The following is a 102,058-nucleotide window of genomic DNA, read 5'->3' as shown; positions in this document are numbered from 1 at the left end:
CCTGACAAGATTTTTTTTCTTCACTGAATATTAGCTGCCACAGAAAAGTTCTCGAAAGCATTATACTTACTATTTTTTCGCGTAACGATTGAAAGTATGGAAAATATGTGTGGAGAATGTGCGAAAATAAACGAAAATTGTCACTCATTAAATGGGACAGGTTTATCTTTATCTCTTAAATATCTAGTGTTAATTATTTGCTTTAATTTTCACTGTTTAACTTAATTGTGTGTAAATGTAGGTAATCCTAACATCAGTGGTGTAGTCGTTGAAAGGTCTGAATCAAATTCTTGTTTGTTCTTTAGCAAAGTATATGCGAAATTTCCCATTAAATTTAAAAATATCTTTCGTTTTATAAACTAGCGGAAGCTTTTTTATAATGAGAAAGAGCATTAAAGACGTCAAGGTTTGTATGTACTGATATTTTTGTTCTGACTTTGACAAATGTCGAAGTTATGATTCATTGCGTTGCATAAGTCACAGACGTAATTGTCACTCGTGCAAATATTAAATTGTAACTTAATGTTATCTTGTTCTGTTAGAAATGATTCGGTACAAGTAGATTCAATGAATTTAAACATTAAAGCACTTTATGACTTGATTGTTTGTACAATCAGTTTATGATTTGTTTAATACGTGCTAATACGAGTATGTTATATGGGACATTTTTAACGACAAAGTTAATGGTGGGTCATTGTTGTATAAGTAGCTCAATTCGTGTCTGATGTTTTCTTTATTGCATTTTAATTGCATTTTTTAATGCTTTTCACATATCTGCATCATTTCGTTTATCTATCTATTCTTGAACGTTGCTAGAGATTCCGAAAGGTCAAAGACGACTTTTGCATGGTCAAGCGTAGATTTTTGATTTTTTTTCAAAGATTTTTAATTTGGAAGATGAATAATACCAGAAACGTGGGCTTGTTTTCTTATTTAGATTTAAAAAAACTATGACTCAATGAGTGAGTCTGCAAACTCGTTTAATGCACGTTGTTTTTTTTTTTTGGACGTAGATACATAAATTTGCATTTTTGCGTAACATCATTACGTTGATTTCTAACTAGCTTTGTTATTTCAAATGTATTCAAATAAAATGAATCCATTACTATACTAAGGACAACGTAACATTTTATCTGCCCCGCCCATTTCATTTTCTTAGTTACCAATCAAATAGGTTGTTAAGACGATCTGATTTACACAGTAAAAATTTCTGACATTCGAATTGTCTTAATGACATTTTATTTTTTAGAACCTAAAACAATAATTGTGGACTTGACAGCAAAATTCTAACCTTAACTTTTTTACGTGGCAAATGTGATGAAAAGTTGTACAGATTGAATCTGGCTTTGATTCTGATTGGTCAAATTTAGTGGGCGGAGCAGATAAAAAGTTATAACGGCAATACTATAGAAATGTTTTTCACAAAAAAATTGTAAACGTTAAAATTTTTTTAAACAAGTACCGTGGGATCATTTAAATTTATAATTAAAGTAGGCTATGACTTTTAAATTAGATTGGCAACACTGTTGACAACTTGATTTGAATTGTCAAAGTGACGCTTCAAAATATGAAACGGCGAGTTAACAAGCCGGGTGTTCCATACAACTGTTAACACGTCGTTTCATATTTTGTATTGAATTTTGAAGCGTCATTTTGACAATTCAAATCAAGATGTCACCAATTTAATTTATAAGTCGTAGCCTACTTTCATTATAAATTTAAATAATTTCACGGTACGTTCGTCTAGACCAAAAGTTATAAAATTGTTGACATAGTTAATATATGAAAAAAAAACAGGCAATCTTGATAAGATAAAAAAGTAAATAACAAAATTTATACGTCGTTTTTACATTTTCAAATAGATTAATCAAAATTAAATAAAAAACCCCATTTATTTGTGGATTTTCAATAAAATGTTATAATTAAATAATTGTTTATTTATATAAGTAGTCATTTTTTTAAAACAATTGTCAATGTCAAAATTCCCTCAAAGACCAAGCTGTCCCCGGCGATGTCAAATTGCAGCGGGGATCGAAGGTTTTAAAATCCCAAGTACCAAACTGCAGCGCGCGGTTAGTTTGGGTCTTAATAACCTAATGTAAACTGCAGCGCTTACAATCTTAATAAGGGTCGGCTTATCATTTAGAAATTTTCAGGTAGCACTGCACTTCTCAGTTCATTACGCAGATGTATCAAAGGTGTACATGTTGCTCTTGAATCGATTCAAATTAAAATTAATCGAAATCAGGATTTTCTTCCGGTGAATGACAAAAGAAAAACATTATAATTTTTTTTTGCCACAAAAATTTGAAATTTTTGTCAACATCGTCACAAATTTACGCGGACAGTATGTTTTCACACTGTACAAAAATTTTTAAACAATTATTTACTGTTCACGGATATAAAAATGTACATTATGTGCGTCCTTCGTCTCGATTTTTCAAACTCTTTCTCGATTCTGTTACTTATAATGCACTTCCTAACCTTATATCCCAATATACTATTAAAATCGTTCTACTGAAAAATGAGGGTTTTTGAGATGTGTCACTTTTTTTGTGCACCAACGATATTTCTGTTTTTCAATTTACGTATAAATAAATATCGGGTGTTCAAATGAAAACATGGGCTGGGGAGGCGTTGGAAACCGTCAATTGTTGTGCTTTTTTAAAGCGTAGATTAATTGGAGCATGTTGACAGCTAACCTAAAATTTAGAGCCAAAAAAGAGTTTCTTTTTTTTCTTTCTTTGCAATGTTTTACATTAAAAATAGAGTAACTTAACGATTCGTATTCTCGAAGCAAATATCTAAGGGCACCCTTTGCTGAAAGCAAACATGTTCAATTATGTCCCGATTAAACATAATCAAATGTAATTCGTGTCAAACGGCGGGAAATTCAAACTTTACACTGTTGTAAACGGTTTAATTTTTCCAACGCCTACTCAGCCCAGGATTTCATTTGAACGCGCGATATAATTTACCTTCCAATGATTTCGAAGAAAATTTTGTTTCCCCTTACTATTCTCTTTTCCGAAAATTGCAGACTTTGCAGATGTTTAATTAGTTACCTCCTTAAAAGTCGGAGGTAAGGGATAGTTATTACATATTGATAATCGTCTACCTGCCCACTCCCTGGGGGGTAAAATGACAAGCGCTGCTATTTACTTATTTGAAAATCAGTACCTGCTTCCCCAAAAGATTAAGACTTGACCGCCGCTGCAATTTGATACTGCCCGCTGTCCCACCCTACAACCTTTCGTTTAGGAACATCTGTATGTATAAAAAAATTTTCAAAAGTCAGGAAAGTTTCAGGTGTACCAAAGCAAATTTTATACCAAAAGAAAAGAAATGAAATAAAGACGATAATGACCCTGAAAAATACAAGTGAACATATTCAGTGGCGCAGGCGCCTCTACATTAAAATGGCTGACATACAAATAACTAGTGGCTCATACCAACATGATAGGTAACACATTAACAATTGTTTTAAAGAAAAAATCCACTATACCTACATGTACGATTTTATATCTCATTTTCTGAACTGAAAAATGAAAAGTAATACATTATTATGGTTCCACAAATAAATTTTCAAATTTTTTGCTCCAATTTTTATTTTTTAAAAAGAATGTAATTATGTTTTGCTACATATTTTAAATGACACTCTACACTTTTAAAAACGGATTGTGAAAAAAGACATTTTTTGTTCGACACTTGTCAAAACGAAACGTCAAGCTAATTTTAAAAGTTTTAAGCGATTTGGAGCCTTTAAGGGGCTCGTCGAATAAAAAAACCTTGTATTCAACTCGTTCGTGTGTAAATTGGGCCTTTTTTTGCACTCGTGGGCCTTTAAAACGCTCGTTTCACTCGCGTTTTAAAATGGCCCACGCGTGCCAAAAAACGCCCAATTTACATACAAACTCGTCAAATAAACTACTATTTTTATCATGCGTGTGGAAAAAAATGATAAATAATAACTTGAATAATTTTATCAATTAGAAAAATCAAGGTGACCTTGTTGGAGCAATGAAAACAAATTAATAAAGTAGGTATTTAAAGCACAAATAGGGCAGAAAAATATTTAATTATGCGATTAACAAAATAATGTAGTGTAGTGCAGAACCTTATCTTCGAAAGGTGGCAAATTATTTTTTTCAATCCAAGCACCCTATGATACCACAATAATTTTGGACCTATTCAAATAAACGCAACATGTTGGTGAATTTCCCGCGATGTCTGAGTATTCTTGTATCACAAACTAGTAAAACTGACAACAATGCACTAGGCATTGACGCTATTCATACCCTCAAACTTAGAAAAACATAACCTAATTCAACAAAGAGCCTTACCTACCAAATCAAATGAAAAGTTTCCATGGCCTCCCATTATGTCAAAACAATGTGAATGCATTTTAGACCTGAATTGTCAAATTCAGATACATAATTTGTTTGTTCATAGAAGTGTTTTACAATATCAACTCAAGAAGTTGATATTGATATTGATATTGATAAATAGATAGATATGGAAAACGAGTGTGTGCTAAATTCTTGCAAAACGACAAACGAAGAGAGTAATTAATCCAGAATCAGATAATTCGACGAAAATTACATAAGGAAGAGATTTTCTTTTGTTTTAAAATGCTGCCAGAAATAGAAAATTAAAATTCCCTTTGGCGTGATTAGTAACTTTATCACTAGTGCCAACCCAACGACACTAGACAGTTCAGGTCTACATTGAACGAGCCTTACTTTTCTATTAAAAATAATCTAACAGTACTATTCCGGACACGAAATCTTGGCCAACATTTTTTAGACATTTTTAAAAAAACGATGTAAAGCAATCATTAGTGTCATTAATAAATGACAATTATTAAAAATCACTTTGAAGTTTTTCTTGTGACATCAAAAAAGCAGGGAAATGGCATTATCGAGTCAAAAGTTGGGTTATATTCAATAAAGGCCAGTTCACACATATTTGTCAGTTAAATGTCAGTTATGGCCAAGATTCCGTGTCCGGAATAATACATAACATTTTAGTTTTACAGTACAAAAATTTCCGATAATATTGCGGAATCTGGAAAAGTGCCCTGAATGCTTGCAGCGTTTCCACGTTGAATGGCAAGGGAAATCCTCTCGAAAAGGAATTTCTTTGATTTTGAATCGCCTGATTCCGCAATAAGTCGGTTTCCGATGACATTAATGAAATCTAACAGTGAAAAATGAAAGGAAAGACTGTCCAGTACAAGAAACTCTCAATATTTTGTAATTGATGTTAGTGTTTCTACTTTCTTAAAGTAGGTCCCTCAGACGTTTACAAAAATGAAAAGTGATGCAATCCATCAAATACTCACTGCGTTACGAATGGAAAATTCAGGATTGAAAAATAGACAAAAATAAAGTAAACAAAACATGAAACCTGTTCATAATACATATTCAAATATTTTTTTTATGTTTTAACATTAGCAAAACAATATTGACATTTAAGATTAGCCCTAAGGAAAAAGCTTTCGAAAAAGGAATGGGGCATTAAAAATTCTTTTGTGAATTTAAAAATAAATAAATACAATACGTCAATGAATTTGAAAAAACCTTGTTACAATAGCATCCAGATAATTTTTTGTAGGTCTTATAATAAATATAAAATTTTATGTATTTTGTATGGGAGCAAATGGATAGTACATTCTTCAATGATGGCTATTATTCAAGAGGATGAAAATTCCAACACGAGCCGTAAGCGAGTGGTGGAATCGTCGGAGTGAATAATAGCCATTGTACGCGAGGTGAAGACTATACTTTCTCTACGACTATACCAAGATTTTTAATATTTGACAATTAAAATTGTGCCTTCTTGAGCGGTTGCTACACCATGCGACTTGTTTACAAACGCATACGATTAATGATCTGCCCGTGATAGAATGAAAATATAAGGGATCTGATTGGCCGACAGTCGTGGATTTCAATATATTCTATCACAGGATGTGGAGTTGATATAATTCTTTCATTGAATAACCAACAATCTTTAATAGTCGTGGAGAAAAATAATTCTTTGCATAATATTCCGAATCTGAAGCAAATTATTGACATTTTCGCTTATTACATGATAACTTAATGGACCAGATGGGTGATATTTCAGACGATTTTGGTATCACTTTAAAAATAAGCGCATAAATATTGACACTGTGGATCCGACTTAAGGCTCCATTCAAAAAGCACATGCGTGCCTTTTCGCAAAGCCTGGTCCAACAGCCGCAGCTTAACACTATAATTAACTCCAAATCCCATTTTACGCACGACCGTCAATCTCTCGTGATGAACTTGCGGAACAACAATCGCTCAGTTAATCTAAAATTTATCCGTCGCTGAATTGCAAGCCGCGGTGGTATCACACCAGCTTGCAGTCCGGTCAAAGGCGCCAGTACGACCGGTCGCGTACCTCACAGACCTCGCCATGTCCCCGCTCCTTCTGCTCTTGGTCGCGCTCCTCGCGGCGGACGCCTTCGCCGACCACCTCAACCTGGTCATCCTGCACAACAACGACATGCACGGCCGCTTCGAGGAGACGTCGAGGAACTCCGGGACGTGCAAGGACAAGACCGGACCCAGACCCGGCAGGGACGGATGCGTCGGCGGCTTCGCACGGACGGCCCACGAGATCCGGAGGTACCGGAAATTGGCGGCCGAGGGGCGAGGACGTCCGGTGCTGTATCTGAATGCGGGTGATACCTACGTGGGTACGTCTTGGTTCGCGGTGCACAAGTGGAGGATCACGGCGGAGTTTCTCAACGCTCTTCGGCCGGACGCCATGGTGAGGGGATTATTTTTAACCAGTTTGATCGGGTCGTGTGTGTGACCAAAATCGATCGGTGGAGGATCTCTTTGATGTTTGGTTTAATAACGAGTCGCTTGCGATGCTTCCCAACAGAGCAGGTTGAGTGCTTAATGAGAAAATAATTACAATCAGGCAACCTTGTCGCTTCAATAATTTTGTACAAATGTCACTGAAATATAAACAAATAAGTGCAACACACCAGAAAATTTATTCCATCAACAACGATGCACAATTTTTTGTACCATTCGAACTTTCTCGTGACTTGATTTTGAAGGCATTATCAAATACTAAGAACTAGACTGGAGTACAATTTCTTAAATGCTTGAAAAAAATTTAAAACTTTACGCTTACACAATTTCACTACTTGCTCATGACTTAGTTCTGCAAATTTCTTAGTGGTTTTTAATAAAGGTTTATTAATTGGGTCAAGATTATAGTTTAACAATTGACCCAAGCCTTCTTTTGATAATTTTTAATTGCGTTTAACATTAATTGATAAAGATTATAAAATCCACTGAATTTGTATTACATCAGAATATTTATCGCCAGTTCTTGTCGAAATATTTTCCGTTAGGAAGATGTACAGTCGCGAGCAATAAATTTTGGTCGTCAAGGTCATTCTTTGACGCAATCGAAAATGCAATGAAAACAGTCGTAAATATTATAACCTATCATCATGTTGTATGACATTAATTGTCATTTTTTTATCTAATTTTTTTGACAGTTTGTTGACATAGGCATGATCAAGCAGGGAAATGTTTTAAATTTGTGACAGTCTAACCAAATTTTGAAATGACATTGACGACCAAAATTTATTGCTCGCGACAGCACTGATTCACAAATTTGATAAAATTGGTTTGTTTTAAATCAAAAATTATGTTTATTGATCAATGATACCCATGAGATCATTTAAATTAATAATTAAAGTAGGCTGTGACTTTTAAATTAGATTGGCAACACTATTGACAATTTAATTTGAAATGTCAAAGGGACGCTTCCAAATTCATACAAAATATGAAACGGCGAGTTGACCCTAAACGTCAACAATGCTGCCAATCTAATTTAAAAGTCGTAGCCTACTTTAATTATAAATTTAAATGATCTCACGGTAAGTACTTTGTATTTTTTTAAATTTCCAAAAAACCTTGTAAATTCAAATGATATATGTTTGCTGCTAAGTAATGCTATTCATTATTCGAGGCCGTCAGTAATGACTGACTATTCTGATAGCGAAATTTGCATTTCGTAAAAAAAGTATTGTATGCCTCGCGTGTAATGCTCTTATTACTCGCTTTGGTTGTTACAGAGCTCAGCTAGTGTCATCATTACACGCTCGTTGAGTAATATACTATTAATATTTGTGTTTCCTTGGTAATTGTAGAATTTTTATCTGTAGATAAAGAAAGAATAATGTCTTTGAAATCTTAAGAAACTTTAAAGATTTCAAAGACATTTTTCTTTCTTTAATCTGACTGGGGTGGGGAAGTGTTTGACGAATTTTGGTTTAACAATTTAGTCCCCTGGACTGTAAAAACAGAAGTTATAATTTGAGAGTAAAATATCTTAAGATTAAGACGTCTTTTGTTCTTCCTCCATTCAACTTTTCTTTCGAAGTCCTTTTACAACCACTATCACTAGATTCATTTTCTCTGAAATCTAATTTATGGATGTGCAATATGGCAGTGAAAGTATTTAATACCTATAATACGCAGTCTTTTATCTACGACTAAAATTATTATTGATAAAGATTTAACATTGTCATAACAGTGGATTATCCTAATTCTAAGTGTAAAGATTAAAGACATGACAAGTTTATCACTTCCTCTAAAAATATATGGATTTCCAGTTACGAATGTCTATTTAATTGTGGATTAATACGATTTATTATTGGAATTATGTTTTTTTTGAACCGTAGATGTGATCTTTTAACACATCATCACCAGTAATAAAAACCAAGTTTAAAACAGATAATTGAATTTTTTATTGTTTATGGCTGTTTCAAGAATCGGAACAGAGCAATACTTTATCGTTGTTTTCCAGAAAATAAAAATACTTTAAATGTAACGTGCCATGTCAGTGTTATTGTTGAAAAATATAAAAAAAATAAATAAAAACAAATATGTATAACGTTAGCTATTTTTTAACAGTTGTGTAAATTTCAAGATAAGAACTATAAAGCAAAGTGCAAAATTGTTGTGTAAGTTTTTAATGTATTTTTCGTAGATAAAAGGCTTAAGATACAAGGGAAAAGTTCCAGTAGGTAGCTACGAACTTACAGTCGCGAGCAATAAATTTTGGTCGCCAAGGTCATTCTTTGACGCAATTGAAAATGCTCCATTGTAAAACAGTCGCAAATATCATAACCTATCATCATGTTGTATGACATTAATTGTCATTTTTTTCTCAATTTTTTGACACTTTGTGGACGTGGGCATAATCAGGCAGGGAAATTTTTTAAATTAGTGACAATCTAACCAAATTTTGAAATGACATTGACGACCAAAATTTATTGCTCGCGACAGTACATGCAACACAGCTACAATTTTGCAATTCAATTAATTTGTCTATTTTGAAATTTAATTTTTTGTTCGACACTGTCAGAATTTGAGAATTTTCTCCTGTGTGAAAGGATTTTGATAAATGTCACCACTTGTCAAAATGAAACGTCAAGCTAATTTTATAGATTTTAAGCGATTTGAAGCCTTTAATGCGCTCGTCGAACAAAAAAACGTTGTATTCAACTCGTTCGTGTGTCAATTGGGCTTTTTTGACACTCGTGGGCCTTTAAAACGCTCGTTTCACTCGCGTTTTAAACTGGCCCACTCGTGCCAAAAAACCACAATTTACACAAGAACTCGTCAAATAAACTACTATTAATTTTAGTCAGTGTCATTACTAAGAAAGATTTAAAATGGTTGTTTCTACGACAAAAAACAAAAACAAGGGAATTCTCTTGTCATTGTGTTTTGAACTTGATACCTTAACGATTATTATTAGTTGTGATTCTTCACTTCTGCTTTTAATTTGAATAAATTAAACAAATGCTTCTTAAACGAGTTATGCTGGTAGATCACGATGATTTATTATGTTTTTAAAATATCGTTGTTTTCAGTATTGAACTATGAATAGTTTGTTGTTATTTCACTTTTGTATTTCGTTGTTAATACCTTGACATTGAACACCTTATAAGTAATTTTATCAGTACTGTTTATCACATAGCTTAAACGTTATTCAGTTGGACTTCCTGATATGCATACGAAGAACGAGACAATTTATATTCTAACTACAACACGACAATATTGCAAGGAATTTTTATATTTTTATTAACAATTCAAAACGAATAGTCGGGATGAGTTGTAATAATTGTAATTACCCAAATATTAGCGCAAAATAATGACTGGCATTGTTAATAATTAAGATTACGTCATGGTTGAAATTGTTCGTAAATTATTGCGTTTAGATAGCATGAAGAGTTTAAAAACGTATTATTTTTTTATGATAATTTGTCACTGTTAATGTGTTGCAACAATGGATTCATAAAGACTATAGTAGTGTGGGAAATAGAATTTCGTTCACTCTCTGACACGGGCAGACAATATTGCAAATTTGAATAGTGTAATAAAAAAAAATAAAACAGAAAAAACGTGTATTATCTGTTTTTAAGAAAAATTTTAAAAAGTGGATAAAATTGGTAAAAATTTATCAAATGTTAAAAATTACGCACGACGGACGAGCTGGATCAGCAACAAATACAAAGAAGCATTGTCCTTACAATAAACATAATCAGCTAAATATTTGCTATGAATAATAAATAACTGCGTATCCTGTAAATCCACTGTTTTAAAATAGCCGCATCATGTCTAACAGTGTAAATTACATCACAAATTCAGATTCTTTTTTGTATTTAACTAAACTAAAATCAGTTATTAAACGACACTTTGTGGTATTACGTATTACGTGACATTTAGATACAGCCCACGAACGAGAAAAGATGGCTCTCTCATAAAATTATTTTTAACATAACATGGGGTCAGGTAAAAACTTGAACAATGGATAAACTCATAAATTGTACAAACAGTTAAAGACTATGGTTGGATTCCACAGTTTACGATGATATTACTACCTGGACCACGATACCTGTACCTGTCTTGGGGTCAGTTGTAAAAAAAAGCGAGGTGTTTGTGAGAAGAAGCGAAATTTTGTGATAGCCATATCGCCCCGATCCTGTCACAAAGTAAACAAGTTTGGTGTCATTGGAAAGGTCTTCGCTCGAAGGTGCTTTCCAGGTCTCCCACATCTTCGTATCGGAAGTTACGGATCATTCTTTTTCCCACAACTTAACCTTAAAATCGGAAATGTCACTTCAAATGTCTAAGAATTGACACTTCCGAATTTAAGGTTAATATGCTATCAAAACAATGTGTACGTCGCGAAAGGCACAGGAACTTGGTTGGAGCAAATTGTATTCAACCTTCTTCATTTCTCTAATTCAATTATTTGGCGTTTAGACTAGAGTTCTTGACGTGATTTGCAAACACTGTCATGCTCCCAGAGTGATCAACACCTGGAGGAGATAATGAGAATAAAGGACCACCATTTATTTAGAATAATTTGAACCAGAAAAGACATTTTTTATTGTCTAAACATTACTCCTCATAGGGAAATATCATCTTCAAAGATTACGAGAAGAAGCAGAACAAGGTCATTTTACAATAACTTGCAAGACGTGACAGTCTTGTATGTAATGTTTTATCGTTCATGTTTGAGCAACAATTTCCATTTTGAGATCAACGATGTAACAATAAGAAAAGGTAAAGAAGCCGCAAGAGAGCTGAATTTAAATAGGTAGTTGCTTGGAAAAATGCCGACACGTTACAAATTATTTTTGAAAACAATTTGTGGTGAATCAGCCAGCGTCGATAATAAAATTATGCAAGATTTGATTAAAAATAGTCCAGACATCGTAAAAAATTACTTATCGTAGGAGATATGGAACTGATATGTAAATGGACTTTTTTAAAGCCTTTGTCTTTAAAGACAGACAAGTGTGGTGACGGTAAAAATAAAAATACGAGTGATAATGAGCTCGGCGGAATTAAGAATGCAACCCACAATACATTTCCAAAGTTAACGTGACTATTTTAAATATCGTATTGTTTAAAAAAGAAATTATGAATCCATGATGGCTTAGCTTCCAATAATTTTGTTACAATTGACATTTACGAAAAGTTAAAATACGACGATTAAAATGTATTCCCAAGGATCAGAAAACAAGCATGATCCTGATAAACATTTTCCCAAAAACTCGTTTTTTCACAATTTCATTTAACCAAGCGAATGACGTTTATGTCAAAATTTACGAAACTGCACAGCTAACTATGTTTTATGTTTTTTAAGTCAAAAAACAAATATCCACGTTACCTTTGGAAATAAATGTATTGTGGGTTGCATTTTCAATTTCGTCTAGCTCATTATCAGTTATCACTCGTGAAATACACTGTAAACATAAAATTGGAATGTCAGTCTGTTATTTCCATATTAAAACACAATTTTCGACCATTTTGATTACTTAGGCGACACACAAGACATTTTAGCATTTATTCACATTTCTGCTTGGTTTTCTGTTGGAATTTACTCTGTTCAATCAAAAATTATGGGATCGATTTTCTTCAAATAAAATAATAATTTTTGATGATATTCTACACTTTGTTTCATTACTATATGACGTGAGGGAGCTGCTCAGTATACCTATGCTGTGTAGTGAGCTCGCTTCGTTTATTTCTGGCTTGTCGATTTAAATCTAAACTGCTCTCGGCGTGTCACCTCATGTCTTACAGTCCTTTCACAATGGCGTTAACGTTACGTCGATGTTAAAACGTTAATGTTAACGTTAGATCTAATTACATGCATTTCAGTACTTTTTATAAATTATTTCCGTTGGCTAATGTTAGAATGTAACGTTAAGAATTCAGAACATTTCTAGAACTAACGTTAACGCTAACAATATCATGCAACATTAATTTTCATCATAACGTCATTGTGAACGGTCCACAATGAAATACATGTAATTTTGAATTTCTAGATCTAACGTTAACATTAACGTTTTAACATCGACGTATCGTTAACGCCATTGTGTATGGGCCTTTACATTTTTTCTAACGTCAGAAGTTAATTTTTAATTTAATTTCTTAATTTGTTAAATTCGATAGTATATTTTTTTCAACGGATTTAAATTTGTATACTGGAGCTACTTATTCTTCTTTCACAACACTTAAGTACATAATTATTAGGACAGAGAATTACATAAAGCTTGTGAAAAAAAATTCAAATAAAAATTCATACTTATTGACTTTATGGCATCTTTTAATATATGGACCCCCTCTCTGTGTATGTTATTTACTTCCTCTGGTTACATAGCAGAATCCTATGCACCCTGTATGTATACAGGGTGTCTCAGCTAAGACTTTCGAGCCAAATATCTCGGTTACTTGCCAACGAATTTTTATGAAATTTAAAATGCAGATATTTTAGACCGTGAAGGTTCAATTAGTAATAATAAACTTACCTCAAGTTAAAAAATGTAATTTTAACACATGTTTCCTTTATCGAAAATTATGCCCGATTATTATTAGATTGTTAAACATTAAAAAATAGAGGTCTACACAAACAATTAAGTAAATCACTTGTCTGATTCAACGAAAAGATTAGTTTTGTCAATTTATTTGAAGACACAGGAAGCGTGAACTAAATTACCTTGCTAAAATATTCCGATCGTGTTTTAGTCCTTTATGGAAGAATTAAAGCATCTAGTATAATAAATTACGTCCAAATGTTGTCTTTAACTTTGTAAGTATTTGTAAGGTTAGCAAGATAAACGTCAAATATGTCACCTGCGTTTCTGCGAAAAGGGATGACCAAAATTCTACAAAATTGCCCGTTTGTTTCATACGTGTCTACGTTTTTGCATTTGCAGCCACGTTTAACACAGTTTTTTGCTTCTTTCTTTCAAACCAGACTTCTTTCAAGGACGAGTTTTTCCCTACAGCATTTTTTATTGACGATCAATTTTTTATGTAAATCTTAATTGATTCAACATTTTAAAAAGGCATGTAAAAATTACGTTTTTAAGACTTGGGTGATTGCATTAATGGGATTTTATTCTTCACCGTCTAAAATATCTGCATTTTAAATTTCACAAAAATCCGCCGGAAAATAACTGAGTTATTAGGCTCGAAAGTCTTAGTTGAGACATCCTGTACATGGACATGCTACCATCCTGTGGTGGGAAATGAGACCTGTTAATTATTTTGACATAATTTCAAGCGAAAATAATTGCAATCTTCCACTTTCTCTTTTCCAGTGTTTGGGCAACCACGAATTCGACTTCGGCGTCTCAGCCTTAGCTCCCTTCGTCGATGCCGCCGAGTTCCCAATCGTCAGCGCCAACTTAAACTTCGACAAAGAACCCAGTCTTAAAAAAGTGAACAAGTCTGTTGTGCTCGAAATAGCCAACAGGAAAATCGGCATCATCGGTCACCTCATTCCTGACACTCAACTAATGTCATCACCGGGCCAGGTCGAATTCCTCGACGTCGTCGACTCCGTCAGACGCGAGTCCGAAGCTCTCGATAGAGCCGGAGTCAAGATAATCATCGTCTTGGGACACTCTGGCTACGATATGGACAAAGAAGTCGCTGCGAAAGTGCCTTTGGTTGATGTTGTCGTGGGCGGTCACACCAACACTTTTCTCTGGAATGGTCCTCAGCCCGACCAGGAGAAACCTCAAGACGTGTATCCCAAAGTGGTGGTGCAACCTAGCGGCAAAAAAGTCCCAGTGGTGCAAGCCTACGCGTACACAAAATACCTGGGGGTTTTGAACGTGTCGTTCAACGAAAACGGCGATTTGGTGGGCTTTGAAGGTCAGCCGGAGTTCCTAGACACTGCCATACCCCAAGACCAAGACATCCTGGAGCTGTTGGAAACATTCCGACCGGAAGTGGAGGAACTAGACAAGAAAGTGGTGGGGAAATCTCGCGTTTTATTGGACGCCACCTCAAACAAATGTCGATCTGTCGAATGCAACCTCGCCAACCTGATCGCCGACTCTTTCGTGTTCTACATGGCAGCACAGTACGCCGGACCCGGCTGGACCGACACCCCAATCGGAATAATCAACGGTGGTAGTGTCAGAACTACCATCGACCCTTCAATCCGAGGTGGCAACGTAACTCGCGGAGAACTGATGGGTACTCTCCCCTTTGAGAACCAAGTGCTCTCCTTGACACTAACAGGCGCCGAGCTCGTCAAGACTTTGGAAATAGGAGCGAGGAGTAACGGCGAGACCTCAAAAGGGGAGTTCTTGCAAGCTTCGGGGCTGCACGTGGAGTACGACATGAGTAAGCCTAGTTATTCGAGGGTCGTGTCAGTGAAGGCCAGGTGTGGACAGTGTGAAGTGCCCATCTACGAACCCGTCCTTCCTGAAAGAACTTACAATATTGTTACTGTGAGTTTCTTGACTGGGGGCGGAGACGGTCACACCATTTTCAGAGATGCTCCCAATAAGAAAGTCCAAGACTTGGGGGACGTTGATACGGTGGTGTGGTACCTCGAGCGTCAGTCGCCGGTTTACCCCGAGGAACAAGGACGCATACAGTTTGTTGAGACCAAGGAGGACAAGTCTGCAGGGGGCAGGAAGTTCCTCAGTCCACTAGCTTTACTGCTAATTGTAGCCAATCATTTAGTATTCAATGTTTTCGGGTTTAGATAGTACATCTTCTAAATATACGTGATTAATATGCAACATTAGCACAGTATAAGTGTAATTATTATCCCTAAAAATAGTTTTGTTGCTAATTTGAACGCGTCCTGTCAGATTCCATAAATGTCATAAACATGTGGTAGGCAACCAACAATACACGAGCGTTTCGTTACATAAATTTGCTAATTTTCAGATTTCAGCACAATTAAAAACACTACTCGCTGAAATGTAAATTAAAAACTCTTCATTTGAAATTTAACGATTTGGGAGTAGTATCGAGTGAGTATTTGGTTCCAAACTGTCTGTGTGTTTGATTTTCGATTTTACTGTTGTTTTTCGCCTTGAGGAAATGATTTTTTCTTCATCTGTTATCTCCATTGTTATCGCCACATTCTAACATATGTTCCGGTAGTGCAATAATGTCCCTTAATGCAGGCCCTATAAGTGTTTTCGGCCGAGGAACTGTTATTAGCACCCAACGCCCGAAAAAAAATATTTTCTATTTATTTAACGGCCTGACCGGCAACTTGAGGGGCTCCTTCGCACCCCGAGGCCAAGCCAAATCCCTCGAGAGAGCGCTTATCTGTTTAATAACAATAACGCTCGAGTCCATGCGGGCCAATTTGTTTTATTTAAACCACTTTAAACCGTCGCCGGGTAAGCCTCCACGTCCGTGACGTTAACGAACTAATAATAAAATGCCAGATGTTCGTATCTCTGGTTCTGTTTCTAGGGTAACGATTTATTCACCACCCCCCTTTTTACGGGGCCTAATCACGTTCATTGAAAAACATGTTGCGACCATATTGCGCCCAAATTTGTGCCGGAGCACTTCATGGGAGCGTGCGGTGAGTGCGGCGTTATCGATTTTGCCAAGTTCGACCGTGATTTAATGGCAGAAGACGCGAAAATGGTGGCGGACGTGACATCCGATAGGAGGACCGCCGCGGAGGTGTTGGCAGACTATTTGCGTCAGAATAAAGGGAAGAAGTTGACCGACGAGGACGTCAAGATGTTGGTGAAAGGCGCCTTCCAGGGGTGCGACTTGGTGTACTCGGAAGCCGAAGGTGCCAGTGGAAGTGGTGAGAATGACAAAATAGACAAGTGAAAAGTTTTGTGATTGACTGAAACAGCGGGAAGTGAAGTGCAAGGTCGGCAATGTCGCTGTTATCGATGGTTTTTTTATCAAGCAATGGCAAGTGCAACGGAAGATGGCGCTAAGCGATTTGAATCGACATTCTAGTCACATTCATGGTGCCATTTTACATCCTACAGACCAGTTTTAGTGTTCATTTTAGTCTTGGTAATGTCCAATTATTATTTGTGCATTTGTGATAAATAAATATGTCTTTTTAGTGTTTTATTGTTTTATTACAAAATATTATGACTAGACAATTTTTTAAAAATTCATGACTAGATTAAGCTAAAATAGTAGGATGTATCTTAATTTACTATTTTACATTTCTATTTGGATGGTAGCCCCGTGATGCTGAGGTGTGAAAATAACGACAATCCAGGACCTACATACTTATGTTGAAAAATACTTAAACTAGATTTAATTGATGTTTCAAGAAAGAAAATTATACTAAATACTGTTAGTAACCTAGTAATAAAAACTAATAAGCATTTAAAAATATTAACGGTTAATACTCCAAGGAATTAAATTATATATTGCGACCCTTACCAGTTACATTGGATGTTGCTGACGCAAATAAGGTGGAAAAAACAGTAGATGTACGTCTAATGGCGTTACAAAACCAGTAAATTTGAACCTAGTTAATTATTTTCAGATAAAAATAAAAGAAATGTCAGCAGCCATTAATGCAGTGGTGCCAAGCTAACAAGATATTTTTAACTCGGAAGTGTATTTACTGTTTCAGAGTTTATCAGACTAGATATTTTTCTCAACTATTCAAAAGTAGTTGAATTTTGTGGAAATATATGCATAGGAATTAAACGGTTTGAATGATTTATATTAAAAAAAAATGTTATCTACCAAAAAAAGTGAGTCAAAACTTTAATATACCTATGGCTTTTAAACGTTTCTGTTTCGATTATTTTGCATAACAATTATATGAATATTGATTGTGGCTTAGTCAAAAAATAATCGCCGTGGACTTTTTTATGGGCCACATTAAAGTAGAGAAAGATATAGGAAGAAAAAAAGACTAGATTATATGTTTCTAACTATCTTCATGTAAGAAGTGTAAAAGATTAATTTTAAATTTACTTTCCAGCACCTAAAGTTGTTTGATTTCTTTTTTTTTGGACTCCCAGTACATCATATACTTACATACTTTTATACATACATAACTTCAAAAAATTCGTAATATGAAATTACTGTCTTGTATATTTCAATTTGCACAAAAATTCGCAAAAAAATCTTGTTTCACGCGATGATTACGTCGATAAAACTGAACCGTAACCTTATTTGCTCATAACACGTCACTTAATATGACGTCATGACGTAACGGTAAAATATGAGTTTTTTAAATAAGTTGTTGTAATTAAATAATATTGCTCCAGTACAAATTAAAAGAGTGAACAAAGATGAAACCCTCATTTTTAATAAAATTTTCACGCAGAGGCAGACACGGAGGAGAATATACACATAACCTTACTTCTTACTTACTCAAGCATACGTCAGAATCACGTCAGAATAGGCGTACTTTTTGAATGTGGCATGTGGCGTTAACGATTAGTAAGATGTTAAGATACAGACAATACTTACGTTTTAAGAAAAGAACAGAATGTAAAAACGACTGTAAAAATGAAAAATAGTTAAACTAGATACAGCCAACAATGCAAAAATACAATCTAATCTAACCGTTTTAAGACTTCGACTTCCACTGTGGTTAAAGTAAATTGTAGAAGAGTTTTTCAAAACACATTTATATTAGAAAAAAACAAACAAAACTCACTCAACCCCAGTAAAAAACGGTGAAATCCCAAGTAATTTATTTTGATGGAAATAACAAACAGTGTAAATCCGCTTTTTAAGCGATTGGCAGCATTGATTGAAATTTAAAATTTCCTGTTGACAATCAAAATATTGTTTAACTCGATTAAATTTGTGACTGTGAGATTGTTTATCGAGGCCCGATTGATTAAAAAATGGCAAATACGTTTTCATTTGACTGGCGGAACAATCAGATTCATGCAGAAATTGAAAATGAGATTGAGTAAGTAAGGTTATGTTCGTGTAAACAATTACTTAATTTTTTTTGTACCAAAGTCAATTATTCCGTGCTGGATTCGTGCTCGTCAGATAAAACAACAGCAAATTTTTATAAACTAGACGAATTTACTAGAACTACACTGCAAGTTAGAGTTTAAAAACAATTTTTGTTAAGTATGTATACTCAATTTCATATAAATGTGCATCTAAGCAAGCCATGAAAATCTGATTTTCTGTTGGTATTAAAGCTAAAGCTGGTGATTTTGACTTTCGAAGTTGCTTGCTCTGCGCGAACTCGATTTGACTAATTTTTCAGTTTTGTTGTCCATTTTAATATTGCTGCTTTCAAAAGCAATGTTACGCCTTTTACTGATTAAATTAAAGTAATTCTTATTTGTTTTTATCTTTGTATTTTTACCAAGTAACGATTTATTGGACATGACCTTCAAAAATGTGACTTTTGTAAAGTAACTAAATTAAAGGTGCTTTTACACATGCACAGCTCACTTGATGAACATTTATATGAAATCAATTATAAGTAATAATTGAAGACTCTATGCATTTTAATCTAGAGCTGGCACCCCCATGAATCATATTTTTATTTTACAAATTTTTAAAGTGTGACCTTGGTACATCGCCTCGGAAATGAGCAATTCATTTCAACCTTTTTTTGCAAATCACTTTTTTCCTCTTTTCCTTTGTCGTGCAAGATTCAGTAGTTAAAAGGGTAGGGTTTACCTGATGAAAATTTCAGGATTCGTGTATATTGGGTTGCATTATTTGAAATGTTTGAAATGAAGTAAACGGCTTTTCAGTTGGCCTACTTTTACCTGAAATGCGTAAGTACCTGCCAAAAGGTGTAGTTAATCAGCAAATCTCATTACTAAGCTTTTAGATATTTTCGTCTTCCAAATAAACGTTCAAATGTGAATTTAGTGGTAAAATCGTACGTAGGTACCTATGTTTATGTATAATAAGATCTGTGACATTTTTGGAAGCACGGTGATGGCACCAAACGCTTTAAAATTCAATTTCCAAGGGCCCCATACTTTTTTTTTTGTTAATTTCGAATTAGGTTTTAGTGTTTCAGCTTCCTGGATAGTCATCAAATTGCAATTTATTTTATTGTTATTTATAACGAAATCGAAAAAAGAAAAGTATGGAGCCCTAGAGGAAAGAGGTATCTTTCAAATAAAAAAAGGACCTTGCCTTCATCTGTTGTGGTTTTAAAGATATGAATGTTCAAAAACCACCGTTTTTCGACCATTTCAAATCAGATAAAATTGGTCGTCCAAAGAAAGATTCTAATAAAATGTAAACTAGTGCATAAAAATTTGTGTGAACTTTCAACGTAGTGATAAAGCATTGAGGGGAGAGTCAATTACAACCTGGATTAATCTGTGAAGGGTGAGTCCTTCAACACCCTCGTGACAACTTTCTAAATTTCGTCGATTTCCTATACAGTAGGTTCCAAGGACTCGTCTTTACAAAAAAGGTAAGTGACAGTTTTTAACTCTATTTAACACTAAAATAATGTATAGGTTGAACCCGCAAACCTAATGCTTTTAATACATACTAGAATCTACCCTACTTAAGTGGTTAGTAAGTTGTAAATTGTTTCAAATGCAAGTGCGGGTCCTGGATTATTATTTTTTGGCCACCCCTTCGTAACACCTAAGTACAATCGAATAAATAAGTCGAAACCTCAATAACTTAGACCTCCTAGCAACTACTCAAAAAGCAGTCTTGGATGTATTGTCAAATAAATTACGTTAATACTGACTAGAAAACACAAAAGCGGACGTACATATGCAGACAGTACCCTGTAGTCGACAACCTCTCCTTTGCCCCCACTAGCTGGGGGGTGAATGTTTGGAAACGCATTCGTCTACTCCCTGTTCTGGAGAAGCTTCTCGGTGAGGCCCTTGACTATGGGATGGTCCGGTGGCAACCCTTGCGATGTCAAAAATCGTACCGCCTCCATCGCACACGCGGCGTATCCCGCAGCCTCCGGGTCGTGGACCTCCTCGCTCCTCTCGAGGTCGGCCTGGAGTTCGCACACCTTCTGCAGGCACAGCTTCAGCATGTCGGTGACGCGGTCGCCGCTCTGAAAAATTCATTTTCGCTTTGCCGTAAATTAGGGCTTTTGGAAGTTTTTCTGCTCGTTACGTAGAGCGTATTGCGCTTCTGTTTTCACTTGTTAACGATATAAAAACTGTTTAGAAGTTTGGTAATTTTGTTGTAATTTATAAATTCCGGGAATTTCGTGTAAGAGAACTTCTTTCGGGAAATTTTAATTAAGTTTTAATTAAAAAAAACTTCGATAAGTGGGCATTAATTACGCTTGCGGGATAACGAATTGCATGTTAACTTCCGGTGTTGAGTGTTATACATGTGGGACCGTGTCATAAATCATCCACTTAGTCGTCTATGAAGATACGCTGGGAATTTATCGTTCCGGATTAATACCGGAAATTGTGTAAGCGGTGGCGTAACGCAAAATAAAACAACGAAGTTGGAAGGCTCTTCTGTTTCTAATTTATTGCCCCGCAAGACATTTCTCTCTGATTTTTGCAATATTAACAAAGATGACATAAACATGAGGATAAAAAGACAGAAAGTAATTAACCAACAAAATTTTATTTTTAAATTAAAATCCATCAAAAGTTATTTAATTAGTTCCATCTCCTCATGTTTTTATCAATTTTCAGTTTAATTTTTTTCATTCGTTTTTTTTTTATCTAAGCATCAAACTAAAATCCCAAAACATTATTTTACTTTTGGGATAACAATGCCCTTATTACATTTTATAAATGTTTGTCTATCTACAGTCGCGGACCGAAAAAAGTAGGACAAGTTTTATTCAGAAATTTAGCCAATATTGAGTCGAGTAAACCAGGCTTACTATAATAAATAAATATTTTAATAGTACCCATAGAAAGAGTAAACAGACTTACATTAGCGAAAAAACATTGTCCTACTTTTTTCTGCCCGCGACTGTATGACTTAATAAATTTAATCAAAGAGAATTGACACTGTGTGACGGAGATTTCTGAGCTGATTGGACTAGTTTGTCGTTTAGCCGTTGGCGCTGCTTGCACTGTCATCGTACGAAATTCTCTACGAAAACGTCAAGTTTTATAATTTGTCCCCTTGACAACAAACAGAACTAAGAAGTTTTTAATTTCGTCGTGGTCGGCTACGGAACAAGATAGTACATACTACCAACTTGACGACATACGTCATTGTCCACATTAATTCGCATTCCGCACACATTTTTCGGCATATTTCCTTTAATGGCGCAGCTGTTTTAGACCGCTTAATGAAGTCAATTAATCAGAAACAATGAGAAAGCGGCACATAAGATAATTATCTCTTAATTGCTCGGAATCATGACATTTTAATGAGACAAAATGATCTTAAGTGGTTTACTCCACAATAACTTGTTCTAGTTCAAACTTTTTTTTAATATTGTTAAGAAGTTGATTGACAACGTCTTAAATTAGTTGTGTCTGGTGTGTAAAGATGTCAGTCCTCGCGAGGCGAATAAACCTGCTCGCTAAACTTTAAAACAGACTTTTGAGATCTGTTACCTTCATGGAAGAAAGACTACCAAGCCAAGGATGAAATTAATAAAAAGCAAATTGAGGTTCAAAGCTCGTGGAGAGACTTTTACAGATTTCAACAGAGATGAGAAATTATTTGAGCATTTTGTAGGAATTTATGAAAGTTGAAAAAAAATTAAACATTTCCGGTATTAACTACTATTCATTTGTTTTTATTGCTCTAATCAGGTTAAGTTGACTTTTATAATCAATTAATTTCCACGTACATCAAACGAGCGTGTTCAGCCAATCAGAGCGCTTGCTTTCATCCAATCAAAAATGTTTATCGTGATAAAAACGTCTGACTACTGCATCATCTGTCAAAAGTGATTAAAATTGCCTGCTATTCCTGTCAGATTCTTTAATTGTTTTTAATAATTGTAGTTTTAATAACTGTAGGTATTATAAATAAATCTTGCCAATAACACGACCTAATTTTCAGTAGTAATGCTAATTTTTATATCTGATAAATTTCCCAATTTTCACTTAAACTTTTTTGCTTTAGACAATTTTACTCGTTGATATTTGGGCATTTTTATTCAAAGGTTAACCCTCGAGCTAAAGCTCTCGGGCCTAACCACAATAAAAATGTCCAAATTCAACAAAAGTTTTCGTGAAATTGAAAAATAAAAAAATTAGGTCTTGTCATTTTACCTTCGATAAAAATGGTCAATTTTTAAAACTTCAAAATCAAATATGTATCTCAAGAACTTTCCTTTGTAGCCTTTTTTTCTACAAGTGTACTAAATGGAAGTCTCTTTCAAAATCGATCATATATAGGGTGTTGTTTAACATTCTGAAGTGGGGGTGGCTGGGGGCGGAATAATAAAGTAACAGCTATAGTAAATTACGCCCCCCTTTCAGTCGAAAATTATTAAAATTTCAAATTTGTAACGTTAAAGACACCAGAAATATACGCATCCGAACTTTAACCGCGAACACTCTGTATATGGAGCAAGAAATTTTTTTAAGAATTAATGCATTTTTTTTTTCTATTAAGGAGACATAACATAACTGTAATTGTTAAGGCAATGCATATTATGACCTGTTACTATGACAACTCATATGAACTCAACGTGAACAGGATATACCTGTTTTCAAATAAATTTTCAATTAGGGTTGGCTGCGATTTTATTATGAAGTTGGCAACATGCAATTTTTAAAGACAGCACAGCACAACAGCAGTGACATTTGACAGCGCAGTACAGTTGCTTATTCCGATCGTGACATAAAAATGTATACAGGAAACGCAAAATTCAAAACAAAATATTTATTCTTAGAGCAAATGTTCAAAATGTTGTCCTTCAGTTTGAGTGGACAAACGAACTCAAATTAATTTGACAACTGTTAGTGCTAAAATGTTTACCAACCATTAATAGACAAAAGATTAAATCACAGCCTACCATAGTTGAGAATTTATTTGAATTTGAAAATAAATAAATGAATAATATGAAAGAATAAATTTATTCAAAGATTTTAATTAATACTCAAGTAAGGTCATTTATTTGAACAACAGTAGATATTCGGCGTTTGCTCCTAAATAATTTGATTATTGAAGCACCCGGTATATTTCGTAAATTATTTTGTGCAACTCTTCGGAATGGTTAAATTCTAATTTGTAACTTTGATGTTGTATCGTTTCTGAAGCGGCAGCACGAGCAACGAAACGAATAAAACAGCAATAACACAAGAAAAATAAGCAGACAGACATACCCGGACATGCCGTATCCTTTTATGGCCACTTTTCGCTTTCCCATCCCTCTTGAGCCTCTTCATGCTTTTCACCACCTCACTCCAGAAATCGAACCGAATTCTCGAAAGATCCAACTTAGAATGTTGTCTGTGTACAGGCGTCTGCAAGGTAAATCCAGCTGTCTTCGGTCAACGCATAAGAAATTCAAACTTCCACTTCTCTCTTCCTCTTCACACACACGTAGCCGACCTATAAGTTTATTTTACTTTACGCACTAAATGTGCGTTTCGCCATGCCACCATTTTCACGAAGCGCTCCCTAATCCACGGGCGGATCGACGTAGAGGCGGCGAGTGCCGCTTTCTTATTTCAAATCAATTCAGCAGCTGCCAACTGACAGATGTACGAAATAAGTGCTTTTATGTGGCGGCTTCACCGAGTGGAGGGCGGCGTAAAACGGGCGCGCGACCAACAGGTGCAAAGGCTGCGGTCCAGCCGACACGGAATTACTTTTGAACATATTTTTTTTCTGTCTGCGTAAGTGGAAAGTGACGTATGCTTCGACCGCCATTTTGCATTATTGGCGATTAAGGGCGCAAGTTTGAATTGTGTTCATTTTCTCTTGCGTTTATTTTAATACTAAATAAAACATGTATTACTGGTCAAATACTTGCATCGGCTTAGTAACAATTAATTGAAAAAAAAAAACGGTAATTGTTCACTTTAACTACTTCTGGAATTTTCTGGCTAGACAGCCTCAGGACGTCCTCCTACATCGTTTCCCATCAGTCAAACCTGTCAAAGCTTGTGCAAATGAAAATTTTCCTTACCCTTTAGTTATACTAAGACTTGGCGTGACCTTGACGCAACCTTGAAACACAACAAGAGAGAAAAAAAGGCATTTGCACAAGGTTTGAATGGTGGGACACGATCTAGGAGGACGCCCTGAGGCTGTCTAGCCAGAAAAAACGCGAAAATTCCAAAAGTAGTTAAAGTGAACAATTACCAACACACCTAATGCTCTTTAAAAATTAAAACAAAAAATCGCATGGAGTCTATGCAGTCTGATTTTGAATGTTGTGAAGATATTTTAACCTGAGATTCGTGTTAAAATACGGCAAAATGACCCAGCTTTCCTCAAGAGAATCAAAGGAATCAGTTTGTTTGGGAACCGCTGAAAAATGCCTCTGTTTTGACGAATTTGCTGAGCAGCGTTTTGAATTCGCAGCCAAACAATAAATTGAGCAACTTCCAGATGATTTGCAAGACGCCGACTACTTGTTCGTGGCTAGTTTTCAATTTCCTGAAGAATTTCTTTTTCTACAACTAAAATGTGATCTTCTCGTTGGCCGCCAAAATTCATTTCGAAACGCCCGAAATCGCGAAGATGTTGCACAACGTTTACAAAGCTTTGTGCATTGGAAAGTATCTTTTGAGGAAACTCTCACAGTAAATTTGCCGTGCTGTTGTTGCTTTTTTTTACCCATTTTTTCATAAAATACAGTGGCTCATAAACTTTTTTCAAAAACTTACGCTATTAAATACCAATAAGTAAATTACATATCTGAAAAACAAACATTTTTATGTGAGGATTTTTTTGTCTTTGAGTTGTTATAATTTTTTTAACTGTTTATGTGGATTTAAATATGTGAAAAAATTAAGACAGACGTAAATTTAAAAAATCTCTGTTGCGTGGTAACATTTACATTTTATAAAATATGATATACACGGGTGTATTTTTAAAATGTGCCGAAATTTTACCTACGAGGTTGTGGGACAACGTAGAAGACTAAAAGCAATTAAAAAAAATTGTACCTCAAAAATTAAATTTCATTTTAATTTTTGTCAGAGAATTTTTTAAATATTTTTTCCGAGTTCTACATGAAGCCAGTAGCTCGTAGTTAAAATATTGCCGTGCATTTCAGGGACATCCTGTATATCATAATAAGACTCTTTATTATCACATGAGTGTGTTTAATAGAACAAGTGTAATATACTATTTTAGCCACTTCACTATAACAAAGTTAAAAGTTACTAGAACAGTTTAATAATACGATTCATTATTAAACTGTTTTCGATGTAATAATGAGCCCATTAGTAACACAAAGTAGACACAATTAGTTTTTTTTTTTAAGTTAGATTGATAGCATTGTGTAACTATCATTATATTATAGACAGATTTTTTTTCTACTGGTTAATAAATAACATACACAGCACGATACACATAAATGTTATTGCTTTAAAATTATTCGAAAACGTAATACCACTTTTATTTCTCACTTTATAACTCGCCATAAATTACGTATTCAGCACTGCGTCTCTGTTTTACCATACATTTTTGTTTGCATAAAAATCGGAGCTCGATTAAAAAATGGGAACATTTTTTAAAACGTGGAAGCGCATTTTACGTAAAACTCCTCTCGTGAAGCAGCTGCTATATGCAGATGGTAAACACAGAGGGAAATCCCTATCGTAGAGAAGGTGGTGCACCCGTGCCAACTGTCTGTCTAGATGGTGGGACTAATTCGAATCCACCCCCGACGACATGTGCAAAGACATCCCTCCATCACCGGGCGAAAATTCACAATTTTTTCCCCCCACTTACCACAGCACGGTCGAATTTTTCGGCACGAGGTGTGCCACTTTAGACGGAACCGGTGCATAACAGATGCAGAATGGCCCTAACGTTTCGACGGCGGTTTTACCTGTCGTTTTGGTCTAGATTCGACGAGCTTGGCGTTTGCCTTATTACAGGCCGAGAGAATATTTACACCGTGATTATGTGATTTGCGTAATAAGCAGTCGTCGGGGATATGGAATTGGGCTGGAATTGGATAAAAGCGATCAGATGTGTTTGTTTGGGTTGAAATTGTAGCTGTTTAATGTCATTACGGTTAATAATGATGGGAAGCCCGCGGCTGCCGGGATTTGCTAATGAATTTTCTGTTTGTAAACAGTTGCGTTTATAGAACACCACGTGGCCAATGTTGTTGGCCTGTCTCGAATCAGGGAAACTTTTATTTTTGTCTATGGCAGTTGAAAATTAGACCACTTTTACTAGCCAACAAGCAGGAAATTTTTTCGAAAAATATTTTCGACTGTTTTGTTTTGATATTGCTTTACAATTTTGTCACAACGAAGCATACACTGCATTCTTTTTTTAATCTCAAATTCTTAACTGAGGGTGGTTCGTGCAGATGTTAAAAACTCCAATAAGTTGACAACGAGTTGACGATTCCTCGATCTCAGATTGTTGAAATCCAAAATTTCATAAGAATCCTTTTGCATGTTGTTCATATTTATGTCTCCAGCACTTCAAGTTGACCATTAGGTACATTCTTCTTCTAAATTGGCAACGAAAACATAGAGTAATCTGTTCTGACTAGCAAAATTATCTTTTTGAGGGGTACAACATAATCAATAAAAGAGAGATAAGGGGCGGATAAGAAAACAAAACATTTGGGAACGTGTGGTGTAGCTTCAATCATACTGCGATAAAGAGAGGTTTTGCCAAAACTTCAACAAATTAGATTGCGTGTGGTATATGTAATTACTTTTTTCTTCGTTTCCGTTTCAAAAATACAGTCGCGGACAAGAAAAAGTAAGACAATGTTTTTTCGCTAATGTACATATTTATTTATTTATTATAGTAACCCCGGTTTACTCAACTCAATTTTGGCTAAATTTCTTAATAAGACTTGTCCTACTTTTTTTTTGTCCGCGACTGTATATTTCTCTCATAAATATTTTGTATTCTTGAGTGAAAATCATTGTTTAAATAAATCTCACGTAAATGTCAAAATTGACAAGTGACAGTTTATTAAGTTACGCCGCACATTTTCTCAAATTTTGTTTTCCACAGCTGCCCCTTATCTCGTTTTTTTTTTTGTTGATAGTATTATAAACAATGTAAATATCGATTTCATTTTTTTAAAAGAAACATTTGCTGATAACATGCGATCTGTTTCTCTTTTCCGTTTCCGGGCAATGACGTCATGGCCATTTTTTTAAAATGGCAACTATCAATTTCTTTGCAGCTTTGGATGGACTATTTAATTCGGATTTGTGTCCATCTACTTTTGGACCTTGGATTGACGGTTTCTGAGATATCGATTCGTAAAAGTGAAAACAGAGTGACAGTGAAATTTCAAGTTTCCATGAAATTTCCCTAAAGCAAATTCTTCTTTTTTCTTCCTTCTCCGTCTGACAACGATCTCTTCACATGTCTATGCTCTCGCATTCTATCAGAATGTCCTGCCACCTTATCCTTTGTGCTTTGATATTATCTGTTTTTTCATCAAAGAACCACGACCTGTTGATTTAGGTTTGTAATAATAAAATTTTACTAAATATAGGGAATTTAATAGTATCTATTGGCTACACCTACCAACACCTGTCATTTTTAATGCAACTCGCATTTAAAATTTGAACGTGTTATTAAAAAGCGAGACATTTATTAAACTCTCAAAAGAAGACTGCGGTAACACGTTGCCTTGAATTGATTCGGCAAATGGATCCAGAGCTAGGTGATTATATTATGTCATTTTTCACCCAAGGTTAAAAGTGTACAATGTTGCCAGCTCTATTTTGGGTGTAAATTGTGGTGTTGGTGGTTCTTTGACAAAAAACAGATACGTTGTCGGAAAAAGAATTTAGTTTCATAATGAAAAATCTGATTTAATTTTAATACATATGTTATGTATAGCATTTTATAAGATAATAATAATTATTAGAGATGTGATTTCTTAAATGTGTTCTGGAAATCAAGTTTGGTATTTTATATTTTAAAATAAATTTCGTTTTTTGGTTCGATATTGATTTGAGATAAATACTTGCAGTAAAATTTTTCTTCCTGGCTCTCTTTGATTGTTTTTAGATTGGCGGCTACGAGCGATAAGAAAGTGTTGTGATAAGCAACTGTGAGTTAATTCTCTCTTCATATGTTTAGAATAAGGAACCTAAATTATGTAATTTTTATTTTTCAATTGATGTTTTCAACATCATTATTCAACTGTCAAAATACAAATATCTAGATTTTTTGTCACATTTCTTATCAATCGAGTGTCTAAATAAAAATCTGATTAGGAGTACTTTGTCACAAATGTTGTTTATTTGTCGGATCTTGTAGCTTATGAATTGTCACTCCTGTCACTGTTGTCGACTGAACAAAGGCATTCATAACAGAAAGTTAGTGGTTTGTCACTGAACTAAACATAACATATTATGCCAGACATGCTTTTCATCAAGTTTTTCAAAGCACTCTGTATTAGACACCTGATATTTTAATGCCGAGGACTATGCCACATTCGAAATTGTCTTTGTCTTTGGAATAGTTCATATTATGTCATTTATTTTCGTATTCGCATATCGAATAATTTTAGCTGATGAAAAATTCGGCCAGAGGGATGGCAAATCTAATTCACTCTTCAGTTGGTGATGCAATTTTTAACGTTTTACGTTGTTTTCTTTTGTTGTTTTAATATTTTTTCATACTCTATAAGGTTTCATTTTAGTATATGCAACCAATTATTCTCTGTTACATCGCCCAACGAATTTCTCATCCAGCTAAATTGATTAAGTGTAATTCGAGTCTCAAAAAGAATGAATCCAAATAAACATTAACTTGTACGGAAACGAAATAATATATTGCTTTGTGCAGTTTCCAGTTTCCTCTTCGTCGATTGGTATTTACTTTGTGAAATTGCATTACTGCCACAGATTAAAGATTGTTAATCTGTTCGGTATGCACCGACCCAATGATTTATTTAAAAAGATACGTCGCATTACCAACTGAAAATTAATAAAATGCCGAGGGGTAGATCTTCGTGCAATCTGCAATGTAAAATAGTATTTAAAAGTTAAAAGAGGAGACGCCACCGTCGCTGATCTTATTCAAAGAAAAAGTTTCCGTCCAATTATAAGGTTTGTGTTTGTATTTATGGAATATTTACATCCGGGATATAAATCGCAATTCGAGATGGAGGGAAATTGTGGTGATTGGAGCAGAATATGACACAGTTTGATGTTAAGCGGTGGATGTATTATATCAGTTGTCATGTGGGGAATCCAACCAGCTGTAATAATTAATTAAGAGGGTGATTAGTTGTTTGCTAATTAATTAACGATAATCTACATTATTGGATGAGACAGACGGCCAGATCGGTTTAATTTCAGCGAACAATTAATTCAGTTTCGATTGGCTGGAAATATGGCGCTTATCTATAGCCGCATATGCAGAGTGTCAAATACGCGAAAACCAATGAAACAGTGAATCCCTGATCTCCTAACTGACAATAAATTAAAGCAATAAAGCCAATATGTATTTTTGGAAAAAACAAAATAATAAGAACAATATGGACGTCATATGTACAGTGTGGAATAAAATGATTTACATCTAGTTACCACAGTTTGCACATGTAAATTTTCCTGTACCGCTCTACTTTTTTTTCGAAGTGCCGAACTATTAGTTCTGTCAATAAATGTCATCAATCGAATTGACAATTGTTACAATTTACTAAATTGAATTAACAAACGTTGGTGGCCACTTTCAACACTAGCTGTGACTTGCTTTTGTTAGCTCCTTTTTAATTTCAATCTTAACTTTGCGTTCATATCATCCCTTCGCAATAAATCACATTTGGAATTTGGATATATATTTTGAGGTTAGGCTTTCTTTTTTTTTGTAGAGCGGCATTTCGTATTTTTACAAGGGTAATGTAAAGGTAACTAGATGTAAATCATTTTATTCCACACTGTATTTAAAAAAACCTATGAGGTAATCAACGACTTGCTTTTTGTTTTTCGTGATTGAGTTGGAAACTATGTAACTGTCAGACTTTAAATATGTTAATGCTAAATTCAAAAATGAAGAGCTTCAAGACTCATTTGTCGTGCATTATAAATAATACCTAAATAATACTATTTTCATACACTCCATTCTTTTTAGTTTTTGGTTGAATTCGCAGGAAAATCGAAGCCAAGAATTGCGCTGTTGCGAGATGTAATTGTTGGCAAAGCGCCCCCACACGGTTAATCAGAAAAGCTCACTTTATAAATAATGATATTTGTAAAAAATTAATATAAAACGATAAGATATATATTTGCAAATAAATGAATAAATATATCATTAAATATTGAATATACATGAGTTTATGGAATAAGAATAAGCTGCTTCAAAGAAGAGATAATTTTTTTAAGTAAATAATTTTCTTTCTTTCAACGACCAAGATATTGTAAAATTTAGCTTGTTTCCGTCAGACTAATACTGCGAATCAAAAATCAGATGCGAAATACTCGACATTAACGAGTATGAAGAAATCAGATCAATACTTGTTGGTGTTTGAGTTGCTGTTGGACCATCCACTTAAAATCTCATCCGAACGTGGAAAAATTTAAAACGAGCATTTTCATGCTACATTTCATTCGCAGTACGTTCCATTCATCCCGATTTATTCGGATCTAGCCCGAAAGGGAAAAATTTACAATTCAGACACTAGCAAATTCTACATTTATTCGAAATTGGTCGAGATCCACATATCACTCACATCCCTTCCGTGAAATCTTTTTCAAGCGACAACCTTCCATCATTCGGACACCGGAAGCGAGTCCCTCACACTTCCATTTACTAATCTTCACTTTCGGAATGAACTTCGCATGTCCTCTCTCCGGAATATAAAAAGTAGTGTGGCGTATATCTGGTTGCCTAACTAGTATCTTCGCAGCGTCGTTACACTGTAATAATGGACTCGAAGAGATTACCTCAGATATATTCATCACGTTTTCTAAAGCCTCCCCGGTTTAGGTCCACAATTTGTACAGATCCGTTCTACGCAGCATTCACGTATTTTTTTTTTATGTTCTTGTATTGTGTTCCGGGCGTACCTAATGGCTGCATTTATCAAAGGATAATGTCCTCCTGGATATGCACCCACGTCAAACATTACCCAGACTTCAGTCAATAGACGTCTTCGTACACGGCTAATTAACTTTCGGTTGTGAATTTGAAATTCTAACTCGACTGTTTCAAAGTTAATGCAAATCCCGACCGGAACGTGTCTCGTATGTTATATACCCACCATCGACATCCACCCACATAATGTACCCTGGGTGAAACTTCGTCTGTAGTTGTAGTCTCGTGTTGATACATAATTTAACCTGCGTGAAAAATTCATGAAGAGGATGTCGTTAGAGTGTTAATGATTGTAGCGGGGCTGGGGACGGATTCGATACATTTCTTTCATTTTCATTTTTTGTCTTATTTGAGGCTTTCTGGAGTTGCGATTTTAGGTTTTTATCCCAACTTTCTGGGATTTTGTCTGGAATGGCGATTCTGTCACTAACCGGAACTCCACTGTGACGTAATTCAAATGCGTTGCACAAAAAATGTTGTGTACACCTTGGCCGCGAAATCCTTTAACATTCTCGAAATTGTTGTGCCTCGGCCGCAACCGGCCTCGGCGACAATTTTTCTCTCGGTACGTTAAAGAATGATTTCGCGGCCTTGATATACAAATAACTATTAATGTCAGTTGGAAGTAATTAATAAATCATTTTCAATTTTTTGCGATTTTTTTTGAACAATATCCTGAGCATTTCCTCTGTCCTCTTAGTAGAATTAATTAATTAATGCGATCAAAATTTTAATTTTACTGGATTATAATTTGTCATGATAAAATTGTTCTCGTAAACAAGTAGACAGATTTCCGAGTAAAATCGCACACAAAAGACAAAGAGAAATAATAATCATGATTCATAAATCACAAACCAATACTCTTAAAAGTTTTTATAAATGCGCGGTTGCAGCAAACGAAATCGTGAAAGAGAGTAATTGAAAAACATTTGTGATAAATGCAGAGTATATTTCAACAAAGCTGAGAGCCTGAAAGGGAATAATTGTTGAAGGAAATTGAAACTGAAGAACTTTTACTGTTGGGATACATTAATTTTTGAGTTTTCTTATTATTTGCACAACCTCGGGCTAATTGTTCTGTCGATAAAGTGCTCTCTCTCAATCATTTCAGATTATTAAAAATATTTTCACCGCGCTTTGAAGCAGAAATCTCATATTTCATCAAATGAAAATATTTCTCTTGTTCTTTTATTTAAAAATTCTGCTGCAAGATATGAAGTTGCTGTTGGTTTCATCAGCATCACAAACACATTAGGCGTTGGCGGTGCAACGTGAGAAATTACCAAGACACTACAAAACAAACTTTTCTGCTTTTTCTTTTACCTTTCATTTGCGTTCCATGATGGCATCGAAACTTTAAATACGTCTGTTGGTTTTATTTCATTTTTCAATTAGTTCTCGATGGGATTAGAAGGGAAATAAAACGAGATTTGCTAAGAGTGACACATTTATTAGAGTGGTGACAGATTTTTACAAAAAATATCCATATACTTAACTCTAGACTGATGTTTTCTAACTGTACACATCTCTAAAAAGGAAACTCGGAGAATGTTGAATGGGATGTGATCGATACTAGTGGGACGGTTCACAATAATACTGATTTACTCCAACATCTGCTACAATGACACATGGTTTTGCGCGATACATAGTCCTGGAGCTCGACGATGGACGCATCGGCGCCCTCGAGAGCCCACAAAAGAAACGCGGATATGTAGGATGTAGTGATATGTGGGAAAGAATCTTGCTTATCTACAACACTAAATTGGTGAAGCTTTATGCGTTTTCCCCTTGACGTTTGACAGAATCGTGGATGAAGAAGAAAGGTAGACAAAGTAATGAATATTTGTGTTTTCCCGCATTTAGATTGCTACTTTAACTCGACCAAGAGATAAGTGAAAATTCAATAGACAATCAAACGTCAAATAAAAGAAGTTTACCACGTTTGCAAGTCACGTCGGCTGATTAATTCCTCTATGGAGAGGGCTCCGGAGTGGCGGGACAGGACCGGAGCCGCTCCGGAAGATGCACAACACCGAAGGATCAAGATGCTTGTCCGCTACAGTTCACACAGTTCTGAAAGATGACATAAAGACACACACTCAGTCCGAAAAGCTCGTAAGTATCACTGGAGTTCTTTTACAGGGCTCTGTAAAACAAGAAGATGTTCCCTTAGAACGTAAAAACATTTATTATCCGTCGCATTTCCCTCGTAAATTTCAAGGGGAAGAAAACGTGTGCGTTGTGTCGATCCCGACAAAATTAAACTGTTCACTTTCACTCTTTCTCAGAACAATTTAATTACGTATTAGCGTCCACTCTTTAGATTTACGGTTCCGGTCTATCGGAAATTTTTACCAAAAGTTGAAATTCACCGTGTTTTATCACCTGTTGGGCTATATTTTATTGCGGCGATAAATCCTCAACGGGGCACGTCCTTTCAACTTTGTAACGGATGATTTGTGATGGATAAAAAAGTTGTAAAGTGGCCGGGAACTCTCCAAACAAATTAAAATTTCTATTAAGTCGTCCTCGCAACGTCGAGGAGGGACAGGACCAGAAACGACGCTGAAAAAGAGAAAGCTACAAAAACCTTGAAATTGAAGAGCGCGCCAATTAGAATTTGTCAGGCAACCCGTTAAACAGACGTGCATTACTAGCGAGTGTCGAAAAAGGGTCGAGGTGTCAATCACGCGATCTCAAATCGTCCGTTTATCGCCGGAATAATTGAATCATCCCCTACGACGCAACCCCCCTCCGTTAATTAAACCGATCACGACGATTTAAATGTGAAGGGATAAAATCTGACTTACCACGCCTCGTGCACACTCGTCGGATCGTGAACGATTTTATACGCTGCTCCCGTCAAAAATCACTTTTCTCGCGGCCACCACTTTGGCCCCCCCTCAGCTGCAGAAACCGCCCCTGTCCATTTGCATCTCCGAACGGAGTATCAGCGAGTTCTTCATGCCTATTTCGTTCAGTTCGTTCTTGTTTGATGTGTCCAGATTTATCAGGTTGGAATCTTGGATGTTTTTCTTGGCGATGGTGTTTTTTCTGTATATGCTCGGATTTTCGATCGTCGTCCCCTGGAATAGGCAATAAAAGCGGATCGTAAAAAGATAATGGGGGTGTGTTGTGTTAAGCGCTTATTAATAACGGTAGAGTGGGTCCGATGGGAGAGTCGTTTTTTTTTTAATTGTGAGTCGAGATTGAGGCTAATTAAGGGAGCAATGGGCCGGAAGGGATGTTTTCGTGAGTGCAGGGAGCGGAAAACAGTATTACAACGGAGCAGTACAAGAGAGTGGATTGATATCAATGGTTTTTAAAACTATGTTGTCCTAAACTATCACCTGCACCATATCATCAGATTATTTACGTTTTAGTTGCTCTTAACACTTGTGAATTCCCAGCAACATGGTGACTTCTCTTCTCGGCACAAAATTGATTGCTGGGGGTGACATATTCTGAATTTGCTATTCGATAATACAACCTGCCGAACCGTAACAAAATCAGAAATTTGGTGATTTAACGATAAGAAGTTTGCTGCGAATCAGCAAGTTAGCAGTTTTCGAAGTATAAAGAGATTTCGTTAAATGTCACAAACATTAAATGGACTTGAGACGATTGGAAAAAAGTAGTCTTCAGATGAATCAAAAAGTAATTTGTTCGTACAATATGTACGACGACTTACAAATAAAAGACTAGAGGAGACAGATACGTGGGTGGTTCATCGTTTACTGTTCTTGAATTGGAAGGCGTTGTTGGATTGATTTGACGTAAACTGTAATAAAATATCTCTGCAAATGGATTTGTTGCCTTCGATAAGTATATAAGTGAAGTGACTGAAGTGTTAAATGGTTCTGTTTCTTCGTATCAAGTGGTTAAGACCGCATCTGATGTGTGGGCATTGGGCGGGAGTTTTTTCATTAATAGAAGTTAACAGAGGGCGCTAGGATTATTTTCTGGAACATTTTTAAAGGGGGCCAGCTATTGGAAAAAATTCCAAAACTTCTCGCGGTAAAGTATCGGGTGTTCATTTAAATTCATCCTCTAAGTAGGCGTTGAAGAGTTGATTGTGAACGCACCACGGCTTACAGATCACAGATCAGCTGTTTAAATCTAACCTCACTTTTGCGTTGTCAGTGTTTTTACTCTGCAGATTGACGAGTGATGGGTTCACAATCGACTCTCGAACCGCAACTTTAAGGATACATTTAAATGAACACCCGATATAAACTGAAGACGCAAGGGCTTAGCAACTGAAAGAAAATTCGGTAATTGTTCACTTTAACTACTTCTGGAATTTTCGCGTTTTTTCTGGCTAGACAGCCTCAGGGCGTCCTCCTAGATCGTGTCCCACCATTCAAACCTTGTGCAAATGCCTTTTTTTCTCTCTTGTTGTGTTTCAAGGTCGCGTCAAGGTCGCGCCAAGTCTTAGTGTAACTAAAGGGTAAGGAAATTTTTCATTTGCACAAGGTTTGACTGGTGGGAAACGATGTAGGAGGACGTCCTGAGGCTGTCTAGCCAGAAAAAACGCGAAAATTCCAGAAGTAGTTAAAGTGAACAATTACCGAAAATTCTTGTGACCATTCTGCAGGAAAGGTTTTTGCGCAAGTTTTTTTGATATTGCAGTGGAGTGTTTTTGATTGACTGTTTGTTGCGTGGACAAAATGTGACAGAAAGATATTGAATTAAATTAATTAGTATGATATTATTGCTCAATTAGCTAGAAAGAAATGTGTTGCTGGTATTCAAGATGATTTCACACCTTTCTATTCACCACATCTAGCCCCCGGTGTACAGGTTTTGTGGTAGTTACTTTTCAGATAGTGAAGCAGTGACGACTGATATAAATGAGAGCAAAAAAAACCCAGCCAATATCGTTACATTGATATTATCCTTATTATTTATATCTCTATGTTTGGGACCATTATATTCTGCAAAATAATTTGAGTGCTTTACTTCGACGAAATGATGTTTTTAATAGAATATTTTAGCAAGAAAATGATTCCAAGTATTTATCTAATATTGCTGAAAATTTGAATTGTCTTTTGATTTAAATCTCAGAAGAATTACACGAATTTAAATCATCTCTTTAAATTATTCTCATTCTGATACTTTATTTGAAGTTTCGTTTTTTAGGTTTTTTCTAGAGATAATTTTTCAGTGCGGGCTAACAAACAAAACGTAAAAAGAAAACAATAAAAGAATTTTCTGCCGCAAGCATAAACTCATTTGTGTTTACATAAATATTCTGTTTAATTTTCCCTTTCCCTTTTAGGATTACCATTTAAAATTTGCTTCTTCACAACATTTAAATTAGGTACCGTATAATTGTTTCATTTGTAGCTTGTCCCTTAATGAATTAATTAGTGGCAAAGAAGTTGTAAACTAAATTTAAGGTGCTTGTGCCCGATTGTAACCTTGTAAAAGTCAATTAATTAACTGTCCCTACTCTATACTGCGTTCACTTAAGCGATACACTAATCAATCCCTACCTGATCAGCTGCCGAAGAGGCTCCGTCTTAATACAGGGTGCGTCTGCTTAAACTTTATATTTGAATATCTTCGCTATTTTAAATGACTGCTCAATGATATTTAGTCTTAATAAAGGCTGTATTTCCCTCTTTACATAGACACTACAAAAATTAACAAGGATCTGGACAGAAGAGGAATATTTAAGAAAAAAATTAATGAAAAAAAATTATTTTCAGCATTTTCTAACATTATAACTTTTAACATGCATATCAAATGTTTCTGTGTAGATTTTCTGCCTAATAATCATCCTAGTGCTTATTATTGACCAATAAATTAATGTTAAATAAAGACAATTTCCAGACTTCATTCACCAGTGTGTATTTACGTAAAAAAGTACTTCACGGCTTACTGATTTACAAAAAAAAAAACATAATTAATTTATTATTTGACAACGTCAAAGTAAAAAAGTTTGTGAAATCTTTGAAATAATCTTTTATACAAGATGTTGTTCTCACAGCAAGAGAAAATTAATATTATTTTTACGTATGAAGAGTGTCACAGGTGCTATCGAGCCGCAGCAAGAATTCTTCAGGCCCGTCAAGAAAATGATAAATTTTCCGAAATGAATATCAGATGAATTGTAAAGCTGTTTGAAGATATTGGCAGTGTTAAAGAATTGCCACGAGTAAGGGATGCACTCCCCAAAAATATTAACTTTCAAAATGCCGTTGTTGATTAGGTAACTGAAAATCCACACACAAGCACAAAAGCAGTAGCGGCTACACTGAATGTCTCACAAAGCACGATTATTAGAACTTTAAAGTCTTTGAAATTTCATCCATATGAAATGATCCTGCAACTGCAACTTCACGGAGTTTTTATTCCAGAATTGAAAGGTGTGTGGAAGTTAATGGTCGAAATACATTTTGAGCATCTTATTTAGTTATAATTATTTTGAGTACATTTTTTAAATTTTCTTTGGTGCTAATTGTGTTACATTGTTGAATTTATTGCAGATATTTTAATTGTTATTATTTAGGATGTGCTTAAATTATTTATTCACCTTCACCCCCTCTTTAAGCTTGACGCACCCACTTCCATAATAGCCACTTTTATAAATAAAAACAAAAATATTAGGAGGGTACCGGGTACCCCATGATTCATTGTTTAAAAAATAAAATTAATAACATTTAAATTCGTTTTATTGAAAACTTACTTTAAAATAGTTTAAGTAAATTTTTCCAGAGAAGACTGATCCCTAGGATGCAGACGTACCTACACCGGGGTTTGTACATACATACCTATTTGAATTTTTATTGTATTTTACCGAATAGTTCAGAAATAAAAGAATTTTAAATAAGATGCCCCGTCAAATTGACGTATCTAAATTATTTGCTGAAAAATGAGTAATCTGTGAAACAAATTCGTAACAACTTTTTACGCATAAACTCTGTTTTGAACACAGCTGGAAAATTAGTTCTTTTTAACACTAATTTATTGCGTAGTCATCAGTAAAAGTGTAATAAAAACAATACAGGGAGATACAGAGGCCACAGCTGAATATGTTATACTCCGTAATCTGAGAAAAAGCCAAAAAAAAAAAAAATTTACTGCTGCGGTTATTTTTCAAATAGCTCTGTATCCTTGCAGGTTTCGTTAACTTTTGTTAAGCACATGTCAAGAGGTCATTGAGATATATAATATTGCTAAATATTGTTTACCGTAATTGATAATTAAAAAAGATATTCGGATATAAAGTTTTAGTAGACGCACCCTGTATACTTCAGTGGCGTACCGTACGAAATTCAGTTAATAAAAATTTGACGACTTTGTTGGTCATCAAAGGATATTGAAATCCTTTTTTTTTTCATCGATCATGAAATATTTCCGTGCTCACATCTCAGTTGCGAATGGTTCCATTATAATTATGTAATTAATTTATATTGATTTTTGAAAGAATGGCAGAAAAATCTAATTCTTGACTGGTCGCGTTTATATTTATCATCTTTCGGCAGTTCCTGTTAACTTTGCTTGTATGTAGTTCATAAAATTTTATGACTGGTGATTACTCGATACGATCTTGATTATTTTAGTTTTATCACTTATTACAGATACTAGAGTAGCACCGCATTTAACCATTAAAAATAAGTACATCGAAATGAAATCTTCACTGATTTTATACGCGCGTTCAAATGAAATCCTGGGCTGAGTAGGCGTTGGAAAAATTAAACCGTTTAGAACAGTGTAAATTTTGAATTTCCCGCCGTTTGGCACGAATGACATTTGATTATGTTTAATCGGAACACAATTGAACATGTTTGTTTTCAGCAAAGGGTGCCCTTAGATATTTGCTTTGAGAACAGGAATCGTTAAGTTATTCTATTTTTAATGTAAAACATTGCAAAGAAAGATTTTTTTTGTTGTAAATTTTTGGTTAGCTGTCAACATACTCCAATTAATCTACGCTTTAAAAAAGCACAACAATTGAGGGTTTCCAACGCCTTCCCAGCCCAAGATTTCATTTGAACGCGCGATACAATTCAATCAGGTACACTTTTACCTGAAGTAAACTATAGACTTAATCTGATTTAATTTTGTGATCGTACTGATCTTATAATAACGGGTTTTCAAAAACAGGCACGTTTGGCGTTCGCAATGACTTGGAACACTCTTGTCGTTACTTAATCTACATAATCTAAAGTTAGACCTACGAATGTGAACGAAACGTCAAGTGCGTCTTAAACAGACGTACGTTTAAAACTGCACAAGCTATATTTGGAATGGGTTAGTTTCTGAACACCCGTTACGTACAATCTTACGAAGTATTCTGGAATTATGTGCTGTACTCTCAACTATCTTACTATCCAGTAATGTTTTGCAGTGCTGGTAAATTCTCTGGAAGCTGGGGCAGTTTCTTGAATAACATGACGTGGATGGAAATGGTCTAAAGTTATTTGGAGGCAATTATACGAGTCTCATCTCAAGAGACATGTCTTGTTCTTGCCGGGATAACCCAAACAATTTAATTTTTCATCAAAATATCTACCAACATGGTATTAAAAACCCGAAAACATGAAAACATTCTTTTCTTTTCTTTACTTAAAATATTTTTCCAGAATTAAAATTTTTTAATAAATCCTCTTATTGATTGTTTTATGCCGAAGCTGCGATTTAAATCCGCATCGAGTGCTAACTTCGCTTCAATTAATTTTTTTTGTTCTTTCATCCGATAAAAAGGATGAGTTATCCTCCGTAATGGATCGTGTCTGGAAAACTTCAACAAACAATTTTCTCCCGTCTCGGTGTTTATCCAGAATGTCTCCAAGTATGATTTTACTGTGAAAGCACAAAGAATGGCCAACACCAAAACTTCCAATAAGCATTCCACAGAACAAAACCGAATCGATGATGATCCAGAAAAATTCCCCAGGGGGATGAGTCGCAGGTTCATTATTCTCGCCGCCCCCAACCCAACAAGCGCATTTCCTAATTAATCCACCACGAATTAGGGATTAAATAATTTTAAACGCACCCCCAGTAATGCCGCGACCGCTTTGCTAACTCAAGTTTGCATTTTGAGTGAGGTTTAATTTTAAAAGTGGCCAGTAACTAATTCGGATAACATTTTATTTAAGTTTGCGCCGCCCCCGGGGAATACTGCGCCAGTGGCAAATTTCACATCACACCACCTAACAACATTTTAAACTGGCCGCATTAACTTCGATCTTAATGGACTTGTACAGAGCGTTCGTTACAAAAAAAAACTATTTCGACGCGAGCTTTCATTCTTGCGTTAACAATCGGAGCTTTTTGATTTTTCAGGGGATTGTGTAACTTTGAAGTTTACTGTTTGTGTACCGTAACACAACTCTAATGGAAGCTGCACTTTGTGTTTGCCATTTACTCCGGCAATTGTTCTGCAACGTGCACCGCGATCTCCATTGTTTTTAACAGCCCACTGTGATATTCGGAGACTAATCCATAAAGCAAACACGGTTGCTAGGCAGCTGATCTGTATTTTTTCATTGTTGAAATGCGGGTCTCGTTCCATCACCATCAGAAGTGCCACTCACCTGGGTGTGCCGTCTGTAGGTGGAGTTGAAGCTGGTCTCGCAGTTGGCGGCGGACATGGCGTTCCTCGGCCACCTGGGATCTTGACAGCACAAGTAGCGATTAAAATGCGCTCTGAATACGCCGCTGACGCAGTACAGAGCAACAGGGTTGACGCAGGAATTGAGAAAGCTGAAACAGGAAAAGAATCGTATTAAAAATCGATGGGACGGACGCGGATTTACGGCGACGGTTCCCAATGGGGTGAGAGAAAAAAGTACGCGGACCGCTTTCCAACAAAAATCGTGCCCGTGTTGCTTAACGGGGTAAAAATAATCACCCCCGAATACAAAACCGTCTAATATTTTCGGCGATCTTTCGTAAATCATTTGCTAAGGGGGATTTACGAGCGGCCAACTCGTAAAAGTAGCTCCGGGACATTACGTCTACGATTTTATTGTGGAGTCGCTGTTCCGATTTTAACTTTGTTATGTGCGCGATAACTTTGTCATCTGTTAAAATATGAAAATTGGGAGTTGGGAAGTTTTCCGGTGGTTTTCCGCTGTCGTTAGGGCGAGTGTGGGAATAGTTTTCCTTAACACCTCTCGGCCGGGTTTTTTCCGGCTGGGATGAGGTTCAAAAGACCGGAAAAGTGAACAGACATTTTCGCTGTTTGGTAGGTCCCACCTGAATGTTTTCTTGATGGGGGAAATTCTTGTAGATGGACAAAAAAAAATTACTCTAAATAGAGGTGTTCCAAAATTCACAGAACAACTAGAGGAGCATGAGAAAAATTACGTCTCCTTTAGATTCCAAGCGTTAGCACACTTCTCTTCTTTTCTACTGAAATGTTAATTCTGAAATAATAATTAATTAACTAAAGAACTGTTTTGCTCTCCAAGGTTTAAAGGAAAAAAAATCAATTTTTTTTCAAATAAACAGCCTGCTAGTAGGTTCGTGAACGATGTGGTAAACCTTTAATTACAGACGCTTCATACATTTTCGGTAATTATTCTCCACTAACCAACCGAAGGCAAAGTTCTGACCATAATTGTATTTAGACTGTAATGTAAAGTTACTTTTTGCAGTTTTTCATCAAACAAACAATAGTTATTTACATTACATATGCGGTAGGCTACATTTTACAGCGCGAGGGTTTTAGATTGAAACACGACCGCGCAGCAAAACAACACAGCAAAACCTGTCAAAGACTGACATTTAATTAATGAAATGGCAGAAAGTTATCCATTATACCGATAACTGACACGCTTACGATTTACACCACAAGATAGCGCCATCAGACTTTAGAAGAAAACAGTTAATTTCTGTTCATTTTTGAAAACTAAGCGGATTTAATGTTAGCGGTACCTTGCTTTAGTATAAATGGACTTTACTTGTGATACGCTAAACATTTTTTAGAGGTTCCAGAAAGCTCAAAATTTTCTTGCTATTTTACACACTCCGTGCGGTAAAATGACAGATAGTTTGATTAGTGTGTAAAAATCAAGATACCCTACCTGTTCAAAATGTGTAAACATGTCATTTAGAGTTGAGGAGGCCAAAAAGTTATTAATTACACGATTTCGCAGTATCAACTGAGAAATAAGTCAATTACATTTATTTGGTTATACAGGGTGTAACAAAAATAAGTGCATTTATTTTAACTGGTAATAGTACTCATCAATTACAACTTTCTTAAATTGTTTTGACGTGACGTTCACGTTGAATGCAATTTCATAAATCTGAACATTTTTTTTAAACAAGAATCACAAAAATGAATGTTTTGCATTTGATGAATAAAAAGGTCTCACTTTCGTTTGTTTTTTGTTACCTCCTTGTTTTATTTCTTTATTGAATGTAGGTAGTTAGATTAAAATCGCTTGATAGGTTGGTAAGCAAAGTTTTAGTAAATTTAGATTAATTTTTAAAACCCTTCAGAATTTGTTTTCGAAAAAAAAATATTTAGAAAAATTGTTGTAATTGGTGAGTACTATTACCAGTTAAAATAAATGCACTTATTTTTGTTACAGCCTGTATAGTTTACAAGGATTGTTAGAATAGAAGTTTTCAATTAAAAAAATACTTATGCAACCAGTAATACGCAGCGTAAGCCACACCAGTTTCGTATAATATTCTACCCCTTTTCACTATACGTTGCTAAGCATTGAGAACATTAATTTGTCACACGCGAAACAGACTGAAACAGCTTCGTTTACAATTATAATTCTGAATGACATTTCGGTAATTTCAGTTTGCGAAGCCAATCCTCAGACATGCAACTACAGTCAGCCCACCTCGCCCACATCACGCGCACCCTCATGACCAGGGAGGGACATTTTTGATCACCCCCTTGCGATTCCTTTGTGGCAAAGCAACTTCAGCCGGATTAAAGTGATATCGCCACACAGACGGCCGCCGTAAAGTCGATTACAAGTCGCAAAAAGCCCTCGATCAGCCAAAAACTCGAAACTTTACTTAACTCGGTCGACAAAAAAGTGCCGGTCCCCAAAGCTCTTAATTCAAATTGTATTAATTTGCGATCGACGAGTTGACGTCCTTACCTCAAGCAGAATCCGATCATCCTCAGGACATGCCACCAGTCGTTGTAAGCTTCGTCGGCGTTCGGGTAGAAGTGGAACCACAACATGAAAACGTGCTGGGGCAGGAAGCAGATGAAAAACACTGTAAAACGAACAAGTAAGCTCGAGAGAACTGCAACGTGTCGGAAGAATGTCGAAAATACTGAAGTGAAATTTAATATCGGATTGTTTTTCAGCGACAGATGTTGGATAGGTTAAAAGCTAGTCCTGAAAGCTGCCATAACAATCAAATTTATTGGGATCATAAACACGGACGGATTAATTTATGATTCGTGCTAATCCATCAATTTATTGTTCTTCGAATAAATAGACGGTGATGTAATTTTGTTTACGCGAACTTAGGGGCTACATTTGCACAACGCAGACCGGGGTTAATTAGCGAAGGTTGCACAGTTGCCCGGATACTTCTGGAAATTCTTGCATTTTCACCGTTCTTCAACATTTTCAATACCTACCTGTTGCCTAATGTAGAGTTTGCACGAAACATATTTGTTCTAAAATTACTGGTGCCTTAAAATTTGAAAATTGTCATTTTACTGTAACTGCAGCAATGAAAATAAATGAGTTCGTGTCCGATTTTTTTTTGTGATCCGCTTGAAGATAAAATAGTATACTCGTATATCATTAAGAGTGGAAGGTCTTCTTGTGCTTCGCCCAGTTACAAACCTCGACTCCGTCTCGGTTTTCAATCTCTGGGCTTGGCACAAAAAGGCTCACTTCTACTCTTAATGATATAATGTACTATTTTCGTGTTCTTAGAAAGTCACATACTTTGTTGATTTTTCGATAAAGTATGAGAGAAATCCATTAATCTTTTTCTTTACTATTTTTTTTGTTATCAAAGTGACATTAGTGCGTATTGATATTTAATTTTCATTGGAAGTAAAATTCCGCACCTGCTCGAAAAGCTACCTACACGGTAATTACCCAATAGTACACATTTACATTTTATTTACGAGATCAAAGCGCGGAAATGTCAAAAAGAGTTTACTTATTAAAAGATAGCGCAGATGGAATCCGGAAGGAATTTCTAAAATTATAAACGAAATGTTGATATTAAAAGCAAACAACTTTCCTGAAACGATTATGCGACGTTTTGTGAAGCTGCTACGACGCCCTGGAATTACCATTATCGTTTCAGTGAATAGTCAAAAGAGGCATTAAAAGTCGTAAAGTTATTTTTGTCGGTTCTTCCAAGTTTTATTTAAGTACATTCTAGCTTTCGAATTTTCTTTGAAGTTCGTCGCGATGAATTGCACTCATTTGAATTCCAAGGAAAGTGGATAAAAACCATTAATGGAATGCAATTTATTTGCTTCAAATTAACTAGACCGTAAAGTACTTTTGACGTAGACTAAGTAGGGTACAATTTGTTATCTTAGACGCGTGCAGTGTGCAATTAGCAAACGTCTGGTATTTTCATAAAAAGAGATTAATGGGAGACTAAGTGCAGCTTTAGGATCAAATGCTTCATCAAGAACTTAAAGACTTAAAAAGTTACAACTAAACTGCAACTCTTGAACTAATTACAATTGGAGATATCGTGGAGTTTGAGCAAAATAAGACAACCGTGGTGCCCGTGGGGCGTGGCGCCAACTAACCGATTAAAAATGAGTTGAATTGATAAATTGAAACGACTTAACGAACTAACAACAATAGGTAATGGCAATTTTTTTCCAAAAATATTCCAGCTCGGTGAAATAATGGTTGCATACCCTACGTTATTTTCTCTTTTGTGTGAAGAACCAACCTGGCTTCGCTCCAGCTTCGAAACGACCCCAATTTCAACAAAAACAGAAGGAAACAATATGTTGGCCGCTCGAATTTCGCTCCTAAATGTAAAGCGTCGCAAGTACTAATTTCAGGGAAAGGAAATTCAAAGAAGAAAATACACGCTTTTTATTCAATTTCCCTCCCATTTTTATGTTGCAAAATAATAGAATCGTTATTTTTTCAATGTTTGTATAACCTGTTTGATCAAAGCTGGGGAGTGAATTGTCGCAAAGAATAATAATAAAAGCGCGCTTAATGGAGTTAAGTGTTAAGCAACTACCTGCGTGGACCGAGTACTTAATACATGCCCTCCAGGATTTGTCCACCATTAAATATTCTTAATGCTTCCCCAGGACGCTACTGTATTTAACTATGCTTAGGATAAGTAAGGCCTAAAGGTTAGATATGATTTATCCTACCAACAAGGGAATTAGTTGGAGCGGGAGTAAGCTATTGTGGAGCGTCCGACGCCGCCAACCCCAGCAAATTATTTTCAACACAATTTATGCAAATTTGCGACAAACAGACTAACTTTAATCTTTATTGGCCATTCATACTTTCGTCTTCCACAGAGCAAAGACTTTCGAACTGTCAGTTTTATTTCCCAAATGCTTCATTGGAGTGTAAGTGAATTGCGCGAGTGCGGCGAGGCCAATAATTACGCGAGGGACGAAAAGGTCTTATAATATACAGGATGTCTCAAAATTCGCGAAATCTGACTTCAGAGCGTGGTAGGGAAGGACCCAGTGAAGCTCGAAAAAGACTTAGAAAAAAAAAATCGCTCTTCCTGAAGAAGATATAAGCACTTTAATTTTGTTCAATACATAGCCGCCTTCATATCCACAGTGACAAAATACTATTCTAGCTACGTTGCCGTTCCATTTTTAAGAAAAATTACAAAAATTTGAGATTTTTTTACTCCAAACTGAAGCTATTCTTCAAAAAATTGTTTTACGTTATTATTTTTCACAATCATCTACACCATAAATAACAATAATCACTTAACTTTTCAGCCTGTATTAGAAGAAAACGCACTTCAAAGAGTGCACCTTTAGACCAATGTACAGTCGCCGACAAAAAAAGTAGGACAATGTTTTTTCGCTAATGTAAATTTGCTTGCCTTTTCTATGGTTACTATGAAAATATTTATTTATTTATTATAGTAACCCCGGTTTACTCAACTCAATTTTGGCTAAATTTCTTAATAAGACTTGTCCTACTTTTTTTTGTCCGTGACTGTATCTTTGGGGGGGAGCCCCGATTTTTTCTAATTTCCATATTTGGACTACCGAAGTGATCCCCTACAACGCTCTGAATTTGGAATTCGCGAATTTTGAGACACCCTGTATATGTTTCTTTTTGTACGAGCTAGCATTTTATCATTTAATCTTGTGCAAAAAGACTTAAATTTCAAAGTTGAAAGCTCATTTCCCAAATACATACCTTTAACTCGAGTGCCAAACATGAGACAGCATTTCTTTACAAGATATGAGACACTCAACATATTACAAATAGCGTGACGCTATAAAACAGTCAGTTTTGTCTCTTTCGTCACCGCATTTGCTGTTTACACCAAATCTTTTAGGTGGAAGACGTCGATTTTTAATTCGAGAGACAAACAAAGGATTTTCTTAATTTGCGTAATTGGAATTAGCGCCATCGAGCGGTGCGGTAACGAAACTGTCGGGTGTAAAGCTCAATGTCAAAGGAAACATGAATGGGCGCGAAAGAAAATTAATAAACGTGCTCCAGTAACTTCCGTGAAAGGACGCGTCCACGTGTGAAATTCTGTTTATCGGCTCACAGAAAAGCCTCTTATTGGTGTGCTTACGCCATTAAAAATTTAATACTTCGAAATGTTTTGTATGGCAAAATCGATAATCTTCCAGATTTTGTGTGTTGTTTCGGTGGAGTCGTATCTTCTTGTATCTCTCAATCCGGGCTTTATTCATTAGAGATAATTTTTCCTTAAGGGTCATCTCTGACTTTTATTTTTATGCATTCGCGCAGTATTTTCTAGATGGCATTGTGCAAGTTTGTGTTATTGTCCCAATAAATTTAACGCTTCCACTCTGGCAACGCCTAACGCTGCAAGGATAATGGCACTTTGAGATACGTCAATACGTTGCAGACACCATAAAAACATATAATAACAGTGGAAGCCCCATCAAGAGCGAGATCAATGGAATCGTAAGAAATGTCGGCGTAAAGTCGGTATTTATTTGCGGAGTAACCGTACAGTCACAAAGTAAAATAACTAACTGGGTGGTGTTTGTTTTTTTTTAAATGAAAGTCCGGTCGGGCCCGGAGCGGCATAATAAAAAATGTTGGATAAGCCGAAACGTGTCGGGAATTATTAGGAGTTGCTGTCTAAGGCTCGCGTCTCTTCTGTTCAATATTTGTCCAACGTCTGGGGGCAAAAAGACACTCTCATCGTAATTAATTGCACAATAAAAAATGCATAAAAAGTCAAGAACAATTCTAGGGGAAATTGTTGTTGACAAGTCAGAAATAATAATTCTCGTGTGGAGAAGATTTTTCCAGAAACGAAAGTGAATCTCGCTGTTTTCGTTGTAAGAGGGAAGCTCGCGGGAGTTGCACCAGCACAATATTGGTTTTTGTAAGGAATCACGCTTTGCTTTATGGCGATACAAGGTGATGCATTTATATTTGTAGAAGTCACACCAACAAATTGCATTATTATATTTTCAGACGTCGCCTCGAGGCAATCCGGAATCTTGTACAAGTTTCTTGCAACTTAGCTGATAACAAGTTTTATTTGTGTTTTATTCCTGACGGCTCATTCTACTAGGTAACAACTCCACACGGGTTATGATAAACTGGAAGAATCGATTTGTTTTGCAAACTTTTCATTGATAAGATAACGTTCAGGTGCGTACAAGAATCTCTGGGGCATGGAGTTGCGGAATTTAATCTCACAAGGTCAACTCGTCTGCATTATTTGAAAGTGTCACCGACTGGCGTTACAAGATGTAAAAAATTCAAATGAATTCAGCAATTTGTCTCGTGGTTTAATGCGTACAGTGCAATCTTGGAAACGTTTGTAGAAGTTATTACAGTCACGAAGGTAAATCAAAATCTTCCGGGGATTTAGAATAATTTTTTTCAGGTGATAAGAAATAAAAAATGTTGGAAAAGTCATGAAGAATTGTGGGTGTAACTTACGGCGGTGACTTAAGGGGTTGTGAATTATTTAAATTCGGGAAATGGCGTAAAAAAGGGTATATTATACGTGTAAGTTGGGCGAGCGCAGCGAGGACAATAATTAGATGAGGGATGAAAAGGCGTGGTATACTACAAGATATTTTTTGAACGATTTAGTGCATTTAATCATTTAATTGTAATAGAAAAAAATTGTGCAAAAAGACACAGCGAAGTAGGGCATGCAGAATTTTTCTTCTTGTCATAACATGGGTGAACGGCATATTATAACTGTCACGTGACATAAATATTGATATGAAATATGTAAATACATATTCTTTTTTCTCTTTTGAACATATGCATTGTTTTTCGTTGTTAATTTAAAGTTCTTTGTTCATTCATTCATTACTCTTGTGTTACTCTGACACATTATGTCAACGTAACAGTCCTACTATCAATAAGTGAACTTAGTCGGCTGTGCTTTTACTCCCAAAGGGTTTTAGAGTGCAGAAAAGAATCAATTTTAATCATTTTGTAACGATATTGAGAAAAACGGCGATAAATTTCTGAAATATATTAATCTACACCATACTTCCAATCCAATATTCTTGAAAATGATTGATCACTGACGTTTTCCGGAATTAATATGATAATTTTTCTCATATTTATTATAATCTTTATGCATGCTTATCATCTTCGATAAGTACCCTGCCCTCAACTGCAAATGTCAAAATACATGAGTGAAATTAAATACATACAGGGTATTTCACGAGTGATAATGAGCCAGGTGGAATGGAAAATGCAACCCACAATACATCAGGAGGAAAAGCCGGATATTTATCGCCTCCACGTCCAGATATACGTTCCAATGTATTGTGGGTTGCATTTTCAATTCCTTAAGGCTCATTATCACTCATGAAATACCCTGTATATTTCTTTTGTACTCTTAGGACCACCGCAAACAAAAGTTTAATGTAACTGGTGACAAAAAGTATCTGGATTTTCTCAGGCAGGTAGGTATGTTTCATATATTTCAATTTCATTCTGCGTTTTTCTAGCTGAAGCGCATTTTTTTTTTGTTTAGTAAAACATCCACTCCAAAGCCATTACAACCGAGAACGCATTATGCATTAAAATAAATTCTGCATGTCTCTCGGAATTTACCATTTGCATTATTACGACACTGCATTATTTGCTTAATGAAAATTCGGTTAAACTCTCATTCCACGATCGCGTCGAGCTGTTATTTTCAATATAGCAGTCGGTAATAACTGTAATAAACTTCCATCCTCCAGTAGCGACCCTTGTTTCCTTACGAAATCACGAGAATCTCAAACAAATTTCCGAGCGATCTTTGCTCAGATAACATAACGTTATAAGATGTCTCAGTTGGTGGAACAGCTTGGGGCGCATTTAATTAAATAAGTGGAGGAATGATGCAACAAGAGGAAGTAAACCCCTTTATACGCTGCATTTATATGAAAATACCAAAACCGTTATTAGTCTAAATATTGAAGTGTTTTATTGCGAGACGTATACAAGAGGATGCATCACCCTTAGCAACTCGATGAAATATGCAAGACTTTTATACGCATTGTTCACGAGAAAACTTTTATATTTGCGAGCCCAGAACTACATCAAACGGTGAATTCGATACTTTCTTTTTAACATTCACAACAATTCTCGTTAACTTGGTTAACTTTTTTGTGCGGGACTAAAAACAAGAAAATTCAAATTGATACAATCATTCAATAAATGAAATTAAATTCGAATCTATTATTTCTTCAACAATAGTGTGCTTAGAGTATCCTGTGCAGACAGTCTTAAGCCTTTAGATAGATGTGCAAGTGTGTCGCAGCTCGTGGATTTGAGGTTAGTTGTCAGCTGTCACCTGTCATAAAGTAGGGTTATGAAACAGAGGTTCAACTTTATCGTGAAATCAAACTCGGAGCTTTGAGTTTCTCTTGTCAGGAGCTAATGAAGGTTGACGCTTGTACGCTACTTTTTCTGGTAAGCGTCCGGTGCATCCGTCAAACTTGATGGATTTCGAACATGTTTGTACTTACTCTTCGAACAACACATGTCAGACACGGTCACCTCCAGGGACTTACAGAATACGAAGATAAGAACCATCCTGGCGACGTGCCTGCGTGCCTTCGCCTGGGCGACGCTCTGCGCCCCTCGCACCTCCCCCGGCATCTCGTTGGCGCTGGCGTGCAGCCTTATGGCCATCAGGACGTAGAAACCGGCGATTATGCACAGCGGAATGAAGTAGTAGATCAAGGACTTGAGAGCGATGTTGTACTTGGCGTAGAGCTTCTCGTTGGTGATGTTCGGGAACGGATAGCAGATCACTATCGTCTTATTCCTGCAAAACCAGTCGCAGATATTAGGGGCTGGCAGGACGCGGCGAAAACTTCCCCGCAAAACTTCCCCAATTTATGATCCCTAAACGAGCCGGAACAGCCGAATTTTTTCCCCAACAAGTTCGGAAAGTTGGCCGAATGTTGCCAAACAGATTATTTCGGTGTCTGGCGTGGGGGTGATATGAAAGAGTGGTGCGATTGCATTATGTTCTTGTTTATTGTTATTTCCAACGCTCGTATTCACAGTTTTACATTTTATCTTGTTTGGGGGCCGCGCAATTTTTACGAAGCTCGATCGTTTATGTTGCTTTAATTGTTATTTGTTTGTCGGCACCTGATATTTTCGAAAATATGAAACAACAAATTGCAACAAATGCTATGTTTGGTGTTAAATTATATGAATATTTGTGATACGAAAAACACCAGAAGCGATGTAACAAATCAGACGTATCAATTTTTTTCAAAGTAAAAAGTCACTAGAAATATCACCAAAATGTAACTGGATAGATAGGCAACCAAACATACAAGTGACTCTTGAAAAGCATGGGATTTTGCACAGTTCATCCACTGCAGACACAATCTGGGTGTGTTTTGTGGAGTTTTAAAATTGAAAAATTTAAATTAAGGGTTTTAGGTCCACTCTGTCGGTACTGGATTTAACACATGCACCGGTCGTTAATTAAAATTGTGTTTTTTTGCAAATGGGGGTCGAGGAACACGGCATTAGTTAAAATTTATATATAATGACGGTCGTCCTGTTCTAATAAACCTACGGGTTAAACCACAATTCGGTGACACCTGCACGTTTACTGTTCCATTATTTCGTCCCCAACAGTTGGACACTGCATTGTCGGTCAAACCTCGGAATTAGCTAAAATTAAACCGACGACGTTGAAAACTCGGCAACTATTATTGCAGAGCGACAGAAATGTTGTTCTGAAGTCCAGGATTTTTTCGCCCGACAAAGTTTCTGACGTGTTAGTGTTGCTCGTTTATTTTTGTGTCTGACGAGACCAATGAAGGAAGCCGTCGGTCGGGTTGTAAGACACGAAGTTTGCCCGATTTTAATCAAAGGAAAAAAATCTTACAGGAAGTTAACAGGTGTTCTCGAGCTAAATCTTATTATCAAGCTCATTTTCGAGCGCAACAAGTTTCAAACTGCAAGTCGATATCTAGACAGTTTTATTAATTATTAATAACTAACAGGGGGGTGGCTTCGAAGGAAAGCAAACTGGATTTTCTTTTTACTTCAGTGGTAGCGTGAAGAACCTCAAGTTCTTCTATAAGTGAGAATGAATTTGTGTCGATTTGTACATTTGAGGTTAGTTTTCAGTGTCAGTTGTTATCTGTCACAAAGTAAGGTTATAAAATACAGTGGAGAAGTTAAGTGAAGGTTCAATTAACTCGTCTGAGTCTTTCGTGTCGAATCAAAAAAGTGTTTGAATTTGTTGAACCTCGATCAGGCCGAGTCAGAATTTTGGAAAAACAATAATCGAGAAGTGTCGGGATGTTTGGCCTCCTCTGGACCCTTATCAACCGGAGCGCCGCACTTGTTTCCACCAAATTACATCCAATTTCCGGCGATAAACTAGTTATACATAGTTTATGAACCGGACCTGTCACATCCTGGCGCTGCTATTGGAAATAATAATAGTAATAGTGATGATAATTTACTCACGTTGCCTCCAAGTAGACCTCCGCCAATCTCGAGCAGATAGCATCTGGTAAAGCGAGGAGCGTGGCCAGAAGCCATATTATGCCGGCACTGATAACAGTCATCGGCTTTGTCTGAAACCATAATTCCATTGTGAGACCATCGACATGGACAACGTGTTGTGGCTTATTAATGATCCCACTTCTGCTAATCCCTCCCTCGAGTTCACGACAGGTGATTAATAGCGCTATGGTATAATCCGCAATTATTCAAATTTGTTAAATTAGTCGTGGCGGTGGTGCCGAAGCTTTTTATGTCAGCGGGGCTGAAGAGAAACTGACGTCACATACAGGAAATGGTTTTTAGGGCGCACACAGAGAATGCATGTGGATGCATTTTGATGATTAATGTGGGGGCGACTGTGCATGCATGGTGGAGGCGCCGGGCGAACCAATCAAATCTTCTCTCTTGCCATGTTTTCATTCACGATTGAAAATGGAACGTCATCAGTGGAACAGTTTAGTAAATCGGGACATTGACAAAATAAAACAAAACCAAAAACTGATATCTTCTTCACTGATTAGCAACATACATATATTCAACCAAGAGTTTTATTACGTTGCTCTTTCCTGAAAATCAGTTAGTTTAATTATTTTATAAACTAATTTCACTCTTGTCAATACAAGAAGCCTTGATATTAATTATTTCTCATGCACGTGTTGAGAGAGCAATTAGCGTTTTCATCAAAACGTTTAACTCTTCGGCACCGGTGTCAATCACTCATCAGGACTGTGTCGCTGTCAAACTTACTTGCAGCCTCCTCAAAGGGTTGACAATGGCGCAGTACCTCTCCGCGGAGAGCGCCGTGAGGGTGAAGACCGACACCCCAATGCTGATCAGTTTCGACGTTTCGGAAACTTTGCACATCACAACTCCCCACGGCCAGGACTCCAACGTGTAGAGGATCGACGTGAAGGGCACACACGTGGTGATAACCAACAGGTCGGCCAGCGCCAGCGAAAAGATGTATCTGAAAAGCAACAACAACAAATCAGTCTTCGGAGTCGTGACGTCCTCGTCAAATCTACCCTTCCGCGTTGGCGACAGTCTCGGATTTGCATAAATCTGATGCATACATTAAAATCAACATTGAAACGGTCCAAACTTGAACAATAAGACGAGACTCAACAATGCGAAAATGTTTTACTAAGACCCGGCCCGGAGAATGGAACAATAAAGATAAACAATGACGCATGGGACGTCTAAGTTGGGGGGCTTAGTTTGGCGCTCCAGGACGTCACTTAATAAATAAACGATTTGTAGTAGACTTTAAGGTGGAAGGCTCGATCCGATTGCCAGATGGGCACAGATGGAACTAAATCTAATTTGGGAGATTCATAACGGAAATGTTTCATGTGGCTTAGAGGTATTGACGGATCCTTTGAACAATAAAATTTCCATTTACGACGAATAAAGTTACTACGAAGTTGCGTAACGGATGAAAAGCGCTACGTTTTCAGCTGGAGATAAACATAAAGGATCTGAAATCTCGAAGTCGTCTTATTTGACCCTTGTACAAGGGGATGCGTTTCAAGGGGAAGTGGGCGAACTAAAAGGCAAAATTGGCGATTAGGAAACGATTCGTTTTGACAGCTGTGGGAAAATTTTCATCGTTCTAATTAAATTGTTGTTAAATCTATCAATTAAAATTTAATTAACAAAATCCATCCGGAATTAATGTCGCTTATGTCATTGGAAATGCCAACACTAAAATGCGTTCATCCGATATTGTCACTTGCTCTACGCAGGTATAATAAGAAGCATAATTTTGTAAAAAAATCAAGCAAAAGTGCACGACCGTCATAAATCGACAAGAATGACATCCGATAAAAGTTTTACAAAAATAAATCATTTTTTTAGTTCTTGAACTACTTTCCACGGAGCATGTCTCGTTGTTACATTTTGGTTTATAATTTATTATCTCATTGTTAAAATGATTAACGACAGTTGGTTGTTTCTTAATTAATTTTCTTAAAAGTGTGAAATATTGCTTTTGTATTCCACGGCTTACTTTGAAAAGTGCAACTAATATTTTTTTATTGCCATTGTTCCAAGAAATTTATAATTTATGAACCAAGAGCAGTTCTGAGTTTTGAAAACATAGCTTAATTTGGGTTAACGTGAACTGTCGTAAAGTCATGATTTGAAAACGGTTCCTATGTGAATGAGTCACCGTTACTAAGATGTAGCGGATATACCGCAGGTACGATCCAATAGCACGAAAATTTAAAGTTAGGTTATGTGAATCTTAGTCTGTGATCAGGTGTCCGTATAAATTTATTCTCAAAGTTGGCGGTGAAGAGTCGATTGTAAACGGTGCGTGCACGTCACGCTAGTCTGCAGAATAAAAACACAAACAACGCAAAAAGTGAGGTTAAATTTAAAAAGCTGATCCGTAATCTGTAATTCATGGTTCGTTCACAATCGAAATTGTTTTCGAAATTTCAGAAATAATTTATTTCATGAGTAAACTCGTTAAACACAACTGGAAAAGGTGTCGAATAACAGCTGCTTTAAGTCCCACGAAAAACCTCAAAGGTAATGTTGCAAATAATCCGTTAAATGCTTTTCAAAGACCTCTTCTTTCCATAATAGCATTTCTGTTTGAAGGGATAAAAAATAATTCGAACGGAAATTTTTACAAAATGTAATTACCTTTGGCTATGTTTCGGTTAAATCAGTTTTACTTTTACGATTTATTAATATCTGTCAGAATTTTGTATACACTGAACAGTCAACATTTACCTTTCCATCCAGGGCTTTATTTGATTAGTTGGGTGAGTTACGTTCCCTCGTCCGTCTGAAATTTATACAAAAGGGAGGCTTTGCGAAACGCTTCCACCCAACAGATTTCACCGGAAAACATGTTTCGTAATTATTACAATCATCACCCGGAGCTGTCGACCCCAAAACCCGTGTAATTTTTTTGTAAAAATTTTTTGAAAATTGCTCGATGCCGTTAAAGATTCATAAAAATTGCTCTGGTGAAATATGAGTAAATAATCTGCACGAACGGTCGCCATAAAAGTTTCATGGCGGCTTGTCAAGATGAATTTCAAATATGACAGCACGTAAAGTTTTTATCTAGGACGAGTGAAAGCACAGTTTTCAGTGCTCTTTCAGATTATTCATTCATCCGACGTGCGTGCTTAGCTGAAGAGCTCCACTAGATCTGCGATGTTGCTTGTTGTTCAGGCGACTCGCTATTAATTAAGACCTTATTGATGTGAACTTTTCTGGCGTAATTATTTCATCAAAAACTTTTAATTGCTCCAGGTAATTGCACTAAATCAAGTATTTTCCAAGGATGAGGGAAAAACCTCCGGGAGCACGTCGCGGTGAAACTCGAACGTGTTCCAACTTTTTAATTTCCACGGAAAGTTTAAAGAAGATTTTAATTAGTGCAATAGCCACTTAATTTGAGGACCTGTAATTATTTTCGGGTAATTTTTCAAGTTTCCGGGTCGGCTCAATCTTGTTTGCGAGAGGAAACGGCCGCGGAATCCTTCCAATCCCTTAAAGGACTCGTCGGATCCGGACGGTTTCCTTTAAGGGAGCTGGCGCTGCGAATTCCGGATTGTCTAAATCGGGTTAAAACGGCCGCGATAAGGTTTAATAGTGGAGGAGCGAGCGGGACATGCAAATGGACTCACGTGTTGGGAACGTTCCTCATCGCCCTGTGTCGCAGGAAAATTACGACCAACGTCCCGTTCCCCAGGACTCCGACCACGAAGATGATGAAGAATACGACCGGGACGATGTAGGTTTCCGGGCGCTGGTCGTACGGGGTGTACGCTCGTTCCGGGTCGATGGTGGTGAGGTCGTAGTCCATGGAAATGTTGACCGGGTCCATCTCTGCAAAGGAAGGAAAACCGCTTTATAAAGCTCGCTAGCAATGCGCGTTACAGCTGTTAAAAATGACCGCTTCCGGAGAAAAACAAAGATGATTCGCGTTCGAAAGCAGTATTTTCGATGAGATGACGTTGTTGTCCGGAGCAATTTCTGAAATACAGGGTGTCTCACAGAATATGGTATATACAGGGTGTTATTGAAAGTTGTACAGATATTTTAACCAGGAGCTACTGGCTTCATGTAGAACTCGGAAAAAAAATCTAAAAAATTCTATGTCAAAAAATAAAATGACATTTATTTTTTTAGCTACAATTTTTTTTAATTGCCTTTACTTTTTCTACGTTGTCCTACAACCTCGTAGGTAAAATTTCGGCACAATTAAAAATACACCCTGTATATCATGTTTTATAAAATGTACGCCAATGCCAAGTAACCTATAGGAAATATGCTTTAAAACAAGGAAACCGCATTGATGTACGTTTTATAAAATATGATATACAGGGTGTATTTTTAAAATGTGCCGAAATTTTACCTACGAGGTTGTTTGACAACGTAGAAGACTAAAAGCAATTAAAAAAAATTGTAGCTCAAGAAATAAGTGTCATTTTATTTTTTGACGTAGAATTTTTTAGATATTTTTTCCGAGTTCTACATGAAGCCAGTAGCTCGTGGTTAAAATATCTGTACAACATTCAATAACACCCTGTATATTCAAATCCTGGATTATACAAATCCTGAATGCATCTTTAAGCGTATTTAAAACAATTTAAAAATTTTGTGACCTCATTCAAAACACTGAAATGCACTACTAAGGATCGCTGACCGTTTCTAGCGGTCCCCAAACGGTTTTGGAAAAATTTGCAAATTGCTCTTTTACCCACACGGTTAAACTCAAGTCACTGGAATTTTTTTTGAAGAACCTTCAATTCACCCTGTATATTTTTTTATCACTGTTCCTACGAAAACTGGAATGTTGAAGGTTCGACATCTATACATATAAATAAAAATGGAGTGTCTGTCTGTCTGCATCTTCGTTTGAATTCAGTTGACTCAAAAACTAACCGATCGATTTTTATCAAAAAAAGTGTGATAGAAAAGGACATTTTTCACTGTGTTTTCCACTTGGTTTCGTCACACTGTGACGTCCAGGAGCTACTCAGTAACAGTAAATATGTGACGAGTACATCGCAGTGTAGTGGGTTCGCCTTGCTTATTTTTAAAATCTTCCCAACTCTCTTTTCCTTAGATAGATTTCCGTATTTTTGACCAGATTTAAAAGAACGAATTCCAAACGTTTTTCTCTCAATTTCCAGCTTTGAAAACCGCTCTCCTCTGCACAATTTCCCAATCCCGGAGTGCCGTTCAGCAGCCACTAGAACTTAACCACCATACGAAAATAAAAACTCATTTGGGCGAAACGTCGTCAGAGATTGGTTTCGTTAATCGAGGCTTAAACTCGCGGCGAACAACCCACATTAAGAATACCGAGTTCGGAAACACTTAAAGCTCGACTCCGGGAGAAGCTCTCGACAGCGAAGTTTTCTAGGCCGGTGGCTGAAAAATTCACCAGAAAGCTCGCTAATTCGCCATTAATAAAAATAAACCGGAATTAAACAGTGTCGCCGCCGTTTAAAATACGTCCGCTTTTAACAACAACGTAGGCGAAGCAGTTTTTTATTGCCGGCCACCTCATAAAAGATAAATCCTTCGATTTGCATGGCGGCGGTTTATAAAGTGCGGAGCGTGCTGTAATGATTTGATTTATAGACAAATGCGCAAAAAAGTGCATGATGTATACAAGAATGTCTGTTTTGGGAGCGTGGTTTTTTCGTTCTTGTGCAGCGTGCGTGCTCCCGATCAATTTCTGATTTTGCACGAAAGTTGAGTTTCCTTCGAGGTCCTGTCTCATAATTCTCAATTTAAATAAAATCAAATCCGACACGGGGAAGGCTTGCAGAGCGCTATTTTATGCAAATATCCGAATGATAAGACACAATATGAAAGAAATTGTATTGGAATTGGATCATTAATCAAACTGTGCTTTGGCCTACAAGGACTTCACTGTTTTAAATTTGACAATAAATCATTGCGCTTAAGTCCTGTTGTTGTCGAGCTTCTCGCAATTCTTCTCGACTGCTGTGCTTTTGTGTAGGTGTAATACTTCCTGATAAGTTTTTCATTTGTTCAGCTCGTGTCAATATTGGTTTTACGTTGTTTGAAGAGTTTTCCTAATTTTATCAGATTTTTTCTGTTGTTCTTGCATCGAATTATTTTTAACTTCTGCTTTGTTTGCGTTCGTGGAAATTTTTCCCAACTGTTCAAAAGTTTTGACGGTTTTTTTGTGTTTTTAAGCGCCAAGTTGGGCTTTTCTTTCACGGTATTTTCTTTCGTGGTGTGCTTAAGTTTTGGGACATTTGTTGTCAGAACCGTGTTTGAATGTGAATAGGTTGGAAGAATTTATTTGCTGGAATTACTGTCAGGAAGTGTTAAAGCTCTATAATGGAAGCACATGTTTTGTTGCTTTGCTAGTGTTGAACTTGGAAAGTTTCTGAGAAAACTGTTAGGGAGGAGAAATAGCAGGCACGAAGCTGACGAGTTCACAGTTTATTGCTTTGCAAGGAAAATTGTATTACCAATCTTCACACTTAGAAAATAGCAAAGATTTAAAGTGTGCCAAGTAATCTTTCTTTTGGCAAAATCTGAATCATACTACTATAAATAATGTTTTCTGCTTTTGTTAATACTTATTCTTTATGCTTGGGCGCCACTACTTGTTCGCTGAATAAATGACGTTTGACACATATAGTCTGACAGCTGACAGTTAACTCAAACAAACGCAAGTAGCAAGCCACTTGATTTTTTTAAATTGAAAATGATAAATCAAAAATATTTAATTACAAGTTTATCCATATTTTTAATTGACGGGGCATATTTCGTTATATTGTTCCCGAGGGGGGAGGGGGTTACAATAATAATTCAGCCAATTTTCTTCCAAATTTTTATTTTTTTTTTAAATGCATCTGAATATTATTTTTCATTTAATTAAGGCGTCGAGATTGTTTCCTTATTGTGTATTTTGTGTTGATAATCACCTCCCTCATTTCGCCCTTCACTTCATTATCTTTCCCGCCTCTCCGAGCTTTACGGCAATTTTGCAACCCCTCCAGACCATCTTCTCTTAGTCCAGTCCAAAATAAAAAATACATTACTGCCGCCCCATTTGGAGACGCTAATCCTGCTAAACCAAATTGCCTCGGGGTCAGACAATAAGTCGCCATTCTTCGGCGCCCTTTGGTGTCCCACTTGACGTACGGCCGCGCTAGAACAAGCTTAATAACAACCCTTATCTGCAAAGTCAAAATCTTAATGTCCGCAATTACCCCGAATTGCACGTCCGCCCCCAATCGAATTTAATGCCCATTCCGACCATTGTTATGTACATATTTGCCGCCATCAAGGCGACTTATCGTCACGCGATCCCTTGCTTAACCCTCTTAATAAGCTTCGATTTTCAATCTGGACAAAAATTAACTCCGAAACGTTATCCGCCGCCCATTAAAGCAACCCCGAACATCGCATTTTTACGTAATGTCGTCCGTGAAGTCTAATTGGGGGCGGAATCCCAATTACCGCGGGATCAGGGACGCCCCCGTAAATCCTGTCCGCGCGAGGGTGGGACTAGTTTACATGTGTCTTGCGGGATTTTCCGGTTAATAAAAGGATTGTTATTGGGCGTGCTGACTTATGGGGGGCACATGTGGTGACGGTTTAACGGGGGAGTTGACCCGTGCGTGAATGCTCGTATTTTTGCATTGCGGAAACTGCGAAGCAATGTTATTAAGGCGAATATATTTCACAGAGCTTTTTCAGGATTAGGCGCGGGGATTGTCATGATTTGGAAAAAAGTTCAGCTGCGATTTTTACTTGTTTCTCCTGTTATGGGGAGCTTAAGGAAGTTAAAAAATGAAATTAAAAAAAACAACGGAATCCAGTGGGACGGTGAAAAATCGCAAAAAGAAAAAAAATATGGTGAAATAAACAGTCTGGTAAAGAAATCAAAATCAGGAATAGTAAAGGGGGAATTATAAAAAAAAATTAAAAACGAACGACTAATAGTTATTTATGCAACACATCATATGCATAAAGTACTACTTTTTTTAGAAGCGGAAAGGTTACATACACGAGCGCAGCGAGTTCTATACAGGAATTGCATAAAGTTTGCCAAACTTGAAACAAAAAATGCTGATTCAAAATTAGGTACTTTTTTAAGTAAATTACTGGCTCAAAAAATTAGGTTAGAGTCTTGCTAATGTCAGAGTGATATGTGTGGTTATATTTTATAATTTATTGCTTTCGGTTCGAATAAAAATCAGATGGTAAGATTCAAGACCGAAATATGTTTGATGATTGATGAAACCAAGAAGAAAAGTTTATTTTGTGCATACATTTTTTACTTGTAATTCTGGAAATGTTCGCGCTTGAATGAGAGAAAAATGAACTTACAACTGTCTCTCTACTTAGTTTTTATACTCACTACTGATAAGATAGCGTGATACTGAATATCTTATATCACTCCAGGATAAGTAACCAATCCACCAGTAAGAATCCCGTCGAAATCGGTTTGGTATTTAAAGCCGTAGTAAGAAACAAAGAAACATACATTATAGTCAAATATACAGGCTGTCTCAAAATTCGCGAATTCCGAATTCAGAGCGTTGTAGGGGATCACTTCAGTAGTCCAAATACGGAAATAAAAAAAAAATCGGGACTCCCCCTACAAAGATACATTGGTCTGAAGATGCACTCTTTGAAGTGTGTTTTCTTCAAATACAGCGTGAAAAGTTCAGTGTTTATTGTTATTTATGATAATTCTGGAAAATAATAACGTAATACAATTTTTTTGAAAAATAGCTTTACTTTGGAGTAAAAAAATCTTAATTTTTGTAAATTTTCTTAAAAATGGAACAGCAGCGTAGCTAGAATAGTATTTTGTCACTGTGGATATGAAGGCTGCTATGTATTGAACAAAATTAAAGTGCTTATATCTTCTTCAGGAAGAGCGATTTTTTTTCTAAGTGTTTTTCGAGCTCCACTGGGTCCTTCCCTACCACGCTCTGAATTCGGAATTCGCCAATTTTGAAACACCCTGTATTATCTCTTCTCCTTCGATAGTCGGGTACTTAAAAAAATCGAAATGTTAATTATTATAATCGAAGCAGATAACAGTAAAGTAAAGCAACGAATTCGCGTTCAATACTTTTCATATTTATTTGTCGAAAATATTCAAGACGAATCCTTACCGTTAAATTTAGAACGATAAAGGTAATAAATAATAGAGCAGAAGCCAATGTCTGTAGAAGTTATTCGTAACTTCTTGAAGTTGACAAAATTTGAATAAGTGGATAGTCTTTTGTTGGAACTTTATAAGTATTACTTGTTGCTATTTTTACTTTGTTTAAACCGTCTGCTGTATCCTGTGTCGAATAATAGTTCATATTTATTTCTTGTGTAGGAATTTCATATACACATTTTTATCTAGGTCTGTGTAATATTGAATCTACTCGTTTTGAACATGTAATAATTTTACCGCATGCCGTGCGGTAAAATAAGACTACTCGTTAGTCATTATTGTTCTACATTCTTTACAAAAACTGGGCCATGGACTCGTTGCGCAAATATTACACGCCTGCCATAACAATAACTAACTAAATAATAGTATATTCCACTCGTTGCGTAAATAACTATTCTGCACTCGCATTACTCTCACTAATTCTTTATGATGTAAATAAATGTTTACATCTGGCGTGACATGTTCTTACGTTTGGTGTTAATTTGAAATTTCCGCAGTTGTTGTTGAAAATTATCTCCTGTACCAAAACCTCGACTCTATTTAACATCCACCAATTAGGTAATAGCTTTAGTTTTGACGTCGATGGCGGTTCAGGAGGGATTATCCCGTACCGAGGTAAACCAACTGGGAAATTAATGCATATGAAGTCGGAAGGAGTTCAATTATATCTCAACCGCAGATCTCGAGTGGATAACCTTTGTTTTAGAAAAATACAAAAACCCTTTAAAGAATTTTTATTCAAAGTCTACATCCACAGCGTCCCAGTCATAAAACTGTGATTCAGGGAATTTGTTCTATACATTTTTTTATCGTGTCCGATTTTTTTGCTCCTCTTCTTAAGTTAATAACAATTGTAGGTATGACATAATTTCGGAGTTTTTAATATGATTTGGAGATTTAGCATTTGTTTATGCGCCGCCGGCTTTGAACACAGAGAAAGGCAAATTCCTTCGGACCCTCCGCATGCAAACTAACAACCCAAACGAGCCACACACGCGAGGGCTTTTAAGCTCGCCTGAGATTAAGCCACTTAAAACAATTTTCACGTCTCGTGGCGAATTCTCATTCATAACAAAGTGAATTCGTTATTCCAAACGCTATAATATACGTTTCGAAACGGATTCGTGGATGACGAAGTAATTTCGCCCCGCCGTTGTTCGAAATTGTTTTATATTTATTTAGGGCTGTGTTGCGTGTCTTTGGCCGAATTCTATTCGGCTCGTGTTTGTTCTTTTATTTTTATTGTTATGCGATGGTCCTAAGGAGGATTTCCCGGGGATTATAAGTTCGTGTGAGGGACCGATCTCATAACGGATCTACGTGAGTGAGCCAGAGTGTGATTTAAAACATGAAAAGGCTTCGTTCGGACGCGTGTAATTAAGATTTCTGGATACAGTCGGGAAGGTTCTCACGGATATCATATTTCTGGCTTAAATGAAGTGGAGAGTTACAAGAATTTCATTGTGGTTTCTTATTGTTGTATCAAATGATATTACAGCACAAAACAAGAATTTCTGGTAGCACTACGTAGATACAAGATACATTGTCTGAAAATAATTTAATTAATTTTGACTAAAATAATTTTCTTAAATTTTTTCAATCATTCATTTCTTGATCTGGAGCTGTTATTTAATTGTTTTTTTAATTTGTCCTTCCGCTGACAATTGGAGTGATTATTTCTTTCCAAAATTAAAAGAGAAGCTTCGTGACACTCATTTTCCAGACGATGAAGCCGTCATTATGGATGTAAAAGTACTGAAATTACAAATAAAAACTATTTTTCTAAGAACATTCGGCACCGGTTTGAATGGCGTGATGAGTGAGTTATGGTCTACTACAAAGCGCGAGGCCTACTTGGAATGTTCAGGAGAGGACCGGTATCGGGAGTCACGAGCAGTTGGGTATTTGGAGTGAGAGATAACGAATTATTGGCGAATCAATATTTCAACCAATGCATAATATGTTATTTTATATCTTTAAACACAAGTATTAAGCTCTGAGACTGAAAAAAAAGAAAAAATCCACTGTTATACAGGGTCTCAGCTAAGAATTTCGAGCCTAATATCTCGGTTATTTGCCAACGGATTTTTATGAAATTTAAAATGAATAACTGAGTTATTAGGCTCGAAAGTCTTAGCTGAGACACCCTGTATACATAATTCAGTAAAATTGAAAATCATCAAAATAATTATGTACATAGTCTTCAAAGGAACAGTAGTTATCTTACAAGTGGGATGTAGATATTATTATCACAGTGAAGTTTGCACAACGAGGCCTGGGACCAATTTATGTAATTACACACGTGCGATAATGATGTAGCATGCCTCGTGTTACGAACAAAATTTTATTTGCGATCACTTCGATAATGTTTTATTTGACTCTTTAGATATAGAAGAGGCAGCGTCAATCGTTATTTTAGTTTTTGTCTTTGAAGAATCACCAATCCAATTCAATTAGCTTGTTTTTTAATTTTTTCCAATACTTGCACGCTGTACGGTAAACATTTTTTACCGCACGGCGTATGGTAAAGTAGGTCCTTTTAAATTTAGTAAATTTCTTTTCAAAGTTTTTTCAGTCTTTAGCAGACATTTTTTTAAATGTATTTAATCCGCTTTTTTTGTCTTTATTTTAAATTTTATTTAAAAATGTTTTCACATTTTCTCAATCTATGTTAGTTAATTTTTTAACAAACGCTTTGCATTTAGACTTCAGATCGTACCCTAGATTTTTTTTTTGTTGTTTTATTGTTTCGTTTTTTCTCTACAAAGTAATTTGTCCATTATTTCATATTTTGTTTTTGTTTCACGCAATTTATTCCAAAAAGTGATGTATGTACATTAGAGAACTAACAAAATCTATTGTTATTATCATCTCTAGTTAGATTTTTTTTTTTCGTTTTCTTCTAAATCCACTCGTTCATCACTGCTTCCAGTTGTTTATTTAGAAAAACATCACGAACCCATCCATCCTTTTGTCACAGCATCCATTTTTTCGTTGTTATTGCAGCGCTCATTCCGTCCGTTTCTGGTCCATCAACTCTCCGATAACGTTTCGATCCCGGCGAAAGCTCGCAATATTAACGCGAACGAGCTTTCTTTTGATGCCGTACATAAACACGGCCTCATTTGAATTCCCATGCATTTGTTAACGTTCAAGTTAATGAATTCGCAACTTTTAAATGGGAACCGTAATTGTTACAAAAGCAAACAGGACGAGACACGAAACGAATGATCACGTTACGTCGTTTTGCATTCGTTGGATACACCGGTTTCTATTAAAAGCTCTCCAAGCTGCAAAAACATGCCGCCAGTGTAAAAGAGGCGAAAAGCTGCCGCGCACCGTTTACTTTGTGCACGGTCTGCAGGTCATGCTTGATGTTTCACATCTTATGTTATCAATGAAAACAACGTCTTGTTAATTGTTTACCGTGGTAGGTGAGCGGTGTTTGTTGAGGAAATTCGGCGAGAATTCGAGCGGACTCATCGACGGTAATTCGATCCTCGGGAAACTATTAGATGTCCACAAAAAGCTCTCGAGATGAGCTTTTCATGGGCGTTAGTGGATGGTAGTGATGAGTTTTACAGTTTTTCACGAGGGTGCGTGACGTGACTGAAACCGCGCTGAAACTAAAGCGACGCTTACAACTCTGACAAGATTGTAAAATGAAGTTTCAATTTATCTGTGCATTAGTGGTACTGATTTAGTTAAATTGAAAGCTCTTTGATGCTATTGTGCACCAATTAGCTAAGAATTCTCCAGCTAATAGTAGGTATCGCGTTTTCACAAATTGATCGACGACTGGGAAAAATTTAAGTCAGTGGAGTAACAATTTGTTGAGTGATTTAGGGAGTAAATTATGTTCGACGTTATTATGGAAATTTTCATAATTACCATATTTTCAGACTCTCGTGGGTGAAGAAACAGAGTTTTAATTAATGATCGTTATATGTTTTGAACACAGCACGGACAGAACCTGCGTTTTAACATGGAGGAAATTATTTTTTTTTAATTAAGAGAAATAAATAAAAATTTTAAAACAGATATTCTTTAGTAAAATAACTAAACTATAGCCTGTTCGCTTATCAAAGAACTATGGATTTATCTTGGTTAAACAATAAATATCCTTAAGATTCTATTTAAATAAGTTGGCATAACTGAAACGACAGTACTGTGTGATAAATGTAAAGTGTAAATTGTGTGTTGTGTACCACTATTTATTCAACCAAAATAACTAAAAGATGTCTCTGAGCTTAATTCATACGTGTTTTAATTTTCAACTGTCACATTTAAAGTGTATCATATCTGTCATCAATTCTTTTTGCTTAATAGTTTCATTTTGAAAGTTTGTTATTTTGTTAGGTTATGTTAAGCAGCGACGGTAGCGCCAAATACTAGAGCCTGTCAGATACACAATAAATATCAACACTTCTAGCGATATTGACAAATTATATTCGAGTGACCTAATCTACGATTTGACTTCTTTTTGTCATCGCTACTTTATATGATTTTTTTTTACATTAAAGTAATGCATATTATAACTTCCAGCGCCATCAAATCCTATTCATTCTTGTGGACTATGATCTATTTCGTTAATCACAAAATTATCCTTGAATATGCCACACGTGCTCAGAATTCTAGCCGGCCAAATTTTATCTGCAACTAGAACTCAATAAATTTGATAAATCAATTCTCGTCCCATTTCCTAAATTATCGTCAACAACGTATTCTCCTTAAAGTGCTGCCGAGCAACGATTCATCTCGAAAATCTAAACAATGCCATTATTTTGATAATATGTTGTGACTATTTTTATTACGTGACACTTCTTTTCCTTTTTTATCAATGAAACAGCCATTATTCCTGTTTTTTTTATTAAAGAAAACATGTCGTTAGAGATGTCAAAGAAGTAAAAAGGTGCTCTGTACTTGTCTTGATCAGAGCTTTGAAACGAAACACCGTGCGATCGAAAATAAAAAAAAATGAGATGGCCATGATTAATACACTTCAGTTGGGAGCATGTAAAAATTTAATTAAAATGTCATCAGATGTCATTAATTACAATAGTAACTGTCATTCCGGACTTTCAAGGCACTTACTAACAACTTGCCTTGATTATTTTGTTTTTCCATACCTGAAAAACAACGTGTTCAAAAACAGGCCTGGCACAATTCCCGAATTAATGCAAGTAATTACTGATAACTGCAATTTAATTGAAGTCCCGACTTTGCGAAGGTCATTTAAAAACATGTAGCGAAGAGAATAGCATTATGTTTGGAAGCTGAAGGCAGACATTTCGAACATTTACTCTAGTTCGTAAATACGATTGGAGCTCCTCATGATTCTTTTACAACCGACAGGTCACACATAATGCACACCTTTATTATTATAGGATCCATTTTTTTTTCATTTCTCTTTCGACAACCAGTGACGGAGGCTGATAATAGTATATTGTCGGTCATTGCGAAAAACATTCGTTGCAATTTTACAATGAAATGTAATTTTTCGAGGGAAGTGCACAAGTTTGTGACAAAACCGGCGATAAAATCGCTGATGAAAAATCGGTCTTGTCGAGAACCCTCGAAATAAGCCGTGCAAGTTTTATGGCGTCTGGCGAACACCCCTCCGTCTACCGGTAATGAAGTACATCTCAGCTTTTATTGCGCCTTTAATATTTGAAATCACCGTCAATAATAATCTGGCAATAAATATGAACATCACGCGTGGAACGACCGCAGACAGAGCCGGAACAAGGCTAATTTAAAGGCCCCTAATAAAATTAAGAGCTCCAGGTCGAGGTTTGACGTGTAATCCTGCGAACCTGCTGAAGTGTCCTGATTCGGGATTACCGTTATCAGCTCGCGCAAACGCTGGCCGTGTGAAAAGTTTTTAATTGAGCGGAGGCGCCGCCGACTTTTATTCCAAAGACCGTGCGGACAATATTGATGGGTTCGGGAGTGGGGGTGGGATTCGTGCCCCCTCAATAGATAAAACCGTTCTTCGGGAAATGTTACGGCGTGCCAGGTGAATCTGCATTCCGTGGGGCTTTTTGCACTGGAGAGCTTTGATGGCGGTGAAAGCTGCGAGCTTTTTGCAACCGGTGGAAATTGGTCTGAAGTTTGTACGACCGCCGGAGCGGTCAATTAAGTTTTGTGCGTTTTTGCTTTTTTGGTAGGTTTGCATCCTAATACTTTTAGTTTTCGAGAGCTTTCGGTTTTCAAATGATGAGCTTCAGTATTTTTTTAATTTTAGTAACCATGGTCGTTGTAACCTTAATTAAGTGCACTGGCTATATCGCCGTCTAGTCCCAATTGTTGTGATGTTTTAATTCATTTTAATTTTAAACCCCAATGACAATACTTCTTTCTTTTTTTTTTTTTAATTTCAAACTCTTCAAAGCGATGAGTTGTACATCCAATATAATTTTTTTGGTATGAACTAAGCTCGTTTACATCTAAATTTTGACCTTGATTGTGGAGTCTTTAGAGTCCCATTTTTTCAAAAACAAAAGGTATTGATTTAAAAAAATATATTTTTCAGCACTCCATGACACCTCTAGATGACGCACCTTCAAGAAAATGCGCTACTTTTTGGACACCCTGTATATGATAATATTTTGATTATAATTGTAGGAGATAAATCATTTAAAAAATATTAAATTAATACACTGTGTTCTACTCTTTCACATTACTGTAATTCAAAATTTATGCATGATTACTCTAATGGGCCTCTGCAGTGCCATTACTACACTTTAATAATTTATTTATTAAAATTGTTTGATAAACTTTTAGATGCTTTCATGCCCATTTGTATGTAGTAGGTGGCTTGGGGATTGTTTAAAAAACCAATGTAAAAAGTATCGGAACAAATTAAACTGTATTTATCTGTTGTTTTTTGTAGCAAATTAATTTTTTTTATTCTCGTCAATAATACATATTTCAAACGTCCAGATATTTATTTCAACTATAGTTTTCGTATTGTTATTATGAGCTATTTGTGTTTTCTGATAAGGACTGCGCTTTTATGTCGGTAATAAACTGCAGTATTATTATCTTCTTTTATAACCTATTAAGAAATCTAACAAGTTTAAAATTATTGTTGTCGTCATAAATTTTCGCCGAGAATAATATTAAGGATTGAAATGAAAATAGCCCATCAGTGCGGAAAACATGAATTTTATTAAAAAATTGTTAATAAAAATTTGGTGTGTTAATTTTACACGGACGTTAAAAGAAAAAGATGAATTAATAATTTCTGTGAGTTTAATATAATTTATCTACGACCATTAAATAATACGTTTATTATTTACGTAACTATAGATACATTATGCTAGTCATCAATTACACCCGTGACTTATTATAAGTCACTTGCGATATATCATATTCATAAGTTATAGATATTACAAATTTTGTAAGCTAAGTGTTTTATGAAAAAAAAAGTCGTAGGTCGTAGATAAAACATCGTATTTAACTCGCGAATAATGCCTATTCTCTACTATTCTATACTCTGGTGATTAAAAAACTCGCCTGCGGCTCGTTTTTTAACTTTTACCCACGTGGATTATGATAGGCATTATTAGCTCGTCAAATAATATACTATAATTTGATGTGAGGAAAAACTAATACTTATTTTTAATCACCAGAGTGGATTATAGGCATTATTAGCTCGTCAAATAATTATGCTATAATTTGATGTGAGGAAAAACTTAGATAAAAAGGAATAACGTAAAAAATGAAAAAAACGATGTGCACAGGGAAGGTTAAAAGAGTTTAGCAATGAAAATCATTAATGGTGAAAGGGAGATAATTACTATACAGAGTGTCCCAACGAAGCGGTAAAGTCCATTATTCAAATTTTGAATGGATTTTCAAACTTGAATGGTTTTTAAGTTATTAACACTAAAATATATGCTTGATTTGAATTTTTTACGTTATTTAATTTTTAATATGCTACCTCATTTTTACAAGTTATGTGTAATGCCAAAAAATTCCCTAAACTTTATGTTTCTAGTGCATTTAGCTTATTTTTTGTAACGCATTTTTTCCAACTGTGTATTTTTGACAATGAAACAAAATTATTCCCAACAGCAAACCAAGATTGAGTTTGTGTTGCAACTCATTACTGAACCACTGTGTATACTGGGGAATAATTTTAGGTTATGTAGTTGAATCCGACTTCTTCATTTTGACATTCGAATGACTTGTTTTTTTCGACACCCTGTATACACATACATATTTCAAAATTTGAAATCTGTAGAAGTTCTCAACGAAAAAGTTTTTCAATCTATTCTTCGGTAGCAGTAGATGAAAGATTTTTTTTTCGAAAATAATATGAACTTTTTATCATACCTTATATTTTTTGGGAGTATTAACATTTTCTCGTGGCTAATAATATTCAACGTATATTCTTCCGTTCGTTTGCATTTGGTATTTTTAAAGCCTCCACGGTTACTTTTAATTTTAAATTACTTTCTAAAACAGGACCGCAAAGACAAAATTTCCATCGTCAGTTGTAGCACGTCAGTGCAGATACATAATATTATCGTATCGGAATATCATAAAATATTCAGACCGGCTGCGATTTCTATTGAATATTAAACCCTCGTTCCCTCTAATTCTGATTTAAAATTCCAATTTATCTGCTAGTTTCCTGCAAAGAGAAATTTTGAGTACTACATCAAAGAGACATCAATGTTTTTATGTGAAACCCGTCCCGAATGACTTTAATTGCCATTATCCTGGAGCGTTCTGCCAGAATTTGGGATTCCGCGGTGCGAAACAAGATAAGTTTTATGCGGCAGGATGAGAATATCCTGGCGGACTCCTTGAATCGCAGATTCTTTACGACTTCTCTTTTATGACACCGAAACTGACACTGGATAAAAATAAACTCAATATAAAAAAAATCTATCTGCACAGTTTAAAAGTGAATTAGCTCGACATGATTTGCTTAAAATCCCGATTCCGGGATCGTTGACTGATCCGATCAGAGGAAAGAGCGATTTGCAACCGGTGGCGGCGGTGGCGGAACAATAAATTCCGCGATTGCATCGATTCAATCACGAAACTCTTCCAAGAGACTCCGGATGAAATGCAACTCCTTTGCCAGAGTAAATTAATGTTTCCGGGCGAATCCCCGGATAAAACTATTTTCATATCGCTCCCCTGCAGGATATTAAAATAACGAAATCGAGCGACTTGAGTTTCACAGGTACGGAAAAATTAATTCCATGACCTCTGAAGAATTTCATTCAGGTTCGGAGTCATTCGAGCCGGGGAAATACCGCCGATTCGGGCGGCCTCTACTGTCACCGAACCAAATTAAAAACTGAGGCATTTTCAGGCGTTTTATTGTTTTTATGGATTATGCGTGCCACTCTCGGAATATCTTCTCCGTGAGCGTGAGCCGCGCCCTCTGGAATCGCGCGGGGAACCACCGAATTAAAAATTTGCAAATCCGAGTAAACACGTGATGTTTAAACATGAAGTTATTCCGAAACGACACGATATTTACATTCGATCAAGTTGGCAGCCTGGGGGCTCCGTTCTGCCGACGACAATGGAAAATGTGACGTAAATTGGAGTTGAAAGCTCGGAAACAAAGAAAAATGCGACCTTATCCACGTCACGGGGCTCGAGAACACAGATTATAAATATAGACTGGGCCGATGAATTTTTCTAGTTATTTTTCGTCGTGTGGGGTTGGCGCTTCCGGTGAGTTTTAATTTCAATTTGACGTGGTCTAGTGGGCCGAGATGTCGGCTGACAGGTCGGGGAGTTGGTAAACGCGGCCGCCGTGGCGCTGCTGTCGGTGTCCTGTCCGAACGTGATTTATTGACATCAACACATCATCACTCAACAATCACCGCCGAACATTTATTATGTCCTATCTAACACAAACCATGTCTTCGTACTCGGACAATTGCAAACAGATCAGGTTTTTGCATCGATGCGAAACAGTGAACGCTTGTTCGGAAAGTCACGCGAAAAAGACGATTTACGACGGCGATTTCCTGTTCGAACATGTTTCTTCAACTTGTTGGGAACATTTCATTTCCAGGTATTACGGCGGATGCGGTTTTATGTGTTTTGCGGTCGTGAGAACGTTAGCAGTGTTGTAAAAATTCGGCGAGAAGAAGGGTGGTGATAATTAAAAGGGAAGTGCGAAAAAAATGTTTTTCCATGATCATTGAATTTCAGTGGTCTTAGTGAGCAAAGATGGCAATTGAATCACTTGTGAGGCAAAAATATTTTCTCACTAGTGAGCAAAGTGAATGTTTTGCGAGTTTGTCGATAGAGGCGCCAATTATTTGCACCGAGAGTTTTTTAATCTGTTTCTGAATATTAATAACTAAAGCTTGTCATTATGTATTGGTATCACTCATTAAACTAAAATCAGTAAACCAATCACAAACTCGAACGGTTGGGGTCCTCGCCTTCGGCTCGGACGCCCAACTTCCCTACTCGTGATTAAATGCACTACTTTGCTCACTTGTACTGAAAATAGCTATTTCCTTCCAAATCCGGTTGGAAATAAATTTTGGTTTAAAGGAAATAGTGTATAGTGTAGCTGGAATTGAAAAATAATTTCACTCCCGGAAACCTGTTAGTATTGTTCTCATTTTATCACAGATCTATAATATGTATTACAGTTTCCTACTTCCAAATGACACAATAGCAACAGGGGCGCCACCACGCGGCGAAGTAACAATTTCAGTTTATGATTGTCTTTCGGCAACTTTAATAATAAAGCAATAATTACCGCGTTCGATTTACTTTCAAAATTATGTTGACAACCTCGTGACTTCTCCTTACAGGGTACAGGATAATTGCTTTCCTGCCAAGCCTGGTTGCGATCTCCGTTACGTCTTGTTGCCCTAAGTCTTCCGCTCACTGTAATTCGTTTTTCTGTCTCCTGGCAGTTAAATTTTTAAATTGTGAAAATGGTGTTTTTAAACAAATATGAGATTTGTTGTGTTTGTTTCCGAGAGATTTCTGCTTTCATAAAACTTTTTACTTGCTTTAAATGCCTTTAAATTGCATGGGTTGCGAGAGAAGCGAAATCTTACGTCTGCTATTCAGTCAGAAAATGTAACTGGAACAATATTTGGATTCGAAATTACTACAACAGTAAATAAATGTTGATGCAGATGTTGTTTTCCTGCGAAAAATGCATTCTGCTAGGGTTGTTTTCTCTAGAATGTTCGACGTCTTTCGTATGAATTTAAGCAAAGCATAATTTAAAAACATTAAAATCAGACCATGAACAGAATAACTTATTTTTCTCCTTTCCATAAAAATTTGTAAAACCTCAAGACCAAAAATATTTAGCAGGAAACTCCACGAGTGCAGGATCAGATTTATACTGATGATTTAATGTTTTCAATTTTTTTTTAAGTCTGAAGATATTCACGCTCAGATGCGAGAAAATTTACTCTCTTGCTTTACCTCTACTACTGATAAGATAACGCGTGTTATACCAGGTGATTTTTAAAATTTTATATTCTACGTCACTCCTGCATGGATGTGTTGCCCAGCAGTGAAAATTTCGTCGGAATCGCATTAGCATTTAAAACTACAGAGAAGCACAAACAAACATACCTACATATTTAAATATGTACATTACCTTCTTTCCTGTATATAATTTGATTTTCTGACTCTTTTTTGGAAGGAAAAATTTAATTTTGCTCATTTCTTTTAAAATGTCTAAAACGCATTATCCTTATCATAAAACGTCTTTTGACGTCATTTCACTATTAACCTGTCGGCTCACTTTTGATTTGTTTGTTCCGCTCCTTATCGTGAAAGACGAATATTAACAATTTTCGTGAAACCTTTTGTGCAAAGAGCTTAAATGGAGATAAATGAAAAACAGACTCCGTGCTTTAAGCCCGGAATTGTATACTCCTAGAGTCCCATCGGAAGACAAAATAAATATCATCTTGTCGCTGTTGCCAGATATGACCAAAAAAAATAAGCGGATTATTTAATGTTGTTGATCCGGCGTGGCGCATCAAAGACGAAGTTTTCTATCTGCGAAACAAAAACCAATTATCAATTTTTAATGTCACATCCGGTGAATCGTTTTTGTTAAGAATTCTGTTTCCACTTCAAAAACATTTCAGTCTTTACCAGTGCCTATTAAATGTCATGCGAGAAAATATAAAGCCTCTGCAACCGCCAGAATATTTTCTGTAGAGCACAAACATAAAAAGGATTAACATAGTGTATAAAGAAATAATAAAAAAAAAAACAAAAAAACAAGAGAATAATGTCTTCGAGAGGAAAATCTGAACAGATGTGTAGTAAGAACTGACTTGACCTGGTCCAGGGTCAGAAAAAAGCGTCCGAAAAAGTGCGTCCGAAAAAGTGCGCCCGAAAAAGTGCGTTCAAAAAAGAGTAACTTTTCGTCCGCATGGGAATACGTAAAATTACCTTTTTCATTAAAAGGGTGTCTAAAAAATAGTTTATGGTGCAACGCATGTCGATAAAACTTTCAGCGAGGATTCCTTGAGAATGCGAAGGGATCTTGATTATGTTATAAAATTATTAATAATTCATAAAACGGTTCCATACTGTCAAATTAGGTTAAGTCAGATCTTGCTAGTGCCAAAGTGTCATATGTGTTGTTACATCACGTGATAAAAAAAAATGTCATAAAATGTCGTAAATCCCGCCTCACCTTTTTTGTGAATTTCCAGGACATTTGTCACGATATTCAGGACAACGAATTGACTTATAATTGAATTATAATTCTAATTGTCTTAAATTAGGTATAATCGAGAATCGAGACTGTAGATTTTTGCATTTCCATCAAGGATTTTTTTTCTGAATCTGTCACTAATTAAGCTTCAGTAGGAGCACCAGAGGAATGCTTGCCGCAGGCACCACCCACGCTTCCTTTTGCTCCCAGTATGTTAGTTAAAATTGCAATTTTCCGAAACGGAATAGTTCACATTTCCCTAACTGCCCTCACCCTTAATTGCCACTTCAGTCCTGAGGCCATCTTTTGCGCTGCAGCCGCACATAAATCAGTCTAATTATGAAAGCGCATTCAAAATTCTAGTCCTAATTGTACCTGAAGGGCATCAATTTTCCTCGATTGGATGCACAGTGCTGCCCCCTCCTGCTACATTATTTCAGTTAATTGAGGGTGTACGAAATCCGTCCCACAAACGAGATGTCATTAATTTGATAAACCGTCATCGAAGACTTGAGGGTATTACAGTTGATAATTACAAAGGCGACAAAGCTTCCCGCATTTATCACCGTTTTTGCTTCCGACAACAACTAATTTACGACGGCGCTTCGGAATTTTTCAGATCTGAGCTGATGGCCGGGAATTTCTGAATTTAATACAACGGAGATTGTCCTTGCACAGGACTTTATCTGAGATTAAGTTTTTTGTTCTTATTTCGGCGAGAACGAATAGAGAAATTCCGCTGCTGAAAGGGGTACAAGGAGCCGATAAAAAAGGATAATTTGTTAGGTCCTGGATGGAGTTTGAAATGTAGACTCGGAAACAGAAAGGTGCGCAAAAATCTGGAAGCTTTCGACACACTTTCCCGCATAAACATAAACAGGAAATGCAGAAAGCTCGCCTTAAGCTGGGGTTTCGCCAGTCAGTCCGACATGCAACATTTACTCCAAAGGGCAATGACAGTTGTGAGGGAAGGGGAGTGCTCTGGAATGTTTAAAGCTAAGAGGGCAAACTTGTTCGTCCTTTAATGTTAAAGCAGCTGAACTTTAATTTTCCCAAATTATCATGCACTCCCTGGTGGCCACCCATCCAAACACTGACCACACTCGAAGTTGCTTAACTCCTCTGATCGAAAGCTAGTGCGTTCGTGTTATTGTTGTTGTTTTCATTGTTTTACCATACAAAGCTTCTCTCAATAAAAACAAACACTTTTCCCAAGTATCATATTGTTTTGATTTTTTATGAGCGTCCTGCTACAGCTGTTGACACGAGAACAATTTTCAAATCTCTTTTGAAACAATTTTACCACTAGAATTTTTTCCAAAGAGGAAAAGCAAAATCTCCAAGTCCTACTTTGTAAGATTTCCGATGAAAATAATGTCGCGCCAGCAAATTTGCATGAATGCACTTTGCCCCAAGAACTGTCACCGTTTCCTTGCAGCATCCGTCCTGATCCTGCGAGCGCTTATTAATGCAGTCCCGACCTCTCCTAAATGTTATACAAAGTGATTGTCAAATTGGATTAGAAGGAGCTCAGCTGCTGCACTAACTTGAACCAATTTGCACCGGAAACAATGTTTTGCCAAATTAAGTTGGACGGTGTTTCCCCGAGAAGATAAACATTTGATGGGCAATTTGTCCTTCGAATAATTTTTTTTCTTGGATCCGATCACGAAATCCATCTCTCTCTATCGTGTCGAAGAAGAGCCAACTCTTGGTAATTTAATTCCGCCGACCGAAATACTCAACCGTAATCGTTAATGGACTAGGCAATTTATGATTTTAATCGAATTGGGAAAGTAAACGTTTCTCGGTTTGCAGGGGCGGCTTAATTGTTTCTTGAAATAATTTTAGATTTGCGAAAGTGTGCCCGAATAAACTTGTGAGGGTCACGTGACGGTACGCCTATATGAGGACAATGTAAATCTAAGCTCCGCCCACGTACTTCTCGAGACACCTTTAAAATTGTTGTGTTGATACCAAGTTTTGTGTTTCACTGTCTGTGATTGGATTTCTGGTGGGTAAAAAGTCGCATCGACAAAATTAATCGGTCTGTTTTATGACTTCGCAGACGAGTTTAATACTTTAAAATTGCACGAAACGTAGTAAAATCTGTTTTATCGCTACCTTGTTGGCTCTGGTGATCGACAACAATTTGATACATTTGATTTTGGTGAGCGTTACGAGCTCGATCACCTCTCGGTTGATAAAGGCTTTTTTTTTTGAAAAACAAAATAATTTTGGGGACAAACGAACTGTTTTTAACATCAATAAATATCGATAATTAATGAGATTCTACCTTTAAATCATGGATGTGTAAAATGTAATTTGAATTATGAAATTTGTTTTGTGAACTAGATAAGCACAACATACACTCTATAATTATGAACTCTATAAACGATCAAAGAGTTTAATGACGTTTGAAATTGTGTAAAAATGTTAATATAACACTTGCAAAGTTATTTAAAGACTGGATATTCGTTGAATTCCAAAATTTCAATTTGACGGTCAAATAGTTATTTGTGTATCAAGGCCAAAAAGTGCATCTTTTTCGTCCGAGATTGAGTTTTCTGGCCGAGGCGCAGCCGAGGCTTGAAACAGGCGAGGACAAAAGGCAGTTTTTGGCAGAGGTGTACATTAAATTTTTTAGGCGACCGCACGAACTAACTACAAAGAAAAAAACATTATTGGAAAAATTAAAAATTTATTTTGTATTTTTTATAGTATGTATTTGTTTTTGTTGCTAACAAAACTAGAAATTTACTATTTACAATACAAATAATTATTTACCTAATTTATGGTGACAGGACAACAAGCGGTTTTGTCGGACAGACCAACAGATGGCGCGACGGTGAGCCTTCGAAAAAGAGTTACTTTTTGTCCGGTTTCGTTTTCATTAAGGGTGACTAAAAAAAAGATTGTGATAATTTAATTAAAGAAAAAAAGTGAAGGAACTAAACGTGATCTAAACTGAACTGGTGATGTTTTTTCTCTCAATTTTTTTTTAATTTTCCTTATTTTTTTTACTCTCATAAATTTCCAAAGAAATGTTTCAACGCTTTAGTACTGATTCACTTTCAACCATCAACGAACAAATCAATTCTAGCCTGGCCTTATTTTTATTTTTTCTTATGACTTTATGCTTATTTGAAATCACTAAGAAGATGCAAAGTTTTTAGCGAATTGCCAATATAATTATTTTGGTAAGTGAAAAATTCCCAACTTTGTAAAGTAATAAATTCGTCAGTTATTGAGCTAGTTTGTTCACGTCGTAATAATATTTTTCTGTAATAAAATAAATCCTTCGCCAAGTTTCTCTTACAGATTATATAAAACAAAGTGTTTGTGAATTCTTAAAAATTGGAACACACCCGCCAAACTAGATTTATACTCTTTTGTGGAATATTTTCGTATGTCAAGATTTATGAAAACATTTGTAGGCCTTTCAAGATGAATCCACATTGTATTAAGTTGCCAATTCTGACTGGTAATTAGATAATGATTAGAACGAAGTAGCAATTAACAATATTTGTCAGAAGCTTTGTACGCAATCTAATTACGAAAAGTTGCTACTTGTTGCTCCGTTGTAGAGAGACAGCTGCGAGGAAACTACAAAAACAAATTTCAGTGACTCTTAGATAAGATTATCTGAAACTCAAATTACCTTCAGAAATTATTCCAATGTCTCTATGGCAACAAAGAAATTTTCAGCAAGGATTTCGCCTTGAATCGATTAATGAAAAGTTTCCTAGATTTTGTAAAAATCACTAATAAAGCTGTGCTTTCCCCTCCTAATTAATTTTCACCACTGCTTTATGTGGACACAACTATTTTACTGTTTGCAAACATTAATTACAAGCAACGGTCGCGTATTGTTCCTCCAAACAACTCAAATAGTCGCATTTCATTGTTCCAAACAAAACTTGCAATGTTTAAATTTTTACTCTTCACTTTTCTCTTAGCTCTTGAATGATGGTATGTCGGTTCCGGTCCATAAAGATTTCATTTTGGCAGTTTGAACATGAAAACGTCTTATTCCTCCCTCATCATTCCTCCGATATTTGGATGAAATATGATCCAAGAGGGAGACTAATCCTTGATAAAAATACTGTATTCTTATTTATTGCAATAATGTGGGCCGCCGCACATATTCTATTGGAGCCGTTCATCGATTATTTCGTCCTTTTTGTTGTAGTCCTCGTATTAATTTCGTATCTTCATATGAGAAAGGAATGCTGACAAATGTGTTTTTCAGCTGATCCTAAATGAAATCCAGAAATTGCTGTTCGTGTGACACTTTGGTATTTCATTCGATGGCACCAACTATGCAAATTCCTTGCGCGATGCTCGAATTGAATTTTTGACATTTGCACACGTTCGGGGAATGTCGCAAGTATGTTAATTTTACTACGCAAAGGATAATTAAATAAGTACCGTCTTGTCCTGGCAGGCTGCGGCTCAGATAGAATAATTACAGAATTAGACGGATGTGTGGTAGCTGGCGAGGTAGCCCACATGATCCTCAGCCATATTTCCCTATACGAGGGTTATTCGAAAAGTCTCAAAATGCACTACATATTTATTTTACGCCTTGACATTAATTTATTGTGTGTTTAAATAAATTTCTGGTCAAGAGTTCTTTAACAAAAATTTTGTTTTTGTCACGTATGTCGCAACTTACAGAACGTCACGTGAGGAGTTTAACCTCAAATTTTGTGTCTTATAGTGTCGTCTTAAAAATGAACAGTTTTTTTTCAAAATTAAAATGGTTTACTCAATTGAGCAAAAAGCGAAAGTTATTTTTGCAACGCAACAATAAATGGAAGGTCACATTCAACTGTTTTTTTATGTTATAAACAATCCTACTAATTTAATATACAATTTGTCGCTGTAGTAGTTGTTGATTGTTGTTAATTAGAAGAAGCACGTTGTTTTTGCGTATTTTTTATTTGTTCTTTGGTTCACGTGAAGAGGCGCCTTCGACGCCAAACAATCATTCGGTTCACCTTGAGCATCCTTCCCTCAAAGCCAGCCTGTGCTTCCAATTTGTTTCCGTTCCAAGCATATTTATATGCTGATTGCCCTCCACCAGGTGAACAATTGGAAATTCCCCTCGCACAAAGCCCCTTCCTTTCAACCTTTCACATGTAGATCATACAGGGCGATAGGGCGGTTCTCGTTTGCAACAAAAAAAATATTGTTTTGGTAACGACCCCTGCTTCCCCCGAACCATTGTAACTTTCGCCCAAATGCTTGATCGATGGGTCACCGGGCTGCCATTATTTCCCTCCTCCACATACGCAAAACTGAAAATCGATGCAACAGAATGTCGTTAGGATCATGATTCGGGAATGGGTCCGTCGCACGAATTTTCGTTATTATAATTCGATTATAATCGCATCCCCCCGGGCTAGGTACGTTTCGTTCAATTTTCCACAAATAAATCGGAAATCGGACCGGAATCCATTTTTCCCGCCTCAAATCAGATCATTTCGGGAATGGCTAAGTAATGAAGAGTGGCAAAGATAAAGTTGCACCGCTGAAATAGATATAAATTGCGAATAAAGGGAGGACGGTGGACGGGAAGTGAACGAAAACGGATACGCTAAAATGGAGCAGTGAAAATGTCAGCTGGTCGGGTCTTCATTTGTAACGGACACAATGGAGAGGTCGAAGAGAAAAAAAATCTATTTGGGACGAACGGAGTCGAATTTGTTATTCTGTTCTCGGCTTAAGAGGTAGCGAGAGTGACTCCAAGATCACAAAATAAAATAGTTACGTGTGAAATATTTTTTTATAAGCGGGTAGTTTACACACACGAACGCAGCATGTGTTTTTTGCACGACAGTAACAGCATTGTCTCTGCAAATAAATTTATTACAAAAAGATGATTGCTTTTTCCTAGTCTAAAATGAAATATTTTTTTCCACGACTGTTAAAAAAAAAACAATTGAAGTTTTTCTTCTAGAAGAGACTGTCTTCGAAAAAAGGTTGTATGGAAGTAATTCACAAAGTGTTTTTTTTTCACTCATGGTATTGCCGCACTCGCCTACTGCTCCTGCGACGAAACTTGCCATTCGTAAATAAAATAACCACTTTATGCATAAATTACTGTTATTTTACATTTTAAGGAACTTTAGTGCGCTTATCCTTCACTAAATTCTGCGTAATTGTGACATCTTAATAAGGTGACAGTTCTAGTTCCGCAATGACAGTAGAAAATTAATACTACCTGAATGATACTTTGAAGTTTTATTAATTGATTTTTCGTAATAATTTTATTTTGCAGAGACAATGACATTATAAAAATGTTCTATCCCAATTGTGCTGCACTCGTGTGTGTAAACTTCCCACTTGTGAAAAAAAGTACTACACTCTTCAAACATAATCTTGATTAACAAACAACTTTTTTATGTTTTTAATTGTATCAAGCTCCACACCCCTCTATCTTTTTATCTCTTTTTTCACTTTCCCTTCCGCAGACTTGCCGCTGGACCAATTTTATCTCGTTTGTGTTTCAGCGCGATTTTACAACCAGCCGTAAATACTCCCTCACGAAAATAGTATTAGGTACAGTGCGTTATAAAATTAATGATGTGTCATCCGACAATATTGATTTTTGAGGCGAGGGTGGTATCGAGTCGTTAATCGTGGAAGTACAAATAGACGCGAATTCAAACAATCTGATCCTACGCCCTACTTAATATGTAACCGCGACAGGACATTTATTCTGTGAGCTTTTGTACACTACGTACCATTTATCGATTCACATTTTATAAATGTGCAACTGATACCCCTTTTTTTTTCTGTTGGCTTCGAGGTGGTGCAAAACCTGTCCCAACGACTCTCGCAACTGGTGCGGGGGAGGTTTCGTCGGACGTTTCGACGTTATTAAATTTTTTTGTCAAAGTAGAGGGTTTTGTGGAAACTTGCGATCGTGCTTCGGTGGAAGGTGATGATTTTTCTTTGGACAAAACGCGTTGCTTTGGTTTTGACTTTGTTTCGAAATGCTGCAGATATTTGTTTTTTTTTTTGTAAAGCTGCGGCAACATTTTTCTGAGGGTGAAAACTTGTCAGAAACCCTTACGCCGAAGGGTTACCCCTTAATAACTTACTGTTTCTTATATTGCAATTCTTTTGTTCCACATTCATAACGTTATTTTGTTCGTCATGATTTTTTCTTTAAGTTTTAATTAGTAGAGGTGTTGGATTTTCTCATGGGCTATGAGTCATATCTGCCAAACGACGGATATCGGTCTCAAGTAGGCGCTACAAACCGACCGGAAAACATCGTCATTCGTCGTTTTCAGTTTTCATTTACAGATTTTTCACTGATTTATCGCTCCGCCTTCGCGCCAATATTTCCAAGGTCACAGCCCATGAAAGAATCCGACAGCTCTACAAACTCTTTGTGTTTTCTTATCAAGCTTACGATTGTTTGGGAACGAAAAGCTCCTGTCAAAAAATATTAAAAGCTTTGTTTGTTTGTTTTTTCTTGACGTGGTCTCCATTCGAAAATCTTAAAATGTTACTTAGCAGATAATTCCATTTCATTTCTCGTTTATGTTTCTTTGATTTAAAAAGCTCCATTTTTAATGTTTAACGTGTCGCAACACTCTTTATCTCTTCGTATTGCTCGTCCTACAACCGTGTTATTTTTAAAAAAGCACAAACAAGATTAGAACTGGATAGTGTTGTTTTTAAAAATACACTTAATTCGCGATCGCCCGGAGAAAAATTCAATTAAGTGACTGTTCAAACAACTCGAAAGCTCCCAATACCACTCCATTGCGCGCGATTTTTTTCGATGCACTTCCGGCGCTCGTTACACCTCTTGCAACGATTTTGAATTTTTCGATTCGTTCTCGGCGAAAATACACCGGATTCGCCATCTTCAAATCTCGAGTGTGTGCCATTCGATAAAATCACTCAAAGTCTCTACGAAATAACTTACGTAAACATTTTGAAGCACCAGAGTGGATTCTGCTGGCCAAGAATAGCCGCTCCGTGGGCGGAAATATGGAAACTATTTAATTAAAGTTTGCGAATTTTTCATAACGCGAGGGAGGGTGTCGATTAAAAAAAAACTTAATTTCCAGATCAAATTGCGCGGGTAACTGGGGCGACGAGATTGTTCGCTGGTGTGAAATTAACACGCAATCACCACAACAAAGGCAATAATAATAATGACGGGGAGTCCCCGAGGAAGGTCTCGGTCGAGAAGCGAAGACCATCGGACAATTAAGCGACCTTCGATTCGTTTTCGGGACAAAGGGCGCAAAACAAAACAGCTATAAATGACATGTTTACACATTTTGAACAGCTAGGGTATCTTGATTTTTACACACTAATCAAACTATCTGTCATTTTACCGCACGGAGTGTGTAAAATACCACGAAAATTTTAAGCTTTCAGGGACCTCCAAAAAAACTGTTAGCTTATCATAAAGTCCATTTATACTAACAGAAGATACCGCTACCATTGATCCGTTCAGTTTTCGAAAATGAACATAATTTAATTGTTTTCTTCTGAAAAATTGTGAATTGTGATGGCGCCATCTTGTAGTATAAATCGTAAACATTTCAGTATTCAGTATTCAGTATATTTATTAATCAAATGTCAGTCTTTGACAGGTTTTGCAAAATTATTGGTTACAACAAATTTCAAATTTGAGAAAACGAGTTGTCGGCCAAAAAGATTAATACATTACTAATGGGGTAGGCATTTTACATCGCTTGGTGTTTCAATCTAAAAACCTCGCGCTGTAAAATGTGGCCTACTGCATTCGTAATGTAAATAACTATTGTTTGTGAGCATTGCAAGTGTGAAATATCATGCATGGAATTATTTGGGTCGTTCTGTATAACAGCAACGATTTTTCAGCGCGTTTCAGGAAAGTAACCAGTCCATTACTTCAAGAGTTCAAAGGGCGGTGATGAACCGATTCCAGATATTGTTTCTAAGATTGTGGGCGTAGTAGTGGGTTGTATGTATGTACGTTCTCTGGTAGTAAATCGTGTGATGGTGGTGTAGATGTCATCATCTAGAGTTAAATCGATAAATCATCATCGTCGAGGTTAATTTTGTAAAAGCGGATTATATGTTTATCACGGCAACGTGCGTGTTCCTGGTAAACTAGGGAAATGCAATGTGATCGAAAAAAAATTACTCGAGTAAGCCATAACTATCATAGTTCGGTGACAGAGACAGTTTAAATATGGTTGTACATATTTGACATCCTTGACAGTTGTCAAGTTTCGGCATTAGAGGTTAGCACTTAATAGCAGATTATATTATTAAGAGTAGAAGTGAGTCTTTTTGTGCTAAGCCCAGAGATTGAAGACCGAGACGAAGTCGAGGTCGGCAACTGGGCGAAGCACAAAAAGACCTACTCTGAATACTACTTTATCTTCAAGCGGAACACAAAAAAAATCGGATATGAACTCGTTTATTTTCTTTGCTGCAGTTACAGTAAAATGACAATTTGCAAACTTACAATTCTCTAATTTTAAAGCACCAGTAATTCCTAGTTCTCTTGTTGCAATATTAGTAGTAGTTGAAGGTTCAATAATACCGGGTGATTTTAAATGATTGTGACTTTTTTTCTTAAGTTGGGAACATTTTTCATAAATTATTTTGGCAAACTTGATGCCTTAATCAACACATTGGCGTACGTACGTCATTTTGACATTTTATGTATTAATAAATTGTGTCAAATAGGCGAGAACGCCTATGTTTATGTCAACTATCACATTAAAAAGCAGAATAACCAACAATAATATTACCAACCTATGAAAAAAAGTCACATTTATTTAAAATCACCCAGCATTAGTAAAGTCTACTAAATTCCAAAGTTTACTTTTTAACGTTGAACGACCATCTTGCTATTTTTGATTTTGACATCTGTAATCCATACACATGGGCGACTCGTGTTGCTCCACAGGGTCACCGGTTAAATATTGGGTAATAAATAATAATTTCGTTATTTCGCTTTTAGAGGCTTTTTTTAATAGAGATAATTTAATTATTAAATATTTCGTGTAATTATTGATAAATAAATCGTGAGAAATGCTTCAAATAAATTTGATTCGGTCGAGGCCCCTGTAGACATTTCAACTCTTTGGATTTGAAGTGTTTCAAGTCCGGTTACAAAAAAAGAGCCATTTCAACCGTTTCTGTAGAAATATACAAAGGCATAAGTGTTTTTTTCTATATTATATAAACAAAACGACGTAAATTGTTTAGAGTACTCCTGTTGGAAAAGAATATAGGAGATAATGTTTTGTAGCGGAACTAATAATACTCAAACGTTTTTGTGCGATCGTAACGGTCGACATTTTGAATATGCTCAACAACAGCCGAGTCTACATTGGTGGACTTGCAACAGATAAAATGTTGGGTAGGCAGATTTCCCAATGGTACCCTAGATTAAAGAGACCACACTGTAACCAATCGATTATTTATACTCGAGGAGAACTTACTCCACTTTAAACTGTAATCCTTCATTTCATAGGGTAGAAGCTCGTCCTGCTCTGTACTCATTTCCTATTAATTTATGATGGACTCGGGTTACTAAATTGAGGTGCACAGAATTTGCATTGGATTAAAGGCGTTAATTCATTCAGTTAGTTAAATTATTCCAACTCGAATCATCGGTGCTGATCCTGTCACACTATTGAGCCAGCAGGAAAAACTCCACATATTTCTGACGCTTTGTCATGTCTTGTCAAAAACAAATAAATTAGAATTTCATCCGTGATAGTACATTTTCCAAACACTTCACTCGGGAAGGTCATTAACAGATGCAGAAGCAAATAAACGAGAATGTTGTTTTAATGTCACGTGAAAAATTTCATCTGACGGCTGGATTTGTTGTTCCATTCAAAAGTCTTTCAATAGTTCTTTTACATTTATCGACATACGTCGACGTTCGACTCTCCACATTTCTCTTTTGATTGCTGTCTGGCCGAAATTAAGCACACCAAAAACTTTGAGCAAATCGACTCTATCCAACTCGGTTTCGTTTTATTAGTTATTGGTTGAAATTCGAGTTTTGTACGAAACTGATTTCGAAAACTTTCGGACTGCTACTGTCGTTGACGATTTTATCAATATTGAACCGGCTTCAAAAGCAATGGATTCAAATCATATTCCAGTTCAGCCAATCGACGACGGCGATTGTGTAATCATTTGTATTAATTCTAAAAATTAAAAAAACATGTAGTTATTTGTATGTCAAGGCCGCGAAATCATTCTTTAACGTACCGAGAGAAAAACTATCGCCGAGGCCACTTGCGGCCGAGGCAGCACAATCTCATGATTTTTCTTTGGCGTAAATGAATCAATTTAATCCACTCATCCACTCCAGCCAAGAAGATGCATATCGCACCCCATCAACGATCCTCACACCCTTAATTGTGTCCGCAGTGCAAGACTGAAGTGTTAATTAAGAATTCTTCGCCGAAATAATTTCTTCAACTTTCAACCTTGCCGAGGTGTTCGCCCTTATTAAATTTCGCTTTCAATTTCGGCGAGTGCGTAATATAATGAGGTTTTTTCGCCAAGTTTTAATTTGCGAATAATAAACGAGTGTCGGCACACGCCTGCCAACTTGGTAGTGTTTCAAAGGATCAGGAGTCCTCGCTGAAACTTGGAACGGTTTCGGAATTTGCACTTCGTGGAAATGCAACGACAAGTTATTTAATTTCCGGATAATAACGCAGCGATGCGCTGGTCGAAAATTTAATTTCACTCCAGAAACGACTGCTCCTTAACGATTTTCTGCCGAAAATTCGAAAGCACCTGTCCAGGCTCGACGTGCAACCGGCAAAGAAATGTCACGGTTGGGTTGGGATCAACCGAAATCGAGTCGCAGATTGGTTCGTACTCAATTTAACTGCCATCAAAGCCAAATTAGTTCCAAGTTTGTGTTTACGCCCACTGGGCGAATATTTTCAGCGGCCACGCTCCGGTGTGATTATTTTAAAAGTACCTCGCGGACATTTGAATGACATATTATGTTTGAGATTCTGCAAATCGACATCAAAGTTTGTTGAAAATATTGGGTTTGTTTAAAGAGTGCTAAAACTTAAAATCTCGTTTGCATTGAATTTAATGAGGACAAGACATGTTTCAGACCCCACTTCCGTCATGCAGCTATTTTAACAATGACTGGAAATAAATGAGTGTCTAGTTGTCAAGGGTCTGTGCTATTTTTACTTAGTGTTTTTTTAAAAATAACTTCAATTTTTTGTAGTTTGTAATTTTGCGGTTGGTTTGCGATGAGATAGCAAAGAATGTTTCAGGAATTTTAAAATGCGATTAAGCAGCATTTTTAATAAAGTTTGCATATACCTATGTGGAAGATATTGTAAAAAAATATCACCAGAAATTTAATTCTGCTATAGACATTTTAACAATATTTATTATTTTTAAGTATTATTGAACATGCTGTTAATAGCAGACGAGCAATTTTTTGAACACCCGTTGGAACTAGCGATTATTTCGGGCCTTCAAATGAAATCCCGGACTGGGAAGGCGTTGGAGACCGTCAATTGTTTTGCTTTTTTAAAGTGTAAATTGACAGTTGTTGACAGCTAACCTAAAATCTTTCTGTTTTTTCTTTCTTTGCAATGTTTTACATTAAAAATGGAATAACTAACGATTTTTATTATCGAAGCAAACATTTAAGGGCGCCCTTTGTCAAAACAAACATGTTCAATCTTGTGCCGATTAAACATAAACAAATGTCATTCGTGTCAAACGGCGGGAAATTAAAACTTTACAGTGTTCCAAATGGTTTACTTTTTTCAACGCCTACTCAGCTCACGTTTTCATTTGAACGCATGATACATTCAACAACAAAAATTATCTTCACTGAAGTAATAAATATGTAGATGAAAATTAACAAGTTTGAGTTTTTTTCCAAAAACTTTCATTATTAGATGCTGACAGAAATGAAATTGTAACATAGTTTTGTACATGGTTATTAGAAATGTTTCTAACATCGTAGGTGGCTGTGCGCTTTATTTAGGTGCGCCGCTACGCCAACTACCATGGATGTTTAATAACCCTGTATAATCAATTATTGTTTTCATTCTAACATTTCAGCAATTCCTAGGTTTTTCCTAGTTTTTTTAAACCATTGTAGCTCGTGAAGTAGTTTCTTATGGTATTACTTAGGTACAGAATATTTTACGTAAAAAAGAACTAACAACATTTTTAGTGTGCTATCAATGCGATAATTCCCCACTAAAATTTTTATCGCCATTAAACATAAAATATCGTTATTTTCAAATGAGAGATATTAGAATTTAAAGTAGTTTCATGTTTGTAAAACCGTTAAAAACCAGTGTTTGTCAACATTTTTCACGATGCAGTCCGCTTTAATTGTTTAGTAATGTGAAATTAAATTAGGTTAGAATAAATTAGACACATGGTAAAGGGCGTCGGAACCTTTTGTGTTATCATTATTATTTGGCATGGTCGAGAGGTTGGTCACGTGAGAGGTGACATCAAGACTTTTATTTGTTTTTAATGGAGGCGTTTTACAAAAATTAAGATTGCGTTCTTCATTTAAGTTTTCCCTCTTTTCATTCAATTATTCTTTCCTGTAATAGTAAAAGTTTAAACTTCTTCATTTCCGCAAACTATCGCGGACCTTTATGGACATGTTGAGAAGCGCTGCTTTAAACTATCGAGCGTTCAGAAAAAAAATATGTCTCGTTATTTATAAATGTAGGTCGCTAAGAAAATGGACATTTTCGTATTATTTATATAAATTATTTAATTCGAATAAACATACAATTTAGCAAGAAACCTTGCCCAGGTAAAATTGAAGTTAATGCATTTTTAAGAAAATGTACATTATTTAAAAAAGCATTAAAGATAAATTTGCATGTTACAATTATGTAATTATTTCAGTTCTGGCATAATTTCTAATTTTAACTCGCGAAGCAATTTGGATGATTCAAGACATAAAATGATTGAAACAACAATTTCCATAAATATCTTCAATTATTCTGTTTTTTTTTTCAATTTTAAGCAGCTTTAATATTGTTGATAATAATGTTGTTGGTAAAGGAAATGCTCGGAGTGCCCCCATTTAAAATGAAGTCTTCTTTTTAGGGTCTCGAATGCATCAGCTGACAACTGTCATTTACTCCAGTTGTACCATTTAAAAATCAAATTCAGTATTATCAACTCAAACTTTGCAGTAAATGATTTATTGACGTTGGCATTTCTTTCGATTTTATAGTTGTCTCCATTTGGTTTTATTAGAACGTACATACAGTCGCGGACAGAAAAAAGTAGGACAATGTTTTTTCGCTAATGTAAGTCTGTTTCCTCTTTCTATGGTTACTATTAAAATATTTATTTATTATAGTAAGCACGGTTTGCTCAACTCAATTTTAGCTAAATTTGTTAATAAGACTTGTCCTACTTTTTTCTGTCCGCGACTATATTATACAATCATTACAATTGTAGAGAGTTGAAGACCTACAAAATTAATAAACGACAAATGTCAAAGAGCGAAACAAAGGTCGCTGTCCCCTAAACTTCCCCGCTTGCCTTTTGGCAAAAACAATTCAACCATCCTTATTCAATTGTCGTAGGCACCCTTTTAAAATGAACCCCCACAAAACACTTAAACCGCCCTAATTAAATTAGTTGTAAATCCCGCCCAACTTCAAAGTGACCGTTTTGTTCATTTACACTCTGCTCCTTTATTAAATTCAATTTACTCCAGTTAATTTAATCGACCCCAGCAAACATTTATTGAACCAGTACAAATTACACCCTTCCAGATTGGAAAAAAAATCATCATTTGCAGCTCTACAAACACAACGAAAAAGACAAATTGGAACACCGGTTCAAGCTTTTTATTTGTCCGTCGTTGCCAAATCGGGGTAATCCGCTCGTTTAACACGGTCAGTGAGCGCGAAATTCAAACAATGGACCTTGAAACGTGCACCAAGAGATAATGACGAACTTAAATGGAGGCACAAATAAACAAAGGGCGACGCATCACGTGGGTGGGGGAGTTATTTATCGGGATCAAATGACACACTTGAACCCCATCAGGTTACGGATAAATTAAAACGATGCAGAACATCCCCTATATACGTCATACGATGAAAGTGGTATCGAAATCCTGGGCTGAGTAGGCGTTGGAAAAATTAAATCGTTTAGAACAGTGTAAAGTTTGAATTTCGCGCCGTTGGACAGGAATGACATTTCTTTATGTTTAATCGGAACATAATTGAACATGTTTGTTTTCAGCAAAGGGTGCCCTTAAGATATTTGCTTCAAGAATAGGAATCGTAAAGCTATTCTATTTTTAATGTAAAACATTGCAATGAAAGAAAAAAGAGATTTTTTTGGCTCTAAATTTTAGGTTAGCTGTCAACATGCTCCAATTAATCTACGCTTTAAAAAAGCACAACATTTGATGGTTTCCAACGCCTGCCCAGCCCAGGATTTCATTTGAACGCGCGATACAATATTTTTTCGGTGTGTGTATTTCTACGAAAGGAATTATTTTTTGGGGGTGGGTCATGTGGATTTTATCTATTATTCATCGTGTCGTACATTCAAGTTGTCAATGATTTCGTTCGGCCGTTGGAAATTACAGAATCGAAGTTTGATTGTTACGAGGGCAATATTGACTGAAATTACATATTTCACAAGGTATTATCAGCAATGTCCAGGCATTGTTGGTCGAAGTTAATTTCTAAATAAACGGCCGTTTGGTGAGATCCTGGGAACAACGGGTGCGTGCGTGCGAGGTTTGATATTTGCTGTTGCCTAAAGTGGAATTGGAGACGGTGGATTAATGATGGAAAAGCAATTTTGAGAGGTTTTTTTTTAAATGGGTTGAATTACCAATTTTTTTTATAAATGTGATTTATGTTATTTTAACTTTTTATGAAAGAATCGTGAATCCGTAGACAACATGTTGTTTGTTTGCTGTGACAGCTTCATATTTGATCAGCTGGAATTTTTTCGATCTCAATTAGAGAACTAATTCTTAGAAAATTAATTTTATCATTTGATTTCAAAATCAGGTAATGTTTACGCCATTGTAATTTTAGACCAAACATCATTTCTTCGCCACACGTTGTACAGAAAAAGTATTTAGAGATGGAACCATCTTCGCTATAAATTGAAATGTTCTTTTTACAGAAACAATTTACAGCTCGGATCAAGATTTTAATAATAATTTTTCAAAAACCTAACTTCACTGAGTAATAAAATTTCAAATTATCATATTCAATTCTGCATTGATTGGTTTTCTACCAGTACGTCAGGAACAAACAATGTCAAACCACCGTTGTTTGTACAGGGTTATTATAAATGATTGTAGGCCAAGTAGGCGTAGAAACTGAATGTAAAATTTATGGTCGCCGCTCCATATAAAAAACATCAAAATGATGTGAACAAGTGAGTACACAACGTTCACAAACAGGAGGTAAATTGGGTACAAAACAATTCAATATTTTTAGAACTGGTTGTAAAACAACTCAATATTTTTGGATTCAATCGTTAATTAAAAAAAAATAATTAAATTCTCATCACCTAAAAAATTAGAGTGACAGTGACAGCGACAAAAATTGACAGTTCAAATGAAAGCGGCAAAAATTTCATAACATGGGCATGGCCTGCTTCGACTACAATCATTTATGATAACCCTGTATTTTTGTTTAAACGGCAGTTTTGTTTTATGAAATCTTTTTATCGTCACTTTATTTTATCAAATATAAATACAGGGTGATTCACGAGTAATAATGGGCCTAACGAAATTTGTGACGCAGCCAACATTACACTTGTATCGATTATGTGGATTTAAAAAAATAGATTTTAATTTTATAAAACATAGTCAACGTTACAATGATTTGTCAAATTTAATCAAAATCATTAAGTGGAATAATGAATAAAAAATACGAACTAAAAAACTATGAGGGACATGTATTGTTGGTTGCATCACAAATTTTGTTAGGCTCATTATTACTCGTGAATCACCTTGTATATAAATTTCTCAATTCCAAAGTGAGCTACGTTAATATTTTAAATAGAGGGCATAATTTCATTTAAAATATCCACGTTAGCCGTGCAAATGTATTGTGGGTTGCATTTTCAATTCCGCCGGGCTCATTACCACTCGTGAAATACTCTGTATACATTTTTAAATAAAACAAAAATGTATTTTTTATTTTTGTTTTGTGTTCAGATAATTATATCGTATTTATTCGAGCAGAATTATGATCCAAATTTTATTGCAAACAAAAATCATTGTCGACAAAAAATATTTGGGAAATATTCTGGGATCGTCCCTTATTTAATCTACACATTTATTTAAGCATTTCAGCTCTGCCACAATATCTAAATATCTTATTGGTGTAATTTAGCACAAAACATTAATCGGTCACAGGTAAATAATAAGCTTAAAGCTGCAGTTAACAACCCTTTTGATGATCTTGAGGGATGAGGTAAAGGCAAATTATAACGTCAGGAAGTTTATAATGAAAAATAAAAGTAATGTCAAAGAGAAAGCGGAAGTTTTTCATTTCGGTTAAAAATAGCGAAGTAGAGAAATATATTTACGTTATCTATAACGCATTTTCTCCAGCAAATAACCAGTTAATGACAGAACACATTTTTTTTAACGAGCATCAGACAATAAAACTGGTCAAGAGCGTTGTGGAAAAAACGCGAATTGAGGACGTGTTTTATAATATCACATGTCCTATACAAGTGACAAACCCTGAATTTGTGTCAAGATATGTCAAAGCTAAAAATAACGTCACTAAACCCTGTCAAATAGCGAATAAAATAGGTATTTTGTGGCATTTTATTATAAAACGTGTTGAAAGTGTCCACTATCTTCTTGGACCAAATGTATTAGTGTGTTTTTTGCACTCCATCTTTGCATGTTATGTGAATTCACATAATACGTCTTCCAAAACCAAGCTTCATCAGTAAAAAAGTTTTGTTTAGGACTGCATCATCATAATACAGCGTGTTTAAAAAGCATTCAGAAAACTGAAGCCGGATCGCCAGCTAACAATTCCGGAACTGAAATCATACGTTAAGGATATAAACGTAATCCTTTTTTGGTATGGTTCGGCACGTTTCCACAAAAAAATTCACTTGTTGGGATAAATAACGGGGGGATGTTTTTTTCCATAATTTTTTCCCTGCACGATCTAAACTCTTCTGAAATTGTTTATAGTTAACACTTTTTGCTCAGTTGAGTAAACCATTTTAGTTTAGAAAAAATATTTCTTGTGAAAAATATAATACAAGACATAGTACGTGAAAAAACAAAATTTGGCCAAGGACTCTTGACGAGAAATTAGTTTTGATAGACGATATTGCATCCTTTAAGAAAATTGTCTTTTCCGATGTACCTAAATGTTTCTTCTTTAACTTTCAACTTCCACCATAAAATAATCATAAAAATGTATTTTCTGGAAATGCAACACGTAAGCCAAAACCAAATTATTATCCCCAGACATCTTCCCCATATTCAAATAAATGAAAATACGAAAGCCAGAAGTGTATAATTCAAAAGCAGCTTGCACCATCTGCACCCAGGATAATTCCTCTTCAAACACAAACAGCCATTATGCATTTACACGTTTAGCTGGTGGAACCTCACCCAAGGCTTAAATGAAGTGTGTCGTATAAATCTGAATTCACACGCGTGCTGCACTTGGATGCCAACTCTCTAGACACACCACCATCTGACGCAAATGCTTTTATCCTGCCAATTGCAAGGAATCAGCTTAAGGAGAATTGACGTGTGCTGTGACGCCAGGTCAGTTACGAGAAACTAAAATCCGTCCACGATTACCTCAGAAGTGCAAGAATGCAGATCTTGATGCTGTATTCAAAATAAGAAAATAGGTAACGTGCCTTCAAAAAATGTTTGTGCTAAAGCTGCATCAGTTGTCAAACCATAGATGTCAAACAACTAGAGCTTTCCTTGTTTTCCTAATGCGATACTGCGGTTTTTACTTTAAAGGAATAATTTAGTTTACTTAAAATGATGATCAGTGTGAGGTTATGTATCTGGGGGAAATGTCAAAGCACACCAATTATAACGACGAATTGAGTTTATAAAAGAAAGAGAAAGCCACGGCCTTCTTGGCCACAAATTATTTTAAATGCTAATTATATATTTGATATTTTATTTTTGTATACAGGGTGTTATTGAAAGTTGTACAGATATTTTAACCACGAGCTACTGGCTTCATGTAGAAGTCGCAAAAAATATCTAAAAAATTATGTCAAAAAATAAAATGACATTTATTTTTTGAGCCACAATTTTTTTAAATTGTTTTTGGTCTTCTACGTTGTCTTACAACCTCATAGGTAAAATTTCGGCACATTTTAAAAATACACCCTGTATATAATGTTTTATGAAATGTACGCCAATGCGAAGTAACCTGTTGGAAATATGCTTTAAAACCAGGAAACCGCATTGGTGTACGTTTTATAAAATATGATATACAGAGTGCATTTTTAAAATGTGCCGAAATTATACCTACGACGTTGTTTAACAACGTAGAAGACTAAAAGCAATTAAAAAAAATTGTAGCTCAAAAAATAAATGTCATTTTATTTTTTGACTTAGAATTTTTTAGATATTTTTTCCGAGTTCTACATGAAGCCAGTAGTTCGTGGTTAAAATATCTGTACAACTTTCAATAACACTCTGTACATATGTACTTTTTTTTGCGACGACAGTTTCTTTTTTGTTCATTTCTTTGTGTCTTATTGTTGTCTTATTATTTTAAATAAAAAGCAAGTATACTAGGACCAAGTAAAGCCAACACAGCTTTGGAAAACGACAGCAATTTTATTGGATCGAAATGAAAGTTGCAACAAGGATTTCATCCCAGGATTCGTCCTGCTGGGAATTAAAAATCGCGAGTTGAAATTTATGACCGACGGTATAACAGACGGTATTATCTAGCCTGCTGCGTCAGCAATTGCCCGATAAATCTTAATTAGTCCCAATAAAAAATTGGCACCGAACTAGATTTATGCGGCGCGCACCCTCGCCAACTCCAAGACAAAAGGGCTCATTCGCGAAATTTATTTGCGTCTCTGATTGGCGAAAATAGCAATTTCGGCAAATCGTATTTCGGCCGGTCGTGTTTCCTGCAGGCACACATTAGCGGATCCTTGGCGCTCGACGGATCCTTCTCATTCAAATGAAAGAATTCTACACTCGTCGAGGGGATGTGAGACAATCGAAGCGAGAGCTCGACTCAGCAATCACTAGACCGCTTTGCAAAATTCAATAAAACACTAGTCGCGGTTAAAAATAAGCCCATGGTTCGGAAATTGGGCCGGATTTGCACGTCAGATGAGGGTGCGTGGGGTGAATGCGAACAGATTAATCCGGTTAGAATGTGTGAGAGGATGAATGGGGATGGCGCCATGAAAGCGTGATTGTCGGAGGGGTGAGGTGTTGTTCTTGGCTAAATCAGATTCGATTTTAATCGTGTGAGCCGAACGACCGTTATTTAAAGTGCATTCGGAGTTGCAGAGCGCAGGTAAATAGTTATTTACCTACCGAGTACGGTAGGGCGCGAAAACTAGGTCGAGGCGAAGCCGAGATCCTGATTAGTTTGAGCGCTGTAAAATAACCCTACCGTACTCGAATGTAAATAATTATTGTTCTACGTTCTGTGTTGTCGCTTTATTTAAATCTCAATGTTGAATCTTTTTCATTTATTTGTCGCGATAAAGTAGAACTATTGCGATTTGTCGTTGCGTCCAGGCAAATTACCACTAGAAACTTTAATTAATTACTTGTGCAAAACCAACTCGTTAATTCAACCCCAAGCTAAAGGCAGATTGCTTTTACCCAATAAAATTACAGCGAGATTCTCCATTTTCGGAAATATTTCAAGATAAGCGTTCTGTGTACAGTAGATACGCTAATCGAGATAAACACCGAAAGTCGTTGCTCCTCTATGGACACAAGAAATTAAACTTCAATTTGAGCGAATTTATGACCCGTTCATTTATTAAATTTCTTTTAATTGTCCTGCGCAAGTCCTGGAGCTCCGACTCCTGACAGAATGTATTTTTCGATGTAAATTTATTGGCGTTCTGCTGACTGCTTGAAAGGCCCCTCTATCGTTTCAATTTTCCCGTTCATTTCCTTCTTCGTGTGTCACGTGTCGCATTCCCTTCCCGGCTGATAAGGGTCCAGGAAGAAATGTGTAAAATTGGAATAATTTTTTCCCTATTCTTTAGTGTCACCGACACCGGACGAAATGTCATCGCCACAAGTTGTCCAATCAGACAGACAGTCACAAGGATTAAAATGCGGTTCGAGGAAATGGATGCAGGCACAAAGAGCAATTTTTGCTGAAGAGTGGAAACAAGCGGAGGGAAAAGCGGAAATGAGGCGTGCATTTTTGAATGAGGGTTTGTTTGAGTCGGGGAAGCACTCGATGCGGCCAATCGATTCTTGCAAAAATCAACTAAGCAAACTCCAATTAGTGGTCACCTCTCGACTGACCCACACTTTACAATTTCGAAGCGAGTTGATAGATTTCTGTTCTCAATTACTGAGCCATCCAATACAGGATGCGGACAGCATAAATAAACGAGCTTTCCTGAAGGAGAGATCTTTATCTTCCGTTAAGAATTTGACAGCAATCGAGGGACGCCTAAGTGAAAAATAAATTCCACCAGGAAATTGGCTCGTTTTACTCGTTCAGTCATAATTTATTTGTCTTGGTAATTTTTGAATAACTTCAAGTTATCTCGAGTACCACATATTGCTTAACTGATTTTTATATAGAACTGTCTCGGCTGCCAACAATTTTTTCCTCTTCCTCAAGTTATATTTTTGCCGAAACAATTCAAATTTAAATATTTGTCGTCTTTTCCGACAACGAGAACACATTTTATTTTTCTGATAACACTAAGCGATTTTTTATTACGGCATTGTTCAGTTTTGCAGGAAGTGTAATGAGAGAAATTCGTTGATTTAAAAAGGAAACAACGAGCGTTCAAAAAATTTGTCGACCTAATTTTCTTAGTGCCGCACTTAGTAGAAAGTTTTTCGTTCTATGGAACAGGATTTCTACATTGTACAAATATGAGAATTTTAGAAAAGCTCAAAAATTTGTTCAATTTTCTCTCTACGAAAATAATTGGACATTTACTTTTTGAAGGCAATAAATTTATTTTTATTCTGAATTAACTGTACGCTAATTAATTATTATAGATAAAAAGATATCAGGGAGGTTTTTCACAACTTTTTTTAACACATTAGACGATTATGAACTCAAGCAAAATTATCTCCAGCAAGATGGTACAACTCCCAACTGCACTTGTCGAATTCACGCAATGCTGCAAAAATTGTTTGCTAATTTTTTCTAAGTGGTAATACAGCGACTCCTTTATCCACGGATTACAGATCAGTTGTCTAACCTCACTTTTTGCGTTGTTTGTGTTTTTACTCTGCAGACTGACGAGTGGTGCGTTCACAATCGACTCTTCAACGCCAACTTTGAGGAGAAATTTAAATAAACAAGATAAATGAACCTAAGCAACGCATAAGAGATGACAGATGAGACTGAAAAAATAAACAACAGCTCACAGATGTTAAAAAATGTTTTTTATGAACTGAAAAGCTGGTTCTGAAATGGGGGTGAACGTATTCAAGACATTTCATAATTAAAATTGAAATGTATATTATGAAAAATGGTTTTGTATTTGAAGTAAATATCAAAACATGCCGATTAAGGAGATGATCTGTATTTGTAAAAGAGAAAAAATCACAGACTGAATTCCCATAAATTGATTGAATATTACCAATTTCATTACAGTTCGTAATAAATTTGTTATAGATCGCTTTGATGTAGAATTAGAAAAACTCTCTTTCGCGTTTATTAAATAATTAAAAATTAAATGTTGACTTCGGTACAAGACGAGATTCGAAAATTTGTTTATATATTTTTTTCAATTTCGATCAAGAGTGCTTTAAAAAAATTCTACTTGAGTTTGGAAAACTAACATATTTGAATACTAGTTTGAGTTAGGAAAAGTGAAATATTTCCTAACAAGGGCGGAAAAAATATTTCAACACTAAAAGTTCAATTTTGATCGTTCGCTGAGATACTTAACTTGAAATCTGTCAAAGATAACTTAAAAATTTACAACTAATTAATGTTTTTTTAAGACTTAAACTAACACGAAAAACGTTGTTCAATATTCGTGGCTGTTACTTTTCCGTATTTGGCCTGTTTTGCATATTCTTCAATATCAAACGATTCACTGTATCAGATTTTTTAATAGAATTTCCGTAAATTTACTCGAGCGAACAATTTAAACGCCTTCACAATTTTTCATAAACAAAATTGTTTTTCTATGATAACGAAAGCAGAACAAATTTGATTCCAGTTTTAAATTTAGAAATAATTAATAGAATATTAAAAATATCCAAATTTAATTTATTTTCCTCCTCGTGTGTGCAATACGTAGGAAAAACATTTTTTCCATACACGGCATGTTTGACCTCGGCTATCGCCTCGATAAAAAATCCCATGCCTAATACGGAAAAAAATCATTTCCTAACTTATTGCACAAATAGCTATTGCAAAGGCATGTCCAACATAATATGTCAATTTTGTGACAAACTATTGATTTTGACAGTTACTGAAATAGTTATATTTGTTTCGATAATGACCAATCACCGAATTTTCTTTTGCGTCTTTCCTTAGACAAAGGCTAAATTCATAATTTAAAAATTGCTAGTTTCTGATTGTGAAATGGTTTCTGGTAAGCTTCAAATTTATAAAAGGTAAAATAACAAGACCTAATTTTTTTTCGGATAATTTTTTCAATTTTACGAAAACTTTTTGCTTTGACAAGTTTACGAGTTGAATTTGGGCATTTTTATTATGGTTAGGCCCGAGAGCTTTAGCTCGAGGGTTTAACCTTTGAATAAAAATGCCCAAATATCAACGAGTAAAATTGTCTAAAGCAAAAATATTTAAGTGAAAATTGGGAAATTTATCAGATATAAAAAATTAGTTTGTGTTTTTGGCAAGATTCATTCCAAAATACAAACTTTAACATTAGGTAATTATTTATTAAAAACAATTTGAGAATCTGACAGGAGTGGCATGCAGTTTTAATCATTTTTGACAGATGACAGAGTAGTAGGACGTTTTTATCGCGATAAACATTTTTGATTGGATGAAAGCAAGCGCTCTGATTGGCTGAACACGCACGTTTGATGTACGTGGGAATTAATCGATAATATTGAAACTGCCTTGAAAAGAATTAGTAGGTACAATAATTGTAGATGTTCATGTGAATTTTGTGATTTCTTTTCGAGTCAAAATCAGAAATTATGTCAGAACCGTAATAACTAATTACTATAATAATAACAATTCATAACTTTACAATAATAAATTTTGCAAAATACATTTCTACAAAGTTTGAGAAAGGTTTCAATGAATATCATAAAATGATTATTGGCACTTTGATTTGCTTATTGATTGTGATGATTATTATGTACATAATCGAAAACTCTTCAATATTTTCTACTATGCCAATTTATTTTTGATTTCTTAAAAATGCGTTGCACAAAATTTTACTTGGGCAAAATTTCCTGCTGAATAATTCTTCATAACTGTATTATTCAAATCGAATTAGGTAAATAATGTTTACAAATAATAAGAATTTCATTTTCTTTGCTCCCTTTAATGTTGACACATTTTATTTTAATTTTCCTTCAGTATTTCAATTGTCGAGATAAATGAAACCTAACACTTTAATAGTCTCAGACTTCAATTATATAAACCACCCCAAAGTCACTAGTGTTTTCGCACTCTGGGAATTAACAGAGCTTGTCGTCTATTGGTTAGATAGTGCGGAACTTGACCCATAACTTCATCTAGACTTTACCCTAAAATGTTTTACCCACTTATTTAACAAATCAAGTTTAGACAATCCACTCAGGGAAATGTTTTGTTATGTCTTTAAAATGAATACATAATTGTTCCAATTTCGATCTTACTGCAGTCTTAATTAAAAAAAAAAGATGAGAACATAAAAATAGATAATAAACATTTTAGTTAGAAATTCTAGGCACGTACTCTAGTTTTAAGGCAAATTTTGTTATTTGATATTTTTTAACAATTAATAAAAAATGTGTAATTAACAACTTCCGAAACAAAATGAATACTACATATTTAGTTACAAACGTTGTACAAATAAAAAATAAGGTGACATAATAAATAAAGGGACGGATAATACATTTGTAATCATTACAGGTTAATTTAAATTATGAGATGGAATAATCCCTATTTTATTAAAATAAATCCTTCCCTTTGTATTTATTTACTATTCCAATCGGTATACCCCAGAATAACTATGTTTTGCTCCGCGTGTGCACCCAGTATGTTTATAGCTATTTATTATACAAGTGTCTTATATGGCAAATAAGTCACGAAAGAAATGTTTAGCCACGAGTGCTTGCTCGAGTTGGCTAATGTTTCTTGAGTGATTTATTTGCTGTTAAGGCACAAGTGTAATACATAGTTTTATTCAACACCTCCTTCTGTAACAGTTCTTATTCTTTTTGATGTTCAATAAACTGTTCAATTCTCTCTAAACTCATTAATTGTAAAAACACTTTAATTATGGGTTCATAAGTCCACTAGTGTTTTATAGACCTCATAATACATATATTCAAAATCGGCATTATTGACTTCATAATAAACAGGTGTTGGATAAATTAATAAATACCTCTCCTAATACAGATTCATTTGATGTACGCAGTAGTAAATCCTTTGCGTTTTCTCCAAATAATTAAAATATGCAGCTATAAGGTTAATTCGATTTAATTTTACACCGAATATTTGTGCCAAAGCTAACAGCGAAAATACTTGCATTTATTTCAACAAATAACGAACCGGATCTTGGATGCAAGTCTTGTGATAAAATATACAAATTTTTTTTAAAGGTGCACCAGAATGAAAATTTGAAAATTAACTTCACGGTTTCTAAATTAAAATTTGTACCTTTAAGGTGAAGCTTTCAGATTGAAATTTAATTTGGAAGTGCACGATTTTAATATAAAACACTTTTTGTCTTCGGCAAGCGCTTATTAAGTTACAACAGAAATCAAAGAAGGTGGACGTAAAAATAAAATGAATGTAAGATCCAGTCGAAAATTTTATATTGTTCCCGGAACAGGCTGCCGCCCCCGTTATCGCCGCCCATTCCTCAACATTATCTCAATTTTTTCCATCCGTTCGGGATGAAGTTTCGTCGTAAAGCAAGCCGGGACTTCCCCCGGCGTCGATAAAACTCCCCAATCAGAATCGGCTATAATTTAAATTAACGTCGAACGTTCTACACTCAATCGTGAATCGTAATCGAATTATCCCATTGTCGTGCGGGGCATTTGTACTTCCATTAAGCAATTAGGCGAAACAAAATCGGGCCGCGTGATCGAGTTAAGAAGTTTGGCAACTTCCGAAATTACAGCAAACTTACCGACAATCGCTGACATAAACAGGGGTTTTTCGAAAGAGCCGTCAGTTGTTGTTGCGAACACGTCCGCGCCACATTATTTTCAACAAGTTTTATTCTGTCGGTGTGTCTATATTTACTGCATCAATTCACCTAGTGCCCCTTTCGTGCGAACTTAACGTAAATATAATAAAACCTAAAAATATTCTCTGGCATGTCTCGAAAGTGCGATGGTTTGTGATGGAGTGTCTCGATACCGGTCCTCCTCGACCGATTGGTTCAGAGGACGCGCGGAAACTGGCGCGCTTGTTGCAGGACTTTCAGGATACAACAGCAGGAATATGCGCCCGAACAACGGGCAAGACGTGTGTGATGTCACGCTGACGACTCGATTTGCCCACTTGATTGTTATTAATTAACTGGAGGATGCTCGGGAGGGTTTTTTAAGACGGGAGGAATCTTGAGGAAGATTATTCACGCTCGTGGTGAAAGTGGTTTAACACTTACGCTACTTTTTCTTAAATTCATTCTTGTG

The 102,058-nt window shown here is 35.9% G+C and overlaps 3 protein-coding genes and 1 long non-coding RNA gene across 6 annotated transcripts; 2 read left to right on the top strand and 2 right to left on the bottom strand.

The window, feature by feature from the left end:
- The first annotated feature begins 6,296 nt into the window (after positions 1 to 6,296).
- On the top strand, positions 6,297 to 15,622 carry LOC138137930 (protein 5NUC-like). Its single transcript, XM_069057542.1, has 2 exons — positions 6,297 to 6,798; positions 14,183 to 15,622. Exons 1-2 carry the CDS (start codon positions 6,442 to 6,444, stop codon positions 15,587 to 15,589), a joined length of 1,764 nt encoding a protein of 587 aa, XP_068913643.1. The 5' UTR covers positions 6,297 to 6,441; the 3' UTR covers positions 15,590 to 15,622.
- A 1,307-nt stretch (positions 15,623 to 16,929) lies between these two features.
- insb (insensible) lies at positions 16,930 to 24,459 on the bottom strand. The gene is made up of 2 exons (XM_069057543.1): positions 24,077 to 24,459; positions 16,930 to 20,865 (listed from the first exon to the last, which is right to left on the bottom strand). The coding sequence occupies exons 1-2, from the start codon at positions 24,137 to 24,139 to the stop codon at positions 20,647 to 20,649; spliced, it is 282 nt and encodes a 93-aa protein (XP_068913644.1). The 5' UTR covers positions 24,140 to 24,459; the 3' UTR covers positions 16,930 to 20,646.
- Positions 24,460 to 33,399: 8,940 nt separating this feature from the next.
- LOC138138120 (neuropeptide CCHamide-2 receptor-like) lies at positions 33,400 to 101,829 on the bottom strand. 3 transcript variants are annotated; one of them, XR_011161968.1, is made up of 9 exons: positions 101,548 to 101,829; positions 56,761 to 56,962; positions 53,858 to 54,077; positions 53,072 to 53,181; positions 51,139 to 51,395; positions 44,054 to 44,174; positions 41,516 to 41,684; positions 34,775 to 35,050; positions 33,400 to 34,529 (listed from the first exon to the last, which is right to left on the bottom strand). XR_011161968.1 is itself a non-coding variant. In XM_069057868.1 (8 exons), the coding sequence occupies exons 1-8, from the start codon at positions 101,561 to 101,563 to the stop codon at positions 34,868 to 34,870; spliced, it is 1,278 nt and encodes a 425-aa protein (XP_068913969.1). In that variant the 5' UTR covers positions 101,564 to 101,829; the 3' UTR covers positions 34,538 to 34,867. The 3 variants fall into 3 exon arrangements, 1 of the variants encoding a protein (XP_068913969.1); XR_011161969.1 differs by having other exon boundaries at positions 33,400 to 34,110; XM_069057868.1 differs by lacking the exon at positions 33,400 to 34,529 and having other exon boundaries at positions 34,538 to 35,050.
- LOC138137897 (uncharacterized) lies at positions 68,334 to 68,976 on the top strand. Its single transcript, XR_011161913.1, has 2 exons — positions 68,334 to 68,475; positions 68,845 to 68,976. It is a non-coding gene; the product is annotated as an uncharacterized lncRNA (long non-coding RNA).
- Positions 101,830 to 102,058: the final 229 nt, after the last annotated feature.

The sequence above is a fragment of the Tenebrio molitor genome, chromosome 9 (genome assembly GCF_963966145.1).
Source record: "Tenebrio molitor chromosome 9, icTenMoli1.1, whole genome shotgun sequence".
In the NCBI taxonomy this organism is placed as follows: Eukaryota; Metazoa; Arthropoda; class Insecta; order Coleoptera; family Tenebrionidae; genus Tenebrio; species Tenebrio molitor.
Note: the sequence above shows the minus strand (reverse complement) of the source record. Positions and strands in the feature narration are given on the sequence as shown.

Bases quoted from the DNA above. Each gene is read 5' to 3' on its own strand.
- LOC138138120 (XM_069057868.1), bottom strand. The intron at 51,396-53,071 runs GTGAGTAAATTA...CTGGTTTTGCAG, and splicing joins GAGGTCTACTTGGAGGCAAC to GAATAAGACGATAGTGATCT. The intron at 35,051-41,515 runs GTGAGTGGCACT...TGCCTATTCCAG, and splicing joins CCTACAGACGGCACACCCAG to GGGACGACGATCGAAAATCC.
- LOC138137930 (XM_069057542.1), top strand. From the start codon at position 6,442: ATGTCCCCGCTCCTTCTGCTCTTGGTCGCGCTCCTCGCGGCGGACGCC. The intron at 6,799-14,182 runs GTGAGGGGATTA...TCTCTTTTCCAG, and splicing joins CTCTTCGGCCGGACGCCATG to TGTTTGGGCAACCACGAATT.
- insb (XM_069057543.1), bottom strand. From the start codon at position 24,139: ATGAAGAGGCTCAAGAGGGATGGGAAAGCGAAAAGTGGCCATAAAAGG. The intron at 20,866-24,076 runs GTATGTCTGTCT...TGAATTTTTCAG, and splicing joins AAAGGATACGGCATGTCCGG to AGCGGCGACCGCGTCACCGA.